Genomic DNA, 144,179 nt, shown 5'->3' on the forward strand with positions numbered 1-144,179 from the left:
TTGAGGAGCAGAGGCTGAGAGTGAAGTGCCACTGAGGGCTCAGCAGCAAGCTGTGGGGCAGGCCTTGCGGGGTACAGCAGACAGGGCTGGACCGGCACAGCCGAGGGCCTGTCTCACCTCAACATAGGCTTGATGCCGAAGCAGGAGCAGGAAGGACCCCACGCATGAGTGGAAGTGAGCCCAAGGGCCTTCCAGGGGCCTGGCAGCTGGGATCCCTGGGATCCACGCCAGCAGTTGGGAGCCTCGTGAGAAATTCAAAGGATTGAACAAAATGCAATCGATTTACGCAGCCCCCAAGCAGTCGGTTGTGCAGCCAGCGCCCTCCAGACAGTATCAGTGTGGTAACTGGATGGCTACCTCCCTACCAGCATCGGAAGGTCCTCAGCTCATCAAGTGGCCGGATGCAGTCACCTCCGGCTCCACGCAGGCCAAGCCCCCGGGGAGCAGCGGAGAACCATGCCCTGCTGAGTGCTTGGGTCTCACGTGCTCTTTGTTTATTGACTAACCTCGTTGGAACCCCGCGCCAGCTGTGAGGTACTCACTCGCTAAGGGGGAAACGGAGGCCCAGGAAGGCTAAATAAGCTGCTAGGTAGTTATTTAGGGCAGGCTAGTTGGTGGCCGGCTGAGTCCTTCCACTCTTGCAGCGTGGCCTCCTCTCTCCTCTGACTCAGTAGCTGCGGGTATGGTGGCCCAGGTCTCTCACTGCACAGCTCTGCGGGCTTTACCCAGATCGCGGTTTCCAGGGCAAGGCCCTCCTCCTGGGCCTGGACGCCCGGCTCCTGCAGGACCCGTGGCATCGGCTGCTCGCCAGCTCAGCTGTCCTAGTGTCCTTCATTCCTTCCCGCCTTACAGACAGCCTCAGCCCACCTTTGCCTCCTGTCCTTTCATAAAAAGAACGTCTGAAAAGGGAAGGTGGCCATCCTCTTTTGGGCCTCCCACTCTTAACTCTTTCGCAATCTGGCTTTGCTTTCGGCCCTGCAGAACTTTCTCTGAATAGCTGGGGAGCTGAATCAGGATGAGTCATGCTGCTACTCCACCTCCTCAAACCCTGCAATCCTGTCCTATTGCAGGCTCGTCCTCCTGGGCGCAGGAGACAGGGCAGAGGGACCCTTGGGTTTCCCCCACCCCGCCGGCTGGTCCTCCCAGGCACCTCTCGTGGTGTCTGTTAGGGCAGTTTCTCTGGAAACTGGTCTGCCTCTTAGCATCCAGAGCAGAGGCAAACGTGGCTTTGTGAGCCCACCCTTCCCGTCTGCTGGAGCCCGGCAGGATGGCCCTCAGGAGGTGGTGGCAGCAGCCTGTCTTCAAGAACCCAGCTCCCCGGGAGCTCAGCGGTGTGGCTGACTGAGTGAGACCTCCTTGAAAGCCCGGTGGACAGTCTCCCGAGCCAGCAGCCTGCTTCAGGATTTGGGCTGTCAGCAAACTCCTGCTTGAGCTGTGTGGTGCCTGTCCCTGGAACAGGGCATGATTCACACCACTCTTGTGATGCTTACACTGTAATTGTTATGGGAATTTTTCTGTGGTCTGTGGATAATGTCAGATCCTTGGAGAAAATTGTCCATTCTTGCATTTTATATGGCACACATCTCCTAAAGCACTGTCTTTGTGGAAAAATGGGTAATGATGTGCCCAGGTAGAGTGAGCAGTTGGCATGGATCCCATTAGATCAGACTCATGCAATTAGATATTGGTGTCACTTATGGCTTATTGCTTACATTAGGGTAATGGTAATGAAATTGGGGATAAAAACACCAAAAAGTGGAGTCTCTGAAAGGCATCAGGCAGAGGGTCTTTTTATTTTTAATTTAATTCATTTATTCTTATTGCAATAAAGTTGATATACAATATTATGTTGGTTTCAGATGTACAACATAGTTGCTGGATAATGGTATACATTACTAGATGTTTGCCATAATAGCTGTAGTTACCCCATTACCATACCAAGATATTACAATATTATTGGTTAAATTCTGTATGTTGTTCTTCTATTTCCTGTGTCTAACTTACTTTACAATTTGCAGTTGTGCCTCTTTATCCCCTTCACCAATTTCACCCATTCCCCCACCTCCTTCTCTAGGCTAACCAGTCTGTTATTTTATCTGTGGGTCTACTTCTTTGTTTGTTTTTTAGATTCCACATGTAAGTGAAATCATATGGTATGTGTTTTCCTCTGTGTGACTTATTTCATTTAGCATGATACACTCTAGGTCCACCCATGTTGTTGCAAATGGCAAGATTCTCTTCTTTTTTATGACTAAGCAATATTCTGTTGTGTATACGTACCATACCTTCTTTATCCATTCATCTCTCGATGGGCATTTGGGTTGCTTCCATATCTTTGCTACTGTAAATAATGCTGCACTGAACATAGGTGTGCATATATCTTTTCAAATTAGTGATTTTCTTTTCTTCCCAATAAATTCCCAGAAATGGAATTGCTGGATTGTATAGATTTTTTGTTTTAGTTTTTTGAGAAACCTCCATATTGTTTTCTGAAGGGCCCCCACCAGTAAGATGGCGAACTTCCGGCTTCTCTTCCGGGTCCTCAGTTCCCGACGGCACCACCTAAAGACCAATCACCTCTCTCCCCACTCCCACTCCCAGCACCCAGCCAATAGCCACCAGCCCCGTAGAAGTGACACCACAATCACCCCATGCCCCTTCCTATATAACCCAGCGCCTTTCCCCAATAAAGCAGAATTCTTCGGTGAATTGCTGCTGTGTGTCGCTCCCTTCCTTTCATTTTCCAGTGGTTGGGCCAAGTTACATTGATTGTTTATTTGAGCATGTGCTTGTTTCTTGAGGTAGGCCTGTATTACTAAAAACTTACCTCTTAGAACCATTTTTGCTGCATCCCACAGATTTTGAACCATTATGTTTCTATTTCATTTGTCTCCATGTATTGTTTGCTCTCCTCTTTGATCTGTTCCATGATCCTTTGATTACTCAGAAGCATGTTGTTTAGCTACATGTGTATGTGTTTTACCAGTTTCTTTTTCTTGTAATTGCTTTCTAGTTTCATAACATTATGGTCTAAGAAGACATATGATACGATTTCAGTCTTCTTAAATTTGTTGAGACCTTTTCTGTGTCCCAATATATGATCTGTTTTTGAGAATGTTCCACGTACACTTGAGAAAAATCTGCATTCTGTTGCTTTTCGGTCGAATGTTCTGTAAATATCTGTTAAATCCTACTTGTCTAATGTGTCATTCACCACCTCTATTTCCTTTTTATTTTCTGTCTGGATTTTCTATCCATTGATGTAAGTGGGGTGTTAAAATCCCTTAAAAATGATTGGGTTCCTGAGAGAGAGGGAGCCAAGATGGTGGCGTGAGTAGAGCAGCGGAAATCTCCTCCCAAAACCACGTATATCTATGAAAATATAACAAAAACAACCCTTCCTAGAATAAAGACCAGAGGACACAGAACAATATCCAGACCACATCCGCACCTGAGAGAACCCAGCGCCTCGCGAAGGGGGTGAGATACAAGCCCCGGCCCCGCGGGAGCCGAGCGCCCCTCCCCCCAGCTCCCGGCGGGAGAAGAGCAGGCAGAGCGGGAGGGAGACGGAGCCCAGGACTGCCGGACACCCAGCCCCCGCCATCCGGGCCAGAGCGCAGACACAGTGCGTGCACGGGGGACCCTGGATACTAGGGAAACAGGGCAGCAAGAACGGTGAGCGGGTGCCGGAGGACATAAGAAAGCGAGCGGCCATTTTTTTTTTTTTTTTTTGCTGTTTTGTTTTGGCGAGCGCTTATTGGAAGTCTTAAAGGGATGGGAACCCAACACTAGGGAAACAGGGCAGCAAGACCAGTGAGCAGATGCCTGAGGCTGGCGCCGGAGAATAAAGAAGAACGAGTGGCCATTTTTTATTTTTTTATTTGTTTATTTAATTAAAAAGATTTTTTGTGGGGGGGTCATTCTTTGGTTTTGGCGAGTGCTTTTTGGAACTCTTAAAGGGGCAGGGTGGGACACTTAATCCAGAGGTAGGGAATCCGGGGATCTCTGGGCACCCTAACCCCTGGGCTGCAGGGAGCAGGGAGGCCCCATACGGAGATAAATAGCCTCCCAGCAGCTCCCCCTCCAACGCGACTCCACCACTTTGGAGCAGCGGCCCGAGCCAGGCCACGCCCACAGCAACAGCGGAGATTAACTCCATAGCAGCCGGGCAGGAAGCAGAAACCCTGTCTGCGCGCAGCTGCGCAGCACAAGCCACTAGAGGCCGCTGTTCTCCCAGGAGAGGAGGGCCACAAACCAACAAGAAGGGAAGTCCTTCCAGCCGTCACTCGTCCCAGCTCTGCAAACTATTCCTATCACCATGAAAAGGCAAAGCTACAGGCAGACAAAGATCACAGAGACAACACCAGAGAAGGAGACAGACCTAACCAGTCTTCCTGACAAAGAATTCAAAATAAGAATCATAAACATGCTGACAGAGATGCAGAGAAATACGCAAGAGAAATGGGATGAAGTCCGGAAGGAGATCACAGATGCCAGAAAGGAGATCGCAGAAATGAAACAAACTCTGGAAGGGTTTATAAGCAGAATGGATAGAATGCAAGAGGCCATTGATGGAATTGAAACCAGAGAACAGGAACGCATAGAAGCTGACATAGAGAGAGACAAAAGGATCTCCAGGAATGAAACAATATTAAGAGAACTGTGTGACCAATCCAAAAGGAGCAATATCCGTATTATAGGGGTCCCAGAAGAAGAAGAGAGAGGAAAAGAGATGGAAAGTATCTAAGAAGAAATAATTGCTGAAAACTTCCCCAAACTGGGGGAGGAAATAATCGAACAGACCACAGAAATACACAAAACCCCCAACAGAAAGGATCCAAGAAGGGCAACACCAAGACACATAATAATTAAAATGGCAAAGATCAAGGACAAGGAAAGAGTTTTAAAGGCAGCTAGAGAGAAAAAGGTCACCTATAAAGGAAAACCCATCAGGCTAACATCAGACTTCTCGACAGAAACCCTACAGGCCAGAAGACAATGGCATGATATATTTAATGCAATGAAACAGAAGGGCCTTGAACCAAGGATACTGTATCCAGCATGACTATCATTCAAATATGACAGTGGGATTAAACAATTCCCAGACAAACAAAAGCTGAGGGAATTTGCTTCCCACAAACCACCTCTACAGGACATCTTACAGGGACTGCTCTAGATGGGAGCACTCCTAGAAAGAGCACAGCACAAAACACCCAACATATGAAGAATCGAGGAGGAGGAATAAGAAGGGAGAGAAGAAAAGAATCTCCAGACAGTGTATATAACAGCTCAATAAGCGAGCTAAGTTAGGCAGTAAGATACTAAAGAGGCTAACCTTGAACCTTTGGTAACCACGAATTTAAAGCCTGCAATGGCAATAAGTACATATCTTTCAATAGTCACTCAAAATGTAAATGGACTTAATGCACCAATCAAAAGACACAGAGTAATGGAATGGATAAAAAAGCAAGACCCATCGATATGCTGCTTACAAGAAACTCACCTCAAACCCAAAGACATGTACAGACTAAAAGTCAAGGGATGGAAAAACATATTTCAGGCAAACAACAGTGAGAAGAAAGCAGGGGTTGCAGTACTAATATCAGACAAAATAGACTTCAAAACAAAGAAAGTAACAAGAGATAAAGAAGGACACTACATAATGATAAAGGGCTCAGTCCAACAAGAGGGTATAACCATTCTAAATATATATGCACCCAACACAGGAGCCCCAGCATATGTGAAACAAATACTAACAGAACTAAAGGGGGAAATAGACTGCAATGCATTCATTCTAGGAGACTTCAACACAAAACTCACCCCAAAGGATAGATCCACTGGGCAGAAAATAAGTAAGGACACGGAAGCACTGAACAACACAGTAGAGCAGATGGACCTAATAGACATCTATAGAACTCTACATCCAAAAGCAACAGGATATACATTCTTCTCAAGTGCACATGGAACATTCTCCAGAATAGACCACATACTAGGCCACAAAAAGAGCCTCAGAAAATTCCAAAAGATTGAAATCCTACCAAACAACTTTTCAGACCACAAAGGCATAAAACTAGAAATAAACTGTACAAAAAAGCAAAGAGGCTCACAAACACATGGAGGCTTAACAACATGCTCCTAAATAATCAATGGATCAATGACCAAATCAAAATGGAGATCCAGCAATATATGGAAACAAATGACAACAACAACACTAAGCCCCAACTTCTGTGGGACACAGCAAAAGCAGTCTTAAGAGGAAAGTATATAGCAATCCAAGCATATTTAAAAAAGGAAGAACAATCCCAAATGAATGGTCTAATGTCACAATTATCGAAATTGGAAAAAGAAGAACAGATGAGGCCTAAGGTCAGCAGAAGGAGAGACATAATAAAGATCAGAGAAGAAATAAATAAAATTGAGAAGAATAAAACAATAGCAAAAATCAATGAAACCAAGAGCTGGTTCTTCGAGAAAATAAACAAAATAGATAAGCCTCTAGCCAGACTTATTAAGAGGAAAAGAGAGTCAACACAAATCAACAGTATCAGAAATGAGAAAGGAAAAATCATGACGGACCCCACAGAAATACAAAGAATTATTAGAGAGTACTATGAAAACCTATATGCTAACAAGCTGGGAAACCTAGGAGAAATGGACAACTTCCTAGAAAAATACAACCTTCCAAGACTGACCCAGAAAGAAACAGAAAATCTAAACAGACCAATTACCAGCAACGAAATTGAAGTGGTAATCAAAAAACTACCAAAGAACAAAACCACCGGGCCAGATGGATTTACCTCGGAATTTTATCAGACATACAGGGAAGACATAATACCCATTCTCCTTAAAGTTTTCCAAAAAATAGAGGAGGAGGGGATACTCCCAAACTCATTCTATGAAGCCAACATCACCCTAATACCAAAACCAGGCAAAGACCCCACCAAAAAAGAAAACTACAGAACAATATCCCTGATGAACGTAGATGCAAAAATACTCAACAAAATATTAGCAAACCGAATTCAAAAATACATCAAAAGGATCATACACCATGACCAAGTGGGATTCATCCCAGGGATGCAAGGATGGTACAACATTCGAAAGTCCATCAACATCATCCACCACATCAACAAAAAGAAAGACAAAAACCACATGATCATCTCCATAGATGCTGAAAAAGCATTTGACAAAGTTCAACATCCATTCATGTTAAAAACTCTCAGCAAAATGGGAATAGAGGGCAAGTACCTCAACATAATAAAGGCCATCTATGATAAACCCACAGCCAACATTATATTGGACAGCAAGAAGCTGAAAGCATTTCCTCTGAGATCGGGAACTAGACAGGGATGCCCACTCTCCCCACTGTTATTTAACATAGTACTGGAGGTCATAGCCACGGCAATCAGACAAAACAAAGAAATGCAAGGAATCCAGATTGGTAAAGAAGAAGTTAAACTGTCACTATTTGCAGATGACATGATACTGTACATAAAAAACCCTAAAGACTCCACCCCAAAACTACTAGAACTGATATCGGAATACAGCAAAGTTGCAGGATACAAAATCAACACACAGAAATCTGTGGCTTTCCTATATACTAACAATGAACCAACAGAGAGAGAAATCAGGAAAACAACTCCATTCACAATTGCATCAAAAAAAATAAAATACCTAGGAATAAATCTAACCAAAGAAGTGAAAGACTTATACTCTGAAAACTACAAGTCACTCTTAAGAGAAATTAAAGGGGACACTAACAGATGGAAACTCATCCCATGCTCGTGGCTACGAAGAATTAATATCGTCAAAATGGCCATCCTGCCCAAAGCAATATACAGATTTGATGCAATCCCTATGAAACTATCAGCAACATTCTTCAATGAACTGGAACAAATAATTCAAAAATTCATATTGAAGCACCAAAGACCCCAAATAGCTAAAGCAATCCTGAGAAAGAAGAAAGTAGGGGGGGTCTCACACCCCAACTTCAAGCTCTACTATAAAGCCATAGTAATCAAGACAATTTGGTACTGGCACAAGAGCAGAGCCACAGACCAATGGAACAGACTAGAGAATCCAGACATTAACCCAGACATATATGGTCAATTAGTATTTGATAAAGGAGCCATGGACATACAATGGTGAAATGACAGTCTCTTCAACAGATGGTGGTGGCAAAACTGGACAGCTACATGCAGGAGAATGAAACTGGACCATTGTCTAACCCCATATACAAAAGTAAACTCAAAATGGATCAAAGACCTGAATGTAAGTCATGAAACCATTAAACTCTTGTAAGAAAACATAGGCAAAAACCTCTTAGACATAAACATGAGTGACCTCTTCTTGAACATATCTCCATGGGCAAGGAAAACAACAGCAAAAATGAACAAGTGGGACTATATTAAGCTGAAAAGCTTCTGTACAGCAAAAGACACCATCAGTAGAACAAAAAGGAACCCTACAGTATGGGAGAATATATTTGAAAATGACAGATCCGATAAAGGCTTGACGTCCAGAATATATAAAGAGCTCACATGCCTCAACAAACAGAAAACAAATAACCCAATTAAAAAATGGGCAGAGGAACTGAACAGACGGTTCTCCAAAAAAGAAATACAGATGGCCAACAGACACATGAAAAGATGCTCCACATCGCTAATTATCAGAGAAATGCAAATTAAAACTACAATGAGGTATCACCTCACACCAGTAAGGATGGCTGCCATCCAAAAGACAAACAACAACAAATGTTGGCGAGGCTGTGGAGAAAGGGGAACCCTCCTGCACTGCTGGTGGGAATGTAAATTAGTTCAACCACTGTGGAAAGCAGTATGGAGGTACATCAAAATGCTCAAAACAGACTTACCATTTGACCCAGGAATTGCACTCCTAGGAATTTACCCTAAGAATGCAGCAATCAAGTATGAGAAAGACCAATGCACCCCTATGTTTATTGCAAGCACTATTTACAATAGCCAAGAATTGGAAGCAACCTAAATGTCCATCAATAGATGAATGGATAAAGAAGATGTGGTACATATACACAATGGAATACTACTCAGCTATAAGAAAAGGGCAAATCCTACCATTTGCAGCAACATGGATGGAGCTGGAGGGTATTATGCTCAGTGAAACAAGCCAAGCGGAGAAAGAGAAATACCAAATGATTTCACTCATCTGTGGAATATAAGAACAAAGAAACAACTGAAGGAACAAAACAGCAGCAGAATCACAGAACTCAAGAATGGACTAACAGGTACCAAAGGGAAAGGGACTGGGGAGGATGGGTGGGAAGGGAGGGATAAGGGGGGGGAGAAGTAGGGGGGTATTAAGATTAGCATGCATGGGGGGGTGGGAGAAAGGGGTGGGCTGTACAACACAGAGAAGGCAAGTAGTGATTCTACAACATTTTGCTATGCTGATGGACAGTGACTGTAAAGGGGTTTATAGGGGGGACCTGGTATAGGGGAGAGCCTAGTAAACATAATATTCGTCATGTAAGTGTAGATTAATGATACCAAAAAAAAAAAAAGGCAGTTCCTGTGTGGTGACCTCCAATGAGTTCTACACAAGGGTATAAAGGGCATATAAAAGTGTAGGCAAAGGGTCTGTTTGTGTTTATACAGAGGATCAAAGCCTAATTGGGCTACCCTGAAAATGAACTAAGATACGATATGAAAGAGAACTTCCAACATCAGCACTCTCAGGAAGACTCATGCCAGAAGATGATCATCAAAAAACCCCAACAAAGATCCACGCACTGCTACAGCTGTAGATGCACTCATCCCACCAGTTCCTGGACTTGCCATGGGAAGGAGGAAGGAGATATCTAAGCTGGCCTGTGCATACAGTAAAACAACAAATTTGACTGGATCTATACTGTTGGAACTCAACCAAGAATTAGGAGAAGTGCAAATTGTAGCGCTCCAAAATCTTACAACTACAGACTATTTACTGTTAAAAGAACATATGGGCTGTGAACAGTCCCCAGGAATGGGTTGTTTTAATTTGTCTGATTTCTCTCAGACTGTTCAAGCTCAGTTGGACAATATCCACCATATCATAGATAAGTTTTCACAAATGCCTAAGGTGCCTAACTGGTTTTCTTGGTTTCACTGGAGATGGCTGGTAATTATAGGTATGCTTTGGTTATGTAACTGTACTCCTATTATGTTAATGTGTGTGCGCAATTTAAGTAGTAGTTTAAAACCTATACATGCTGAAGTTACTCTACAAGAAGATATGTCAGAGAAATAATCAATCTTCCCATGTTTTCTTCCGTCTGCTATTTCTATAGCTTTTCTTCTTCCTTCCTAATTACAACATTTAAATAGAATTCGTGCCTCCTATCAAATTTACCGAATATCATAATTCTTCCAAGTGGTAAAGATACCTCAAGACAAATGCTGGGCATAGAAGCCACAGGGCATAAATATGCAAAGAAGTAAAAAGCTAACCTTTTCAAACAATAAGGCTTCTCTCTCACTTACCAACTTTACATTTCCCTGTATGGCCCCGGAAGATGACTGGTTAGCCAGAGACGGGTAAGATTCCTCAAGGGAGGAACAACCTAAGACAGGCACAGTCGCAGGGGGGCCATCAGGTGAGAAATTGGGGATCAACAGAGGTGAGGCTTAGAACCTCACCCCCCCGTTCTGAGAGAAATCTTCTGCATACGTGGATGTTTTATTGCCCTGGTCTAGCTTGGATTAACACATAGTCTACAGGCACACACCTGATCATCTACATTTGCTCTCTTACAACACTAAACTATGTTTTCTACCTTTATCTTGTATCTACCTACCACTTCAGCATTTTATTAAAAATAATAATAAAGAGAGAAATGTGGTATCCACATATAAATCAAGTATAAAAATCAAATGAGTATTCATATTTGAACTGACTGTTTATAGTTCATAATGCATGAGCAAAACCAAACGTTTCTGTGATGGCTGCCCTTGTACTGTTCACCATGTAAGAACTTATTCACTATGTAAGAATTTGTTCTCCATGTAAGAACTTGTTCGTTATGCTTCAGAAGATTGGAGACTGATGAAAATTAGGCTTGGGGTGGATTAATGATTGTGCATTGAGTCCCCTATACAGAATTTTATTGTTGTTAACAACCATTTGATCAATAAATATGAGAGATGCCCTCACAACAACAACAACAACAAAAAAAAAGGTACACACTTCCAATTGTAAATAAATAAGTAACCAGGATGTAATGTATAGCATAAGGAATATAGTCAAAATATTGTAACAACTTGGTATGGTGATAGCTGGTACCTAGAATTATCATGTATATAAATGTTGAATCACTGTGTTGTACACCTGAAACTAATGTAATGTAATACTGTGTGTCAACTACCCTTCAATAAAAAATAATTATCTACAAAAAAAAAATGATTGGGTTGCTCTCAGTTTCTCCCTTTAGGTCTGTTAGTATTTGGTTTATATATTTAGGTGCTCCTATTTCTAGTGCTTAAATGTTAACAATTGTTATATCCTCTTGTTGGGCTGTTGCCTTCCTCATTACCTAATGTCCTTCTTTGTCTCTTGTTACTTTCTTTGTTTTAAAGTCTATTTTTTCTGATATAAGCATTGCAAGTTTTCTTTCATCCCTATATGCATGGTATATCTTCTTCCATCCCTTCAGTTTCAATCTGCATGTGTCTTTATGTCTGAAGTGAGTCTCTTGTAGGCAGCAAATAGGTGGGTCTTATTTTTTTAATCCATTCAGTAACCCTATAACTTTTGATTGGCCATTTTTTTTTTTAAATAATTATTTTTTATTGAAGGGTAGTTGACGCACAGTATTACATTACATTAGTTTCAAGTGTACAACACAGTGGTAGAACATTTATATACATAATTCTAGGTTCCAGCTATCACCCTACCAAGCTGTTACAATATCTTGACTATATTCCTTATGCTATACATTACATCCCGGTTACTTATTTATTTTACCATTGGAAGTCTGTCCTTTTTTTTTTTTTTTTTTTGTGAGGGCATCTCTCATATTTATTGATCAAATGGTTGTTAACGACAATAAAATTCTGTATAGGGGAGTCAATGCTCAATGCACAATCATTAATCCACCCCAAGCCTAATTTTCGTCAGTCTCCAATCTTCTGAGGCATAACAAACAAGTTCTTACATGGAGAACAAATTCTTACATAATGAATAAGTTACATAGTGAATAGTACAAGGGCAGTCATCACAGAAACTTTCGGTTTTGCTCATGCATTATGAACTCTAAACAGTCAGTTCAAATATGAATACTCATTTGGTTTTTATACTTGATTTATATGTGGATACCACATTTCTCTCTTTATTATTATTTTTAATAAAATGCTGAAGTGGTAGGTAGATACAAGATAAAGGTGGAAAACAGAGTTTAGTGTTGTAAGAGAGCAAATGTAGATGATCAGGTGTGTGCCTGTAGACTATGTGTTAATCCAAGCTAGACCAGGGCAATAAAACATCCACGTATGCAGAAGATTTCTCTCAGAACGGGGGGGGTGAGGTTCTAAGCCTCACCTCTGTTGATCCCCAATTTCTCACCTGATGGCCCCCCTGCGACTGTGCCTGTCTTAGGTTGTTCCTCCCTTGAGGAATCTTACCCGTCTCTGGCTAACCAGTCATCTTCCGGGGCCATACAGGGAAATGTAAAGTTGGTAAGTGAGAGGGAAGCCTTATTGTTTGAAAAGGTTAGCTTTTTACTTCTTTGCATATTTATGCCCTGTGGCTTCTATGCCCAGCATTTGTCTTGAGGTATCTTTACCACTTGGAGGAGTTATGATACTCGGTAAATTTGATATGAGGCACGAATTCTATTTAAGGGTTGTAATTAGGAAGGAAGAAGAAAAGCTATAGAAGTAGCAGGCGGAAGAAAACATGGGAAGATTGATTATTTCTTTGACATATCTTCTTGTAGAGTAACTTCAGCATGTATAGGTTTTAAGCTACTACTTAAATTGCGCACACACATTAACATAATAGGAGTATAGTTACATAACCAAAGCATATCTGTAATTACCAGCCATCTCCAGTGAAACCAAGAAAACCATTAAGGCACCTTAGGCATTTGTGAAAACTTATCTATGATATGGTGGATATTGTCCAACTGAACTTGAACAGTCTGAGAGAAATCAGACAAATTAAAACAACCTATTCCTGGGGACTGTTCACATGCCATATGTTCTTTTAACAGTAAATAGTCTGTAGTTGTAAGAGTTTGGAGCGCTACAATTTGCACTTCTCCAAATTCTTGGTTGAGTTCCAACAGTATAGATCCAGTCAAATTTGTTGTTTTACTGTATGCACAGGCCAGCTTAGATATCTCCTTCCTCATTCCCATGGCAAGTCCAGGAACTGGTGGGATGAGTGCATCTACAGCTGTAGCAGTGCGTGGATCTTTGTTGGGGTTTTTTGATGATCATCTTCTGGCATGAGTCTTCCAGAGACTGCAGATGTTGGAAGTTCTTTTTCATATCGTATCTTAGTTCATTTTTGGGGTAGCCCAATTAGGCTTTGATCCTCTGTATAAACACAAACAGACCCTTTGCCTACACTTTTATATGCCCTTTAAACCCTTGTGTAGAACTCGTTGGAGGTTACCACACAGGAACTGCCTTTTTTTTTTTTTTTTGCTTTGTTTTTGGTATCACTAATCTACACTTAAATGACGAATATTATGTTTACTAGGCTCTCCCCTATACCAGGTCTCCCCTATAAACCCCTTTACAGTCACTGTCCATCAGCATAGCAAAATGTTGTAGAATCACTACTTGCCTTCTCTGTGTTGTACAGCCCTCCCTTTTCTCCTACCCCCCCATGTATGTTAATCTTAATACCCCCCTACTTCTCCCCCCCTTATCCCTCCCTACCCACCCATCCTCCCCAGTCCCTTTCCCTTTGGTATCTGTTAGTCCATTCTTGAGTTCTGTGATTCTGCTGCTGTTTTGTTCCTTCAGTTTTTCCTTTGTTCTTATATTCCACAGATAAGTGAAGTCATTTGGTATTTCTCTTTCTCCGCTTGGCTTGTTTCACTGAGCATAATACCCTCCAGCTCCATCCATGTTGCTGCATATGATTGGATTTGCCCTTTTCTTATGGCTGAGTAGTATTCCATTGTGTATATGTACCACTTCTTCTTTATCCATTCATCTATTGATGGACATTTAGGTTGCTTCCAATTCTTGGCTATTGTAAATAGTGCTGCAATAAACATAGGGGTGCATCTGTCTTTCTCAAACTTGATTGCTGCGTTCTTAGGGTAAATTCCTAGGAGTGGAATTCCTGGGTCAAATGGTAAGTCTGTTTTGAGCATTTTGATGTACCTCCATACTGCTTTCCACAATGGTTGAACTAGTTTACATTCCCACCAGCAGTGTAGGAGGGTTCCCCTTTCTCCACAGCCTCGCCAACATTTGTTGTTGTTTGTCTTTTGGATGGCAGCCATCCTTACTGGTGTGAGGTGATACCTCATTGTAGTTTTAATTTGCATTTCTCTGATAATTAGCGATGTGGAGCATCTTTTCATGTGTCTGTTGGCCATCTGTATTTCTTTTTTGGAGAACTGTCTGTTCAGTTCCTCTGCCCATTTTTTAATTGGGTTATTTGTTTTTTGTTTGTTGAGGCGTGTGAGCTCCTTATATATTCTGGACGTCAAGCCTTTATCGGATGTGTCATTTTCAAATATATTCTCCCATACTGTAGGGATCCTTCTTGTTCTATTGATGGTGTCTTTTGCTGTACAGAAGCTTTTCAGCTTAATATAGTCCCACTTACTCATTTTTGCTGTTGTTTTCCTTGCCCGGGGAGATATGTTCAAGAAGAGGTCACTCATGTTTATGTCTAAGAGGTTTTCGCCTATGTTTTCTTCCAAGAGTTTAATGGTTTCATGGCTTACATTCAGGTCTTTGATCCATTTTGAGTTTACTTTTGTATATGGGGTTAGACAATGGTCCAGTTTCATTCTCCTACATGTAGCTGTCCAGTTTTGCCAGCACCACCTGTTGAAGAGACTGTCATTTCGCCATTGTATGTCCATGGCTCCTTTATCAAATATTAATTGACCATATATGTCTGGGTTCATGTCTGGATTCTCTAGTCTGTTCCATTGGTCTGTGGCTCTGCTCTTGTGCCAGTACCAAATTGTCTTGATTACTATGGCTTTATAGTAGAGCTTGAAGTTGGGGAGTGAGATCCCCCCTACTTTATTCTTCTTTCTCAGGATTGCTTTGGCTATTCGGGGTCTTTGGTGTTTCCATATGAATTTTTGAATTATTTGTTCCAGTTCATTGAAGAATGTTGCTGGTAGTTTCATAGGGATTGCATCAAATCTGTATATTGCTTTGGGCAGGATGGCCATTTTAACGATATTAATTCTTCCTAGCCACGAGCATGGGATGAGTTTCCATCTGTTAGTGTCCCCTTTAATTTCTCTTAAGAGTGACTTGTAGTTTTCAGAGTATAAGTCTTTCACTTCTTTGGTTAGGTTTATTCCTAGGTATTTTATTTTTTTTGATGCAATTGTGAATGGAGTTGTTTTCCTGATTTCTCTCTCTGTTGGTTCATTGTTAGTATATAGGAAAGCCACAGATTTCTGTGTGTTGATTTTGTATCCTGCAACTTTGCTGTATTCCGATATCAGTTCTAGTAATTTTGGGGTGGAGTCTTTAGGGTTTTTTATGTACAGTATCATGTCATCTGCAAATAGTGACAGTTTAACTTCTTCTTTACCAATCTGGATTCCTTGTATTTCTTTATTTTGTCTGATTGCCGTGGCTAGGACCTCCAGTACTATGTTAAATAACAGTGGAGAGAGTGGGCATCCCTGTCTAGTTCCCGATCTCAGAGGAAATGCTTTCAGCTTCTCGCTGTTCAATATAATGTTGGCTGTGGGTTTATCATAGATGGCCTTTATTATGTTGAGGTACTTGCCCTCTATTCCCATTTTGCTGAGAGTTTTTAACATGAATGGATGTTGAACTTTGTCAAATGCTTTTTCAGCATCTATGGAGATGATCATGTGGTTTTTGTCTTTCTTTTTGTTGATGTGGTGGATGATGTTGATGGACTTTCGAATGTTGTACCATCCTTGCATCCCTGGGATGAATCCCACTTGGTCATGGTGTATGATCCTTTTGATGTTTTTTTGAATTCGGTTTGCTAATATTTTGTTGAGTATTTTTGCATCTACGTTCATCAGGGATATTGGTCTGTAGTTTTCTTTTTTGGTGGGGTCTTTGCCTGGTTTTGGTATTAGGGTGATGTTAGCTTCATAGAATGAGTTTGGGAGTATCCCCTCCTCCTCTATTTTTTGGAAAACTTTAAGGAGAATGGGTATTATGTCTTCCCTGTATGTCTGATAAAATTCCGAGGTAAATCCATCTGGCCCGGTGGTTTTGTTCTTTGGTAGTTTTTTGATTACCGCTTCAATTTCGTTGCTGGTAATTGGTCTGTTTAGATTTTCTGTTTCTTCCTGGGTCAATCTTGGAAGGTTATATTTTTCTAGGAAGTTGTCCATTTCTCCTAGGTTTCCCAGCTTGTTAGCATATAGGTTTTCATAGTATTCTCCTATAATTCTTTGCATTTCCGTGGGGTCCGTCGTGATTTTTCCTTTCTCGTTTCTGATACTGTTGATTTGTGTTGACTCTCTTTTCTTCTTAATAAGTCTGGCTAGAGGCTTATCGATTTTGTTTATTTTCTCGAAGAACCAGCTCTTGGTTTCATTGATTTTTGCTATTGTTTTATTCTTCTCAATTTTATTTATTTCTTCTCTGATCTTTATTATGTCCCTCCTTCTGCTGACCTTAGGCCTCATCTGTTCTTCTTTTTCCAATTTCGATAATTGTGACATTAGACCATTCATTTGGGATTGCTCTTCCTTTTTTAAATATGCTTGGATTGCTATATACTTTCCTCTTAAGACTGCTTTTGCTGTGTCCCACAGAAGTTGGGGCTTAGTGTTGTTGTTGTCATTTGTTTCCATATATTGCTGAATCTCCATTTTGATTTGGTCATTGATCCATTGATTATTTAGGAGCGTGTTGTTAAGCCTCCATGTGTTTGTGAGCCTCTTTGCTTTATTTGTACAGTTTATTTCTAGTTTTATGCCTTTGTGGTCTGAAAAGTTGGTTGGTAGGATTTCAGTCTTTTGGAATTTTCTGAGGCTCTTTTTGTGGCCTAGTATGTGGTCTATTCTGGAGAATGTTCCATGTGCACTTGAGAAGAATGTATATCCCGCTGCTTTTGGATGTAGAGTTCTATAGATGTCTATTAGGTCCATCTGCTCTACTGTGTTGTTCAGTGCTTCCGTGTCCTTACTTATTTTCTGCCCAGTGGATCTATCCTTTGGGGTGAGTGGTGTGTTGAAGTCTCCTAGAATGAATGCATTGCAATCTATATCCCCCTTTAGTTCTGTTAGTATTTGTTTCACATATGCTGGTGCTCCTGTGTTGGGTGCATATATATTTAGAATGGTTATATCCTCTTGTTTGACTGAGCCCTTTATCATTATGTAGTGTACTTCTTTATCTCTTGTTACTTTCTTTGTTTTGAAGTCTATTTTGTCTGATATTAGTACTGCAACCCCTGCTTTCTTCTCACTGTTGTTTGCTTGAAATATGTTTTTCCATCCCTTGACTTTTAGTCTGTACATGTCTTTGGGTTTGAGGTGAGTTTCTTGTAAGCAGCATATAGATGGGTCTTGCTTTTTTATCCATTCTGTTACTCTGTGTCTTTTGTTTGGTGCATTCAACCCATTAACATTTAGGGTGACTATTGAAAGATATGTACTTATTGCCATTGCAGGCTTTAAATTCGTGGTTACCAAAGGTTCAAGGTTAGCCTCTTTAGTATCTTACTGCCTAACTTAGCTCGCTTATTGAGCTGTTATATACACTGTCTGGAGATTCTTTTCTTCTCTCCCTTCTTATTCCTCCTCCTCGATTCTTCATATGTTGGGTGTTTTGTGCTGTGCTCTTTCTAGGAGTGCTCCCATCTAGAGCAGTCCCTGTAAGATGTCCTGTAGAGGTGGTTTGTGGGAAGCAAATTCCCTCAGCTTTTGTTTGTCTGGGAATTGTTTAATCCCACCGTCATATTTGAATGATAGTCGTGCTGGATACAGTATCCTTGGTTCAAGGCCCTTCTGTTTCATTGTATTAAATATATCATGCCATTCTCTTCTGGCCTGTAGGGTTTCTGTTGAGAAATCTGACGTTAGCCTGATGGGTTTTCCTTTATAGGTGACCTTTTTCTCTCTAGCTGCCTTTAACACTCTTTCCTTGTCCTTGATCTTTGCCATTTTAATTATTATGTGTCTTGGTGTTGCCCTTCTTGGATCCTTTCTGTTGGGGGTTCTGTGTATTTCCGTGGTCTGTTCGATTACTTCCTCCCCCAGTGTGGGGAAGTTTTCAGCAATTATTTCTTCTAAGATACTTTCCATCTATTTTCCTCTCTCTTCTTCTTCTGGGACCCCTATAATACGGATATTGTTCCTTTTAGATTGGTCACACAGTTCTCTTAATATTGTTTCATTCTTGGAGATCCTTTTGTCTCTCTCTATGTCAGCTACTATGCGTTCCTGTTCTCTGATTTCAATTCCATCAATGGCCTCTTGCATTCTATCCATTCTGCTTATAAATCCTTCCAGAGTTTGTTTCATTTCTGCGATCTCCTTTCTGGCATCTGTGATCTCCCTCCGGACTTCATCCCATTTCTCTTGCGTATTTCTCTGCATCTCTGTCAGCATGTTTATGATTCTTATTTTGAATTTTTTTTCAGGGAGACTCGTTAGGTCTGTCTCCTTCTCTGGTGTTGTCTCTGTGATCTTTGTCTGCCTGTAGCTTTGCCTTTTCATGGTGATAGGAATAGTCTGCAGAACTGGGACGAGTGACGGCTGGAAGGACTTCCTTTCTTGTTGGTTTGTGGCCCTCCTCTCCTGGGAGAACAGCGGCCTCTAGTGGCTTGTGCTGCGCAGCTGCGCGCAGACAGGGTTTCTGCTTCCTGCCCGGCTGCTATGGAGTTAATCTCCGCCGTTGCTGTGGGCGTGGCCTGGCTCGGGCAGCTACTCCAAGATGGTGGAGTCGCGTTGGAGCAGGAGCGGCTGGGAGGCTATTTATCTCCGTAAGGGGCCTCCCTGCTCCCTGCAGCCCAGGGGTTAGGGTGCCCAGAGATCCCGGATTCCCTACCTCTGGATTAAGTGACCCGCCCTGCCCCTTTAAGACTTCCAAAAAGTACCCGCCAAAACAAAACAACGCCCACCACAAAAAAAAGAAGAAAAAATTTTTTTAACTAAAAAAAAAAAAAAAGTTTTTAATTAAAAAAAAAAAAAAAAAAAGGTGGTCGTTCGTTTTTCTTTATTCTGCGGTGCCAGCCTCAGGCCTCTGCTCACTGGTCTTTCTGCCCTGTTTCCCTAGTATTGGGGTCCCTATCCCTTTAAGACTTCCAAAAAGCGCTCGCCAAAACAAAACAGCGAAAAAGCAAAAAAAAATGGTCGCGCGCTTTTCTTATGCCCTCTGTCGCCCAGCCTCCAGTGCCCGCTCACTGTTCTTGCTGCCCTGTTTTCCTAGTATCGAGCGCCCTGCACTCTGGCCCGGATGGCTGGGCTGGGTGCTCGGCAGTCCTGGGCTCCGTCTCCCTCCCGCTCTGCCTGCTCTTCTCCCGCCGGGAGCTGGGGGGAGGGGCGCTCGGCTCCCGTGGGGCCGGGGCTTGTATCTTACCCCCTTCGCGAGGCGCTGGGTTCTCTCAGGTGCGGATGTGGTCTGGATATTGTCCTGTGTCCTCTGGTCTTTATTCTAGGAAGGGTTGTCTTTGTTATATTTTCATAGATATATGTTGTTTTGGGAGGAGATTTCCGCTGCTCTACTCACGCCGCCATCTTCTGCCCCTCCTACTGATTGGCCATTTACATTAAAGTAATTATCGATATGCATGTGCTTACTGCCATTTTGTTAAACATTTCCTGGTTGTTTTGCTGTTTTTCTCTGATCCTTTCTTCCTCTCTTGCTTTCTTCTCTTGTGTTTTATGACTTTCTTTCATGTTATGGTTAGGCTCTTTTTGTGTATCTATTATAAGTTTTTGGCTTGTGGTTACCATGGGGTTCTTGTATGACATCCTATGAATATAACAATCTATAATAAGCTGATGGCCACTTACGTTTGAACGCATCCTAAGAGCACTACATTCCTTACTCCTTACTCCTCCCCATCTGATGTATACAATATCTTCTTTTACACTTTTTATTATGTGATTCCCTTAACTATTAGATGTAATTACTTTTGTTATTTTTGTCATTTTGACCTCCATACTAGTTTTCAAGTAACTGACCTACTACCTCTGCTATATGTTTGTTTTACCAGTGGAAAATTTTCCCTTTCTTAAATTTCTTGCTCCTCCTTAAGATGTCCCTTTAACTTTTCTTGTAAGGCTAGTTTAGTAGTGGCGAACTCTTTTAACTTATATTTATCTCTGAAGCTCTTTATCTCTCTGTCAGTTCTGATTGATAAACTTGAAGGGTAAAGTATTCTTGGTTGGAGGTTTTTTTTTTTCTGTTCAGCACTTTGAATATATCATGCCATCTCTTCAGGCATGTAGAGTTTCTGGAGCAGTCAGATGGTAACCTTATGGCATTTCCCTTATACATAATTCATTGCTTTTCTCTTGCTGCTCTTAAGGTTCTCTCTTTGTCTTTGATCTTTGACATTTTGATTATGATGTGTCTTGGTGTGGGCTTCCCTGGGTTCATTTGCTTGGAGTTCTCTGTGCTTCCTGGACCTGAGACTCTTTCCTTCCTCAGGTTAGGGAAGTTTTCAGCTATTATTTCTTCAAATACATTTTCTACTCCTTTCTCTTTCTCCTCTCCTCCTGGGATCCCTATAATGTGGATGTTTGGATGTTTGATGTTGTCCCAGAACTCTCTTACTCTAACTTCATTTCTTTCAAGTCTTTCTTCCTTCTGCTGTTCAGCTTGAGTGCTTTCCATTTCTCTGTGTTCCAAGTCCCTGATCTGTTCTTCTGCATAGAGTAATTATTGATATGCATGTATTTACTGCCATTTTGTTAAACATTTCCTGGTTGTTTAGTTGTTCTCTGATCCTTTCTTCCTCTCTTGCTTTCTTCTCTTGTGTTTCATGACTTTCTTTCATGTTGTGTTAGGCTCTTTTTGTGTGTCTATTATAAGTTTTTGGCTGTTCATTCCTTCTAGTGTATTTTTTTATTTCAGCTGTTGAATTCTTCATCTCTGATTCTTTTTTAGATTTTCTATCTCTTTGTTGAGGTCTGCCTTGAGTTCTGCTATTGTTTTCTCAAGTCTACTGAGTATCTTTATAACCATTATTTTAAACTCTCTATCAGGTAGATTGGTTAACTGATTCCCTTAGCTTTTTCTCTGGGGAATTTTTCTTGTTCTGTCATTTGGGGCATATTCCTCTGTCTCCTCATTTTGTATGATTTTCTGTGCTTGGTTTTATGAATTAGTTGAAAAGGCTTGCCCTCCTGGTCTTGGAGGACAGGTTCTTGTATAGAAGAGTCCCCGTGTGCCCTGTGGTTTTGGCAAGCTGGAGGTTACGTGTGAGATGGGTTTTTTCTGGGGCTGGGTTTCCCAGGGTGTGGTGCCAGGGGCATGGCCTTGGAGGTCCTTTAGAGGGGCTCCTGGGTGGAGACCTGTGGCTTCTGTGCTGGTTGGGGGAAGGTGGTGGGCCAGAGGTGGGTCGGGGGTGCACTCCTAGTAACTCCTGGTGGTGCCTACTGAATCCCCTGTGCCTTCTTACCCAAATGCCTGTGTGCACTCTGGGCTGCTCAGGATCACTCCAGGGAATTCCTGAATTGGGTGCCCACCAAGTCCTGTTGGTGGCATGGAGTCAAGCTCTGTGGATGTTCCCCTTCAACCCCTTAGTGCTCTAGACTGCTTCCGAGTATTCCCACATAGGTGCCCGTGGACCCTGCTGGTGGCTGGAATCAGGCACCATGCATGTGCACACCTCCCTGAGTTCCCTGTATGCTCTGGGCTACTCCTGGGAATTCCTGAGTTGGTGCCCTCTGGCCCACTAGTGGATGCAATCAGGCACTGTGCATGCACATTGAGGTGCTCCAGGAAACCTCCCCATCAGTGCCCACCATCCCCAGGGGCGGGCTCAGGTACTTCTTGTGTGCTGCCCTGAGGAGTTCCTGAGTCACAACCCACTAGGTCTCACCTGCAACCTGGGGTCAGGCCTGGCTCATGAGCTCCCCACTTGCTCTGGGGAGTCACCTTGGTGATACCTGCCCACAGACTCATGCACCATCCTTGTGAGCTGGGGAACTTACCAGTCCTGCTGATGGAAGATGGGACACTGGGTAACAGCAGGCAACAAGATGGGACTGCTGGATGGCACCCAGACCCTGCCGTCAGCCACATCAAGATGTACAGAAGGAGTGCAAACAATAGTGCTGTCAGCTCCTCTGGTCCAGGATTGCCTCCAATGGTTTCCTTGCCAAGCAAGGGGTGTTAGTTCTGAAACTTAGGTCATTTTTATTATGGTCCAGTTGCACTGCAAACAGCAAGGCCTTTTTCCTGCACCTTAGGGCAGGGTACCCATGCCTGGCTTTCCCAGTGATATTCTTACCCCTCCCCTCTGCTAGTGGCTGTGCTCACAGTGGGGTTCTCAGTGTCCCTGCCTCTCTTGCCATTTTGGGCTTTTAAAAAATTTTGATCTTTCTGTCTCTCACTGTATAGAAGGTGTTCAATTTAGTCTTTGTTCTTCAGGGTCAGAGTCTCTGTGTGTAGATGTAGATTTGGTGTGCAGGTGGGAGAAGGTGGATTCAGTCTCTCTCTACTCAATAATTTTCCCAGAATCCAAGGGTCTTTTTAAAAATGTTTTATCTTGAGATGGTTGTAGATTCCATGTAAGAAATGTGGTCCCATGGTGACATCCATCAAAACTGTCATACACTATTGCAGCCATGATACTGACACTGATGTAGACAATACACAGAACGTTTCATCACCAGAGGGACCCCTCATGATGCTCTTGTACAGCCATGCCCCCTTCCTTCCCACTCCTCTGTAGCCCCTGGTAACCACTAATCTGTTCGCCATTGCTGTGGTTTTGCCATTTAATGCTGTGTGAGTGGAATCATAGAACATGTAACCTTTTGAGATGGGATTTTTTTCCTCAGTTTAATTCTCTGGAGATTTGCCCAGGTTGTTTGTGTGTCAGTAGTTTGTTCCTTTCCGTGGCTGAGTAATATTCCGTGGCGTGAGTGAGCTGGTGGTTGTCAAGCCACTGGAGGACATTGGTGTTGTTCCCAGTTTTTTGCTGTTATGAATAAAGCTGCCATGACCACTTATGTACAGATTTGTGTGTGGACACACATTTTCATTTTTCTGAGAGAAATGCCCAAGGACAAAGGGTTTTTAACCCTCGATATAGCTGTTGTGGGGGGGGATATTTTATAGTGTCTGAAAACAGAAAATGTGATTTCTAAGGAAAAGGAGGAGAGAGCAGGAAGCAGTAAATGTGCCAACCTCTCCATGTTGTAGTGGTGCACGAAGAAACATATTGCTGGGCTCATTTGTATTTCACAGTCTACATCTCAGTGTTCTCTTAATCTGTGCCGACACAGATAGGAAAAAAATAGCTAGAGAAGTAGAAATACAATCTGTGAAACCTCCCCTTTAAGGATTAATTTTAAAACACAAAACTGAGAACTTGGCAGTAACTATATCACTTGTGATAATGGCATGACAACAGAATGCGAATGGCCCGTCCTGTCTCTAGGAAGAACTCCTTCAGGTATTCATAAGGGAGTGATTTAAATCAGGGGTTTGTTATAAAAACTGAGTCACAGTGATTATGTAGCACCTATAAAACTCTCAAAGAAAAGGGCATCCTCTGAATATAAATAAATGTATCTTATTTGTTGAAAAGCAAAATAAATTTTAAGAAAATTTCACCTTTATATTAATTATGCAGAATGATAACTATAAAAAGGTAAGTATAGGACCTTCATGTGAATAAAAAGCACAGTAGTTAAATAAAAACTTACATCAAAGGCAATGAACAGACATTTGTTCCCTAAAGAAAATCATGTGGAGGAAAATCTTGAAAATCGCAACACAGAATAAGGGATTATGAAATGCAGAAATGGTAGATAAGATAACAGACATGGAAGAATTTGAACAGAAAACTATTCTAACAATATCCCCCAAAATGAAAAAGAATAAATGAAGCAGAAACAGTATTTGAATATAGAAAATAATTTTTTAAGCCAACTTTTCAGACCTAATAATACTTGAATGTGAAAATATGGCCAAAGTCTTAACTTGATTAAAAGGTGGGACCTAGACTTATCTAAATTACATTTTTAAAAAGTCAAATGCCATGAAAGAATTTTACAGATATTCAGGTAAGAAGAAAAAAAACCCGAATGTATAATGTGCTATCTTCAAAGAAATAAAAATCAGATTAACTACAGACTTCTCTGCAAGTTCAAATTAAGAAAATTTACTTTGAAAAAAAGTCAGTAAGATGACACCCTTAATAATTTTTCATCCAGAGGATTTGTAATTGATATTTTAAGTAGAAATCTGAAAAACATTCTTAATACACAACCTCTCCTGTAATACAACATCAAAATGCTCTTTCTACAATACAAACTTATAAATGCTCTTAAGATCCCAGACACAGAATAATATTTAAGAATGATTAAATTTTGTTGAAAGAAATCGGATAGGTTATAAGGATTTAAATCAGTTAAACATATAGAGTAATCACAATTCTTTTCAATGTACACACGAATTTGAGATCATAATGAAACCAATAAAAAATAACAAAAAATAATATTGTGATGTGGTTTACAATCTCAGCTAAAATTACAGAAGATTGGATCATGTTGAAATAACTCTGAACTTGATAATCTTCATTTTGCATGAAAGAATATAGAGCATGCTTGGTCTTTCCTTCAGCACGAAAATATCTAAGCAGAGGTTCAAGACTTTTTTTCTTGAAAAGCTATTAAGTAAATACTTGTAAAACAAATTAGATTTTAACCTTCCAAATTTCTGAAGAAGTGGAAGCAAACAAAATGCAGTATTTATAACAAAAAGAGAAGAAAATGAAAGGGGAGAATCTGAAAACACATACAATACTAGAAAAGATGTAACAAAATATCACAGCATTGAAAGTATTTTCTTTCTCTTATTGAATAGCACGATTTGTATTATATCTTTAAAACATATCAGAAATCCAGCTGAAGAGAAACAGAAAGATACACATAAAAAACTTGAAACCAAAACAACAATAACAACAATAATAAAAAAAGACAGGTATGGCAAAATTAGTGTCAGACAGTTTTAGGCAGAAAAATGTGAAACAGGACTCAAAGTCACTTTATATATAGATAACAGAGACACTTGTGCGGCTAAGCAACATCACAAAACACAACTATGCACCGAATAGCTTAGTGTGGAAATTTAGAAAAATAACTTTTTTTGTCATATTTGAAAGGGAGACTTAAGTACTACTCTAAAGAGCTGTCCTGCTATGGAAAATAAAGAGCGCACAGCAGCCTCCACACTTTATCTGCAGTTTCACTCTCCACGATTTCAGTTCCTTGTGGTTCATCGCTGTCTGGAAGCAGGTGATCCTCCTTCTGACTTATCAGAAGGTCAGTAAGAACCTTAAGTTACATCACAAAGCCTGTCATTCACCTCACTTCGTCTTGTCACGTAGGCATTTTATCATCTCACACACCAAGAGGGGTGAGCACAGTATAGTAAGATATGTTGAGGAATAGAATAAAACAACTTTTATTACAGTATATTGTTATCACTGTTCTGTTTTATTAATTATTGTTAATCTATTACTGTGCCTAATTTATAAATTAAACTTTGTCATAGTTCCCCTTGGCTAAGGAGGGGGCTACTGTATTTGACTATAAAAGGAGTGAGGGTAAATATATATATATATTTCCCCTCACTCCTTTAAAAAAATATATATGTGTGTGTGTGTGTGTGTGTATCCATATATATATCTAAAACACATGGTGTTCTATCTTACTATTTTCAAAAGAAGTAATATGTTTCATAAGACTAAACTTTTGCACATGAGATTTTGGCCAAGAGCCATTTTGGAAAAACAATTCCGAATCTTCTTGGGCTAATTACCACCAAGTTTCTTTGACAGTCGCCCTTCTCTGGGATTTACGCACAGTAGCCCTGGCTCACCCCCCGTCCCTTCAGTTCCGAGGCACATGGCACCACAATGGGCAAGTTGGTCATGCAGAGCAGGAGGAGCCCAGTATTTGATTTCTGAAGCTGTTTTTGTACCATGCCCAGAGTTAACCAAAAGGCTCCTCTTAGTTATTAGTTATTATTATTAATCTCTCTCAAACTAGTTGGACTTCAGGGTGAAAATGTGTTTTATCCATCAATGTCTGAACAGCCCAGTTGATCTGGGACAGATAAAAATCTATTTTTATCTTGATTCTGGGGGAAAGAAATTGTTTTTTAGAAGTATGCCCAGGTAATACATGAATGCGTGTACTGAAATAGCTTCTTATGGTAAAGACAGAGAGATATCAGTGCACCGAGGAGACTGCAAACTCATCTTCCCTTCCTCTGCCGCGTTCTGTCCTGGGCTTACCCACTGCCAAGGTTATAGTTTACGTCTTTCCAAAGCCACTCTGGCGCATACACACCCTTTTAAAAGGATACTTCTTGCTTTGAGATGATTACAGATTCACATGCTGTTGTAACATCCTGCACGATTCCCCCACGGCAGCGTAACTATATGTTGCAATAACTACAGTGAAACATCACACCAGGAAATTGACATCGATCTTACTCAGATTTTATCAGTTTGACCTGCATTCATTTGTGTATTTAGTTCTATGCAGTTTTGCAGTGTACATAAATTTGATAACCACCAAAATAAAGGTACACAGCAGTCCACATATACTATTTGAGCTCTTTATTGAAGTACAATGTAAATTTAGAAAAGTGCCCAGGAGTGGACAGCTAGATAAATTTTCACAAATGGAAACTCACCCATGTAGGCAGCACAGAGACCAAGAAATGAAACATTACCAGCACCCCAGACAGTATTTTCTTGCTCCCACCAGGCCCTGTTCACTAAGGGTACCCTGAGACCTCACTTCTAACAGCATAGAGTAGCTTTGCCTTTTTCTTAAAAACAGAAATGGAACCCGATGACATACTCCCTTTTGTGTAGAGCTCAGTTCATTCAATACTATGTTTGTGAGATTTTAACAATCATCTTGCATGGAGGTTATTTGCTTAAAAAAAGTGAGTAGTAAACTCATGCTGTGAATATACTATAATTTATTCATCTATTATTCTGTTGTTGCTGAGCATGTGTTTATTCTGTTTATTCTGTCTGTAGTTGTTCTTTACTCCTGATAACAAGTCCTTTGTTGGGCATATGTAATACCGGTGTCTTCTCTCAGTGTCCATCTCATTTTTTCACTCTCCTAAGAGTGCCTTTTGAAGAAAAGAGGTCCTTAACTTTAATATAGTTCAATTTATAGGTTTTTGGCTATAAGGTCAATGCCCTTTCTGTCCTGTTTCAGAAATCTTTCACTACTCCAAAGTCATGACGATGTCCTCTTCTGTTTCCTTCTAAGTGTGCTTACATTATGTGTCACAGATGGATCCGCAATGTATCCAGGGTGATTTTTTTATCTTTGGTACAAGAGAGGAGTCGAGATTCATTTTTCCCCTATGATCCCCTAATTGACCCAGTAAAGTTTATTGAAGAGTTTATTAACCTCCCAATTCCTTGTTTGTCATGTCACTTTTATCACAAATCAAATGACTGTGTACGTACGTGTGGTCTGGTTCTCGACTTCATTCTACTCCATCAGTCTGTCTGTCTGTCCTTTCCTGTATCCAACTACCCCCCCTTCATTACAGCTGCGTAGCTGGTGAAGCTGGTAGTTGGTCACCTAGTTCTCTTCTTGCCTCGCCTGTCCTTGCTGAGCAGCAGGCCTGGCAGGTCCTTGCACCATGCATCTTGAAAACCTTTGGGGATTTTAAGGAAGAAGTGGATTTATGAAGATTTGAATTTTTGAAAGTTGGTCTGGGTCACAGTGCAGCATAGAAGGGTGGTCACACCGGGTGGGCAGCTGTCGCTGAAGTCATGAAAGTTGTGACAGTAGCTGTGGGAAGAACGGGTTACCTGGAGTTACAAGGACTCCGGCCCCACTCTCCCCACCCTGTGCTCCCTGCTCTCTCTACCCCAGCTGCTCTGGCCTTGTCTCAGCCCCACTTGCTTCCATGCTCCCACCTGCCACTGGGCCTTTGCACATGTGATTCCACCTGCCTGACATTCTCTACCCATCACCCTTGGTCTTGTTCACTGTTTCTCATCCTCTAAATCTCAGCTCAGATGGCTTTTCCCCAGAAAGTCTTCCTTGAGGATGCTACTGACAACATAGGTAACAGCAAATTTTTATTCAGTGGCTACCAAGTACCAGGTTCTATTCTAGAAGCTGGAGGTTTCAGGTTCTATTCTAGATGCTGAGGGAGCAGCAGTCAACAAAACAGGTAAAGTTCTTGCTGATGTGTGTTACATGTAGTGGAAGAGATAAACAAAAGAATATGTAACATATTGGGTATCGAAAAGTCCCAAGAAGAAAGCTTTCACCATCTATGAGACTTAAAAAGCAAGTTATTTAACTTTTCCGAGATAATGACACATCTCTTGCCATGCTGCCGTCTCATACTCAGGATAAAATGAAGGACAGATGCCCAAATTATTTTAAAAGAGGTCAAGTGCTACGCTCGAGGTCGTATTAGCTAAGTCTCAGAGTCCAGCAGCTTGTCTCCTCTGCAGGTAAGCTCTGCTCTGTTTGCCAAACTCCTTTTAATTGGCAGATATTACGATGACATGCTTGTGCAGGATTCTGGGGTACAGTGGGGGCCTGACAAGATGTGACCTCCGACCTTGCAGTGCTCCCAGCTCACGATCCAGCCATTAAGTCTGACTCCTTCAGAAGCGAAAGATTTATCCCTGTGTGGGCCATACTCACTTCCCACCCAGGCTGTGCTGGGGAAGAGAAGCAGCCTTATAGATATTATTATTTTCATTTTCTTCAGTTTCTTCCAGGAGATGAAAAAGCTTAATTGCTGAATGTGTGGGTTTATTTTTGTTTTTTGCTGCTGTGAGATATTTTAAGATACTCTTTGAGGAGAACTAATTCTAAAAAAGAGCCTTCTGGTGTTGAAAACTCCATGATAAATGTGGCATTAAAGCATAAAAGAAAAAAACAGACTCTCATTTAATTTTGATTGCTTCTGAATTTCTCCAAAAAAAAGGCCATCCGCCTGTGCGGTTTTAGGCCTGGAATTGCTAATGTTCGCTCATGATCAAGAGGCTGCTTCTCTTCCAGTCCAGGATTCCTGGAGACACTTGGAAGGAGCTGGCAGGAGCCTTCCCGACCTGGCAGGGCGGGGACCTCCACCTCCGGCCCAGAGGGCACCAGCCCCGGTCCACGCCTCACTCTTGCCGCCTGTCCTCTGCTCTGGTTTCCTCCACTCTCCTGATGACAGGCCTTTGGACCTGGCTTTGAGACCGAGGGTCCGGAGTGAGTCAACCTCTGGGCGGCCTGGACAGCCCAAGCTGCCTCCTGAGAGCCTGGGGAGGGGGGACTGTCAGCAGCACACGCCTGAGGGGGCTCCCGGGGCTCAGCAGCGCCTCCTCTTCGGCCCTGTTCGTCTAGGCTGACCCATCTCCATCTACTTCTGTTTCGTTCTTTTCTTTGAAGATCACCTATCACACCCATTCTTGTTTTCAAGTTTAGTTATGGAAAGTAAGAAATGAAGGAAAAACTACTCCCTCCCAATCTGTTGCCTAGTACATAGCTACTCTTAAGAGGTGTTAGGTACTTTCTGAATTCGCCCTAAATTAATTCAGACCTGATTATTTTATATTCACAGGCAGGCACATGTAAGACAAAATCATTCTATGTGTGTGTATGTGGTGTGTGCACGTGAACAAAGGTAATTTTTTTAAATTCGCTTGTCACGGCCCTGTGTCTAGGCCGGCGTGTAGGTCTGCCTCACCGGCGCTGCCTTGAGGTGTCTGCTGTCCCGCTGCACAGCCATCGTCCTCTGTCAGAAATGGAGATACATCTCCAGTCCGTTCTCCTCCCTGATGTTTACATTTTCTGTCCGCATTAACCAGTCTGTAATATTAACAGCAAAGATTGCGTAAGAGGTCAGGATTTGCCACCCTGCATAACAACTGGAGGGGCTCATTTGCCTGAGATCTCCTTGATTTTTGGGCTCCGACTACATGCCATGTACCATTCCTGGTACTTGGATATAATAAAGAAATGAATCAATGAACTGTTCAAAATAAGTGTTGTGCTCCTGATGAGGAAGTATCATGCAAGACTTGGTTAATTCTTTCTAGAACAGTTAAGAATGACAAGTGAGCCTAACAATCACCTAGTATCCTTTTTCACTTACACTTTTTTAGAATAAATATTTGTTCTTTTATTGATGTTTTTCCATAGAAATACCACTTTGATTTACCAGTTCTGTTTTTTCATTTTCTCTATTAATTCTTCTTGTTTTGTTTTTGCAATTTTCTTACTTCTTGAGTTGAATGTGCAGTTTTTAATGCATTTCAAAGTTAATGAACATGTTGAAGGCTATGAATTTATCTCTAGGGACAATTCTGACTGAATTTCATCTGGTATTCTTATTACCATTTTCTAAATATTGTCACTGAAACTGTGATTTCTTTTTGATGCAATTTTTCGTATTATTACTGCGGGCAGTTGGTAATTTCTTGGTTTTGCTTTTCATTGTACTTAACATAGATCATTTGTATTTTTTTGGAATTTATTGAGACTTTCTTTGTGCATGTGAAGTATTAAAAATGAATGAAGAGATCAATGAAATAAAATAGGAAGTTTACGGATTAGAAATAAAATACAAAATGCATAGATTGCAGTATATTCGAGAATCGAGTTCAAACACATCAGAAAACCATTCATTGCTCACTAGATAGTGTTGGCCTGTCTTTATGCAGAAGAAAAGAAAGCCGGATCCCTACCTTCCTAACAGAACAGTCACTGTGGGCCCGGCTCCAGACCAAAGCAAGGAATGCACTCTATTGAGGGGCCTCCCGCGGGTGCTGGGAGCAGAGCTGCTGCTGGAATGTGTCCCGAGAGGCCATCGGAGACCATAGTGCCGGAGCCCAAGGAGGAGACCAGGGACCTAGGTTTCTCCGGGAGGCTCCCAGGGCCACATGGGAGGAAGCTGCCAGGGCTGAGACCTCACAAGGCAGAGGAACTTTGTCCTGCAATTGTTTCTGTTCCCCCGGCGGCAGGCGCCTGAGTTGAACTGGGTCACGGTACTTCGTGTTATAGATATTTCTGTGTGTGTGAACCTTACACTCATTACTAAATTATGAGCTCCTTGACAGCAGAACCTATTTCTGCTTCAGCCTTCATCACGCCAGGGAACATGGCATGGAACCTATGCAAAGCATGTGAACAAGATGTAAGTAACGGTGGAATGAGTTAAGATTTATTCTGATCAAAAGACCCAACTTCACCTTCTTGTCCTAATTTCTGTCATCTTTTGCCATGTCTATCCCAAGCCCAAGTCAGCCCCAAATAGCCATGGTCTCTGTCTACGGGGCTACTCAGATGTCCCTCCTACCAAAGTGCGGTCGGCGGAGGTAATAAAACTCAAACGTAATGCGCCCTTCATCTTCTTGCTGTGTCCTGTGGATTTCAAAGGACCACTTTCAACAGGTCCTCATGGTGTCTCCAGGCGGTGTTCCACAGCCAGCAGGCCGAGGGATTGGTCACGACCGGTGTCCCATGTCTGCCTGTTCGTGCTTCCAGTCCCAGACTTGTTTCGACACATTTCGCTGCCTGTCAGGAAAAGATATGATTCTGAATTATTTCTTTCTGACGTGAGTGAAGTTTTTGCCAAATTGTTTCTTTCTCTTTGCTGCAAACTATAGCTTTTCTAACCATTTTTTGCCATTTTTCAAGGACCCAGACCAGTTGCTACAAATTACAAATAACAAGTTGAAATATGCATTGTGTTTGGATTTCCATCTCCTTGGGTTCGAGTCCTCCAGCTAAAGGACCCAGGGCTTTCTAGGTAAAGCCACTTGGTAACCCATCCATGTCATTGGGAAATTGCCTCATGTAGGTTAAAAGAAAGAACGTATCCCTCTCTCTTTGATGTTCCCTGCCCTCCACCTACACTGACCCCTGCCCTCTGCCTGCCCTGTTTCACACCGCGTGACTCACAGGACCTGCATCTGAGTCACAGAGAGCCCCCTAATGAACGTGCTCGCTGGGAGACAGTTCCTCCACGTGCTCCTTAAGCATGGGAGCAGCCATGGTGGAAACTGCATTTTCTAATCTCTCAGCTTTGAAAGAACCTGATGTATTGAAGCCTTCAGAGATCCCCCCAACCCCACCGAGAGACCTCAGAAATGCTGTTCTCTGAGTTGAAGCTCTCTCTTCCCCACTGGGTGACAGTCTCGTACCCACCCTTTTAGCTTATGGCAGAAGGAATTTCCTAAAGCTGAACAACTCTGGTGGGAGGTAGATTCAGACACAGACTGAACACTTCCTGCCCCACCCCCACTTGGCGGGGGCTGAGGATGCTGTCTCCATCTGCCCAGCCTCAGTGGTGAGGAATTCTATAAAATTTCTCACTGGCTGGTGACAAACCAAAGCTAAGTTGTATGGTTATCAGAGGGGTTATGCAAAAATCATTCCTGACACAATGTCTGAGGGTCTGTACCTCTGCATGAGTTAAATTGTCTTTCCTTATCTGTCTTCTTGTTGGAATGTAAGCTTCCTGAGGGCAGGATGCCGACTATCTTGTCCAACCTTTTGAATCATGCTTGGTATGTGGTAAGGGCTCAGCAGATATTTGTTTGTTTTGTTGACATACCTTTCAAAATTAATACTGAAATGTCCTAAGCTCAGAAAGCTAATGGAACCTTCTCTGTTGCCTCTCCCCACCTGGAGTCACCCATTCTCACTCCATGATAATAATAATGATTTTTAAAAATTTGTCAGACCCAGTGTTACACACGTTACATAGGATGACCTCTTTAACACATGTAAAACCCTCGGCGTTAGCACTGTCATTATTTGCATCTTGACCACGGATGAACCATGATTTCCAAGCTTTCCTGACTATAAGTGGATGAGCAGAAATTTGAACCCAGATCTGGAGGCAGCACAGTCTGTATCCATCCCTTGGTACCTGTCAACAGGTGAAATATATAACCCACACAATGACCTAAAAGAAGTGACCTTTTATTAAAGTTTCAACAGTTCTCAGTGACTTCTCATTAAATTCAATGGTGGTACATCAAGATTGCTGTGCCCTTGACAGTCAATGACAGAGAAACCATGAGGATGGCCAGCTCAAGACGGCACACGCCCTCTCGGGGAGAGACCACATTCTGTTGAGTAGCCAGCACATGCCCAGGACTCCACAGTGCAGCACTGATTCCAGGAAGACTCCCCTGGTGGGATCAGCAAACTAGGTCACCCAGGAGCAGAACTGCCCTCATCCTGACAGGAATGCAGGCTGGCGCCCCTGTACCCCAGCTCCCCTGACTGTAGCAGGATCCACGGGATTCCTCCGTCTCCCAGCCTGCACCTGGTGAGGGCTGGATGTCTCCTGCACCTTGTCCTGGACAAACACTTCGGCCCCCCTAGGTTTTGTGTGTGCAGTCTCTGAATCTCTTAGTTAAGCTTATACAAGGATGGCTTTTTAAAGTGAATGTTATCAAAGATTTTATACACACACACCCCTATTGAACCCAGACTTCCTTGCCCAATATAACTAGAGACAAGCAGCATGTAGCCATATTTTAACCAGATTGAGAAGAAATGCTGGCACTTAGACCAGCATTCCTCTTCTCCAACCCTGACCTGGCTGAAGTAATGGCAGGTCCGTGGCTGATGGACTTGGAACACACGTTAACAGAGACATTGGCTTTGCTTTTAGAATGTCAGGGTGTGGACCTTGACTAGAAACGTCACAGTCCTCTCAGGTTTGGCTTGTGGAGGTGTTTCTGACTGGTTCTGTGAGGACCACCCCTGCTTGTGTCCTGCACTGAGCAATTTTACCCAGTTTCCACTCCATGCTGAAGCGAGGGCAGGACTGTTCCAGCAGCATCGAGCACTGCCCGTGTGATTCTTATCTACACTTCCGCTTTGAATGAGTGACTCTGACTGCTTTGTTCCAACAAGTCTGCATTCCAAGCATCAACAGTTCATTGTGGAAGTGGTAAGTCTAACATCTAATGCTTCCTTTCAAACATTTAACAATGAAGACTATTCTGGTTTACCTACGTTGCATGTATCCTTTCATCATTTTGTACAGATTCTAGAAAATCTAATCACTTTGATTTTGGAGCCGCTTGATAATCATACCCTAATCTTTCTTTTTTTTTTTTTGAGAGGGCATCTCTCATATTTATTGATCAAATGGTTGTTAACAACAATAAAATTCTGTATAGGGGAGTCAATGCACAATCATTAATCCACCCCCAGCCTAATTCTCGTCAGTCTCCAATCTTCTGAAGCATAACGAACAAGTCCTTACATGGTGAACAAATTCTTACATAGTGAATAAGTTCTTACATGGTGAACAGTACAAGGGCAGTCATCACAGAAACTTTCGGTTTTGATCACTCACTATCCTAATCTTTCTTTCACTTTGTGTATTCTTGAAGGTTCCAGAAAGATATATTTTGGCCTCAAATATATTTCTACTCAGTCCTGAACAAACCCCAAATCTACAGTGTGCACCAAACCAATTTTTAATATAAAGATAAATTGTTACTTTGTTGATATTTGTTTTAATGTTTTAATAAACATCTCCTTTTTTCCACCAAAATACCAGAGAAACCAGCTGGCGTGCAGTGAGCACCCTCCTGCAGGATCCTCGGTGCGGCGCAAGTACAATGCTGTCTGCTCTCTCGTTTAGCCAAGGTAACTCAATTTTTCCTATCAACAGTAATAAACAATGAAACCTCATCTGCTTTGGAAATGGCAACAGTGGACGTTGAGTTCAATTATGTGTTATAGTTATTAATCATCTAATGAAATGGCTAAGGAATACTGTTGCCTAGAGCAGTGTAAATTATTTTGACCAAACGGTATTTGCTTAATCAAATTTTACAAATCAAATAAAGGAAAAATAAAAAAAAATGTGTGCGTCTCTATACCGGGTACGAGGTGGTTGAAACCTGTCCAGTGTTGAAGGATCTTACAATCCAGTTGATGCATGACGCAGGTTTCCTGAGGAAGATGGCAGAGCACTATTCTCATTTAAACAATGACAACATAAATCACCATTTCTGAAGCAAAGATCTCTATATCTGCCTGTGTCTAATAGGTACATGCACAAATAAAATCATAAAATAGAAACACTGTGTATCTTCACTGCAAGGTGAATTTTAAAATTAGCCACATCTAGGAATCCATGGGGGCTTTCTGCAAATACAATGATGACAAGTCTAGACAGAGCAAACCACTGATTTCTGGGAAATGCTGCAAATCCAGAGATTCAGGTGCTTGTGAAGAGGAAGCATGCAAGGTCCTAGAACCCCCTTGTGCCCTCTCATTTAAGGGGAGGGCTCCGCCTGCGGTTCTCCCAAGTCCCTACCTTGGCTTTGCTTCCCATCTGCCCAGCAGAGGCCTGAAACTCCACCAGGGTACTGAGCTAGCTCCTGATGGATTGGCATCTTGGCCAGAGGGCCTGGGCTGTGTGGGAATAGATGTGTGTGAGTGGTGTGCTCCCATGTGCATGTAGTGGCTGTGAGCACTTTCCATGGAGCTCCTACCAGCATCCCTCTGGGCAGTGAGACGGGAGCCAGGATGAGATGGAGCTTCCTGGCTGCCTCCACTGACCTGTCGGTCTTGACTGACCCCCACCTCTCCCACGAGGCCAGCCCAATCCCCAGGCTTCCGGATTCCCTAACAGGCAATCAATTGCCAATGCTTCTCTTGCGTAGGGTGGCCAGATAAAATACAGGATGCCCCGTTAAATTTGAATTTCATATAAACAAGAATTTTTAAGTAAAAGTACCCAAATATTCCATAGGAAATGCTTGTACCAAAAAAGCTTTATTGTTAATGTGAAATTCAATTTAACTGAATATCCTGTTTTGTTTGTTTGTTTTTGCTAAGCAATCTACCCCTGACTGACTGAGATGGCATGAATACCAATCTCAGCAAGGCAGTGCTAACTGCATGGGCCCTAGAGACAAATTGCAGGGGCTCTAACCCTGACCCCAGCTCTCTGGGCTACAGAACCCTAAGCAAGTCACCAACCCTGATGGGCCTCAGTATTCTCATCTGTAAAGTGGGGATAATAAGAGCACACACACACACAGACACACACACACCCCCATAGTTTTGTTGACTCAAATACAGAGAGCAGGAGATCAGGGTGGTCAAGGCTGGTGTTCATTCTGGTGGAGAATGATGAGAACAGACTTGAACTGTAGGGCCAAGGTGAGTTACTGACCTGACCACTGTATATTCCCAATGCAGAGGCCTGTTCTAACAATACCAAGAACATATAATCAAGGGGGACTCATCTGTGGGTTTTTTTTTCACACACAAAAAAATGGAATTCACACATTGTAATATAAACAGATAAAATCTTCTGACAAGTTGGCAGAATTGCACCCCCACACGGGAAAATGTTAATGGGAAAATAGCAGGTGCACGTTTACCACGGCAGTTCCCACATTTGGTCCTGCTGGTTCCTTGGCAGCCACCCTGGAAATCGTGAAAATGACTGACAAGTCTATTTTCATGTGTTTGTCTGCCAGGAATGAGATGAGACTAAAGCCATTGGAGTTCTCACTACAGACGTGGCTGCCCAGTGAGAGAGCATCGAAGGGAGGAGAGGGTCGTGGGGGCCTGTCTTACCCGCTGCACTGACGCAGTCTGTCTCTTCCCAGACCAGATCATGCCTTGGGAGTACAGATCTTGTTGCAAGTTCACTTCAAATCTCTGAAGATATTTGCACATTCTGGTACCACCTCCATTTCTCCTTCCCCAACAGAGATGTGTGCTCAAGAGCCAGTGTAAAGAGTCAAGGGCAAGGTGGGGCTGAAAAGACGGTTGGTGTCCCAGCAAGTCATGCTCATGAGTGAGGAAGAGGCAGAAGCAACACTGAATTCATTCATAGCAAAAGGATGTCTTGATCCAGCCTCCACTGTGTACAGGTGCTGTGTGACCTTTACATTCTTCTGGGGGAGCCACTGATCAAGGATGGGGGTGGGAGGTGATGGGCTGCATTTCAGAAAGACCAAAGAGAAGTTACCTTGCTCGTCAGCCTCTACACCATGCTCTCCTTTCAAAAGCAAACAGGGATTTGTGTGATGTGTAAAGTAACTGATTATAATTGTCACGTGCAGCTTGTAACAGCATCCGTGTCCAGGTTCGCTTTCCACGTGAATACTCATGCTCTCTCTTAGGAGTGGGCTGCCCCTTTCACACCATCATTCCATGCTTCATATTTTAGCATTTTTAACAAAAGTTTCTTGTAATTTACTAAGTGTTATGCTTGCCTGGATCTTATTGAGAACATGAATCAGGCATATTCTCTAAGATAATCTTTGTCTTCTTTTTGCAGAAAAATTATCTCAAAGGAAGGTAGGCCCTTTGGGTCTTCCAGAACCTGCTGGTGTCTCTGGAACAGGCTGAATTGCTGTGGACTTGGGATTCTTTGGTCAACTTGTCGGATCACATCCAGTGTTTGAGCAGCACCAGCTTATGCACAGGTGGGCATTCAGCTAGACTCTGCCAGACATCACTGCAGATTCTGCCAAAGCCCTTCAAAAGGGAACCCTGGGCCAGTTCCAGGAGGGATAGAGAAGAACAGGAAAGGTCAGGGGTTATCAACCAGGGCAGGGCCTGGAGAGCCAGGGCTAGCCTCGACTCAGAGTCACATCTTTGGCTCTTGCTGTAGCCAGGACTCCAGGGAAGGTTTCCTCACCATGCCCTGCTCTCTGCATGGCATGGCAGACTGCCCCAGGAACAAGCACCAGTCAGGGGATCCCAAAGCCGCCTGCCTTGACAGGTGGCAGGGCTGTGGCTGCTTAAACTGTCATCACCCCTTAGTCAGTGGTGTGGCAGCTTTCTCTACTCTGGGATGACCTGGGGTGTCACAGGGTCACTGGGCTTTCCCTAAGACCTCTGGTTTTCCTCTCTTTTCTCCTCCATTCAGTCGCAGACAACTGTTTCCGCTCTATTGTCCTGAAGTGGAATTGGAGTTGAGGCGGACCTTGTCACAGATTGAATTAGGGCCACCTTTGTCCCTCTGAACAAATGTTGTAATTCTGGAACTGTGAGGACTTGTGCGTATTCAGGCACCCAGGCAGCTGCGCTGGCACAGAAGCTAACAGTGGGGTCTGGGGCCGTCCTGGGCTCTTCTGGTTTTTCTCCTTTAAAAAAATTTTTGTTTTAATTGTATTGTATATACTTCAGCAAATACAGATCAATTAAAAAAATAATATATAAATCACCTTCTAAAGGGAACTACACAAGGTTTTGATGTTTAGTGTTTTCTATCTATTACCCATCTATCTACATTTTCTAAAGGAAAATGGCCCATGCCTGTGTATTGTTTTATAACTGTGGACTAATACATGAAAAGGTTTCCTCTAGTGGTAGTTTAATTGATTCCTGGTTTCGTGTGTGTACTACTCAGTCTTAGATCAGAAGATGGGTTCTTGGAAAGACTTTGAGGCCAAGAGGTAGAAAGTTACCAGAGATAAAGATGCAGAGCTCCTCATAAGGGGCTGTCCACCCCGGGACGAGCTATTTGCACGGCCTAATCGCTCTGTCTGAGACACTGTGATCAGAGTCCACATTCCCCACCTCCATGCCCTTACAGAGACCTCCACACCTACAGGGTTTCCAGGACAAGGAACCACGGCAGAAGGCAGATACTGGGTAACTGGATAAGCTTGCATTTCTCCCTCTTTTTTTTTAAAGTGTTGAGAATAACCTATCTGCAAACCTACTGATTTGGTATATGTTGAAACCAGTTGATTAAAGTTATCTATTGGCCCTAAGCCACAGTGTGATGTACTTCTTTGTAAGTCTGTTCTCCATCTCAAGTGTGTTTTACTTGGGAGCAGGCCTCAGAAAATACCATGTTTAGGGTCAGTCTTGGCAGGCTTATGAATCAAAAGTCTGGCCCCCTGTGGGTCCTGGTCCACTCTCTGCATCAGAACAATCAACCTGAAGAACAAGAGCTGTCATTGTCCTCCTAAGGACTAAGAGCAACAGTCTGAAGTGAATAATGAAGCAAAAACATGTTTCTAAGGCTTCCAGGACCAGCCAGCCCCGGGGCTCTGGTACATGATTCACTCTCCTCCCTGTTATTAGAAATGCTTCTCGTTGTTGAATGCCTGGTACTTGCCAGGGCTGAGCCCTTTTCTCTAAATAGTTGAGGGATGAGTTGTTAGTTTAAAAAATGCTTAATAAGGAAAAGTGCTGTTGCCTGGTTTCATATTTTAAACTCTGGTGGCATCGCTTGGCTCCCACTGTAGGACGGCAGAAGGAAGGAAAGCACTTAGAAGCCACACAGCTACTTTCCCGGGTAAACTGGATGGGGGAGAGAGTGGCACATGGCAGCTCTTGTCAGGGCAAGTCAAGGTTCTTGTGTAAATGCTCTGAGCTTGCGTCTGCCCTCCAGTAAACCCTTTCCCTACAGCCACCACCACCTCGCGCAGCATCCAGTCTATGCTGCCGTCCACTGTGTATTTGTGGGAAACTGCTTCTAGATGTGCTCCCAGGATGAACCATGAGCAGCTCAAAGCCCTCTGTGCTGGTGGAAAAGAAATGAAACAGCCAGCATATGCCCCAGGGAGGAAGAAAGCCCTTGGAGCAGAGAAAGAGGCGGGAATTGCTTGGAGCAGTTGACCAAGAACTTGGCACCATAGAGAACCTGACTGCTTCCAGAATCAGGACACAGCTGCATGGCACAAGAATCAAAGGGTCCAAGAGACCCAGGGGACTGGGTCCTGGGGAACTACTTGGCCCAAGACGAGAAGCCAAGGGAGGGAGGTGGATACAGACGGACCTAGAATGGGATGCAGACTTCTCAAGGAGCCACATGTGAGACCTGGGCTCTGACACTTGAATTAGGTATGGTCTCTAGTAAGACATATTTTGATTCAGGGAAGGCTGGATAATGAACATTTTGTATGAACTGAACCAGTACCTTTCTTAGAGTTTGAGTCCTTATAAAGTTTGAATGTATTATAAAATAGCCATTTTACCCTATTTAAGAACAGGCTAAAAGATTCTGCTGAAGATGTGTTTCTGAAGAAAAAAAATGAAGATGAAATAGAAAGCGCCTTTAAAAAATCTTTTTCCTTCTAATTCCTCTGACTGTAGAAAATTTGTGAAATACAGGAAAACATAAAGAAATAGAAAGCAATCATATATACACCAACCCATAGTAATGACTTTTCTATTTCCCAGCTTTTGTACAGTGAGTTTCAATGTAGTTTTTATCACATTAAATCCACAGTTTGTGTCCTGCACATTTAGCTTAATGTTACAACACATGCATTTTTCCTGTTATTAAGAATGTACTTGAAAAATGAAATTCTTAATGACTGTAGACCATCCTACCCTACTGAGCACCACACTTTATAATCTTTACATATTTTTGAACATTTAGTGCTTTCTAATAGTTTAATAACTTAAACAGTTTTGTAGTAAACATATTTATGCATAAGCCTTAACTACTAATAAGGATTATTTCCTTGGAATTTCATCAGAAGAGTTCTATACCACAAAGCATTTTGACATTGTGCATTTATACTACCACGGGAATGCTGATTTCTTCTCAGCCAGTACTCCACACTTGAAATAAAATATGAGTTGACCATGGTCAGCAATGTTTAAAGCATTTAGGATATGTCTATACTAGTCAGGCATTTTATATTGGTTAGAAATTCCTTTCAGATACAATAAAGGAAATCAGTTAAATAGTGACTTTGGAGGGTTTATTTCAGGTAATGATAGAAGATGGAGTTTAGAATATCCAGGGGTATTATTGCAGCTCCACAAAGTCATCCAGGAATCCAGGCGACTTTTATTTTCCTGCTTTGTCATCTCTGTCATTGTTAGCTTGTGCCTTTCAGTCTCATGATCACAAGATAGCTGCTGTGCCTCCTCCATCTTCGTACATTCCGTGCAGGTTGAGGGCAAAGGAACTTAACTTAAAAGTTTTGTTTATTACACAAGGTAAGCCCTCCCTGGGTGCTTTTGCTTATACTGCATGACTAGAACTGTGTCACATAGACACCCTTCGCAAAGGAAGCTGAGAAGATAAACAAGCACATTGCCATTCTGAAAAGAATCTGTTGGAATGGAGGAAGGGAAATACATATGTTGGGTAGACAGCAGTAGTTTCTGCCACATATATAATTTTATTTGAAAACTAACATATTTTTTCCCAAAGTTAAAAAGAAACGTAAGAATTTTGTAGCTGTTTTGAAAAATTGATCTAAAAACATGGGCAGTCATTGGTAGGAAGAAGCCATATTTTAGTAAATCAAATACAAGTATCTCTTGCTTTCAAAAGTTCACTTTACACCACTTTGCTTCTACAAAAGACCTACATTAGTACCTGTTGCTGATAACAGAAAGAAATCTGAAGAGGATTTTTGCTTTTATGGACAAAAAGGGGAAAAGCAAAAATAGCTTTGGCATTAATTTTGCAGAGAGCTGTTGCAGAGGCAGCGCCCACCCTGCGCAGCAGAGGGGCCTGCTAAGCTCCTTCCCCGGGAACCGCACTTCGTGTCTCAGCATCAAGCCGCCAGAGCTTCGAACTGTGTGCGCACCTGTGCCTTATCTTGATGTACTTTGTGCGTCTGTTAACAAGATGTGTCCTAAGGTATCATCAGAAAAGCCTAAGGGAGTTTTTTCCTGGGTCTTGGAATGCTCAAAATTTTCCATACAAATAATGGTGATTGTTTCTTAGCTTTATGCCATTTCATTTTATGAAAGGTTTCACAGGACACCCTACTTTTGGATGGTGTGGTAAGCCTGTGTCAAGGCCTTTTGGGAGGCAGGAGGAGACCTGTGAAAAGGGTAAAAGAGAGAAAACATCGTGCCAGCACATAGAAAGAAATGTGAATATGTAACTGGAAAAACTATAAATCTCAAGAGAAGGACCATCCACGGAGGGCTCCCCCTCAACCCTGCCCCTCTGTTTGCCACTCACTCTCTTTCTCCCCTGGAGGAATTTACGTACATAAGATTCTCCTTCTCCATTTCTTGTTTTTCTCTTTTTCCAGATCAGCGTTTCTCAAAAATTCTGAAATATTGTATCACAGTATCTAGGCATCTAATAGAGTCTAAAACCACCTCTCTGCAAAAGCACTATACATCTCACCCCAAAATATAACCTTCCGGAGGTTTTTAAGTGTTTTTACAAAAAATGAACAAACTGTCATTAAAGACATCGTTGAACTCATGAGGAACCATATTGTCTGAAGATTGGGAATTTTTTGCATATTTATAACCTGTCAGTAGCTGCCAGACAGGGCTGAGGTCCTTCCCTCTTACTGCACCATCTCAAAATTAACTTTATAAGATTGCTCCTTTTTGCTCCCTCCCTCCTTCTCTTCCTCCTTCCTTCTCTCTTCCTTCCTTCCTTCCTTTCCTTTCTTTTTTCTTTCTTTCCTTCTTTCTCCTTCCTTCCTTTCTTTTTCTTTCACAAAATACCTTCAGCCTATGTATGACTTGGTCATAAGCAAGTCACCCACCAAACATTTCAAAGACTGGATTTCGTCAGCTACAAAATGTAAAGTGTGGGCCAATCTTTAGTACTCCTTATATTGCAATGATTGACGTATATTTATCACCAAAATCTTGCAATTCTAGAAGTCCTAGAGGGAATCTCTTCATATCTTGGCAAATCAGGATCCAGACAGGAGAACTTTCCTAAGTGGCACTGGAGTCTGCAGCAGCCCTGAGGCCAGGACGCGGGTCTCAGCTAACATGGATTTGAATTTGCCAGTATGGGTCCTGGGCTTGATTTTACCAACAACAACAAAATCAAGGTTGCTATCAGACTTCCTCATCTCTACTGTGCTCATTATTCAAATAGAAAAACAATCATCCTTTTTATCAAGCCACTCAGCATAAACAGAAATTACATTAGGTTATTTTGTCTCTTGTCATAGTGTTAGATCTAATATGATGATTTAAATATGCTTTGGGCGTAATATTATGTCCTCGACTGAAATGATGTATAATAAGTTTTTGAGAGCCTCTTGAGTGATTAGGTAATTAAGATAAACATTCTTATTTTAAATCAGCACTTGAAGCTTCTGAGGCTCTTCCCTGGATATTGGCTTCTTTTAGTAACGTTATTGGGAAAAAGATTATGAGTCACGCCATTAATGTGTCATCACACATAAAGAATGTTTTGCGTGTATTGTTTTGCCATCCATACGGCTTTTCCCCTTCTCTCAGTCTCATCCTGAGAGTGTGGCTTTTGCAGGAAAATGGTAACTCAGTCATCACTCTGCCTTAGCCGACACTCAAAGTCATCTGAGCCCAAACCCAGCAAAGTTTGGAAAACCTGCTAACAGCCACTGAATACTCCAAGGGAAATTCGTTTGAAGGCTCTCTTTCCATGTTCTCAGCTTCTCAGTAGAGCTCATTCTGTAAGGGGAGGGGAGGGAGGCCAACCAGGAGAGGCTCTAGAAGGCCTGGAACTCAGGCAGGGAGGGCAGAAGGCCCCACCTGGCGAGGCCCCTGGCCCCCTGCAGAAGCAAACCCCCTATGGACAAAACACCCACAGTGCATATCCTTGGGATCGCCTCAAATTACATGCAGATGAGCATAAATTTAAAACTAATTCCAAAATGTACAAAGAAGTAAGCCTCTATGAGGGAAAGCAGCGAGTCACAAACAACAGAATGAGTTTCCCAAATACTTCAGTTACTGGAATCATCACATTCAGACTATAAAATAGCTGTTTTCATTCAAAGAAATAAAAGAACGAAAATGCCCACAAATAAGGAACAACTAAAATTTCCAGGAATAACTTTTAAATAACAACTTACAAGTGAAATTATAATAATAAAATGAAAAACTCAATAGTTGGCTTACAAGTAGATTAAATACAGTTTAAGGAAGAACTAAAAAGCAGACTTGAAGGAATTAGCTGATATTTAGCACAGAAAAACAAGATGGAAAATATGGAAGAGAGACGAAGAAATATAAAATAAGGAGTGAGGAAGGATAACATGCATTTAATCAAAATTCCAGATTAGAGAGAATGGAAGAGAGGTACTTAAAGAGATAATGGCTCAGAGCTTTCCAGAACTGAAGAGAATATGAATCCCCAGTTACTAAAAACACAGTGAATCCCAAACTGATTAAATAAAAAGAAATCCACATCATACCAGATTACAGGGAAATTACGAAAATCCAACAAAACACAATAGATCCTAAAAGCAGTCAGAGACAAGAAATAGATCACCAACAAGTGACAATTAGATTTACAGAAGACATGACACTGGCTGCAATGGGAGCCGGAGACAGTGCTCACGCAGGATGGCAACCCAGTAAACTAACTTTTAAAAGCAATGGCAAATGGAATCGAATTTGACAGGCAAACAATAGTTTTACCACTAAGAGAGTTTAACCAAAAAGACTCCAAAATATGTTCTCCAAGACGAGGACATGATTCCAGAAGGAAGGTCTGATGGTGAAGAAATAGCAAGTAAAATAATTTTCAAGCAAGTGGATGCACTTTTTAAAGTATATATAAAATAATGACAATAATTTAAAGAAATAACAAAATGCTGGAAAGCAATAGCAGGTAAGTCTGGAGGTGGAGGGATTGTTCAGCAGTGGTCAAGATACTAACTTCAGTTACGGTCAAGGCTCAGTCAGCTGGAATTCTAAATGCAACCACAAAAAACTTAAAGTGGAAAAAGCAGAAGAAGAACAACAAATTAGCTCATCCAAACAGAAGAAAAACACCCAAAAGAGAATTAGCAGGGCACACAGAAAGCACAAAGATGAAGCTGGAAAAAGAAGCCTCCATATATAATAATTACAATGTATAAAAATGAACTAAACTTTCCACTGAAAATACAAAGATTATCAGTTTTGGGTAAGAAAAACATCTGCTTTGCTCTATTTCAATGAGACACTCCTAAAGCATAAGGGTACTGTTAGCTAAAATAAGACAATTAAAGATATAGGACAAATAAAAAGAAATCTGAAGCAGCTATAAAAATATTAGACAGATAAATTATTACTAGAGATAAGAAAGATCACTCTATATTGACATGGCAATTCCAAATTTGTATTATCCTAAATAACTATGAAACATATAAAGCAAAAATTGATAGAACTAGGAGAAATTGATATATTCTTCACCAGGGTGAAAGGTTCCAACATACCTTCCTCAGCTGTTAATATGTTAAATACACAACAATGTTAGTATATAAGAGCCGTCCCCCACGAGTTAACAAACCCAGTGTAATAGACCTTCGATATCCTAGCATTCAACAATGGGGAAAGATGCATTCTCTTTAGGCACAAACGGAGTATGTACACAAACTGAACATGCAGTAGACCATAAAGGCAATCCCAAAACAAAACACAACAAAAAAATCTGTATCTTCCAGATCATGTTCTTTCACAACAATGCAAACTATCAGAAACTAACTTTAAGTATATATGTTTTTTTAAACTTAAAGTCCCATGTATTCCATTAGACAGTGTGTTCCACAGGCAAAGGTATCTGGGAAACACTGGGTTAAATCAAGTTTAAGAAGAAGGTAAAAGAACATAAGGGATGTGAACATTCCCCAGGAATGGGTTGTTTTAATTTGTCTGATTTCTCTCAGACTGTTCAAGTTCAGTTGGACAATATCCACCATATCATAGGTAAGTTTTCACAAATGCCTAAGGTGCCTAACTGGTTTTCTTGGTTTCACTGGAGATGGCTGGTAATTACAGGTATGCTTTGGTTATGTAACTGTACTCCTATTATGTTAATGTGTGTGCGCAATTTAATTAGTAGTTTAAAACCTATACATGCTGAAGTTACTCTACAAGAAGATATGTCAAAGAAATAATCAATCTTCCCATGTTTTCTTCCCCCTGCTACTTCTATAGCTTTTCTTCTTCCTTCCTAATTACAACCCTTAAATAGAATTCGTGCCTCATATCGAATTTACTGTGTATCATAATTCTTCCAAGTGGTAAAGATACCTCAAGACAAATGCTGGGCATAGAAGCCACAGGGCATAAATATGCAAAGAAATAAAAAGCTAACCATTTCAAACAATAAGGCTTCTCTCTCACTTACCAACTTTACATTTCCCTGTATGGCCCTGGAAGATGACTGGTTAGCCAGAGACGGGTAAGATTCCTCAAGGGAGGAACAACCTAAGACAGGCACAGTCGCAGGGGGCCATCTGGTGAGAAAATGGGGAGCAGCAGAGGTGAGGCTTAGAACCTCCCCCCTCATGTTCTGAGAGAAATCTTCTGCATACATGGATGTTTATTGCCCTCGTCTAGCTCGGATTAACACATAGTCTACAGGCACACACCTGATCATCTACATTTGCTCTCTTACAACACTAAACTCTGTTTTCTACCTTTATCTCGTATCTACCTACCACTTCAGCATTTTATTAAAAATAATAATAATAGAGAAATGTGGTATCCACATATAAATCAAGTTTAAAAATCAAATGAATAGTCATATTTGAACTGACGTGTATAGTTCATAATGCATGAACAAAACCGAAAGCTTCTGTGATGACTGCCCTTGCACTGTTCACCATGTAACTTATTCACTATGTAAGAATTTGTTCTCCATGTAAGAACTTGTTCATTATGCTTCAGAAGATTGGAGACTGATGAAAATTAGGCTTGGGGCGGATTAATGATCGTGCATTGAGCATTGACTCCCCTATACAGAATTTTATTGTTGTTAACAACCATTTGATCAATAAATATGAGAGATGCCCTCACCAAAAAAAAAAAAAAAAAGTACACACTTCCAATTGTAAAATAAATAAGTAACCGGGATGTAATGTATAGCATAAGGAATATAGTTAAAATATTGTAACAACTTGGTATGGTGATAGCTGGTACCTAGAATTATCATGTATATAAATGTTGAATCACTGTGTTGTACACCTGAAACTAATGTAATACTGTGTGTCAACTACCCTTCAATAAAAAATAATTATCTACAAAAAAAAAAAAGAAGAAGAAGGAAGCAGAGAATTTTTTTTTTGCTGCAGGAGCGCTCCTAGGTTTTCACATAGAAATGCATGTCATGCATTTCTAAGGGAAGATGTCTATACAGGGTTCATGTCTGTTTCACCACAGTTTTCTACTCATAGAGCGACTCATGTGACGACTGTTTGGTGGAACGTGCTTTGGGAGGCATTGCTCCACAGCTCCCCCAGGGACATACTTCATATAAACCATATTCTTCTTATTAGCCCTATTTAAATTCCTCTGGCAACTGCGAGGCTGGCTATCACATCTCCCAGGATGCATCCCAACAAAACCATGAGCTGAGGCTCCTGACAAGAGGAGCAAGGCTGGAGCTTCCACAGAACGCTGCAGCGAACAGGACAGAAGCTTCCATTGGACAAGGCATGCGGAGATAGGAATATTTGTGTTTTTAAATTGTCCTCATTTTCCAGAAACATTTGGGCAACTCTAATCCATGCCAAAGCCCTGAGACTCCTGCACAATCCCTTCAATGGCTTCTCAGACTCGTCAGGGCTGCTGGGACTCTTTTGGGCTTGACCCTCATCCCCAAAGTTTCACTTTCTAGACAGCCAAGAGGCCTGACTTTCTTTCCAGATCAGTGAGGATGGGACAAGGCCATGAATCGCTCTGGAGATGAAGAGTTAACCCGTCATGCCACCTGGAGCGACAAGCCGTTCTGCCCCTTTCCCGGTTTTGTGTGCTTTCCCTTTTGCATGGAGATCATTCACTAGTTCTACGTTAGCAGCACCCACCCGTACCATGTTAGTGAGCAGCCAGAACGGACGAGGACAGAGAAGCACTATGGGGCTGGGGCAATGCTGAGGAGTGAGGACTTTTCTACAGGAGCCTCACATTCCAGGATAAGAAATAAGCTTAAACATTTTGCATTCACTTGACGGTATTTTCATACACCCGAGTATATATATGTTATCCCAGGGCAGAGGTTTTTTAATGTTTTTAGAAATTCTTGATATTCCTCTCTTCAAGAGGCGGAGTTAATTCTCCTTCCCTTGAGTGTGAGCTGGACTCAGCGACTCACTTCTAATGAAAGAATAAGGCAGAAGTCGAGGGGTGTCCCTGCTGAGACAGGTCATAAATGACACCGTGGCTCCCATCTTGGATGTGCTCTTTCTCTCCCTGGCATCCCCTCCTCTGGGGGACGCTATGTCAGCAGCACTCTCTGGAGAGGTGCACATGGCAAGGGACGGTGTCCTCCTCCAACAGCCACTTTGGAAGTGAAACCCCCAGCCCCAGTCAAGTAAGTGTTCAGAAACTGCAGTCCCTGTCAAGCTCATGAGAGGCCCCGAGCCAAAACCACCCAGCTAAGCTGCTCCAGATTTCTGACCCTCAGAAACTATATGAATTAATAAGTGTCTTTGCTTTACGGAGCTAAGTTTTAGGGTAATTTGTTATGCAGCAATAGCCAACTAATATACCTAGTGATCAGAGCTGCTTAGGGCATAGGGAAGCCATGGCAAGATTATCTCAGGTCACCTGCATCCACCCCACATGGCTGGGGCTGTGCTGGGCTGGTGGGGAAAAGGGATTCCGTATAACGGAGGCTGAATTACTGGGGAAGTGCCAAGGATAGAAAGAAGCACACAGGATGCAGGAGTGGTCAGGAGCTCAGCTCTCTACACAACTCAGATAGGAGGGGTGGGATCCTGAGTACGTGGACACAGGAGTAGGGTTGGCAAAGTGTTGGAGATGGTCGTAGTGCTGGCAGAGCTGGCAGTGCGGGCTGTCTTTCCTGGTGTGAGGGAGTCAGGGTACCAACATTAGGTTTGCTTGGCTGGTGACAGTGGCTGTGGTGGTCAGGGGAAAACTGGGATGTCTCCAACAAGCCACACCCATGCCCTGCCTTTCGTAGACAATGCCAAGCAGTCCAGGTGCTGGGGGCCTAGACAACGATGGTGCAAAGGACTTTGCAGAGCATGAAAATTAAAACCTAAGATGCACCTAATCTTTTGAGGTTGGGATTTACTTAGGCTTCAAGATACTAAATGGAAGGGGTCTTTCTTTATCATCTCTCCAATAATTTAGGTAAAGATTTATTGAAAGAACAAGAATTAGAAAATAAATTTAAGCACTCTTAAAGAAACAAATAAAATTTTAATAACTCATTGCCACAAAGCTTTCTGCCCCTCAATTTCTATTTCATGAAAATTGATTCTAATGTGGTATTGTTATATAATATGGAATCAGTTTTCCGTTCCCACACTGTCCAAGTTGTCCAGGCGCTGTCGAGTTAACACTGTAATAATATTTTTCTGGATAAAGTAATTGATTCATTATTTTAAAATCTGTTCAGATTTTGCATTAACTGGGTTTCACTGACAGTAAAAACATAGTGACTCTACAGTAAAACATCAGAGTATTTGGTAAAATGAAGGAGCAAACTTATCTAGCACTTCAACAGATATTTCACTGGCCATCAACCACATGTCAGTTAATGCTTTAAACACTTGGAAGGCAAGTTGCAAAGAGCTTGAAACCAAGCGTGATTGTCAAGAGGAAGGAAGTACAGCGGTGAGGAAAGTAATGTTCTTATTGCTGCTGATGACAGTGATGAGGGTCACTATTTACTCAGTACTTTATGCCCGTGCTGTACTAAGTATTGCACAAGCATTATCTCATAAAATTGTTACAATAACACTGTGATGTTGTTACAAATAAGTTCCACATTTTGCAGATTAGACAAAGAGGCTTATTAAACTAACTTGCTTGAAGTCATACCCACAAGCTGGACCCTATACTTGCAAACAAGATCTGATTCCAGTGCCTGTGTTTCTAATTTCCACATTAGCAGGAGAAACAGAAAGGGAGCTGTATGCACTGAGAGAATATTATTTGAGATGCTTGATTAAATTGCAGAATTAAACTCTGCACGTGGAAGCAGTAAACAGAAGAATCAACATCTGTGATGTGGAGAATCAGTTGAGACATTCCCTCTAATGCAAATGAAAAGGACAAAAAAACTGAGCACTGAAGAGTGTGAAAAATATCAGGGTAATTGGAAACTGGACAGCTACATGTAAGAGAATGAAACTGGATCATTGTCTAACCCCATACACAAAAGTAAATTCGAAATGGGTCAAAGACCTGAATGTAAGCCATGTAAACCATAAAACTCTTAGAAAAAAACATTGGCAAAAATCTCTTGGACATAAACATGAGCAACTTCTTCATGAACATATCTCCCCGGGCAAGGTAAACAAAAGCAAAAATGAACAAGTGGGACTATATCAAGCTGAAAAGCTTCTGTATAGCAAAGGACACCATCAATAGAACAAAAAGGCATCCTACAGTATGGGAGAATATATTCATAAATGACAGATCCAATAAAGGGTCGACATCCAAAATATATAAAGAGCTCACACACCTCAAGAAACAAAAGGCGAACAATCCAATTAAAAAGTGGGCAGAGGAGCTGAACAGACAGTTCTCCAAAGAAGAAATTCAGATGGCCAACAGACACATGAAAAGATGCTTCACATCGCTAGTTATCAGAGAAATGCAAATTAAAACCACAATGAGATATCATCTCACACCAGTAAGGATCGCCACCATCCAAAAGACAAACAACAACAAATGTTGGCGAGGTTGTGGAGAAAGGGGAAACCTCCTATGCTGCTGGTGGGGATGTAAATTAGTTCAACCATTGTGGAAAGCAGTATGGAGGTACCTCAAAAAGCTCAAAATAGAAATACCATTTGACCCAGGAATTCCACTTCTAGGAATTTACCCTAAGAATGCAGCAGCCCAGTTTGAAAAAAACAGATGCACCCCTATGTTTACCGCAGCACTTTTTACAATAGCCAAGAAATGGAAGCAACCTAAGTGTCCATCAGTAGATGAATGGATAAAGATGTGGTACATATTCACAATGCAATATTATTCAGCCATAAGAAGAAAACAAATCCTACCATTTGCAACAACATGGATAGAGCTAGAGGGTATTATGCTCAGTGAAATAAGCCAGGCAGAGAAAGACAGGTAATGATTTCACTCATCTGTGGAGTATAAGAACAAAGGAAAAACTGAAGGAACAAAACAGCAGCAGAATCACAGAACCCAAGAAAGGACTAACAGTTACCAAAGGGAAAGGGACTGGAGAGGATGGGTGGGAGGGGAGGGAGGAGGGGGGAGAAGAAAGGGGGCATTAAGATTGGCATGTATACTGTGGGAGGGGGCATGGGGAGGGCTGTGCAACCAAAGACAAGTAGTGATTTTACAGCATCTCACTACACTGATGGACAGTGACTAATGGAGTATGTGGGGGAGACTTGGTGAAGGGGGAATCTAGTTTCTCATGTAATTGTAGATTAATGGTAACAAAATAGAAAATTTATATATATATCAGGGTAATTGGAATATCTGTGGAAGATATCAGAATCCAGGGGAAAGAAGTAATAGTGTATAATACAAAAATTGTGTGTTTAAGAAACACCAAATTCTGCACCTTGAAATGACTCACTAAGTACAGAAAATCATCAAAAAATAGAAATGATTAATGTGTACTCTGTGTTTTTATTTTTTGTGAAATACAAGAAAATGCACAGATCCTAAGTGATTGCTTCTATGAGTTTTGACCCATAGGCTGGATAGAAAATAATTCCAAAACTCTAATAAGCTCCTGAAGTGCTCCCTTCTAGGCAATCCTACTCCCAGGGGCAACCACCGTTCTGATTGCCCAAACCACAGAGGAGCTTTGCTTGTACTTGAACTTCATCTAATGGAACTCTACTGTATGTAACTGTCTGGTTTCTTTTGTTGACCATATGTCTTCACGATTCATCAGTAGTTTATTTCTTTCTGTAGCTGAGACATATTCCATGGTGTGAATAAACAACAATCTGTCATTTCTCTTGCTAATGAACATTTGGATCTTTTCCAGTTTTGGGCTTATAATAAATAAAGTTGCAGTGATCATTCTTGTGCAAGGCTTGGAGACATACATTTTCTTCTCTCTTGGGTAAATACCTAAGAGAGGATTTGCTGAGACAGGGCAAGCTTATGTTAAACTTTATAAGAAACTGCCCACCGTTTCTACAAGGTGGTTATATTGCTTCATTCTCACACCGGCAGCATGTCAGAGTTCCAGTTGCTCCACATCCTGGCCAACATTTGGTGCTGTCGATACTGTTCATTTTAATTTGTGTATGAAGTGGCATCTTGTAGTTTTAATTTTCATTTTTCTGAAGACTAATGATGTAGAACATCTTTTCATCTGCTAGTGGTCATTGTCTTCTTTGGAAAATTGTTCAAATAATTTGCCCATTTTTAACAGAGCGGCCTCTCATAATACCAGGTGAGAAATTCTAAAGACTGGAACTGAGTTAGTTGTGATGGTGATTAAGAGAAGAATATACATTTAACAGATAGGAGGTAAAACTAACAAACCTCAGGGCTTCCCTCCCGTCCCCAGCTTGGGGGCATCTCCTTTGGCCTCTGATAAGGACAGAGGTTTTCTTTTGCAACCAAGGCATCTTTCCAGGAAAGCCTTAATACATAGGTTCAACACAGTTTGATACACATTTATAAGATATTAAAGCAAAAATTAAAGGTAAAACACCTATATATAATCAACAACAATATAATCAATGGAGAAGACAATGAAGGCTGGCCAACAGGTGTCTGGTGGGGTTGGGTAAGGATGAGAATGGTGACTCCATTTAGACATGAGGAGCTGTGGTCCCAGTCATTTTAATACTCCTAACACTATTCAACAGAAATCTTGGAAGAAGATTTCTTTCCACCTAGTCTTCACCCAGTTCCCATCACCAGTCTCTACCATCTACATCGCTTCTGCATCTGGTACTGTCTTGGGAGCACACCAGTTGTAAAACAGCTCTACTAACTTGTAAGCTTGTAAGTGCATCAATTTCATCCCCATTAATTTGAAGAAACCTAAATGCTTTATTGGCTCAAAAGTTTCTAGAAGGCCTCCATGGGAGATTTCTTTTAAAAAAAAAAAAAGACTTTAAGTATTCAAAGTCAACAAAAACTACCCTAAAGTTTTGTAAAATATTTATGCCTACTGATTTATGCCCATGTTTAATTTTGTTTGTATTTTTATAAGAGACATATTTCATTATCTAATCTCCAAACCATCTTGCCCCAGAACACAGATCACTTGTACACACTACATAAACATGAGTGGCATTTTCTTGGAGTTGTTTGTCACATACATATGATGATGTTTGCCACATAATCTTCACTTTTTTGCTCTACTACAATGGGGACCAAACTTCAGGTACAGTAAATACACTTCTTAGCTGACCCAGGACTCCTGGATCAGGGAAGTGTGTATGCCTAGGTTAGAACAGGCCTAGTCACAGGATGGTTGTAGTTTATTACAAATGCCTCTGTAGAAACCTTTCCTGGGTCAGTTCCAGGGACATCCTAATGCCTTTTTTCATCTTCTGTTTCCCATTAGTTCCCTTCATTTGAGTGTGCATTTGAACACATGACTTATTATAAATGTTTTTAAGTGGAAGTTTCCACAGCAGGAAGCATAAAATAAGCTCAGTCAGCTTCAATGTATATAGGTTTGTTTTCACTTGGCTATTAATGTCTTATTTGACATAAGTTTCCTAGTCATCACATTGGTTAGATATAAGAAATAAGTCTGTATAAAATAAGACAAATATGAGTGAATTTAGGATAGTATACAAGTAAGAGGACAGTCTAGTATCTTAGATTGTAGAATGTATACCATGGATTCATGAGTTGTGATCTCAGGGTGCTTTTTATTTCTGTGATATCTTGCTTCATTTTTCCCTGAGCAACATGGGAAGGCATGCGTTACGCATATTGTAATAAAATACTGTAGTAGAGCAGTTCACTGAAAAAAAAAAAACCATGAGATTTAGAAAATATAAATAAGAACCAACTCTAAACATAAAATAAATTCTCAGGAGCAGAAAATGTAAGGGGAGTAGAATAATACAGAAATAATACAAGAAAATTTCTCTCAGCCACACCCAGACACAAGTCCTCACATCAAAAGGACCAACAAAGCTCATGGAAGGAGAACCGCAGCCAGTGATGATGGATTCAAGGGCAAAGGGGTGTTATTTCTAACATCCAGGGAAAGCATTTTTAGGTAAACTCATAGGTAGGCATCAAACTTATCTGCTAGAGCACCAAGTGCTAAAAATCAACACATCAATATCTCTACAATGTGGAGGGAAAATTACTATAACCCAACAATTCTGTAACTTATCAGGTTATTGTTCACGTGTGAGAGTAACATATAAATTCCCAGATATAGAGGAATTTAGAAAGTATACTGTATTCATTTCCTATAGTTGTTTTAAATTACCCCAAACTTAGTGGCTTAAAGAATATATATATATTTTGTCTTACAGTTTCAGAAGCCAGAAATCAAGGTGTTGGCAGGGCTGCATTCCTTCTGGAGGCTCATGGGGAGATTCCCATTTCTTGTCTTTTCCAGCCCCTAGGACTCCTCCACTTTCCTGTCCCGTGGTTCCTTCTTCCACCTGAAGGCAGCAAAGCCCTGTTCTAACCACATGTGCACCATCACGAGCTCACTCTGACTCTCTGCTCGGCCTCCCTGTTCTATTAAAGGACCCTTGTGATTACACTGGGCCCACCCTGGTGAGCCATAGCCTCCTCATTTCAAGGTCCTTAATTTAACAACACCTACAACATCCCTTTTACTAGATAAGTTAACATGTTCACGGGTCATGAGGATTAAGACATGGATGTCATTCAGGGATGGGGAACAGTATTCTGACTATCACACATACCTCATAGGGCCCTTCTTGAAAAAGTAAAGATCATATAAATTTAAAACTCAATTTTAAATCATGAGAACAGTCAAAACATTTTTGAAACAGAAATGGAATGATTGGAATATGTCCTAATAATTTCTGACATGTTAGGATTACAGTACTATTAACACCAGAACAGATAGGCAGACAGAAAGTCCACTAGTGAACTTAGAATTTAAATCCATGAGAAAATGAGGAAGAAATCCAGTACATATTAGGAGAATATCATTTAAGAAACAAAAGTGTAGATTCTAAATTTGTATCTTATACCCATAGACAGTAAAGATTTAAATACATATATCTTGAAAAATGAAACTATTGGAAGAAAAGTTAAGTGAGTAATTCTGTAATTTTAGAGTAAAGATGGATTTCTAAGTGTAACTCCCAAGCCAGAAACACCTAATGGAAAATAATGGATGTATATGAAGACATGAACAGTTAAATAATAAGAAAATGATCTCTACTTGACCAAAATATCTCAGAGGTCATAGTTGAAAGCCAATGATAAACTTGTCATAACAAAAAAGAAAAAAGTTAATATATAAAAAATATTTACAAATCAATAATTGAGAGGTAATCACCATGAGAGAAAACTGGGCAAAGGACGGAAATAGACACTTTGGAAAAAGAATTGAACAGAACCAGCAAACATGAAAAGAGCTTCACCTCTTCTGTGCAGAGTCAGGGTGTGTCAGCCCTGGCCGCACAGAGGCCCTAATGACTCACCCAGACCCAGTCGTCATGTTCCAACCTGCCCTCCAAAGGGAGTAACAGACAAGGATCACTCTACCTGAACATCTCAAGGATTTTTATTAAATGATAGTGTTCAGTTTTGGTGAGCAATTTTAACTGGTTCAAACTTCCTGCAAGGTCACTTAGCAACATGTGTAAGGATTTCAGATGTGCATATTCTGGGTGTACCTCTTCCCCGGGTGGCTGGAGTCATGCCTAAGCCACAGGGGCAGGTCGTGCAGCCCCCTCTGGGCTCGCCTCTCCAGTGATGGGAGAGAACTTTGTCTTCACTGCAATGTCCTTCCTCCCTCACCTGCCTTCCCTCTCCACTCGTCACATATACTGACCATGTATCCCTTTAATTCATGCTCAGCTACTACACATTCGGGGGCTGGGGTGGGCAGTCACGGGCCTGGAAGGACAGCAGAGTGGGCAGGCAAAATGGATCCACTCCTGTGCCCACTGCCCAGGGTCGGCAGAATGTGACCCACCCGAGACCCTCCACTAACGCATGCGCTCTTGTTATGTCGCCAAGCACAGCCGTGCCTCTTTTTCCTCTGAGTTTGAAAAGTTAATGGCAAACGGCACTTCTTCCTACTCTTCTTTCTTCTTTTATGGAAGATTTTGGGGGTTCTTACTCCTTGGCCATCAAAAGGAAAAAAGAGGAGGTGGGGAGATGTGAATCTCTTAGTTAAACCTGAAATGCAAAATACTTCTAGATAGACTCTAAATCCTAGCATTTGACACTGCAACAGCCTCAGGTTTTTTATCTCTACTTAGAAGTTTATACCTTTGGAGATGTAGGCCTGTCAATCCCCTGGGGAAGCAGAGTCTGGCGTCTTTAAAAATGAATTCGCTGCTGCTTAGCCAGCACTTGCCAAGGGCAGAAAATACATTTAAAATAAATTAATCCCTTACATAATTAAAATATTAACGCTAACTAAGGGGCATACACATTCACTCACACACACACACTTTCTCTTCCAAAAATCCGGCATTTTAACATTTACTGGACACAAAAGATCCACATTCAGAGATTAAAAGTTTAACACATCAGGAGACTCTAATCCACAGTCTTCTATTGTCTTTTCTTGTAATCTACCCCTGTTCCTATAATCGGCCAACTAGACACGCTGCTTAATTCTAAGATGGAGGCCAAGAAAAGGCATAAATATGAGTCAACTCAAGTCTTAATAAAGCTGACTAAGAATAGCAAAGATTCTGAATTCTCTTCCATCATTAAATTCTTGGCTAAATTAAGTGTCACGTTGCTAACGTGACGAGGTCTCGTGCTAGATGATCTCATTCTCCACAGCCCCTGACGCCAGCCTGCTTTCTGCTCTGAGTACGGATGGCTACTCCTCCTGACTCTGGCCAGAACAGAGTGAGGACAATAAACGCCAAATGAAACATTTTTTTGTGACTGATGAGAAGTGTAGAAAATGTGGGCAGAAAACCAATGACCTCTCATGGATTTTCTGGAGACCGTAATCCTGTTGGTATTGCCATCACTGCATAAACTTCTTAACTGGGTGCATTCCTCCAGCAAGCATTTGCTGTCTTCACTGCTCCTCAGAATAGAGCTCCCTTTTTAAAGCAGACACTGGTAGTGTGGGATGTACTCATGATTGTGTTCAAATACATCGAGAGCCATTTCTGATCCTCACAAGGCAGCAGGAAAAGTTTAGGATATTTTCGTATAACTATTCACCAAACTAGAAAAAGGAAGGCCTCAATAACTTTGCACACGTGTCTGTAACGGATCTAGCCCCATGTTCTCATTAGAATAAAATCATCCTATTTTTGATTCAGATAAGCTGTCATCTCTGCTTTTCCACTGTGATGGGGTGGGGAAGACTTGATTACTTGCTTCAATGTAAGATATCCAGTTTTCTAAACAGACTACTTACACAGACGCATTTCCAATCAAGGCTCCAGAGTCCAGGAAAAAATTTGGATTAATACTCCATTGAGGGTTTCAACATATGGTTCAGTATTTAAAGGATTTTAGATAAATCCATTGAAGAGGATTCAGGTCTGGTTATGAATATAATAGCATCTGGCTCTCTGTGCAAATGCAGCTAGCTTAATACAAAGACACAGGACACCCTTAGTTACAGAGGCTGTAAGTGCCTTGAAGGCGGAAGCCTGGTGTCATTAGGAAAGGGTTGCCAGCATGTAGCTTAGTGGCCAGAACAGAGTGAGGATGATAAACACCAGATGAAACGTGTTTTGTGCCTGATGAGAAGTGTAGAAAGTGTGGGCAGAAAACCAATGACTTTTGACAGATTTTCTGGAGACCACATTCCTGTTGGTATTGACATCACAGCATAAACTTCTTAACTGGGCCCATTCCTCCAGCAAGCATTTGTTGAGTACTTACTCCCTGTTGGACTCTGTCCCCAGATACGGCAAAGAGCTGTGCACCAGAATCCTGCCCTCTTCTCCCTGGGCACCCTAGCAGACCTGTCCCAGGCTCTTGCAGTGACTGAGGCCACGGGTCTGGTTCTAGCCAGCAGGCAGTGCAGAAATGTGTGTGTCTGCCTTGAGGCCTGTCCCTCTGAGTTCTTAGGTGCTCTCCCTCCCTTCTGGTTGGCTGGGATGGAAACAGCCATAGCTTTGGACGCTGTGTGCCAAGGATGGTGGAGCTTCGCAGCCCGGGCCCTTGAAAGGCCCCGCACACCTGAACACCTGCCCAGGACAGTTGGACGAACCAGGAAGAGGCTCTGTCACGCTAAGGGCAGCCCCAACTAAAACACCAGAGATGCAAAGTCAGAGGAGATGTGGCCCTGCCTCCAGGGGGCACCCAACCCACCTGGATTTTGATGGGCAGAAGGCCACCATGCCTCTGCAGAAGAGATTCACAGAGGCAGCCCCATCGTGGCACGCCCACTCTGTGAGCAGCAGGCGCTCCGGAAGCCTTCCCAAGATGGTCCAACCGAGGGGACAGGCTGTGACTGGCTGCCCTGGGGGCAAACAGCATGCTGCCGCTGGAAAGGTGCAGCCCCTGGGCACCAAGGGAGGGTTCCTGAAGAGGCCAGACTGAAGACTGCAACTCCTCAGGTCTCACCAAAGTGAACCAGCAAGTGTGCGCAAAGGAAGCCTTTCGTCGGCAGAGCAGCCCCGAGGAAGGCCCCGCTCCACAGCACGAGGCCCATCCTCTCCAGCAGGCGGACCGTACGTTCACTTAAAGGACTTGGGATCCTCCAGTTATAAAGTCCTTTTCTACGTGTTTCTCATTGAATCCTCAAGACGACTTTGCTGACCTCTGAGGCAGGCTGGTTCCGGCTGTGCTGCCAGTGGAGAAGCTAGAACTCACCTGTTCTGACACCGATTCACTTGTCCCTTCCCACCACCAAGCACTAGTTTATGTCACAGCTAGGGCCACACGTTCCTCAACAGTCCCCAGTATTTCTTAATATCTCCTGTGTATTCACGAACAAGCAGCAGATTTAAGCTTGGTCAGAGGGCCAGGCCTCCCACCCCAAAAACCGCACCACCTTTGAGGCAGCTACATGGCAATTCCGAACATTGAGAAAATGTCCCTGGGCAAGATTTAAATGTCACAGCTATCAGTGGAGGTCTCCTGTTCTGTTCCCCGGGGCAGAATCCAAAGGAGGAGGCCCTAGGGATTGGGAGTCTGTAAAAAGCTGAGATATTCGCTGAGAAAGTCAGGGTGATATTGGGTCTGAGGTTTACTGGTATATTTGCACCTCAGGTTCTGCAGAAGCTACAGCCTCTGCCATTGTACACACACCCCTCCTGTGCCTCCTAAGTACCCCTCACATCACTCACTCCGACCCAGGAAGGACTCACTGAGGACTCGCCAAAGCCAAGGCCTGCTGCCACCCACTGCTGTCCGGCCCCTGACAGCACGGAGCCTGATGTGGAAGACAGTGATTTAAAGAGAAGGAAGTTGATTGTCCCCAAATTCTCTGATCTGTCCCCACTCCCCTGGGGGCCTTTCCCATAACATCCAAATGAAACTCCTGGAGCCTGGCCCCACTCGCTGAGAGAAGTCCGGGCCTCTTTCTGGGGTTGGAGGCTTAGCGGATAAACGGTGGAACGTATCCCATGACCCCAAACATGGACCCATCCACCCCTGTCACCCCCAAGCTCCACCAGCTCAGGCACAGGTCTTTCGCTGAAGGCTGGGGAAAAATGAGGTGTGATTACAGATTTGAACTAAGAACACCTTGACACTCAGTGCTGGGGCTCCCACTCCTAAGGACTGTCCAACTGCCCCACTACAGGGCCTGCTCCCCGGAGCGCCCAGCCCCTGGGTCCCCAGCCCTTGAGCATTGTTTTCAATCTCCCACTAGTTGTGGGATGAGCTGTGGCTCCCCCCAAACAGACGAAGTCCTAACTGCCAGCATCTCAGAGCATGAATTTACTTGGAAATAGTCTTTTCCAAAGTAATCAAGCTAAAATGAGGTTATTTGGGTGGGCCCTCATCCATTATACTTGGTGTTCTATAAAAAGAGGGAAATTGGACACAGAGACAGACACACACAGGGCAGACGGCGTGAAGACTCACAGAGGATTACAGCGATGCATCTACAAGCCAGGGACGCCGAGGGTTGCCGGCCAGTCGCCAGAAGCGAGGCGGCGACAAGGAACGCTTCTCCCTGCAGGCCTCCGGGGGAGCGTGTCAGCCGAGCCACCCCCTGACCTGGGACTCGGGAGTCTCCAGAACTGTGAGACAAGACATGCCTGTTGTTGTAAGTTGCCCAGCTTGAGGCACTTTGTTCCAGCGGCCCCAGGAAGGTGATACACCCTCTGCATTGAGGTCCAGCTCTTCTCTCCGCCCCTCACAACCCTCGTCGTTTGGCTGCCTGCAGAAAGCACGTTTTATCACTTCACCGTGTAGGGCAAGGTGGCACGTTTTAATCTAGGCTTTCTCAAAGCAAATAAAAGTTGCACCCTCTACCCTCACAAACATGCCGGATGAATGTTGCCACTTCCCTAGACGCAGGAGGGAGATGCTGGCAATTGGTTCCAAGGGATGACGCCTAGAAGCTCTGGTAAAGTAGGAGCTGAGGAGCTGGGTCTCTGCCCCCCAGGGCTCTGTGGCAGCCGGCTGGGTAACTTTCCACGAGACAAGTGACCACTGAGTGGCCACGTCCTGCGTGAGTTAGGACACCATCGTGCTTCCAGACTTGATGTCCAGCTCCCCAAGAACCTGAGGGTACCCTGCTACCAATCTGGGTGTCTCTCGGGAGGCCAGGAGTTACGCAGCCACCCATTCTCCAGCCCCACCACCACGGTCCCCTTCCTTACGGGTCTGAATCAGAGCAGTGGAAATCGGGTGGTCGAATGGAGGAAAGAGATACTCAGGCTGGAGGCTGGAAGTCCCACCATTTTTGTAACAAATGGATATGGTGGGGGCCAGGGAGAGAGTAAGAAAGCAGAGATGGCATTGAGGCCTTCATTCTGGGAGAGAAGGAAGAGCAGAGTAATACTAGGCAGCCTCTGTGAGACCAGAGGCCCGGATTGGGAGAGGCGGGGGGTGAGCTCCGTCTGGGACGCGTGGCCTTACCTTTCTGTCCCTGTCCCAGAGTTTCCACTTCTGACCCCAAAGGAGTGAATGATGTGCATACTAGTGGTCTTTCCATAGCTATGAAGGGAGAAAAACACATTTCTCCTCATGTAAATTCCAATTTGCTTTCCAAAAATAAGCCTGAATCCTCAATTTCTGAATTAAAGAGCTAATAGGGGATTTGAATGTAGAAAAACACTGAGTGTTTAGAAAAGTCCTACAGACTGATAAGCCACCCCCCAAACTGATCCCTGTGGCCCAATGTGGTCCACAACAGTTCAGTTAAAGGTCATTAACAAATACAAATGGTGATCAATCATTTAAATATAATTTAAGACAAACGCACTGCAAAGCCTTTCCAAACCAAATACAATCGATTTACTGAAAATAAAGCTGTCCTTCCAAGAGGCCGGCCAGGACCGAATCAATAAACTCATCCCTAACCATAGACCTTTTATCCAAGACTGATTTATTACTATCAATACCTTTTAAGCAAACAAGCATTTGACGTGACACTTACAGGATTCTTAGTGGTGATTTTCCTGAAAACGTTTATAAGCTAAGGGAGTCATTTATTTCTTTGTTCACACATGCCCTCCCTTCAGGGTGAGGTTTTTGTTCAAACGAATCCATTTTGCTATCTCTATACTTCCCTTCTGAATAGAAACTCCAAGATTCAGTATTCAGTGCGACTTGACCATCACCAGCTGGGCATCTAAACGCGAATCTTGACCTTTCTATTCCCTGCCGCAAGGCAAGTGATGGATGGCAGCCATGCATCCAGACGTGCCCCTGGGCGGCTCTCTCTAAGATCGGAAGAGATGGATTTCGGGTGAAAAACAGTATTGCAATATTTTGGACAACCTTAATTCCCACCCTTTCTCTCACACTAGGAACATGTATCAGAGTGCAGAAGAGTGATTGTGACAATATTATAAGGATAACCTTAAATACATTCTAATTCTTGTCAATAAAAATAAAACTCACAAACTTTGATGCTCAAACTACCATCAGAACCACTATGACGACACACCCGTGGCTGAGTGCTCAGCATTTGTGATCAAACCCCTTTCCGTGAAATACTGTTCTGATGATTTTCAAAGGGATATGCATTCTGGGGAAGAAAGGAGTGTGACCTTGAAACCTGTCAGGCAAGTAAACACCTGGGTCCTCCCCGAATGGCCCAAAGCCCATTCTGCCCTGTGGCCTGGCTCTGCAAATCTCTGAGATCAGGCAGTGAATTTAACTCTCTGTGGGGCAAATCTGACTCTCCCAACCGTCCAGTCTTTGGGAGAGCCCTTGAAGGGTATCACCCTAGAAGGAGGAGAGGGGAGAGTCGCAGCGATTAAGTCATAGGCATAGGTGTCCAGCTCCACTTCTCCTCCGGCCATCTCAGCACCCCAGGCAGTGGGATGATGGCAGGGGACTAAATGGGCTGGAGGCAGGCTAGTGGGGCTGGGTCCCCAGCTGCCCTGGGAGCTGATTCTCAGCTCCAGTGCATAGGTGTGCACCTCAGAGTTACTTACAACATGTACCCCTTCACCAAACCATGCAGTTCCCTCATCAAATCACATACTCAATATACTTTTTAATTTTTTTAATGGAAATTTTCAAATACATAAAAAAGTAGAGATTAGTACAATGAACCTTATCTTCCACCACCAGCCTTCAACTGTCATCAACTCATGCCCAATCCTGCTCACCTACACCTCCAACTTCCCTCCTCAACTGGAGTGTGTTAAGATTTTAATTTAGCCCAGGTGCACCCATTACTTGCTTGATAAGCGTTAGCAAATGACATACTCCCTGTGACCCCCAGTCTCCTCATCCCTAAGATAAGAATATTTCCTTTTGGAGAGAAAGTGAAAGTTAAATGAGATCATATGTGTGGGAGCCTTAAGAATTGAGCTTGGAAGGTGGTAAGTGAAAATGTTAGCCTATTACTGTGTTCTCTCCTGGAATTCTAAATAACCAGCACATTGAACCGGGGGACCCACTGGAGAGAAGCAATTGTGCCTTCTGATAGCTCTCCAAATGAATTCTGCAGCACTGGGTCTTCCCCTCCTCTGAAGCAAACCTAGGAAGTCTCTCGAGTTTTCTGGCCATTCTTAGGTACCCTCAGTCCCCAGCCATATTCCACTATGGGCTTACCAGTGTAAACCCCAATGGAGAAATGCTCATGAATTCTTTACCCCCACAAACTCCAGGCACACCAGTCAGTCCCAATATGCCCTTCTCTCCTGCTGCTCACCCATCAGCAGCTGGACAGCAACTTCCTACCTTTCACATTTCCCCGGGGAATCAGATGCCAGTTCACTGGGTCCCCAAACTGTAGAAAAAGGCCCCAAGCACTGCAAGGTCCTTGTGAAAACCTTCAAACCAACCTCAGGTGGAAACTATACTCCTCACCCCTCTCCCTGGCTTACAGTCACATTAGCCTCTTCCAAAATCCCTCTCTCACCCTCCATGGACCAACCACAATGTGAGTAAGGGTCTTAAAAAGCTGTACAATTGGGTGTTTTAATCTATTGAATTTTCGGCATGAAGGTTTCATTGTTACACCGTTTTATAACCAATGAATATCCTGGAGGTCACAAAGCATGTTGCCAGAGTTGGAAATTTGTCTGGACCCAGCCAACCTGGCAAAGTAGCTTTCATGGGGAGAGAGGCACAGCATCTGACGGCGGGTGCTTAGAGCCCAAGGGCAGGCACCCAGGGACTTGGGGGCCAGTGGCAGCAGCCGTTGGACAGACACCATCGGAATGTGCAGGGCATTTTCAAATGTGACTCTGAGTGGCAGCAATAGAAGCCTGAGGCTCTTGCCTGGTCAGATGCTCCAGTTTCCTCTCCAACCAGCCGTGAGAGGTGGGGGAATCCTGTGAAATGAACATATCTCCAAGCTTCTCGGGCTATATGACAGGGTGTAGACATGGGCTGTGACCTCAGGAGGGAAATATTAGGCTGCCTGGTATGAAGGGCAGATAAGAACTAGGTGATTCCTTGGAAAAATGAGAGATCTGAGTGTGCTCCCAAAGTGGTGAAACACATCAGCTGTTCTTGGAAATACCATGCACGTTCCCACCCCAGAGCCTTGGTGCTTGCTGCTTGCCAGAAATGCTCTTCCTACAGCCGTCCTTTTGCACCCACACCTTGATTCCTGCCTCTTCTTAAATGTTAGCCAACCAAGGAGGTTAAAAGGCATCTACACCACAATCCAGACCTGTATCCCCTCACTCGGCTGTGTTTTTCTGCAGAACACTCATCGCCACTTGTTGCGTTATATATTTGTTTTATTACAAATTCCACCAATAGAACACAAGTTCTGTGACAGCTTGGGCTTCGTTCAGTTCCTTGCTTTATCCCAGCCCCTAAATATTACCTGGCACATAGGAGGTACTCAAATGCTGTTGGATCAGTGAATAGTCTTGTACCTCTTTATCCTTGTGTCTCCACCTGTTCTTCCACTTCACCAACTCCTCTCTCTGCAACAGCCCTACCACTGGCCACCACTTCCCTTGGAATCCAAAATACTGGGATCCTGCATTTCCCCTGAAACCTCTCACTTCTGATCTTAGAGATGGTTCCCTTTTGAGAAAGTCAATGCCCTTCAGAATTTTGTTGGTACTTTCTGAAGTTTTTAATTTCTTGCAATTGGTCTGTTTCCTGGGGAGAAAGACCTTCACTCTGTTTTCTCAGATTATTTTCCCCTCTTGACCTCTGAACCTCAGCATGTGCACTGTGATTTTCCAGTATTGGCCATTCTTTCAGAAGGTAATTGTTCATGAGTATCATAAGTTGAGATGAGTTTTGTTAGAGATTATGTGAGGGCATAAATAAATATTTCAGTATCAGAGAGAAAAGTAATGATATATATTCCCAAATATGTATTTCCCATAATTGTTTACTACAAATACAGTCATTCTTGAAACACATTCAAAGGATTCCAAACACATTCCCCCTGCAGTGGGAGGAGCCGATGCCAATCAGACAGATTTAACGTGGGGTGGTGGGTTGTCAATACACACCACTCCCCTCTTCCAGTCTAGGTCCTGACTCAAGGAGATACAGGAAGAGATGCCAGGTAAGAGATGAGAGCATCAGCTGTATCAATGGCCAAAGCTCCTTGAAGAGATGGCTTGAGATCTCAACGAGGTGCGCCCCTAGTACTACTATGCCACTGAATTAGCAGGTGCCCACTGGGCCACAAACAAGCTAGACACCCAGCAGACTTTGCCCTTTGGGCCTGGCCCTGACTGCAGGGCAGGACCACAGACCAGAACACACCTCTCTGCAAGCAGGCAAGTTCCACAAAGGTGAGAAGTAGCTGGGCTGATATGTTCAGAACACTCCCCAGATGTGTCCAAAGAGCAACTGCTCCCCTTCCTCCTGGGGGGCAGGTGGGCCACAGGTAAGGACAAAGGGGTAGTGGTTCTCCGTCCATTCCTACCTGTGCGATAGAATCCCCAGGCTCTGTAAAAAGCACAGACGCTCACATACTACTGACTGGACGGATGGAAGGGGAAACAAGGCACTAGCATTTTGAAGTCCCCAGGTGATTCTGGTGTGCAGTCAGCATTGACAAGTGCTGCTCAAGCTGACATCTACCCAGGAGGATGCCTCAGGGGCAGGGCCCAGCGCCGCAGAGTGACTGGGCATCCCCGGGGGACTTGTTGAAAATGTGTTCCCAGTGGGTCCTAGAGATGACTCCAGGGGCTCCTTGATCAGTTCTTCCTGCGAGCCACGGATGGTCCAAGTGGGACCCTCCATGGTCTGAACCTTCGGTGGGGCCTCATAGAGACTGCTCACAAATGTTCCCAATCATACATGAAAAGACATCATTGTTTGACAGTACATGGGTGGTTGGTAACAGGTGTTGACTTGTGCAAGGGGGATGGGAATTATTTTGAAGCATGAACCATAATAAAGTCTGTTCATCAGAATAACTTGCTACCACTGAAACAAATGAATATTTAAAACTGAGTCATACTAAAGGTTCAAGTACTTGTAGATCAGAGTTAACAGTCATGCACTTCATTCACATGTGCAAAGATTCAGTTATTGTCTATCACTGTTCCCTGTTGATCTGCATCCTTCCCCTGGGTCTTGAGAGGCGCAGGACAAAGGGGCGGGACCAGCCACATGAGTTTCCTAATGGAGGGTGTCCCAGGCTCTCTTCCAGTGATTCTTGTGCCCTTCTCAGCAAGATGACATCTGGGTGGAATGGAAGATGGACATGACCTCACAGCGTGGGAGCAGGAGGGTCTTGAAGCCATACTGGTCCCTGTGCTGGCCATGAGTGCTGCTGCCAGGGGCCCACTCGTCCTCCCCACCCCACTCTGGGGCGTGCAAAGCTGACCTGTACAAACCCCATCTGTAGGTCTTGTCCTGCAGCTGCTGGCTGGGTTTGCCAGGTGGGGACATTGGCAGATGAAAGCGAGGTGGACAGCGAGGCCAGAGAATTTGTTTCCCTGCTTTCTTCTCCACAAGGTCACTGGGAGGGGTTGCCTTGTTCTTGACTAAAGGTCTCAGCCCCTGGGAGGTAACGCCCTCTGGGCAAACCACCCCATCTCTGGATTGAGTAACACTCCGTCTCCGTGCCCAGGATGCTGCACTGTCCCCTGGGGTCCCCTGCCCTCAGACACACCTTGGGGACAGTTCCTCTAGTCACCTCTATTGCAGGGGTCCTAACGACACTGTGCCTTCTGTCCCAGGAATAGATTCCGACCGAGACTTGGGGTCTTCTCAGGCCTCTTAGATGCCCTGATTCCGCTTGTGTGCATCTGGCACTGATCTGAACGCCGGAGGACTCTCGGCGTGGCAAGGTGCCCCATGGCCACGCATGGTTCTCGCTGGAGATGTGGATCCCTATGGTCTCAACCACAGCTGGCAGCCTTGCCCCGGGGTCAGCCCACACCTCCCTTCCCGACCTTCCACAACTCCCAGCTTCCTTCTTCTGGATCCCGCCGGACCATAGGCTGCCCCCTGCCGGTGGGGTGACCTGGGCCAGCAGGTCTCCCTAAGCCACATACAGGAAATGAACCAAAAGGCCCCTGCTTTTACCTTTGCTTCTAGTTTTTTTCTAGGTCTCTGCCTTTCCCCACCCAAGGACAGCGCAACCCTGGGGGGGTCAGAACTCCGGCTTTCACCATAGCCTCCTCCCCGCCCGCCTCACTCCGTGCCCCACGGGGACTTCCTCTGGGCCCAGCACAGCCCATCACCTACTCTGTGAGCCCTTTGGCTCCTGGGGCTCACCACCATCTTCCTAGGGCCACCAAACCACAGGACTATGGAGAGAGAAACTTGCCAATATTGAAATTCCCCACTAGACCAACAAAGGCTCATTAATCCATAGTTGACTAACATTTTGGGAAGTACTTTTTGAGAACGTCAGGCTACGATAGTGGTAAAACCCTTCCTAAAAAATAACCCAGGGAAACAAGTAAAGACTGGCTCTTAGTCCTGTTGCCACAGCAAGACTTATCAGAGCCTTTTCTATGTTATGCTTTAAGACTCCTAAGGGGTACCTAGTATGTCGCCATCTTTGTGATGTTTAACCACAGATCCCCTTTTCCAACAGAGCTTCTCACAGGGCCACTGTTCTGACAAACACACTCTGGACAGCACTGCTATGACAGGATTAAATTTAGAATGTCAGAGTTCAAAACCATTTCAGAAGATAAGAGAAAACCAAGCATACTTCTCTAAGACAAAGGGCGTATGAGAAATGGAGCAGTAAGGAGCATGTAGGCCAAGACACAAAACACAAAATGGATTAAACTCACTTATTAAAATGCCAAAATTCGAGGGGCGGAAGATGGCGGCGTGAGTAGAGCAGCGGAAATCTCCTCCCAAAACCACATATATCTATGAAAATATAACAAAAACAACCCTTCCTAGAATAAAGACCAGAGGACACAGGACAATATCCAGACCACACCCGCACCTGAGAGAACCCAGCGCCTCACGAAGGGGGTAAGATACAAGCCCCGGCCCGGCGGGAGCCGAGCGCCCCTCCCCCCAGCTCCCGGCGGGAGAAGAGCAGGCAGAGCGGGAGGGAGACGGAGCCCAGGACTGCCGGACACCCAGCCCCCGCCATCCGGGCCAGAGTGCAGGGTGCTCGATACTAGGAAAACAGGGCAGCAAGAACAGTGAGCAGGCACTGGAGGCCGGGAGTCGGAGGACATAAGAAAAACGCACGACCATTTTTTTTTTTTCTGTTTTGTTCTGGCGAGCGCTTTTTGGAAGTCTTAAAGGGATAGGGCCCCCAATACTAGGGAAACAGGGCAGCAAGACCGGTGAGCAGATGCCCGAGGCTGGCACCGGAGAATAAAGAAAAAAGAGGGGCCACATTTTTTTTTTTTTATTTAAATTTTTTTTTTTTTTTTTTGTGGTCGTTGTTTTGTTTTGTCGGGTGCTTTTTGGAAGTCTTAAAGGGGCAGGGCGGGACACTTAATCCAGAGGTAGGGAATCCGGGGATCTCTGGGCACCCTAACCCCTGGGCTGCAGGGAGCAGGGAGGCCCCTTACGGAGATAAATAGCCTCCCAGCAGCTCCTGCTCCAACGCGACTCCACCACTTTGGAGCAGCTGCCCGAGCCAGGCCACGCCCACAGCAACAGCGGAAATTAACTCCATAGCAGCCAGGCAGGAAGCAGAAGCCCTGTCTGCGCGCAGCTGCCCAGCACAAGCCACAAGAGGTCCCTGTTCTCCCAGGAGAGGAGGGCCACAAACCAACAAGAAAGGAAGTCCTTCCAGCCGTCACTCGTCCCAGTTCTGCAGACTATTCCTATCACCATGAAAAGGCAAAGCTACAGGCAGACAAAGATCACAGAGACAACACCAGCGAAGGAGACAGACCTAATCAGTCTTCCTGACAAAGAATTCAAAATAAGAATCATAAACATGCTGACAGAGATGCAGAGAAATACGCAAGAGAAATGGGTTGCAGTCCGGAGGGAGATCACAGATGCCAGAGAGGAGATTGCAGAAATGAAACAAACTCTGGAAGGGTTTATAAGCAGAATGGATAGGATGCAAGAGGCCATTGATGGAATTGAAACCAGAGAACAGGAACGCATAGAAGCTGACATAGAGAGAGATAAAAGGATCTCCAGGAATGAAACAGTATTAAGAGAACTGTGTGACCAATCTAAAAGGAACAATATCCATATTATAGGGGTACAGAAGAAGAAGAGAGAGGAAAAGAGATGGAAAGTATCTTAGAAGAAATAATTGCTGAAAACTTCCCCAAACTGGGGGAGGAAATAATCGAACAGACCACAGAAATACACAGAATCCCCAACAGAAAGGATCCAAGGAGGACAACACCACGACACATAATAATTAAAATGGCAAAGATCAAGGACAAAGAAAGAGTTTTAAAGGCAGCTAGAGAGAAAAAGGTCACCTATAAAGGGAAACCCATCAGGCTAACGTCAGATTTCTCAACAGAAACCCTACAGGCCAGAAGAGAATGGCATGATATATTTAATACAATGAAACAGAAGGGCCTTGAACCAAGGATACTGTATCCAGCACGACTATCATTCAAATATGACAGTGGGATTAAACAATTCCCAGACAAACAAAAGCTGAGGGAATTTGCTTCCCACAAACCACCTCTACAGAACATCTTACAGGGACTGCTCTAGATGGGAGCACTCCTAGAAGGAGCACAGCACAAAACACCCAACATATGAAGAATCGAGGAGGAGGAACAAGAAGGGAGAGAAGAAAAGAATCTCCAGACAGTGTATAAAACAGCTCAATAAGAGAGCTAAGTTAGGCAGTAAGATACTAAAGAGGCTAACCTTGAACCTTTGGTAACCACGAATTTAAAGCCTGCAATGGCAATAAGTACATATCTTTCTATAGTCACCCTAAATGTTAATGGACTGAATGCACCAATCAAAAGACATAGAGTAATAGAATGGATAAAAAAGCAAGACCCATCTATATGCTGCTTACAAGAAACTCACCTCAAACCCAAAGACATGTACAGACTAAAAGTCAAGGGATGGAAAAACATATTTCAAGCAAACAACAGCGAGAAGAAAGCAGGGGTTGCAGTACTAATATCAGACAAAATAGACTTCAAAACAAAGAAAGTAACAAGAGATAAAGAAGGACACTACATAATGATAAAGGGCTCAGTTCAACAAGAGGATATAACCATTCTAAATATATATGCACCCAACACAGGAGCCCCAGCATATGTGAAACAAATACTAACAGAACTGAAGGGGGAAATAGACTGCAATGCCTTCATTCTAGGAGACTTCAACACACCACTCACCCCAACGGATAGATCCACCGGGCAGAAAATAAGTAAGAACAAGGAAGCACTGAAAAACACAGTAGAGCAGATGGACCTAATAGACATCTATAGAACTCTACATCCAAAAGCAACAGGATATATACACTCTTCTCAAGTGCACATGGAACATTCTCCAGAATAGACCACATACTAGGCCACAAAAAGAGCCTCAGAAAATTCCAAAAGATTGAAATCCTACCAAACAACTTTTCAGACCACAAAGGCATAAAACTAGAAATAAACTGTACAAATAAAGCAAAGAGCCTCACAAACTCATGGAGGCTTAACAACACGCTCCTAAATAATCAATGGATCAATGACCAAATCAAAATGGAGATCCAGCAATATATGGAAACAAATGACAACAACAACACTAAGCCCCAACTTCTGTGGGACACAGCAAAAGCAGTCTTAAGAGGAAAGTATATAGCAATCCAAGCATATTTAAAAAAGGAAGAGCAATCCCAAATGAATGATCTAATGTCATAATTATCGAAATTGGAAAAAGAAGAACAAATGAGGCCTAAGGTCAGCAGAAGGAGGGACATAATAAAGATCAGACAAGAAATAAATAAAATTGAGAAGAATAAAACAATAGCAAAAATCAATGAAACCAAGAGCTGGTTCTTCGAGAAAATAAACAAAATAGATAAGCCTCTAGCCAGACTTATTAAGAAGAAAAGAGAGTCAACACAAATCAACAGTATCAGAAACGAAAAAGGAAAAATCATGATGGACCCCACAGAAATACAAAGAATTATTAGAGAATACTATGAAAACTTATATGCTAACAAGCTGGGAAACCTAGGAGAAATGGACAACTTCCTAGAAAAATACAACCTTCCACGATTGACCCAGAAAGAAACAAAAAATCTAAACAGACCAATTACAAGCAACGAAATTGAAGCGGTAATCAAAAAACTACCAAAGAACAAAACCCCCGGGCCAGATGGATTTACCTCGGAATTTTATCAGACATACAGGGAAGACATAAGACCCATTCTCCTGAAAGTTTTCCAAAAAATAGAGGAGGAGGGGATACTCCCAAACTCATTCTATGAAGCCAACATCACCCTAATACCAAAACCAGGCAAAGACCCCACCAAAAAAGAAAACTACAGACCAATATCCCTGATGAACGTAGATGCAAAAATACTCAACAAAATATTAGCAAACCGAATTCAAAAATACATCAAAAGGATCATACACCATGACCAAGTGGGATTCATCCCAGGGATGCAAGGATGGTACAACATTCGAAAGTCCATCAACATCATCCACCACATCAACAAAAAGAAAGACAAAAACCACATGATCATCTCCATAGATGCTGAAAAAGCATTTGACAAAGTTCAACATCCATTCATGATAAAAACTCTCAGCACAATGGGAATAGAGGGCAAGTACCTCAACATAATAAAGGCCATCTATGATAAACCCACAGCCAACATTATATTGGACAGCGAGAAGCTGAAAGCATTTCCTCTGAGATCGGGAACTAGACAGGGATGCCCACTCTCTCCACTGTTATTTAACATAGTACTGGAGGTCCTAGCCACGGCAATCAGACAAAACAAAAAAATACAAGGAATCCAGATTGGTAAAGAAGAAGTTAAACTGTCACTATTTGCAGATGACATGATACTGTACATAAAAAACCCTAAAGACTCCACCCCAAAACTACTAGAACTGATATCGGAATACAGCAAAGTTGCAGGATACAAAATCAACACACAGAAATCTGTGGCTTTCCTATACACTAACAATGAACCAACAGAAAGAGAAATCAGGAAAACAACTAAATTCACAATTGCACCAAAAAAAATAAAATACCTAGGAATAAACCTCACCAAAGAAGTGAAACACTTATACTCTGAAAACTACAAGTCACTCTTAAGAGAAATTAAAGGGGACACTAACAGATGGAAACTCATCCCATGCTCGTGGCTACGAAGAATTAATATCGTCAAAATGGCCATCCTGCCCAAAGCAATATACAGATTTGATGCAATCCCTATGAAACTACCAGCAACATTCTTCAATGAACTGGAACAAATAATTCAAAAATTCATATGGAAACACCAAAGACCCCGAATAGCCAAAGCAATCCTGAGAAAGAATAAAGTAGGGGGGATCTCACTCCCCAACTTCAAGCTCTACTATAAAGCCATAGTAAGACAATTTGGTACTGGCACAAAAACACAGCCACAGACCAATGGAACAGACTAGAGAATCCAGACATTAACCCAGACATATATGGTCAATTAATATTTGATAAAGGAGCCATGGACATACAATGGCGAAATGACAGTCTCTTCAACAGATGGTGCTGGCAAAACTGGACAGCTACATGTAGGAGAATGAAACTGGACCATTGTCTAACCCCATATACAAAAGTAAACTCAAAATGGATCAAAGACCTGAATGTAAGTCATGAAACCATTAAACTCTTGGAAGAAAACATAGGCAAAAACCTCTTGGACATAAACATGAGTGACCTCTTCTTGCACATATCTCCCTGGGCAAGGAAAACAACAGCAAAAATGAATAAGTGGCACTATATTAAGCTGAAAAGCTTCTGTACAGCAAAAGACACCATCAGTAGAACAAAAAGGAACCCTACAGTATGGGAGAATATATTTGAAAATGACACATCCGATAAAGGCTTGACGTCCAGAATATATAAAGAGCTCACATGCCTCAACAAACAAAAAACAAATAACCCAATTAAAAAATGGGCAGAGGAACTGAACAGACAGTTCTCCAAAAAAGAAATACAGATGGCCAACAGACACATGAAAAGATGCTCCATATCGCTAATTATCAGAGAAATGCAAATTAAAACTACAATGAGGTATCACCTCACAACAGTAAGGATGGCTGCCATCCAAAAGACAAACAACAACAAATGTTGGCGAGGCTGTGGAGAAAGGGGAACCCTCCTACACTGCTGGTGGGAATGTAAGTTAGTTCAACCATTGTGGAAAGCAGTATGGAGGTACATCAAAATGCTCAAAACAGACTTACCATTTGACCCAGGAATTGCACTCCTAGGAATTTACCCTAAGAATGCAGCAATCAAGTATGAGAAAGATCAGTGCACCCCTATGTGTATCGCAGCACTATTTACAATAGCCAAGAATTGGAAGCAACCTAAATGTCCATCGATAGATGAATGGATAAAGAAGATGTGGTACATATACACAATGGAATACTACTCAGCCATAAGGGCAAATCCAACCATTTGCAGCAACATGGATAGAGCTGGAGGGTATTATGCTCAGTGAAACTAGCCAAGCAGAGAAAGAGAAATACCAAATGATTTCACTTATCTGTGGAATATAAGAACAAAGGAAAAACTGAAGGAACAAAACAGCAGCAGAATCACAGAACTCAAGAATGGACTAACAGGTACCAAAGGGAAAGGGACTGGGGAGGATGGGTGGGTAGGGAGGGATAAGGGTGGGGGAGAAGTAAGGGGGTATTAAGATTAGCATGCATGGGGGGTAGGAGAAAAGGGAGGGCTGTACAACACAGAGAAGGCAAGTAGGGATTCTACAACAATTGGCTATGCTGATGGACAGTGACTGTAAAAGGGTTTATAGGGGGGACCTGGTATAGGGGAGAGCGTAGTAAACATAATATTCGTCATGTAAGTGTAGATTAGTGATACCAAAAAAAAAAAAAAAAAGGGCAGTTCCTGTGTGGTAACCTCCAATGAGTTCTACACAAGAGTATAAATGGCATATAAAAGTGTAGGCAAAGGATCTGTTTGTGTTTATACAGAGGATCAAAGCCTAATTGGGCTACCCCAAAAATGAACTAAGATACGATATGAAAAAGAACTTCCAACATCTGCACTCTCTGGAAGACTCATGCCAGAAGATGATCATCAAAAAACCCCAACAAAGATCCACGCACTGCTACAGCTGTAGATGCACTCATCCCACCAGCTCCTGGACTTGCTATGGGAATGAGGAAGGAGATATCTAAGCTGGCCTGTGCATACAGTAAAACAACAAATTTGACTGGATCTATACTGTTGGAACTCAATCAAGAATTAGAAGTGCAAATTGTAGCACTCCAAAATCTTACAACTACAGACTATTTACTGTTAAAAGAACATAAGGGAGGTGAACATTCCCCAGGAATGGGTTGTTTTAATTTGTCTGATTTCTCTCAGACTGCTCAAGTTCAGTTGGACAACATCCACCATATCATAGATAAGTTTTCACAAATGCCTAAGGTGCCTAACTGCTTTTCTTGGTTTCACTGGAGATGGCTGGTAATTACAGATATGCTTTGGTTATGTAACAATCCTCCTATTATGTTAATGTGTGTGTGCAATTTAAGTAGTAGCTTAAAACCTATACATGCTGAAGTTACTCTACAAGAAGATATGTCAAAGAAATAATCAATCTTCCCATGTTTTCTTCCGCCTGCTACTTCTATAGCTTTTCTTCTTCCTTCCTAATTACAACTCTTAAATAGAATTCGTGCCTGATATCAAATTTATCATAATTCTTCCAAGTGGTAAAGATACCTCAAGACAAATGCTGGGCATAGAAGCTACAGGGCATAAATATGCAAAGAAATAAAAAGCTAACCATTTCAAACAATAAGGCTTCTCTCTCACTTACCAACTTAACATTTCCCTGTATGGCCCCGGAAGATGACTGGTTAGCCAGAGACGGGTAAGATTCCTCAAGGGAGGAACAACCTAAGACAGGCACAGTCGCAGGGGGCCATCTGGTGAGAAAATGGGGAGCAGCAGAGGTGAGGCTTAGAACCTCCCCCCTCATGTTCTGAGAGAAATCTTCTGCATACATGGATGTTTATTGCCCTCGTCTAGCTCGGATTAACACATAGTCTACAGGCACACACCTGATCATCTACATTTGCTCTCTTACAACACTAAACTCTGTTTTCTACCTTTATCTCGTATCTACCTACCACTTCAGCATTTTATTAAAAATAATAATAATAGAGAAATGTGGTATCCACATATAAATCAAGTTTAAAAATCAAATGAATAGTCATATTTGAACTGACGTGTATAGTTCATAATGCATGAACAAAACCGAAAGTTTCTTTGATGACTGCCCTTGTACTGTTCACCATGTAACTTATTCACTATGTAAGAATTTGTACTCCATGTAAGAATTTGTTCGTTATGCATCAGAAGATTGGAGACTGAAGAAAATTAGGCTTGGGGTGGATTAATGATTGTGCATTGAGTATTGACCCCCCTATACAGAGATTTGTTGTGGTTAACAACTATTTGATCAATAAATATGAGAGATGCCCTCACAAAATATATATATATATATATTTAAACACACTTCCAATTGTAAAATAAATAAGTAACCGGGATGTAATGTATAGCATAAGGAATATAGTCAAAATATTGTAACAACTTGGTATGGTGATACCTGGTACCTAGAATTATCATGTATATAAATGTTGAATCACTGTGTTGTACACCTGAAACTAATGTAATGCAATACTGTTGTCAACTACCCTTCAATTAAATAAATAAATAAATAAATAAATAAATAAATTGATGTAGATTTAAAAAAAATAAAATAAAAAATAAAAATCAAATGAGTATTCATATTTGAACTGACTGTTTATAGTTCATAATGCTTGAGCAAAACCGAAGGTTTCTGTGATGGCTGCCCTTGTACTGTTCACCATGTAAGAACTTATTCACTATGTAAGAATTTGTTCTCCATGTAAGAACTTGTTAGTTATGCTTCAGAAGATTGGAGACTTTTGAGAATTAGGCTTGGGGTGGATTAATGATTGTGCATTGAGCATTGACTCCCCAATACAGAATTTTACTGTTGTTAACAACCATTTGATCAATAAATATGAGAGATGCCCTCACACACACACACACACACACACAAAAAAAAAGTATACACTTCCAATGTTAAAATAATAAGAAACCGAGGGGGCGGAAGATGGCGGCGTGAGTAGAGCAGCGGAAATCTCCTCCCAAAACAACATATATCTATGAAAATATAACAAAGACAACCCTTCCTAGAATAAAGACCAGAGGACACAGGACAATATCCAGACCACATCCGCACCTGAGAGAACCCAGCGCCTCGCGAAGTGGGTGAGATACAAGCCCTGGCCCCGCGGGAGCCGAGCGCCCCTCCCCCCAGCTCCCGGCGGGAGAAGAGCAGGCAGAGCGGGAGGGAGACGGAGCCCAGGGCTGCCGAACACCCAGCCCCAGCCATCCGGGCCAGAGTGCAGGGCGCTCGATACTAGGAAAACTGGGCAGCAAGAACAGTGAGCGGGCACTGGAGGCTGGGCGACAGAGGGCATAAGAAAAGCGCGCGACCATTTTTTTTTTTTTTTTGCTTTTTTGCTGCTTTGTTCTGGCGAGTGCTTTTTGGAAGTCTTAAAGGGACAGGGACCCCAATATTAGGGAAACAGGGCAGAAAGACCGGTGAGCAGAGAGCAGAGGCCTGAGGCTGGCACCGGAGAATAAAGAAAAACGAACGACCACCTTTTTTTTTTAATTAAAAATTTTTTTTTTTTTAATTAAAAAAATTTTTTTTCTTGTTTTTTTTTGTGGTCGTTGTTTTGTTTTGGCGGGTGCTTTTTGGAAGTCTTAAAGGGGCAGGGCGGGTCACTTAATCCAGAGGTAGGGAATCCGGGATCTCTGGGCACCCTAACCCCTGGGCAGCAGGGAGCAGGGAGGCCCCTTACGGAGATAAATAGCCTCCCAGCAGCTCCTGCTCCAACGCGACTCCACCATTTTGGAGTAGCTGCCCGAGCCAGGCCACGCCCACAGCAACAGCGGAGATTAACTCCATAGCAGCCGGGCAGGAAGCAGAAACCCTGTCTGCGCGCAGCTGCGCAGCACAAGCCACTAGAGGCCGCTGTTCTCCCAGGAGAGGAGGGCCACAAACCAACAAGAAGGGAAGTCCTTCCAGCCGTCACTCGTCCCAGTTCTGCAGACTATTCCTATCACCATGAAAAGGCAAAGCTACAGGCAGACAAAGATCACAGAGACAACACCAGAGAAGGAGACAGACCTAACCAGTCTTCCTGACAAAGAATTCAAAATAAGAATCATAAACATGCTGACAGAGATGCAGAGAAATACGCAAGAAAAATGGGATGAAGTCCGGAAAGAGATCACAGATGCCAGAAAGGAGATCGCAGAAATGAAACAAACTCTGGAAGGGTTTATAAGCAGAATGGATAGAATGCAAGAGGCCATTGATGGAATTGAAATCAGAGAACAGGAACGCATAGAAGCTGACATAGAGAGAGATAAAAGGATCTCCAGGAATGAAACAATATTAAGAGAACTGTGTGACCAATCTAAAAGGAGCAATATCCGTATTATAGGGGTCCCAGAAGAAGAAGAGAGAGGCAAAGAGATGGAAAGTATCTTAGAAGAAATAATTGCTGAAAACTTCCCCACACTGGGGGAGGAAGTAATCGAACAGACCACGGAAATACACAGAACCCCCAACAGAAAGGATCCAAGAAGGGCAACACCAAGACACATAATAATTAAAATGGCAAAGATCAAGGACAAGGAAAGAGTGTTAAAGGCAGCTAGAGAGAAAAAGGTCACCTATAAAGGGAAACCCATCAGGCTAACGTCAGATTTCTCAACAGAAACCCTACAGGCCAGAAGAGAATGGCATGATATATTTAATACAATGAAACAGAAGGGCCTTGAACCAAGGATACTGTATCCAGCACGACTATCATTCAAATATGACAGTGGGATTAAACAATTCCCAGACAAACAAAAGCTGAGGGAATTTGCTTTCCACAAACCACCTCTACAGAACATCTTACAGGGACTGCTCTAGATGGGAGCACTCCTAGAAAGAGCACAGCACAAAACACCCAACATATGAAGAATCGAGGAGGAGGAACAAGAAGGGAGAGAAGAAAAGAATCTCCAGACAGTGTATATAACAGCTCAATAAGCGAGCTAAGTTAGGCAGTAAGATACTAAAGAGGCTAACCTTGAACCTTTGGTAACCACGAATTTAAAGCCTGCAATGGCAATAAGTACATATCTTTCAATAGTCACCCTAAATGTTAATGGGTTGAATGCACCAATCAAAAGACACAGAGTAACAGAATGGATAAAAAAGCAAGACCCATCTATATGCTGCTTACAAGAAACTCACCTCAAACCCAAAGACATGTACAGACTAAAAGTCAAGGGATGGAAAAACATATTTCAAGCAAACAACAGTGAGAAGAAAGCAGGGGTTGCAGTACTAATATCAGACAAAATAGACTTCAAAACAAAGAAAGTAACAAGAGATAAAGAAGGACACTACATAATGATAAAGGGCTCAGTCAAACAAGAGGATATAACCATTCTAAATATATATGCACCCAACACAGGAGCACCAGCATATGTGAAACAAATACTAACAGAACTAAAGGGGGATATAGACTGCAATGCATTCATTCTAGGAGACTTCAACACACCACTCACCCCAACGGATAGATCCACCGGGCAGAAAATAAGTAAGGACACGGAAGCACTGAACAACACAGTAGAGCAGATGGACCTAATAGACATCTATAGAACTCTACATCCAAAAGCAGCGGGATATACATTCTTCTCAAGTGCACATGGAACATTCTCCAGAATAGACCACATACTAGGCCACAAAAAGAGCCTCAGAAAATTCCAAAAGATTGAAATCCTACCAACCAACTTTTCAGACCACAAAGGCATAAAACTAGAAATAAACTGTACAAAGAAAGCAAAGAGGCTCACAAACACATGGAGGCTTAACAACACGCTCCTAAATAATCAATGGATCAATGACCAAATCAAAATGGAGATCCAGCAATATATGGAAACAAATGACAACAACAACACTAAGCCCCAACTTCTGTGGGACGCAGCAAAAGCAGTCTTAAGAGGAAAGTATATAGCAATCCAAGCATATTTAAAAAAGGAAGAGCAATCCCAAATGAATGGTCTAATGTCACAATTATCGAAATTGGAAAAAGAAGAACAGATGAGGCCTAAGGTCAGCAGAAGGAGGGACATAATAAAGATCAGAGAAGAAATAAATAAAATTGAGAAGAATAAAACAATAGCAAAAATCAATGAAACCAAGAGCTGGTTCTTCGAGAAAATAAACAAAATAGATAAGCCTCTAGCCAGACTTATTAAGAAGAAAAGAGAATCAACACAAATCAACAGTATCAGAAACGAGAAAGGAAAAATCACGACGGACCCCACGGAAATGCAAAGAATTATTGGAGAATACAATGAAAACCTATATGCTAACAAGCTGGGAAACCTAGGAGAAATGGACAACTTCCTAGAAAAATATAACCTTCCAAGATTGACCCAGGAAGAAACAGAAAATCTAAACAGACCAATTACCAGCAACGAAATTGAAGAGGTAATCAAAAAACTACCAAAGAACAAAACCCCCGGGCCAGATGGATTTACCTCGGAATTTTATCAGACATACAGGGAAGACATAAGACCCATTCTCCTGAAAGTTTTCCAAAAAATAGAGGAGGAGGGGATACTCCCAAACTCATTCTATGAAGCCAACATCACCCTAATACCAAAACCAGGCAAAGACCCCACCAAAAAAGAAAACTACAGACCAATATCCCTGATGAACGTAGATGCAAAAATACTCAACAAAATATTAGCAAACCGAATTCAAAAATACATCAAAAGGATCATACACCATGACCAAGTGGGATTCATCCCAGGGATGCAAGGATGGTACAACATTCGAAAGTCCATCAACATCATCCACCACATCAACAAAAAGAAAGACAAAAACCACATGATCATCTCCATAGATGCTGAAAAAGCATTTGACAAAGTTCAACATCCATTCATGTTAAAAACTCTCAGCAAAATGGGAATAGAGGGCAAGTACCTCAACATAATAAAGGCCATCTATGATAAACCCACAGCCAACATTATATTGAACAGCGAGAAGCTGAAAGCATTTCCTCTGAGATCGGGAACTAGACAGGGATGCCCACTCTCTCCACTGTTATTTAACATAGTACTGGAGGTCCTAGCCACGGCAATCAGACAAAATAAAGAAATACAAGGAATCCAGATTGGTAAAGAAGAAGTTAAACTGTCACTATTTGCAGATGACATGATACTGTACATAAAAAACCCTAAAGACTCCACCCCAAAATTACTAGAACTGATATCGGAATACAGCAAAGTTGCAGGATACAAAATCAACACACAGAAATCTGTGGCTTTCCTATATACTAACAATGAACCAACAGAGAGAGAAATCAGGAAAACAACTCCATTCACAATTGCATCAAAAAAAATAAAATACCTAGGAATAAACCTAACCAAAGAAGTGAAAGACTTATACTCTGAAAACTACAAGTCACTCTTAAGAGAAATTAAAGGGGACACTAACAGATGGAAACTCATCCCATGCTCGTGGCTAGGAAGAATTAATATCGTTAAAATGGCCATCCTGCCCAAAGCAATATACAGATTTGATGCAATCCCTATGAAACTACCAGCAACATTCTTCAATGAACTGGAACAAATAATTCAAAAATTCATATGGAAACACCAAAGACCCCGAATAGCCAAAGCAATCCTGAGAAAGAAGAATAAAGTAGGGGGGATCTCACTCCCCAACTTCAAGCTCTACTATAAAGCCATAGTAATCAAGACAATTTGGTACTGGCACAAGAGCAGAGCCACAGACCAATGGAACAGACTAGAGAATCCAGACATGAACCCAGACATATATGGTCAATTAATATTTGATAAAGGAGCCATGGACATACAATGGCGAAATGACAGTCTCTTCAACAGGTGGTGCTGGCAAAACTGGACAGCTACATGTAGGAGAATGAAACTGGACCATTGTCTAACCCCATATACAAAAGTAAACTCAAAATGGATCAAAGACCTGAATGTAAGCCATGAAACCATTAAACTCTTGGAAGAAAACATAGGCGAAAACCTCTTAGACATAAACATGAGTGACCTCTTCTTGAACATATCTCCCCGGGCAAGGAAAACAACAGCAAAAATGAGTAAGTGGGACTATATTAAGCTGAAAAGCTTCTGTACAGCAAAAGACACCATCAATAGAACAAGAAGGATCCCTACAGTATGGGAGAATATATTTGAAAATGACACATCCGATAAAGGCTTGACGTCCAGAATATATAAGGAGCTCTCACGCCTCAACAAACAAAAAACAAATAACCCAATTAAAAAATGGGCAGAGGAACTGAACAGACAGTTCTCCAAAAAAGAAATACAGATGGCCAACGGACACATGAAAGGATGCTCCACATCGCTAATTATCAGAGAAATGCAAATTAAAACTACAATGAGGTATCACCTCACACCAGTAAGGATGGCTGCCATCCAAAAGACAAACAACAACAAATGTTGGCGAGGCTGTGGAGAAAGGGGAACCCTCCTACACTGCTGGTGGGAATGTAAGTTAGTTCAACCATTGTGGAAAGCAGTATGGAGGTACATCAAAATGCTCAAAACAGACTTACCATTTGACCCAGGAATTGCACTCCTAGGAATTTACCCTAAGAATGCAGCAATCAAGTTTGAGAAAGACAGATGCACCCCTATGTTTATCGCAGCACTATTTACAATAGCCAAGAATTGGAAGCAACCTAAATGTCCATCAATAGATGAATGGATAAAGAAGATGTGGTACATATACACAATGGAATACTACTCAGCTATAAGAAAAGGGCAAATCCAATCATTTGCAGCAACATGGATGGAGCTGGAGAGTATTATGCTCAGTGAAACAAGCCAAGCGGAGAAAGAGAAATACCAAATGATTTCACTTATCTGTGGAATATAAGAACAAAGGAAAAACTGAAGGAACAAAACAGCAGCAGAATCACAGAACTCAAGAATGGACTAACAGGTACCAAAGGGAAAGGGACTGGGGAGGATGGGTGGGTAGGGAGGGATAAGGGGGGGAGAAGTAGGGGGGTATTAAGATTAGCATGCATGGGGGGGTAGGAGAAAAGGGAGGGCTGTACAACACAGAGAAGGCCAGTAGTGATTCTACAACATTTTGCTATGCTGATGGACAGTGACTGTAAAGGGGTTTATAGGGGAGACCTGGTATAGGGGAGAGCCTAGTAAACATAATATTCGTCATGTAAGTGTAGATTAGTGATAGCAAAAAAAAAAAAAAAAAAAAAAAAAAAGGGCAGTTCCTGTGTGGTAACCTCCAATGAGTTCTACACAAGGGTATAAAGGGCATATAAAAGTGTAGGCAAAGGGTCTGTTTGTGTTTATACAGAGGATCAAAGCCTAATTGGGCTACCCCGAAAATGAACTAAGATACAATATGAAAAAGAACTTCCAACATCTGCACTCTCTGGAAGACTCATGCCAGAAGATGATCATCAAAAAACCCCAACAAAGATCCACGCACTGCTACAGCTGTAGATGCACTCATCCCACCAGTTCCTGGACTTGCCATGGGAATGAGGAAGGAGATATCTAAGCTGACCTGTGCATACAGTAAAACAACAAATTTGACTGGATCTATACTGTTGGAACGCAACCAAGAATTTGGAGAAGTGCAAATTGTAGCGCTCCAAAGTCTTACAACTACAAACTATTTATTGTTAAAAGAACATATGGCATGTGAACAGTCCCCAGGAATGGGTTGTTTTAATTTGTCTGATTTCTCTCGGACTGTTCAAGTTCATTTGGACAATATCCACCATATCATAGATAAGTTTTCACAAATGCCTAAGGTGCCTAACTGGTTTTCTTGGTTTCACTGGAGATGGCTGGTAATTACAGATATGCTTTGGTTATGTAACTATACTCCTATTATGTTAATGTGTGTGTGCAATTTAAGTAGTAGCTTAAAACCTATACATGCTGAAGTTACTCTACAAGAAGATATATCAAAGAAATAATCAATCTTCCCATGTTTTCTTCCGCCTGCTACTTCTATAGCTTTTCTTCTTCCTTCCTAATTACAACCCTTAAATAGAATTCGTGCCTCATATCAAATTTACCGAGTATCATAACTCCTCCAAGTGGTAAAGATACCTCAAGACAAATGCTGGGCATAGAAGCCACAGGGCATAAATATGCAAAGAAGTAAAAAGCTAACCTTTTCAAACAATAAGGCTTCCCTCTCACTTACCAACTTCACATTTCCCTGTATGGCCCCGGAAGATGACTGGTTAGCCAGAGACGGGTAAGATTCCTCAAGGGAGGAACAACCTAAGACAGGCACAGTCGCAGGGGGGTCATCAGGTAAGAAATTGGGGATCAACAGAGGTGAGGCTTAGAACCTCACCCCCCCGCTCTGAGAGAAATCTTCTGCATACGTGGATGTTTTATTGCCCTGGTCTAGCTTGGATTAACACATAGTCTACAGGCACACACCTGATCATCTACATGTGCTCTCTTACAACACTAAACTATGTTTTCTACCTTTATCTTGTATCTACCTACCACTTCAGCATTTTATTAAAAATAATAATAATAAAGAGAGAAATGTGGTATCCACATATAAATCAAGTATAAAAACCAAATGAGTATTCATATTTGAACTGACTGTTTATAGTTCATAATGCATGAGCAAAACCGAAAGTTTCTGTGATGACTGCCCTTGTACTGTTCACTATGTAACTTATTCATTATGTAAGAATTTGTTCTACATGTAAAAACTTGTTTGTTATGCCTCAGAAGATTGGAGACTGACAAAAATTAGGCTTGGGGTGGAATAATGATTGTGCATTGAGAATTGACTCCCCTATACAGAATTTTATTGTCGTTAACAACCATTTGATCAATAAATATGAGAGATGCCCTCACAAAAAAAAAAAAAAAAAAAAAAAAAAAGGACAGACTTCCAATGGTAAAATAAATTAGTAACCGGGATGTAATGTAGAGCATAAGGAATATAGTCAAGATATTGTAACAGCTTGGTAGGGTTATAGCTGGAACCTAGAATTATGTATATAAATGTTCTACCACTGTGTGGTACACTTGAAACTCATGTAATGTAATACTGTGTGTCAACTACCCTTCAATAAAAAATAATTATTAAAAAAAAATAATAATAATAATAATAAGAAACCAGGATTTAATGAATATAGTCAAGATATTTTAACAGCTTGGTATGGTGATAGCTGACACCTAGAATTGTCATGTATATAAATGTTGAATCACTATGTTGTACACCTGAAACTAATGTAATGTAATACCGTGTGTCAACTACCCTTCAATAAAAAAATAATTATCTACAAAATAAAAATAAAAATAAAATGCCAAAATTCCCTATGCTTCTTACAAAACTATACCAATGGGGAGAAAACAGGTGGATGAAAAATAAAAGCAAATATGTGACATGCAAATGTTAGCACATAAAAAGAAGACACAGAAATATAATTACAGCGAAACGAAATTCCAAGCAAATACTATTTAATGGAGAAAAAGGGCCATTTTAATGGACTCAAAATCCAACCCAATGTGAGAAGATCGCAGTGTTAGAGATTTACATGCTGACTTCAAAACAATAAAGCAAACATTTTTATAATTACAAAGGGAATTTAACAGAAAAAGAATGGTAAGATTTTAAAACAATACTGCCAGTCCAAGAGATGTCAAGCACACACAAAATAAATATGAACATAGGGGAACTTATCAATGTAATCACTAAGGAGACATTTACAACTATATTGCAATTTTTCTCTACAAACAAATAAGCTTTCTTTCTTATTTTGTATCCATGAAAATTCAGAATACTAGTCATGTTTACCTCTACAGATATCATATAACACCCCAAGTAGAAATTGCACACATTTTTATCATAATAAACTGACAAATTAATAATGGGTTCAAAGGTAAACACCAAAATCACTCAGAAATTAAAAATAAGTAAGAATGAAAGTCACTTATATAAAGATATGACCGTTATCATGTTCCATGGGGCAGGCATGGGTCTGGGCCTGGCTCTCTCAGCTGATGCCTTATCCTCACCCTTGGGGAGATTTGGTAATGTGGTTCCCCTAGATACATACAGTAATTGTCTTTGGTTTAATCCATATCATTGGTTCTCAAGTTTGGATATGAAGTGCAAGATAAAAATTCAAGTTGATGGTAGAGTTTGTGTTGGGTGAAAGGGTCCCCACCCGTCAGTGGTCCGCCGTGATGCACGGGTCAGAGTGCTACGGAACCCTGTCTCACTTACATCATAATGGCAGTGAGTGGAGTGAGAGTGAGTGAGTGAGTGAGTGAGTGGAGTGAGTGAGTGAGTGAGTGAGTGAGTGAGTGAGTGAGTGAGACTCTCCAGTCGCTTGCTGCTCTTTGATATGCTTGATTCTTGGCTTTGACTTGAACCTGTGGTACCAGAGTTCCGGGGAGGAAGGCACCTGATTTTGGTCACTCTCTGAGCTGCTGAGCCATGAAGCGCAAACAAAAAACGAAACACCTTGGAACCACACGTGTCCCCAAAGCAGCCAGGATGTCAGGAGGTTTGTGTCAGTGATATTCTCTGAGCACTGGGGAGCTAGAAACCGTCTCCTAAAGAAAAAAGGAGCGAGGACTCCTACTCACGGGAGAGAAAGGGCAGGAAGGCGGGAGGGGGGAGGAGGTGTGGGTGCGCCGCTCGTTCTCAGGGACCAGATCACCCGAGGGCCGAGAGGAGGCTCCCGAGACTGGGTCCTTGTCTCTGTGGCTCAGGACCTGTGCCCCCCACATGCTGCCGCTCTGGGTTCCTGTACCACAGATGGAGTGAATGATTGGTATAATATTTCCTATAGAATGTATTTCCCTTTATTTCCTTTTTTACAATGTGACAAATGTTCCAATAATACTTTTCCCAGTTAATGAAAACAGTGTGGCTCAAAGAGGTAAACGAAAAACTAGGAAAAAACTTTGACTACCTAAAATTGGAGGTGCAGGGATGAGAGTGTAAAGTCATACAGAAAATGAACTGATTTCTTAGATCATCTCAGACATTGAGACCTTTCTTTCACTGCCTCAGACTATAGACATGTAAATGTGAGGCTCCTTTATGAACTGTAAGAAAAAAACCAGCAGGACACACGCACACACACTCGCACACACATGTACGCACAATACCATGTAACCACGATGGTTAGAGTGAGAAAGCGGCTCTTTCGGGAAAAGCGGGAAACTGAAATAGTTGCGGTGACTGTGAGGTTTTAAAAAGTAAACAAGTCCTATGAGGAAGAGCAGGTGCTCAGTAGAGGGAGGGGATGGGTCAGGACCAACACCGAGGGTCCCAGTGGGGGCTCGTGAAGAGGACGTGACATTTCCCACACTGTCTGGGACTTCAGCGCACCCCAGTGGGGTCTTGGAGAGAGGCTCGGAAAGTGAGTCTGTCTCCAACTCAGCCTCAATACAAACAGTGCATGATCAGAGATATTTTTTAGTGTAAACTGTAAGACACGTAAAACACATTCACACCAATTCACACCTACACACATATACAGCACACATAAGCCAAGGGAAGACACAGAGTAGTTTCTAAGGTAATGGCTTGCGTAATACGTACCAGGTCCAATTATTTGCTTCTCAAAACTCGTTTTATCACTAACGGAGCAGAATCATTAGTTGGAGTAGAAGAGGCCTTAGTCACTAATACACGAAGGAATCTGTTTCTTATGTAACAATCAGTGTATGTGAAGGAATAGGGCAAGTCTCCCTGCTGATAGAAACTTTTTATCATTAACACTCAGCTTTCAAATAGACCCCAGGTTATCAACATCCCAGGAAGCTAGAAAAGGGAAGGACACAGCGGGGCACAGAGGAGGACTTCATACCTACGCCTGGTCGCCACTCATTTCCCACTGCAGAAAACTTAATCACATGGTCAGAACTACCTTAGCTCTGGAGGAAGCGCGCTCCCGGCCCAGGGCCCAGTCCCCCTGTGACACCGGTGAGACGACGATAAGTCCAGGAAAAGGGCAGGTTGGGAGAAAGGCTTTTCCTCTCTGCAGTCACTGGCGGCTCACGCTCCCCGGCCTGGCACACACACTACTTGCCCACCGCTGCTGGAGACAGTCTCACTCACTATGGTGGGGGCCGAGAGCGAGAAGGGGCTGAGGAAGAGCAGGCGGGCAGACGGGGCAGTGTGGTGGCCCAGGCGCAGAACTGAGTCCCTTCCCTCAGGAGTGGCCATAAGCGACCCCTCGCCCAAGAACTGCCCAGGGTGTCCACCTCCAATCCATGGGCAGAAATGTATCATGTGGGTGTGTAAGCCTCCTATGAAAGAGATTTTAAAAGCTCTGAATAGGGAGGTTAAGAGTCTTGGAGAAATACACAAATCCATTCCCAGAAGAGGAGTCCGGGCCAGTGTGTAAGGTCTTCCTTTGAACATCTCCAGCACCACGGCTACGGCCCAGGAATTCCCTGCGAAAATGCTGTATCTGTCCACCTCTCTGCATTTGTACAGAGATCTCTACCTTTCTATATATCTACATCAATATAGATACTAATCTAGGTAGACAGGCAGGCAGCTAGACATGCAGAATTCTTTTAAATCTTGTACCCCACGTCCTCTAATTATGTAATTTCTCATGACGAAAAAGGAGCTAATATCTAATTGTAGTCACTAGTTTTGATATTCTGTATACATCTTTAGAAATATTACATACAAGATACCCAATATCACTGACATCTACTACACACAATTTTCATCATTGTTGTTTCCTTATATTTTGGAGCAAGTGATGTTTCAAATGCTTCATTTCATGGGGGGGTTTCAATGCCTAACATGATCGTCCACTCAACATGTCTTTTTTGAATGGATACAGATCCCAGAAAATGCCACATCTGTCTTTTTGTATTCACTCCTCAGAATTCGAGAACACCCCAGAGGACTCTCCCGAGCCCGAGGCACGTGGGGTGGTCCCAGGCCGCAGTGAGACCCCAGGACAGCTTCCTGCCGCTGCTGAGGACGGTGAGGCAGATCGGATCACAGAGGCTGGGCAGGATGAACAGCTGAGCTGTGCGGCCCAATCCCTACTTATTTCACTTTCCCTTCAAAAACAGGAAAGGGCTTCAGGGCAGAGGAACTAAGACTGAAGCCTCTGCAGAGGGACAAACTGGGGGTGTGCTTTCAAGGATAGGACAGTTCCCCATGTGAACACGGGGACAGCTGTGAGATAGTGGGCTGTGCTGATAACAGTGTGGGAACTCAAGTACAACCTCTTCCGTCAGATCAGCACAAACTCTCTCTCACACACACACACACACACACACACACCCTATATTCCTTCATACCAGATACAGCTCACACACACACACACACACACACACACACACACACACACACACACACACACACCCTATATTCCTTCATACCAGATACAGCCCCATTATTCCTTCCTTTCACTTTTTCTCTCATATACACATGCCTTCATTCCAGATGCGTCCTTCCCACTCTCTACGAGCGTTACACAGATACACACTTCCACCTTCCCTCCTCAGGCAATCTTTCTCAGACTCTGCTGTCTACAGGCTAACCCATAAATAATGTACACCCTTTCACACAGGTAACTTGTTTTGCCTCCCCCATTAGAGCCAGCCTAAGCACTCAAACACTCATGTGCCCTGACATGAATGCACTTTCATGTAGTCTTCTTATTCCACATACCACTTCATGCACAAAACCTTCAGCCGAAGGCCTTCAGCACTTCAGGGAGCTGCGCTTCTGGGAAGCTCAAGCACACTTCCTCCAACACGCTCCGTCTTTAACTGTTTCACAGTAAGAACACGTACCACCCCTGTTCACGTGTATTGTCGCACCACACACACATGTACACCGTCATTCAGCACCCCCTTACCAATGTCAGGAACTCTCACCGGGTATGTCCCAGAACATACACAGACCTCCACACCCTCAATCCCACATAATCACACCACACACATACCTCAGATAAAATGTTCATCTCACGGCATTCTGTGATTTCACATATGTATGTACTTCCAGGCCACGTGCCCACATAGGAGTAGTCAAATGACCATCTCAACTCCTACAGACTTCACACACTTATTCTAGTTTTCTCATGTCTGAAATTTCCGTTCCCAGGAATCCCCCAGTTGCCTCCAGATACTGTTAGCGGTGGGCCTCATGAGATGACTCCATCCCAGGTCTTGGGGGAATGGGAAGCCTCCTCCCTCTCTGCCCAGGACTCCTTTCCACCACACCTGGGAACGGCACGCGTCAGCCATCGTGTCCAGGTGAAAAGAGGTGTGGCTGTCTCGTGGATCGGGGCCGACGTCTTGGAGCCGCCGCAAAGGAGACCAGAGCGGAGGACTTTGCTTTGCCTGAAGGGGCCCCAAGAACATCCAGCCCCTTGTGCGCACAGGACTCGGATGTGCAGGCGCATGTGGAGGAGAAGGAGGAGCCGTCGGAGGAGCTGGAGTCATTGGAGGACTCGGATGTGGATGAGGACGAGCTGCCTGTGGAGGAGATGGTGTATCTGGAGGCGTATGTGGAGGAGAAGCCGTATGTGGAGGAGGAGGAGGCGTATGTGGAGGAGGACATGCATGTGGAGGAGATGGTGTATCTGGAGGCGTAGGTGGAGGAGGAGGAGGAGTCAGATGTGGAGTAGGAGGAGGACGTGCAGGAGGCTGCAATGAGGAAGAGGAGGCCGAGAATGGGGTGGAGGCAGAGGAGGATCAGGAAGACATCCTCCTGAGAGTACGCAGACTTTTTCAGGCCCTCTGGAGGACAGTTCAACCGGGCAGAACATAAGAAAGGGGACAGAGGCACTAAACAACACATTACAACAGATGGACCCAACAGACATTTACAGAACTTTACACCCAAAAGCAGCAGAATACACATTCTTCTCAAGTGCACATGGAACATTTTCAAGAACAGATCATATACTAGCCACAAAAAGAGCCTCGATAAATTCAAAAAAGATTGAAATTGTACCAACCAGTTTCTCAGATCACAAAGGTATGAAACTAGAAATAAATTACGCAAAGAAAATGAAAAATCCAAAAACACACGGAGGCTTCACAACATGCTCCTAAAAACCCAATAGATCAATGACCAAATAAAAACAGAGGTCAAGCGATATATGGAGAAAAATGACAATAATTCAACACTGCAAAACCTGTGGGACGCAGCCAAGGCCGTGCTGAGAGGAAAGCATACTGCAACGCAGGCCCACCTCAGGGAAGAACAACAATCCCGTATGAGCAGTCTGAACTCACAATCAATGACACTAGAAAAAGAAGAACAAATGCGGCCCAAAGTCAGTAGAAGGAGGGACATAATAAAGATTAGAGCAGAAATAAATGAAATCGAGAAGAATAAAACAATAGGAAGAATCAATGAAAGCAGGAGCTGGTTCGTCGAGAAAATAAACAAAATAGATTAACCTGTAGCCAGACTTATCAAGAAAAAAAGAGAGTCTACTCACATAAACAGAAACAGAAATGAGAAAAGAAAAATCACTACGGACACCACAGAAATACAAAGAAGTATTAGAGGATATGCTAACAAGCTGCATAGCCTAGAAGAAATGGACAACTTTCTAGAAAAATACAACCTTCCAAGGCTGACGCAGAAAGAAACAGAAAATCTGAACAGACCAATTACCAGCCACAAAATTGAAATGGTAATCAAAAACCTACCTAAGAACAAAATCCCTGCACCAGATGGCTTCACTGCTGAATTCTATCAAACACTTAGTGAAGACCTAATACCCATCCTCCTCAAAGTTTTCCAAAGAGTAGAAGACGACGGAATACTTCCAAACTCATTCTATGAGGCCAGCATAACTCTAATACCAAAACCAGGCAAAGACATCACAAAAAAAGAAAATTACAGACCAATATCCCTGATGAACGTAGATGCAAAAATACTCAACAAAATATTAGAAAACTGAATTCAAAAATACATCAAAAAGATCATCCATCATGATCAAGTAGAATTTACTCCAGGGATGGAAGGATAGTACAATATTTGAAAATCCACCATCGTCATCTACCACATCAACAAAAGAAGGACAAAAACCATGTGATCATCTCCACAGATGCTGAAAAAGCATTTGACACAATTCAATATCCATTCATGATAAACACTCTCAACAAAATGGGTATAGAGGGCAAGTAGCTCAACATAATAAAGGCCATCTATGATAAACCCACAGCCAACATCATACGTAACAGCAAGAAGCTGAAAGCCTTTCCTTTAAGATCAGGAACAAGACAAGGATGCCCACTCTCTCCACTTCTGTCCAACACAGTACTGGAGGTCCTCGCCACAGCAATCAGACAAAACCACAAAATAAAAGGCATCCAGACTTGCAAGGAAGAAGTTCAACTGTCCCTGTTTGCAGATGACATGATATTGTACATTAAAAAACCCCAAAGAATCCACTCCAAAACTACTAGATTGAATATCTGAATTCAGCAAAGTTGCAGGATATAAAATTAACATGCAGAAATCTACAGCATGCCTATACACTAACAAAGAACTAGTAGAGAGAAATCGGGAAAACAATTTCATTCACAGTTGCATCAAAAAGAATAAAATACCTAGGAATAAACATAACCAAGGAACTGAAAGACCTATACTCTGAAAACTACAAGACACTCATGAGAGAAACTAAAGAAAACACCAATAAATGGAAACACATCCGTGCTCATGGATAGGAAGAATATTGTTAAAATGACCATCCTGCCTAAAGCAATCTACAGATTCAATGCAATTCCTACCAAAAGCAACAGCACTCTTCAACGAACTAGAGAAAATTGTTCTAAAATACATATGGAACCACAAAAGACCCTGAATAGCCAAAGCAATCTGGAGAAGGAAGAATAAAGCGGGGGAGATTATGCTCCCCAACTTCAAGCTCTACTACAAAGCCACAGTAATCAAGACAATTTGGTACTGGCACAAGAACAGACCCATAGACCAATGGAGAAGGCCAGTAGTAAATCCGTGGCATCTTACTACACTGCTGGGCAGTGACTGCACTGGGGTATGGGTGGGGACTTGATAATATGGGTAAAGTAGTAAGCACATTGTTTTTACCTTAATAAAAAATTTAAAAAACAACAACATAGTGGTAAATGAGCCAAGGAAAAAAATCCATCTGGAAAAAATGAGTAAGTAGAGGTAGAGGTTTTTCTCCAAATTTCATTGAAACTGTAAGTTTTCTGTCTTGTGACCATTTCTTTGATATTCCCATGTACATGATAAACACTTCCTTAAGAAATTACAGATGAACTTTCAATTTTTAAAAATACTCTATTTGCCTCTCTTAGAAAGGAAGACCAATTCTGTAAAAGAACCATGAATGAGAAATGAAATTTGACATCTAACAAAAGCAAACACAGTCTTCCTCATATTCTTTTTATTCTGGTTTCTACATTTGAACTTAGTGCAATTTTCAAATAATATTACAAAAAGTGTTGAAGTCACAGCAACCCATCTAGACTACCCTAACCACTACCACGAATTCAAAGAATATATACACTACTAATTTAATGAAATCAAGGAACATACAGGCTATGAATTTTAGCTTTCTATGAGGCAATAAAACAAAACCTTTCCATAAAGGTCTTATAAACCTACTAACTCTATGACTGAGCCTAATTTCTTACTGCTGATGAAATTTAAGGATAAGAAAAAACAACTTCCACATACAGATCAAATAGGATTTCCTTTTTAAATTAAATTAAAGCAACTACTGAGAGTTACAGAAGGAAAGTATTCTGAAGAGTAATCAATCTTCTGTTCTCAAACTCTTCACACACTGCACACAGCCTTATTATATATAATGCATCCTTCCATGATAAAATAAAATCGGCAACTGTATAGTAGTTCAAAGCCTCTGGATAATTTAGGACTATGATCATAAACTACCCAGAAGAAATTATATGGAAAAATCTAGGTAAAGGAATGTAATTTAGTGAGGGCCCCGGCTAAGAGAAAGTGTAAGAGGCAAAAGGATGAATCGTGATTCCCATCTCAGTGTCATCTTCACAACAAAGGTCTCTGAAGACTTTATTCCGATAGGAATTTCATAGGGAAAAAGACAGTATACGAAAAAGCCTAAATAATGTGTAACCCAAATTGACACAAATGATAATTAGAACTCAAATATAGGGTATTGTTACTGAATGACTGGATAAGAAGGGGGTTGGAGCTTTGAGAATGATGCATCAAATGGATTCCATGAACTCAGCAGTACTGTGAAAATAAAACAAATGAAAATACCTCACAAAAAACATACCTCACACCAAAGAAAAACCATATCCTACAACTTCCACTCAGATTAACTGTCGTAATTTTGTCCTATAAAACAATCACCTCTTCAAAAGGAAAACATGGTGAGAAGTTTGATAATCTAACTCAATTAAAATATTATTGGAGAATTATCTTGCTTTCTTGTATTTCTCAAAACTTAGAATACCAAAATGTAATAGTCAAATATACATGCAAAATGACCCTACAATTAAGATAATTGCTGGTACCAAACGTTGTTTTTAAGTTCTGCAATAAAACAGTCTCCCAGACATTTAATAGTATGTCACTTGGTAAATGAAAGTGTCCACAAAGTAACAGCAGTGAGAAGACCTAAAAATTATGGTAGTGAAGAGTCTGGATGAAAGAAACAAAAATATGGATCATTTTGATCCAACACTAGTTTTATTACAAGTTCCTACAGAGGTGAATAAAATGCTGACACCACCACACAAAAATTCATTGAGCTGGCAATAGGCAAAGCATGATGTCAGCCTCCAGTATCACCATCCACATTACCACACAGCATGAACGTTCAATGCTTGAACCTCTTAGACTTTATGGCTAACATTACAGTAAAAACAAAAACCTTAGGCATGAGGCATCATTAGACATAGATGAGTTTAGTTTGGCATGGTTTGGCTCAAATTAGTCTAGTACTTTAACAAATTCCAGGAAAAACATGAAAAATGCAAGCTTAAACATTACAATTTCCTAAATGTGCTACATTCTGCACTAAACAGACCCATATAAATAAGTTTTAGTCAGCTCCAACTAATATTCAAGTAAATAACACCACTTACCCCTACCCCCTGCACACCCACAAAGTGCAGGCTGACAGGAGACATGGACACACACACATGCACACACCCATGTGGTAAGTCCTTACCTTCATGGCAGGGATTTCTTCAAGCAATCGTCGTGCTCGTCTCTGGCTTTTTAACAGTGCATCTTCAGTGCCCCTGCAGAGAATACAATATGTAGCCAAGAAAAGCATTTATGTTAGACTCATATCAAATGAAAAATTTCATTTATTTGAAAAAGGTACAATAAATCTCTAAATAACACTCTGTCATCCTGTACTGTCCTCAACAAACTCAATTCCATCAACAAACTCAAGTATTTGGCAAAAAGAAGCATTGTCCCAGCATTATATTAATGACTATTAACATTAACAGTTTGCCTTCTATTCCTTAATAGGATGGCCAAATAATATTTTTTAATTAACAGATTAATAACACTTTGTCTTAACATTATACAAATTTCATAAGCTATAATTAAAGGTGGAATTAAATTTTATTAAATGAAAACTTGTTCTCTGGAATTAACGGAATTTCTAAGTTAAAAATCTGATTATACTGGAGAGGAAGGCTATCTTCTGAAATATTTATTAAGAAGGAACAAGAAGTTAATCAGGAATAAAACACATCTGAAAGCATAAAAACTATACATAGCATATTTTTCCTCTAATACTAGTGAAACTAAAATTACAAAGTACATTTTCAAAAAAATTAGGTTGAACACGTTTTCATAAGCACTTCCACAAGACACAGAATTTCAAATTAGTCACCAATTCAAGGAATAAAGTGATATAAAATCTTTGTAACTGATCCAAAGTATTAGTACATTTGTTAAACTATAGCAACATCTTAAAGTAACTTCCAATAACATAAAACATATAAACAACCCCAAAGGGCTTTCATTCCAAAATGGCAGAAAGGAGAGTTTGGGAAAAAAATCAGAAGAATTCGTCACATATTTTGAAGTAAATAAGGTCCAAACCATGTAACGGCACATGACCCAGCACATTTTATCTCTCTCACATCCTTTCCACACATAAAACAAAGTGCTGCCTGAGTAAGATATTTAATTATTCCTCTAGGTCCCAACCTTCACTTTTGTAAATACTGAATAAAAACAACTTTCCACATTTTATTAGTCCCAGGACCATCAGGTGAAGTGACTTACTTTTTGGACTCCAGTCTGCTCACACTCCTGACAAGTTTTCAGATAAAAACTCGGATTCTCTTCACTTCTTTTCTCATCTTCACGACCTGTGAGGAATAAAGCAAAAATTAGGGAGGCTCTTAATTCAAGAAGAAACATACTTTGTTTTGAGTCTTATTATAGATTACCAATTGAACCAAATTTTTGTTTAACTATATTCAGTTTGATGAAATCAAACCTCTTCCATAATCAGCAAAGGAATAAATCAACATTCTAAAAACATGTTTGAGGATTTAAGAGAAATAAGTTGTGATTTTTAAAAAGGTCACAGCATTCCCTGTGGTTAGTACATCGATATCACCAGTACATCCTGTTCCCGGATCATCATAAACAATGAGTTCCCTGAGGTCAGAGACCATCATGCTCATCTTCGTGTCCTTGTGCTTTAAAACAGAACTTCACCCATAATGGGAGACATTTAATTTCCTGAAGGAGTGTTTGTAACAACAATAGCAAATATGCCAAAGATTGCATTCTATTTATTTATAGAGCACCTCCAAATTTATTTTTGGTAATATATTCTTTCAAGCATAACTTTAAAAGAAACACCAAAAACACAAGGACATACACACACCAGATACATGCTTTCAATCATCCCATTAGAGAACAACGTTGAACTCTAGAACAAAAAAATAGAACTATTGCCAAAGAGATGGAGACATTATAATGATAAAGAACTCCGTATTACGGCAGTGCTTACTATGAGAAGGGATGCTGTCACTTTGAGTTTATGTTCCTCTGTCATTGTTAGGAGCCATACATCTTATAATTCTTCCTGTGATGTCCTTCTCCTTCTCCACGTGAGGAACTACATAAACTTTGGTTCAGATATAATCTCTCCTGTGAAACCTTCAATGATTTCTTCAGCTGAAACATAACCTGTTCTCCCTGAGGTTCCCACCATACTTGGAAGGTAGGATGTCACTGTACTGTCACTGACTGCACGTGTAAGGCTGCTTCTTCTATAGTCTGACCTCCTCTCAGAGGACAGGGCCTTGCAGTATTTACACAGTGTTTTCTGTGCCTTGCAAGAGAGCCTGGCACACACAAGCCCTCCAATTCTTCTCACCAAAATAGTGTTATCAACCTCATCCTGTTTCTTCAAGGCTCTTGGATTTAGCCTTAACAGCTTCTCTTATCTCCTATTAGTGTCATTCATCCCTTATCCACTGAAGATACTGGCAACCAATTTACAATTTCTCTCCATCCTACGTTTTGCCATCACTCTGGGTGAGGTAGATGTCCACTTGAATAACCCATCTGATACTACATCCTCACTTCTTGACTTCCTCTTTTCTAATGACCTAATCTTTTCCATCTCAGCCACCCACAATTCCAAGGTCACACTGTAGCCCTTGTCATCACTAATAACGACTCCATTTCTAAAATCATGAATTCAAATACTCCACAATGAGATCACAACTTCCATCAGCTTGCTTATTCAACTTCATCCACCACAACGGTCTGTCACTTCACTGAAACCACCAGTTCACTGACCCCTTTCACCTTTCCTCAAATAGTTATAGGCCTTTTCATTTTCCTTTTCTCCAGTTTGCGTACATGATCAACACTTGCCAATACCTTAAACTCCCTCTGGTTAATCCTGGATGAAAGCAACATTCTGACTCTTTTCTCACTGCACTCCAGTAGGCAGGAAATACTTGACATTCTACGATAAATCCCCCAGGGCTAACCTTGACTGGCCTCTCTACACTTCCCAGCAACTCTACTGTACTTTCTTGGTCAATACACTCTACGACTATTTTAAACCTTCGCGTGCTTTCCTAAAACATCTGACCTTCTTCCTCTTTTTTTCAATTTCATGGAGAAAATAAATATCACATAGGAACCATCATTTTTTATTACCACAAATACAAATTTGCTTGCATCCTCATCCTCTATTAATAAATAAAGTCATAAGAAATACCCCTACACATATGTCAGGTTAGTCTCCTAATTGTGTTTTGGGAGCCCATCCTTTTCTGCCTTCCTAGAACCCTTTCTATAGATTATTCCTTTCCTCTAGCATTGTCAATCTCTTTAAATGGTTGTTTCCCAGTGATTTTTAATCATGCCAGGATCATTTTCACTAAAGATACAACAAAACATCCATACTACAAAGTTGACTGGGTGCACCCTCTCTCTTCAACTGCCTCAGAGCTAAGCTTTTAAAGAGTTCAAACTATTTCACGCATTCCACATAATTCCAGTTTCCCTTCCCAATGGTCCACTTAAAGCTATCACAAAATTCAACAGGAATTTTTCAGACTTCATTTACTTGACATCTCAGTGGCATTGGACACTGCTGACTGCCTCCTCCTCCTTGAAACACTCTGTCCTCGGTTTCCAGGACAGATCACTCCCCTGGTTTTCCTCCTTCCTCTACACGCTCTGTCTTGGTTTTCTAAGGCTCACAGACCTCTAGTCAGTCATGAGTTCAAGGCCAACTCTTCTTTTCACAATATACTTTTGAACCCTAAAGATGTACATGTATATATTGTTTTAATTTGCCACCTAACCAAAGATGACTCAAAAATTTCTACCTTCGTCTGAGATCTCTCTTTTAGTCCAGATGTAAATACACAACTGCACCTGCCTACCTGGTATTTCCTCTTGAGTGTGTTTAAAATTATTTCCAACTCACACTTGTCCCTCCCCAGTTATCCACAATTCAGTCACAATACATTATTTAACATGCAGATCCGATGTCACACTTTTACTTAACTCTCCCCAGTGGTTTCCACTTGCTCTTAGGATGGTCACACGGGCCTTTTTTATTCCTTCATACTCGCCAGGATCACATCTACCTCCAAGTCTTTACACTTGCAATATTCTCTGGTATGAATGCTCTTTCTCACCAAGTTAGCTTGTAAACATCTTATCCCTCTGATGTTGGCTCAACTGTCATTTCTCAGGGAAATATTGTCTGGCCTCCTGGAGAAGGTAAAACATTCCATTTATGAGCACTTACAATGCTGCTAGAACTTATCATGACTGTTAGTTTTAGTTTAATTTAGTTTAATTTTACTTTTAATCTAATTATGTTTAATGTGACTTCCTTCCAGTAGGTTATAAATTCCATGAAGGCCAAGTATCCATCCAGTTTTACTCAACACTGAATCTTACCACCTAACACAGTGGACGACATAGCTATTGTTCAATCAGAAATATTTGTTAAATCAACAACCAGAAAGTTTGCAGTACTCACGGGTTCACTCACTGTTTCAAGTGCAGAGTATATACTAACAGAATGCAGAGTAATCAGGTTTCTTTCAACTAGATATGTTAACCTCTTTAGAATTTGTTTCAAAGTTAGATCCACTTGGAAAAAAATCACACTCTAAAGAGTCTCTTCAGTAAATGTTGTTGGGAAAATTGGATAGCTACATGCAAAAGAATGAAACTGGACCACTGTCTTACACCACATCCAAAAATAAACTCAAAATGGATTAAACACCTAAATATAAAACCTGAAGCTATAAAACATAGCTTTTATAGAACCAGAAGAAAACATAGGCAGAAAGCTCTTGAACATTCACATTAGTAATTTTGGGGGGGATGTGTCTCCCAGGCAAGGGAACCAAAAGCAAAAATAAACAAGTGGGACTATTTCAAACTAAAAAGCTTCCGCACAGCAAAGGAAACCACCAACAAAATGCAAAGGCAGCCTACTGTATGGGAGAATATATCTGCAAATTATATATCCAATATGGGGCTAATAAGCAAAATATATTTTAAAAAACTCATACAACTCAACTCCAGAAAAATAACAAGTAATTCAATTAAAAAGTGTGCACCGTACCCAAATACACATTTTTCCTAAGAGGGCATATAGATGACCAACAGACATGGAAAGACACTCAACATCACTAATCGTCAAAAAAATGCATATAAAAATCACAATGAGATACTTCACACCAGTTAGACTGGCTACCAATATCAAGAACACAAGAAATAACAAGAATTGGAGAGGATGTAGAGAAAGGGAACTCTCCTAAATTGTTGATGAGAATGTAAGTTAGTACAGTCACTATGGAAAGCAGTATGGAGGTTCCTCAAAAAATGAAAAATACCATACAATCTAATAATTCCACTTGTGGAATTTAACCTGAAGAGAACAAAATCACTAATTCAAAAGGATATATGCACCCCTATGTCCACTGCAGTATCATTTACAATAGCCAGAATAGGAAAGCAATGTAAGTGTCCATCACCAGACAAATGGAATAAGGAATATGAGGTATATATGTACGTAATTGGAGTATTACTCGGTCATAAAGAGTATTACTCGGTCATAAAAATGAATGAAATCTCACCATTTGCAACATAGATGGACCTAGAGGACATTAAGCTAAGTGAAATAAGACAAAGACAAATACTGTATGTGGAACCTAAAAACAAAACAAATGAACAAACAAACAAAACAGAAACAGATCCACAAACACAGAGAAGAGACTGATGGTTGCCACAGGGAAGGAGATAGGGGGATGGGTGAAATAGACGAAAGGGGAAAAAATTAGTTAGAATGTCTGATATCTTGATCTCAGTGACAGTGACATTAATATATACCACGTCAAAATTCCTCAAGCTGCACATTAAGATTTGTGCATTTTACTGTAGGTATCTCAATTAATAAAATACATGTATCAATGAAAAGTCATTTAGACTGGGTTTAAGTAAAAAAGAATTGCTACATTTTATAAGCAACATAATAGGGATTTATGATTTTTTTGAAAATTACATCATCCATACAATAATTAATAACAAGTGATAAATAACGCATTAAAGTTTATTAACACATTTTCTAAGTGCTATACCCTGCTGGTGCATGAGGTAACTATACAGCATTTGCTAACCACTGTAAAACAAACTTAACTAATAAATCGCAGAGTTGGTCCTCAGTTGCACTGTATTCCAATCACGGGAGAACTAGACTCCAATTTTAAAATTCCAATGTAAGAAGTTCTATGGTTGCCAGTACTGCATCAGGGAATTCTTAAAGGCAAAGGGAATGTTTCACGCACTTAGTTTCATGCTGATGCCAAAAAATGCTTTCCTAGCCTTTTATTTCCCAGTATGTATACTGACTTCACAGTGCTTTTCCTTCAGTATACTGACTTTTACAGTACCAGTGTGTAGGCAGTAAGAAAACTTGAAAAGCTCAGTATATTTAAAAAAAGTAAGTATATTCACTTTACGTAAAAATGGAGTTAGTTTTATTTTTCTCTCACCTACTCACCTCAAGCACTTAGTTTCTTCCGAGCATTTACATTTTTGTTCCACTGACACCTAGCTAGCTACCAATAGCCTTTCAGTTAGGATTTAAAAGGTTGACAATGAATTTGCACCTACTATGAAGCTGACTGACAGATAACCCAAAATCAACAAACAGGCCTAAAATACCCAATATCATCAGAAGGCCATGCACTGTTTGAAGACCAATGTCGTGTTGTTTTTTTTGGTTTTGATTCTTCAACCAAAAGCACACAGAACTATCACTGTTAGAAATGTGAAAAAGTATGATTTTGATGGGGGGGAAGGAAGGAAAGAGAAATAAAGTGAGCAGGAGAAAACAGTGGTATAATAATGGAAATCCTATGTGCTGACAGAGAAGAAATAAAATCAAAGAGAAACGACAGGAAAAAATATGAAGAGAGAACTGAAGGACAAATTTGTAGGTCATCATTAAGACTGACAAGCCCAAGCTGAGCACCTCCAAACAGCAAAAGAATGCATTTAATATAACCTATGAGAGCAGGAGGAGTGAGGACTTGCACACAGGAGCGCACAGCACAGCTGCCGGAAGGGAGGCGTCACCGAGACCCCAGTCATGCGGATGCCCTCAGGTAGCCTGGTAATGTAACCTGCATCACCTCTTCGGTGGACAATGACACAAAAAGGGAACCACAAGGAGCAAAAGCTGGCAGTGTCCAACTCAAGGAGATTCCACGAAGAGTTCCCCTGCTCAGAGACTTCAGAAATCCAATTTGTAGGAATAACTCAATAATGGGGACAGATGTGTCATAACTAAACACTGAATCATGCAACTAAAACAAAACCCTTTCTGTGGTTCTTCCTGCCACAGCAGCTAATGTAGGTCAAAGGAAAGGAAAATAATGTGTTTTACAAGGTGAACGCTCCTATCTACAGTACATACACACATTTCTTAATAAACCAGCTTTCTCATGTACGTAGACTTCTATAAGCTTATGGTCAATGTGAATTTGCTTTTGAGAGAATGACCTATACTTGTGGGGTGACACTCATAACACGTGTCGGATCTACAAAGCTGAGAGCAAACGTAAAGGTAACCTGCTGTGAACCGACCCTCAGTCGGCTGTCTGCCAGCCAGCCATCTAGCCGGCCTCCTCTGGTGATGCACTGACTCTGCCCTGCATTTTCATTAGCCTGCAACAAAGCCCCAGGGTTCTTAGGAAACAATGACTCCAAAGAGCTAGTACTCTCCTAGGGAAGCTTGCAGTACGAAGAAAACTGAGTTATTAAGGATCATCAAAATAATGCCTCAAGTTTTCATTCAACAGATAAGCACTGAAGATATGATCAGTAAGCAAAAATTTACTGACAGGTGGAGGGCATAAGAAATCTCTCTCACATAAACACACACAGAGAAATGACCAAAGTGCTAAATAAATGGTGCAACAAGAACTTATAAAAGGGGTAAATAAAAGTCAAGAAAGGTTTCCCTGAAAAAGTGAAAAGTAAAGTACAAGTATGAAATGAAATGCAATAATGAGAGGAAAAAGAGCTTCGGGTCTAAGGAACACCACGTGTAAAGGATCTACAGGGTGCTGTGCTGGACAGCAGAGGAAGGTCAGCGCACCTGAAGCACAGAGACTGAGGAGGACGTGGTATACGTGACACAAGGGGAGAGACTGGCCTTATTTAGACTGCTCTTCACCAAAACCAACGGAGCCACCACCTAGGTTTCTAGAAAGCTGTGGGGGGAGGTCACATGATCAGATTTATGTTTTGAAGACAGCACGCCAGCTGCACTGGACAGATCAGATTAGAGGTAGTGAAGGGTCAGGGAAAATAGCTGGGAGCTGGTGGGAGATACAACCTAGACTAGGGTGAGGGTGCTGAGTAAACAGCAATGCAGAGATCTGAAAGATTATAGTGGATTTGAACTCTTTTTCAGATACATTTTTTTCCCTTGAAGTTAATTCTTTTGCCAATTTTCTATGACACATTCTCTTTAATTTTCATGAGCTATTTTATAGTAATGACATTAGCTTTTTATGTCATATTGCTGTATTTCTTTTCTAATTGGTTGTCCTATTTTTTTCCTTTGGCATGTTCTTCAGTTTTTCTGTAGATGTATCCATATTTTCTTCCCTTTGTAGTTTTTCTTTCATTTATTTTCAACACCTTCCCTCCTCTCCACTTTATTCTGTCTTTTTTTCCCCCCACCTTCATACTAGAACATAAAAAATTTGCTTCAGTGTAGAATGTGTATAGTTCATTCAGACATCCAGCAAACATTTACAGAGCACCTACGGGGTAGGGGAGAGACATATACACAAAAGAGAAACAGGCACAAGTGTTCCCAAAGCAGAAAGCACTCTGGCTGCACACAGAACAGACACCCTGCCCAGACTGAGAAGACTTAGTCATGACTCCCCAAAGGTCAAATGTTACCTGTTCTGAAGGGGCCTGGAAACTAAGTGCAAGAAAGAGCCTTAAATGAAGAGTGGTAAATGACTATCGCCCCTACTCTCGGAGTAATTTCAGAATTGAAGAGGAAGCTCACTAGTATTTTCCATGAATTCCCAGGATATCATTCCAGGTGAGGTCCCAGACTACCTCAGAGGTAATCAGTAACGGTAAAAGCCCCCCAAATGTTCTCTGGAACCAGCACAAGCTTAATGTATGCTTATGAATATGTACTAAATGCCTTCACAGTTTCCCTTTTCAATGTATTTAAAATGAAATGTAGGCTTCAAACCTAGCAGCAAAGCAATAACATATTTCAGTTTTATTTCCTACTTCACCCCACAAGTTCCCATCAATGGAGAGTTATCTATCCCTATACCTTCCAAGAGGCCTCCTACTGCCCCCTCTTCTCTGCTTACTCCAGTCCCTCTGCCTGGAATGCCCTCTTCCCCTTCCCTAATCACCAACTGCGATTCCCGTGTAAGATCCTTAAAAAACAAGAACAAACATCACTCACCTCACTTTGCTCTGGGCATTATTCCGTATCCCAGGTGGGTGTTTCCTACCCTTTCCTATGAGTGTGGCTTGCCTGACCACTGAAAGTGTGTCATACACAACTACGTAATGTATGGACAGTGACTTACGGGCAGACACCTTCATGCCCACTGAATAAAGACAACAAAAAACTTCCTTTGCTGTAGCTGTGAGACCCTCGTGTGACCCTTGCTCTCCCAGATGACTTTAGGTCTTCAGACGACCTATGACTCCCTTGAAGAGAAGCGGAAAGTGGAAAGACGACGGGCGCAGAAAAGGCAGCCTGCTGATACGGACACGACACGGTGGAGGTGAGGAGAGCAAATGCCCGATTTAGGGCTGGATTTACTAAAGAGAAAGAGAACTGGACACAGCACGCATCAACAGCTTTCTCTTAAGATTTCGGTGTGAATGGAGGAAGACATGCGGCAGCGAACACACAGTCATAACCGACACGGTCTCCTGCAAGAGCAGCCGCGGGTCCGGAACTCCCCACGGGTCTCCATCCCGCCCCCGCTTCCGGCGGCCAGGAAAGGCGGGTAACGCGGGGTGGCAGCGCGCCTCACGGACTCCGGTCAGCACGGCTCTCACGGCCTTGGGGGTAAAGCGCCACGGGCTTCGTGCACAGACAAGGGCACGAATGCAGGGCCTGAATCATCTCCCCAGAGCCCCCCACTCAGACACCCACGGGCCGCGCGGCCAGACACACGCCCCTCGTGCGGCCGCCTGAGCCCGAGGGGGGCGTTCCCGCCGCCGCCCTGCGCGCCCCGGGACGCCCGCCCGCAGCCGCGCTCCCCGCCCTCGCTCCGCGCCAGACCGCGCGCCCAACGGAGGGACGCAGAGGGGCCGTTCTGAGGCCCGAAAGGCCCCCGGACCGCGGCACTTACCTCGCTGCTGAGGCTCGGAGTCCCAGGCCGGGCCACGACCGGTCCAGGAGGGGCCGCCGCCGCCGGCGGCACGTGATCCACGGCGGCCGGACGGCGGCTGCGTGGCCACGCCCCCGTACGGCAAGCCCTTCTGTCCAAAACACTCAGAAATAGCTATTTTTGTCTTGTATATGCAAAAAAAATCCTCTGGTTTAAATATAGAACTTCATCTTTTATCCTCAAGTATTTAAGAAAAAGTTACAAATTTTGTTTCTGCAGTGGAATCTGTGTATCTGAAGGCTGAGGTCTAGGTTTAGTCCAAACTGTATTGCTTGCTAATAATTTGAATGTAATTAATTAATTATTATTAAGTTCTGAGGTATTTTACAGCATTAAATTCTTTCTTCCTATGAACATATATTAATTTCAAAATACTTATTTACTTCCTCTTATATGAGGCGTTTTGCTCAGAGCTCATTTAATGAAACTCTATTTAATCTCCCATTAAATCATATCATAAGGAAACATGTTGGGGTACTGGGACCAGACCAACATGGAGCCAAGTTTATCTAGAGTCTATTGACTGAATTTGGGATTGAGTTTCCAGCTGAATCTTCATCTTCTCTGAGCCAAACGTATGAGGGGATTCCGCATTTGATCTCTGAGTTTCATTCATTACTAGTTAGATGTAGGATTGAATGCCCTTCATAACGCACCTTTTTAAGGACCTACGTTTCCTTCAGCTATAGCCTTCTGCATCTTGTCTTCCTCGCTTTTCTAGACCATAGCTCTCCATCACACTTGGGGCTGCTATTATTTTTCCTTTTCCTTAGATGTAATCACTTATCCTATCCGATCCTACATCCTCTGCCCTTTATCTGGACCATGTGTCCTGTTCCATGGTCTGCTTTTCTGCTACATTTGTTGTGTCGGATCCATACCGTCCAAATAGAAGTTGCTGTCTGAATTCCCTACTGCTAAATAGAGCTCCCTTGGATGTAAAAGAACTTGCATTTGTCACTGACCTCCAGCTCTCGCTCCACCTCTCTGAAGTCAATTTCATTAAACTATTCTTTTTACCGGCCCTGCTCCTGTCATCATGTTGGGTCTTGTTCACTTTCTTTAGTCCCATGCTGCTAACCAATATGATAATGTCCTGGTGAAATCCTTCTAACCATCTGGGTTTTACTCTATGCCAGACTATAACTACAATGGGAAAATATGTTCCCAGCCTGGGGCAAATAACCTTTAAAGCCAAAGTCAGCCAAAGGAAGAAATAAAGTGGGAGGAACCCATTTCTTGCTTACAAGCAGTTATCTACTTCTGCTTGCCCATGTCTCTCTCTTGCAACCCGGCTGCAAAAGGGGCCCCACCAAACCTCTGGGGTCCAGACCTGCCTTTGCTCCCCCTTGTAATCACGTATTGATATGGAGATGGACTTCTTCTCTGCACCTCTTGGAAACACCTATTGTTTTGGAGATGCACTAAGGCCAGGCGAGAGAATGTGGAAATAGTGCACATGGAGATTCTGGAAATATTGCAATTTTACCTACACAGACTTAAAATACAACTCAGATAAATACATTAAATTTCCACATTTCAGTATCTTGTACGTCAGTTGTTTTTAAATCTATCTGTGCCCATATAGGGTTATGTATCCCTTTAAGAATCTAATGAGAATTTTGGACACTCTTAAGAAAAAAGTACGTGGAGAACTTATTTTGCATTTAGTTCCATGTGCTGGGAAGGAAAGAACTCGGCTCGGTGTTGCACGGAAGTCAGATACAGCGAGACGAGAGACCAAAGTCAAGAAAGCAGAGTCAGTTTTAATGCACTCAGGACAGAGCAGCAGAGCGGGCCTGCCTAAGATTAGACAGGCAGGTGTGGATGCTCATTCTGAGGCTTCTTTTAGGCAGTTTTGGTAGGGCAGAGAGGTCCTTGATTGACAGCTGTCAGCTCTCTAGGCTTGTTCTGATTGGTGAAATGGGGACAGGGGCTGTGCTGTGCCTGTGCCTCTCATGTCTCTTATCTGGGGGGACTCTGGACATTTCCTGAGTCACTCCTGGACCCTGTGGCTTCATCCGATTAACTCTGAGTCATTTCTGGCTTTCTGGTTCTATTTGATCAACTCCCTGAGTCATCTTTGGGGGGCCCTTTCTCCTTTTCATCCCTGTCTTTCTGCATAACACATGGATCCTCTGAAGCCCATCAATACATCCTTAAAAAATCATAAATCAGTTTCATGTCAAATGTCCAGAGACTACCTTCATTAGAAACACCTGAAATGTGGTTTAAAGCTGCAGTTTCTTTAACTCTATCAGAGACCTACCATTTCAATATTTCTAAAGTGGGAACTCTTAATGTTTGACAAGCAATCCTGATACTCTTACATCTATGAGGCTTAACAAATTGCTGTTGTAGGTCCTGAAGTAGTAACCATTTTGGCATGTTGGACACAGGTGGATCATAGACACAAGGTTTAGAAAAATGTAGAAAATAAATCTCCCAGAAATCAGAAGCAAGTCTAGAACTGACTTTATAAGCAGTGGAACAAACTTGACAATAATGCCGGATCCCTCATATCTACAGAACTCATGCTGACCTCGGTGGAACCCCCAGGGAAATCCACTGTGAAAAAGACTTGAACGTAGATTTTGGGGTTCCAAGTAATTTGGTTCCTCTAAATACTTAGCATTTCCCTTTATGGTTCAGATTCAGTTTTCCATTACTCAACCTGAAAAGAAGATAATGAGAAAAGTCAAGGGTCAAGTAATTGTATCACCACCATAGAGAGACAATGTGATTATTTAACAATCACATGAGAAAAGGCAGGTCTCAGCTCTGGCTTGCCTGGGTCACCTTGACTACTCTGAGAACTCGTGCACTTTATACAGACCTTTCTTGCCCTTGCATCTCATCTATTAAATGAGAGAATGGGTGTCCAGTCTCCCTTGCAAGTCTAACTTTTAGACTATAGGGGACACTTACCTTAACATTAATTTCTGCAATAACAATTCACCAAGCACTCAATAAATTTTGGAACTATTAAAAACGAGAAAGGTATAATTTTCACTTTATTCCTACCTTCATAGATAAACATTTATTAATTTTGAAATCTGAGATATCTCTTTTTTTGCCATGTGATCTAATTTTAAAAAGCCTTCTAATCATCTTATTATTTATATACAGAGTTGTTTGAATGGCTCATCAGATCCAACCTTTAATATTGTTATTCAAGTTTAAAATATATTTTAGTGGTCAACACTAAGTAATCCGTGGGATTCATAATGCTCTTCATTCTCTGATGTATTTTGATTGTTTGCTATCTTCTGCAAAATGACAGCTCCATGGAAGCAGGAGGCAGGAGATTCCATATGCTCTGCTCACCACCTTACCTCTAGTGCTTAGAGCAATTCCTGGCACACAGTGGGTGTTTAATAAATACTGGCAGATGAATGACTCAATCTGAATTGTATCACATTTTCTCAGAAAATGAGTTTACTATTTCAACTGCTAAATATCCTGCTATGTTTCCTTTGGACAAACACCAAAGGCACATTTGAGAGAAAACTAGAGACACACAGAAATATGTTCTATTACTCCCTCTGGATAAGAATAGCACTTCCTGATACAATGAAACATAACATCCTCTTAACTTTTCGCCTCATTAAAGAGGCAGTGGTCACCACAGGCCTTCCCATCAGAGCCACAGACTGGCTGGTAGGCAGATGGACAGTTTGTATGTCCAGTTGGGTTCTCATTGCTGGTACTGCCAGTCTACAGTAATGTTTAAGACCATTAGGTGAGTATAGGAAACTTAATCTAATTCTGATATTTTAATAAAATTAATTATTGATTAAGCATTGTGTTAAATCAATCATTCTGCTGGTCCTTTGTATTTTTATTTAATCCATGCAACCATATTGAAAGGAAAGTATATCGTGCCCTATTGTATAGTCTCAGGCACACAGGGTATTTAAGTGACAAGCCCACAGTGTGAGGATTCAATACCCAGGCTGGGATCCAGACCCTGGGTTACCTGACGCTGGGGCCCCTGCTCTGACTACACGCCAGGCTGCTGCCACTTTAACTTTGTAGACAAGCCTTTCCCCATCTGAGGAAGCAATAATTCAGGAAAAGTCACATACACATACAAATACAAAACACAAATGGCCATAATTTTTTGAGCCTTTCTTATCTCATATCCCATGAAAGAAAATGAATCAGGAGGTAGAATTTTGCAGAGTTCAGTTGAGTAGTACTTGAAGCATTTTCTCAGAATCAAGTTATAGAATGACAAAAGCCTGTGAGCATTAAGAAGCTTTGACTAGCAGATGAGGACAGAGACACTACATGGGAGGGTGAGGACCTTCAACAGAGGGCTCAGCACTCATAGAACCGAGGAAGATGAACAGGTCTCTTGATCTTCTCCACTGGTTCTAGGTAACCGTGCTTTTCACACCAATCCATTACTTTCACTCACACATACTCTGTGAAATGGACAGGGTTAGCATCCCTGTTTCAGTTAAGAATATACAACTGAGAAATTTTAAGTGACAATCTGAACACTTAGAAACCTGCTGGTGATGACATTAAGGTGGGGATGGTATGAATGTCCCTGGGAGATTACTGCTTCCTGCCAGCCGAGACACAGACCAGGAGGGACACGCATATTTCATTTGAAAGGGTGTTGAGGAATGGTAAGGTATGAGTTTATAAAGACTCAGTTTCTGTTAAGATAATGTGATGTAGGAAGTGTTCTTGAAAACTGTGTTGGATGTATTAAGTGTAGTGTCTAGGGTCATTGTTAAATGGATTTAGGAGTCTGGTGGTTGGGAGAAAGACTGGCTAGGGAGGCCATGCCCAGCAGGACTGAGAAGGGAAGAGACAAGCCACGGATGTGCACATGTTTGCAGTGATGACTTCCAAACATCACTTGTTCACTCATCTGACAAATAGCTCACGAGAATCTATAATATACCTGCCTTGTTCTGAGATCTGGGGATATCATTTAAAAAGAAATGCCACTTTCTTTAAGGAGTTCATGATACAATGGAATAAACAAATCAATTACAGAGTGATATGACACAGTCTACATTAAAGGATATCTTTAGATTTTCCCATACTAATTCATGGAAAATCAAAGGATTCTGTACAATGTGGATGATGTCTGAGCAAGAGTGACATGAAATATCCAGTTATGTCCAATCATGGACTTGGTTTAATTATGAAAAGTTTTAAATGCCATGCTTAGGAATTCGGATTTTATCTTCTAGGTAGTGTGACACTACTGAAAATTTTTCAGCAGGGGAAAATATATTAGATTTGTGCTTACATGTAGCACTTAAGTGGTTTGTAGATCATAGATGGGATGGAGATGGGCATGAAAGTTAAATTTGGTGGAGATGTGGGCTCAGTTAATGAGGGTCTGAGCTAGTTCAGTACAGGTAGAAAGGCTTGCATGGAAAACAGACGGCAATGCGATGAAATGGAAGGGCATGCTTGCTACTCCTTAATAATCACAGGTGTATACAGAAACAATCATCTCTAAATTCTTTCTCATTTCATTGAATTAGTGTCATTAGCGTTTATCATTAGTTCAGTGATTCTGTTAACTGTTTCACTTCTTGGAAAATATAATGGCCCTTGTAAGTTACTGAGGGAAAAAAAAAGAAATTAACACTAACCTGAATCTCCTTTAGATTGTGATTCAAAGGGTTGTCTACAGTTTTTCTTTCTTGTTGATTGTAAAAAGGTCTTGATCTCTGCTGTTGCCTAGACAATCCTGGCTTCCCTTGCTGCCCAGAAGATCCTGGTTTTCCTTGCTCATTAGAAACCTCTGGCTTCCCTTGCTCATTAGAGCCTCCTGAATTCCCTTGCAGACCCCCGGGCTGACTGGAATCCCCTGGTTCTCCTGGCTGGTTAGGATGCCCTGGTCGTCCTTGCATGTTGCTATCTCCCGGCTTAGTTGATTCCTTTTGTCCCCTTTGAATGTTAGCTTCGTTTCCTCCCTCTACAATAAGTGCAGATTCTGGACCCTCTTGTAGTTTAAAAACACTTGTTTTCAAAGGTTGGGTTGAAGATACTGCAATATACCATAAACACAAAAGTGAAAATGAAGTTATCCAACTTCAAGAATTTAAATCAATAGCATTCATTCCCACAATATAGTATGTATTTAATGCCTCTTGGATTTTTTTAACCAAACCTCAAGGCAGAATCTTCCCATTACATCTCATAACCTGAATAGTTTGGTCCCTTCATTTTTTTTCTTGACCATATTACACGGTTTCCAAAAATCATGGGATCAAGCAGGCTCGTCCTATTTGTAAATTGGAATCTGAATTATTTGAACTGGGCCTTCATATAATCCCAAATTCCTATTAATGATTCCCTGATGAATCAAGCATGTGCTGTTTAATGCCTATTAAGACCTTCTCCACATCACAGGTCCCTTTCCAGCATTTCCAACCTGACCCTGCAGGAGATGCCATCATAAACATTCCAGACATAAAAGCTGTCAGGCATGAGCTCCCCTCTGTACCCCCTTCTCCGTCTCTCTGCTTTCTGTGGCCAGGTTCCTCTCCCTTGCCCCCGTCCTGAAGGCACTGGTTTCCCTTCATCAGAACATACTTTCTTTTTCAGCCAGCTTTAGGTCCACCATGTCCCATAAAGGCCCTAGCATCAACCAACCAACCATACTCTCTCTGGTGGTTATTTGTTTCTTTCTTTAGTGGTCAAACTCCTCAAGGAGATGATAGATATTATCTGACTATTTCTTAAAACCTACATTTCATAACGCATCTTTTCTACTGCTTCTCAAGTTCATTTTGGAAGTCCATCCATCACTACAGATAGATAGATAGATAGATAGATTTATAATATGTATGTATACAATTCATATATTCCAAAATGAGAAGCATCTGGACAACAATGAATAAGAAAATGGACTGGCTTTGGGGTCACTGAATACAGTGGTGTCCACTGGGTCTTATGCTTCTTGTTCTTGGTTTGGTACAAATGTTTCTTTTTGGCCTCCTCACCTTTTCCATTTGATGATTCCTCTTTCTGCCCTCACTTCTTAAAATGGGGTTTCCTCATAAGTTTTATTCAGTCAGGCTCACTCTCACAAGGTTCCTTGGTAATTTTTCAGTTTATACAATCTTAAATGATTTCAATATGAATGGTTCCAAATCTATACCTAGGGTTCCACTTGCATTTGCAATGGCCCTGCTTTACATTCCAGGGAGTGTACACACTTGTGCCTTCACATAAATTTAACTAAAGTTAAATCCATCCATGAGCATCCTATGGAAATCTACCTTGCTGGTGGTTAGGGCTCTAGCTCAGGAACAGGAGTTCAGATTAGCAGCCTGGTTTACTAATCTGTGGCAGAGCATGGAGCAGGGTCCATGGATGTAATCCAAGCATTCATTCAAATTTACCAAAAACATTGCAACAAATTTAAAGTCTATAACTGTGCCAGAACTATAGTAAGATCGAGAGATACAATTACAAGTCACTTATGGTTCTGCCCTCAAGAAACTGGGAATCTAACAGTGGGTGCAAACAAACAAACAGGAATTTATAGTAGTGTGATCAATGCTACAATGTAAGAAGTAAATCAGACAATAGACCCAGAGTCAAGATAGCAGAGAGTGGGTACCATTTCCCCTTTCTGAAGGAGGTGACACATAAGAAGCACAGGCTATAGTCAGAAAAGTGGGTAAGGAAAGGAATATTTTCAGCCGAGAATTGAGTACATGGCGTGATTTCTAAGAACCAAGCATTGCTCTTAACAAGCACTAACTTCAAGTAGATATCAATTAAAATAGAGAAATAGATGAAATGGGGAAAAAAAACAGATTGGTGATCTTTTTAGCTGTTAATTGTGTTTAGTTTTTTAGTAGGTTATACAAGAAATTATACAAGGCCCCTAGTTTTGATCATCTATTTTTTAAGTTAAATTTTTATAAAATAATTATCTTCAATTTTGTAGTGTATTTTTCTCTTCTGTTTACAAACTCTAAATACATGCTGGGCCTTGCTTTATTGTAATAGGCATTCTCTCTTCTTCACCCTCCAGATCAATATAACCACTACATCTGGTATTAATATACTTTCTTCCAGCAACAAAAACTGCTGAATACATATTAAATGCCATCTAGCAAGACACTGAAGTACATAAGAGATATGGTACCTGCCATCATGGAACACATGTGTCCTAGTAAGGGATATTATCTGTATGCTATTTTTTCTCTAATATATATATATATATTAAAGACAGGAACAAATAACCACCAGAGTATGGTTTTATTTTGCTCTTCCCTTTTCCATCCCATCATTTAGCTCTATATTCTTATTTCTTAACTCTATTACTTCAACAGATCCCTAAATGGCATCTCTGCACAACTTTTCTCATACGTAATCCATTTTCGATATCACTACAGATCGATATTTCCCAGCAGAATGGCTCTGATCACACCTACACTCAACAATCTGAAACAACTGCAATGTTTTCAATGAAAAGAGAAGCACTATTTCCTGTGTTCCAACTACAAGGAGCTAAAGGTCAGAGGTACTTTACTTTCATCATTCCCTTTCACTAGATATAAGAATAAAATTGTTAAGTGGGAGGTCATAATTTGGAGATAAGTTGGATTCTGTTTCATTTATTGTAATCTTACACTGAAAAACATACTATTTGTGCCATTTATTATCTTGAGAATTCTACATCACTAGCTGAAAATTTCTATATCAAAAACATAACCTAACAGTACTAAGGTAAGGAATACAGAAAAGTATGTTGAGTGATAGGCACTGAAGAATTCAAGTAATGGCGGCTGGTGCTAGTGTACGCATGATTCCTGTAACAATCTGTTATTTCCATTTTAAAAAATGAGAAAACTCAGGCTAAAGTAAATGATATTTTCCAAGAGCACATAAATAGAAAATTGCAAACCCAGGATTTGAACCCCTTTCTATATGGCCATACAGTCCTAGATGATTATGCAAAACCATATCCTTTAAGGTAGATGAACCTGAATATTCACAGACTTCATAATCCTTTCAGGCAAGTTTGCTTTCCAGTGTAATGTTTTGCTTTCCCTCTTCCCTTGCCCTGTTTCTATTAAGCCACACCAAACTAGTCATTGTTATATCACCCGGTTACTGGTTTTATGCCTCTTGTCTATATTTATGTCTTCTGAAATTACTTCTTCCATCTTTCTGTGTGGCAGATATTTCCCATTTAAAAAATTTCTGACAAAGTATTACTAAATCACTCAACATTTCTAATTATTTACTTGGAGAGCTGAAAGGAAAGTCATTGAATATGACTTTTGTTACCTGAGAATATGGCCAAGAAGATGAAGGGAATGAAAACGGAAGCCCCCATATTAGAGTCAGTTGTTTCACACTTGATTGTTGGATGGTTCTGAGGGTAACTCTTCAGTAGATACTTTCTGAATAAACCATGCTGATCACCACCATGTTATATATTTGAACCGGCTCCCAAGGCTGCACCCCTGGAGTGCCGCTGTCCCGGAGCCTACCCCGCAGCACAGACCCAAAGGGGAATGCCAGGACCCCTTCCAATAGGCCCGGAAGGTTGCAGCCAGCGAGTGCTGCTGGCGTGACCTCTTCCCCGCCCGCACAGATCATAGGGGCTGCCAGGAACCCTCTGATAGGCCCTAAGGCTGCACCCCTGCAGAAGCGCTGGCCTGAGCACCCCCCCCACAGACTCACAGGGGTCCACACGGACCCCCTCTGATAGGCCCACAAGGCTGCAGCCCTGTAGTGCTGCTGGCGCAACACCTCCCCCGCCAGCACAGAATATCGGGCCCCCCGACAGTCCCCAAGGCTGCACCCCTGGAGTGCCGCTGTCCCGGGCCCACCCCAGCCAGCACAGACCCATAGGGGTACACCAGGACCCCTACGATAGGCCGCAAGGTTGCACCCATACAGTGCTGCTGCCCCAACCCCTTCCCCACTAGCCCAGACCCATAGGGGTCCGCCAGGATCCCCGCCAATAGTCCCCCAAGGCTGCAGCCCTGTTGTGACGCTGGGCTGACCCCTTTCCAACGAGAACTGACCATAGGGGCCCACCAGGAACCCTCCAATAGGTCCCAAACCGGGACCCCTGGAGTGGTGCTGGCCAGACCCCTCCCCGCCAGCACAGACAATAGGGTCTGCCAAGACCCACTCTGATACGCCTACAAGGCTGGCGCACTGGAGTGCCTCTGTAGCGACCCCTCCCCCCACCAGCACAGACGCATAGGGTCCGCCATGAACCCCTCGGAGAGGCCCCCAAGGCTGCAGCCCTGGAGTGCCAGTGCCCCGACCTCTCCCCCACCAGCACAGATGCATAGGGGCACCCCAGGACCCCTCCAATAGGCTGCAAGTTTGTGCACCTGGAGTGCTGCGGGCCCAAACCCACCCTGACCAACACAGACCCATAGGAGGTCCACCAGGAGCCCCTCCGATAGTACCTAAAGGCTGCAGCCCTGGAGTGCCACTGGGCAAACACCTCCCCTGCCAGCACAGAACGTAGGGTCTGCCAAGACCCCCTCAGATAGTCCAACAAGGCTGCAGACCTGGATTGCTGCTGTCCTGGAGCCTTCCCTGCAGCACACACCCACAGAGGTATGCCAGGACCCCTCCGATAGGCCCCATTGGTGCACCCCTGCAGTCCCGCTCTGCCGGCCCCTGCCCCACCAGCAAAGACACATAGGGGTCTGCCAGGAACCCCCCAATAGGCCCCAAGGCTGCAGCCCTGGAGTGCCACTTGCCCGTCAACTCCCCCACCAGCACAGACCCTAGAGTCTGCCAGGACCCCCTCAGTTAGTCCCCCAAGGCTGCACCCCTAGAGTGGCGCTGGCCAGACCCCTCCCCCTCCAGCACAGAAAATAGGGTCTTCCAGGAGCTTCTGTACAGCAAAGGACACCATCAATAGAACAATAAGGGATCCTACAGTATGGGAGAATATATTCATAAATGACAGATCCGATACAGGCTTGACATCCAAAATATATAAAGAGCTCACACACCTCAACAAACAAAAAGCAAATAATCCAATTTAAAAATGGGCAGAGGAGATGAACAGACAATTCTCCAAAGAAGAAATTCAGATGGCCAACAGGCACATGAAAAGATGCTCCACATCACTAATCATCAGAGAAATGCAAATTAAAACCACAATGAGATATCACCTCACACCAGTAAGGATGGCCACCATCCAAAAGACAAACAACAACAAATGTTGGCGAGGTTGTGGAGAAAGGGGAACCCTCCTACACTGCTGGTGGGAATGTAAATTAGTTCAACCATTGTGGAAAGCAGTATGGAGGTTCCTCAAAAAGCTCAAAATAGAAATACCATTTGACCCAGGAATTCCACTTCTAGGAATTTACCCTAAGAATGCAGCAGCCCAGTTTGAAAAAGACAGATGCACCCTTGTGTTTATCACAGCACTATTTACAATAGCCAAGAAATGGAAGCAACCTAAGTGCCATCAGTAGATGAATGCATAAAGAAAATGTGGTACATATACACAATGGAATATTGTTCAGCCATAAGAAGAAAACAAATCCTACCATTTGCAACAACATGGATGGAGCTAGAGGGTATTATGCTCAGTGAAATAAGCCAGGCAGAGAAAGACAAGTACCAAATGATTTCACTCGTATGTGGAGTATAAGAACAAAGAAAAACTGAAGGAACAAAACAGCAGCAGAATCACAGAACCCAAGAATGGACTAACAGTTACCAAAGGGAAAGGGACTGGGGAGGATGGGTGGGAGGGGAGGGACAAGGGCAGGGAAAAAGAAAGGGGGCATTATGATTAGCATGTGCTACACAGAGAAGACAAGTAGTGATTCTATAGCATCTTACTATGCTGATGGACAGTGACTGTAATGGGGTTTGTGGGGGGGACTTGGTGAAGGGGGAGCCTAGTAAGCATAATGTTCTTCATGTAATTGTAGATTAATGATACCAAAAATGATACCAAAAAGAAATGCAAAATACAAAGAAGTAAAATTTTAAATTTGTAATTTTTTAAGAAGAGACTGACACCATTTCTTAAACACATGAGTCCTACTTAGCAAAACTGTGCAGCCATAAATTGGAAATGTCAACAAAGAGAAATCGTTTGTGAAAATTTTTAAGTAACAGAATTTTTTAAATAACGGCCAATAACCAAAAAATATTGTAGAAGTTTTCAAGTAATTATTCCTTAAAGGCTCTGGCTTTGGGTATCTTTTTAAGGAAATTACATCGATAATTTCACAGAATATTTGTTATAGAAATGCTAACGTAAACCTGATTTCAACATTTGACTAGCATGGCACAGAGATGGCAATTGTAAATCAGCCTCATATTTGATTAGAATGTGAAGATCCTAATTAGAATCCTACCACACACCTATCTACTAAATCTGAATATATGCAGACACATACATAGACATATAAAATTTATATCCAGGAGTAGAAAGATGTTGTAAAACTTAAGTAATGCATAATATTGATATTAAAAAAAGAAAGATATAGAACCATTTCAAAAGATGTTGAAAAGGCATTTAATACGTTTCAGTTCCTTTTTCAGATAAAACTCTTTGAAAACTAAGTTGAAATGATTCTTGACTAACGGATTAAGACTAGTTATCATAAAGCAACAGTCATCAACACAGCTAGTGATCCCCTTGAGGTACTCAGTGAAATCTGAAGAAATTAAGAATTGTCCTATGGCTACTAATTTCTTCATTTATCCAACAAATATTCATTGCGGGCCTACTAGGTTCCAGGTGTTTTGCTTTGCCATGTCACATTATTGCTATGACTGCTGTCATGATTACCATTGTTATAATTAGTTAGCAATTGTTATGGTCATTATATGACTAACGTGGCAAAGTACAGTGCAGTATGGTACAGTCAGAAGAGAAATCACTGAAGCATGTGGACGAAATCCACACCAAAGGAGTTTTCCTGTATAGCCCGAATCCCGAGTTAGAAGACACAGCAGCAAAAAGATCCTGTTCATATGGTAACACAAAATATCCCATGAAACACTTCAAATAGTCTTTAAGACAAGCAAAAGCTGCACCAAGTGCCTTAAGAGAACCTTTTGGCAGGGAGGGAAGTTTAGACATTCCATATCCAGAGTGGTAAGGCTGAATATTGTTAAAGTGGTATTTTTTCCCAAGTTAATTAAGTTTAGACAATTTCAATGAATAATCCAAATAGAGAATTTTGTTTGTTTATTTTAGAATTTGGGAATGGGGATTGTAACTTTGTTTTCCAGAAAAATAAACAAACAAAGGAAACAAACAAACACTTAAAAAAGAAAATGAAGGGAAAGACCAGGTCCATCAGATTTAAGATATGGTGGCAGCAAATATTCCTTGCGTGTGTTGGCTGTTGACCACATCCTGCCGGGCCAACGTTAGAACCATAAGTAGGGCTGCAGCAGTAAACGAAGAGAATTCATCGTGTCCTCCTGGAGCTTGCGGTCCAGTGTGTCAGGCTACAGCAGGTGTCAGTTAAGGCCACAAAGAAAAGGATTTGGGGTAAGGGGATAGAGAGCAACTGAGGGTGTTGGGCGCAGCCATCCTGGACTGGGTGACTGAGAAGGTGACCTTTGAGCATAGACCCCAGTGAATGCAGCCAAAAGGACATCTGGGACAGTGAGTTGAAGTGCAGAAGCCAGCAAAGCTCAGGGTGAGGGACGGCTTGGTGGGTCTGAGGAAGAGCAAGGATATTAGAGTGACGTGGAGACCTGTAGGGAATGGGTCTGGAGGTAGCCAGGGAGCAATGAATATTCACCTTAGCAGTCCAACGTGGTCATTGTCGCAATGTTCCCAGGATGATTCTGGTTTACACCTCTGGGCCCTATGTAATGAATAGGGCCTCCTTTCATTCTCAAGACAATTTCTACTCCTTACAGGGTCTGCTAGAGTTCCATAAACAAAATCAATTGAGGCAGGATTGTAGATCTACACATAAAAGATAAATATCAAGGAAATCACAGGAAAAACATTTCATGATCTTGGGTTAAGCAAAAATTTCCTAATCAGAATACAGAAGAGTGATAACCTCAAATGAAATACTGATAAATTGCACTTCATTAAGAAATTGTTCATCAAAATGCTCTATTAGTGAGTCTGGAATGTCCTGTGCTATAAAGCAAGGAATGTTCGAAGACCCAGCATGACTGTGTAAATTGGCATTAAGGCCCTCCCACTGGCTAATTTTAGGACAATTGGAATTTCCAAAAGAACAAAGAAAAAAGTGAATAATAACACACTGAATGTTCAGAAAAAAGTTTGTACTGTATTTAAAAATATAGATGAATGAATAAACAAAGGAAAGAAGAGAAAGCCCTTGTGCATGTGTGTACATATATGTGTGTGTGTGCATGTGTGCGTGCATGCTTTGTTGGGTTTTTCTTGAAGCAGGACATTTTTAATATTTTTTAAATGAAGTATAGTTGTTACACAATATTATACTGGTTTCAGGTATACAACATAGTGATTCAACAATTATATATATTACTAAATGCTCACTATGATAAGTGTAATCAATATCTGTCAACATACAAAGATATTATAATATTATTGACTATGTTTCCTCTGCTGCACTTTTATCCCCATGACTAATTTATTTTATAATTGGATGTTTGTGCCTCTTTTTCCCCTTCATATATTTCACCTGTCCCTCCATCCCCTCCCATGTGGCAACCATGGCAACCATCAGTCTGTTCTCTGTGCTTACACGTCCATTTTGTTTTGCTTTGTTTTTAAATTCCACATATAAGTGGAATCAGATGGTATTTGTCTTTCTCTACTTCACTTATTTCACTTAAGAAAAGCTCTTTTTTTAATAGTAGAATGACAGCTAAAAGGGAGAAGGCATACAAAGTTAGAAAATCTGTATATCCTAGCAACAGCAATCATACAAGAAAAAGAGATAAAAGGCATCTAAATTGATAAGGAAGAAGTAAAACTGTCATTATTTGCAGATGATATGATACTATACATAGAAAACCCTAACGACTCCACCAAAAAATTATTAGAACTAATAAATGATTCAGGAAAGTCACAGGATACAAAATCAATATACAGAAATCTGTTGCATTCCTATATACTAACAACAAACTATCAGAAGAGAAATCAAGAAATCAATTCCATTGATAATTGTATCGAAAAGAATAAAATACCTAGGAATAAACCTGACCAAGGAGGTGAAAGACCTGTACTCTGAAAACTATAAGGTACTGATGAAAGAAATTGAAGAAGACACAAATAAGTGGAAATCTATCCCGTGCTCATGGATAAGAAGAATTAATGTTGTCAAAATGGCCATCCTGCAATTACAGATTCAATGCAATCCTACCAAAATACAATGGTATTTTTTAATGAATTAGAGCAAATAATCTTACAATTCATATGGAACCACAAAAGACCCCTAATTGCCAAAGCAATCTTGAGAAAGAAGAACAAAGATGAAGATAGTATGCTCCCTGACTTTGGGCTATACTACAAAGCTATAGTATGGTACTGGCACAAGAAAAGACCCATACATCAATTGATCAGAATAGAGAACCCAGAAATAAACCCAGGCATATGCTGTCAACTAGAATATGATAAAGGAACCATGAATACACAGTGAGAGAAAGACAGCCTCTTCAATAACTGGTGTGGGAAAATTAGACAGCTGCATGCAAGAGAATGAAACTGGATTACTGTCTAACTCCATACACAAAAGTAAACTCAAAATGGATTAAAGACCTAAATACAGGACATAAAACTCTAAGAAGAAACATAGGCAAAAACCTCATGAACATAAGCATGAGTAATTCTTTTCTGGACATGTCTCACCTGGCAAGGGAAACAAAAGCAGAAATAAACAAGTGAGACTACATCTAACTAAAAAGCTTCTGTACAGCAAAGGAAACCATTAACAAAACAAAAAGTCAACCTACAGTATAGAAGAATACATTTGTAAATTATATATCCAGTAAGGTGTTAATATCCAAAATATATAAAGAATTCATATGAGTCAACACCAGAAAAGCAAATAACCCAATTAAAAAATGGGCAGAAGATCTGAATAGACATTTTTCTAAAGAAGACATACAGAAGGCCGACAAGCACATGAAAAGATGCTTCAGATCATTAATCACCAGGGAAATGCAAAGTAAAACCATAATGAGATATCACCTCACACCAGTCAGAATGGACACTACCCAAAAGACAAGAAATAACATGTGTTTTCAAGGATGTGGAAAAAAAAGGAACCCTCCTACCCTGTTGTGGGGATGTAAATTGGTGCAGCCACCATGGAGAGCAGTATGGAGCCTCCTCAAAAACTAAAACTAAAAATACCCAACAACCCAGTAATTCCACTTCTAGGAATTTACCTGAAGAAAACAAACTCTCTGATCTGAAAAGATATATGCACCCCTATGTTTATTGCTGCACTATTTACAGAGGCCAAGATATGGAAGGAACTGAAGTGTCCCTTAATAGATGAATGGATAAAGAGGTGGTACATATACACAATGGACTATTACTCAGCCACAGTAAATAAAGAAATCCTGCCATTTGCAACAACATGGATGGACCTAGAGAGTATTACGCTAAGTAAAATAAGCCAGGCAAAAAAAAGACAAATACCATATGATTTCACATATATACGTAGAATCTAAAAACAAAACAAAACAAAACAAAATGAACAAAACAGCAATAAACTCAAAGACACTGAGAAGTGACTGGTGGTCACCATGGGGGAGGAGTTTGGCTGGATGGGTGAAATAGGTGAAAGAGATAGAGACACAAAGTCCCAATCATAATATAAATTAGTCACAAGGATGAAAGTACAGCATAGGAAATACAGTCTATAGTTCTGTAACCTCTTTTTATGTTGACATAGTAAGTACACTGGTTGGGGTGAGCATTTAGTAATGTATGTAACTGTTGAATCACTATACTGTACAACTGAAACCAATATTACATATCAACTAGAGTTCAAAAAATAAAAATATAAAAAGAGTTAAAAAACATGTGAGAACTAAATGCAAAGTGTGATCCTAGATTAGGGAAAATGCTTTACAGAGACGTTATTGGGACAACTGGAAAATTCTTACTATGGATATGTTATGCAATAACAATATATAAAAATGATAAATTCCTCTAATTCACAATAATATTGTGGTTTTGAAGAAAATGTCCTTGTGCTTAAGTCATCCTTCAAGGGTTTGGAAATGAAAGGCTATGGGGCCTCTAACTTACCCTCAATTGATTCACAAAAAAAGCTGATAGACAGGTAGACAGATAGATGATAGATAAAATAAATGTAGCAAGTTGCTAACAATTGATGAATCTAGATGAAGATACAGGCATGTATTTATTATATATATTTTTCAACTTTTCTGTAGATTAGAAACATTCTAAAATAGAGTTTAAAAATTATAGAAAATGAGATAAATTTTCAAAAATCCAAAGAAAAAAAGACTCAATAGAAAAGTGAACAAAAGTTATTGGAAAAATGATTGATAAATATTTAAAAGTGAGATTCGATGTCATTAGTCAATAGAGACAGAAATAACAATATAATACACTGAGTTGATGTAGAATACTACACAGCAATGAAAAGGATCAACTAGTTGCTAATCTTTGTAATGCAGCTGAAGCTCAAAATCCTAACAGTGAGTGGAAAAAAAAACAGACTAAAAAAGTATATAGTGTGTGATTTCATTTATATAAAGTGAAAAGGTAAAAGCTCATTTACGGAGTTAGAAATCAGAGAGCACAGTACCTAATCCAGCAATTCCACTTCTGGGCATATATCTGAAGAAAACAAAAACACTAATTCAAAAAGACATATGTACTGTCTATTATTCACAATATCCAAGATATGGAAATGACCTAAGTGTCCCCCAGTGGATGAATGGATTAAACAATGTGGTATATATATACAGTGGAATATTTTTCCTTTAAAAAGGAAATAAATTCTGTCATTTGTGATGATGTAGATGAACCTGGAGAACCTCATGCTTAGGGAAATAATCCAGGCACAGAAAGACAAGCACTGCATAATTTCACTTACAATGTGGAATCTAAAAACATCTAACTCGTCGTAGCAGAGATTAGAATGGTAGTTGCCAGGGGCTGGAGGGGTGGAAATGGGGACATGTTGGTCAAAGGGTACAAAGCTCCAGCTATGCAGGATGAATAAGTTCTGAAGGTCTAATGTACAGCGTCCAGACATGACTCAGTTAATGGTACTAGACTGCATATTTGAAATATGCTAAGAGAGTAGATCTTAAATGTTCTCACACACAAAGAAGAAATGACTTTCTGAGGTGATAGATATATTTATTAGTTTGATTGTGGTAATCATTTCACAGTGGATACAGTATAAAAACCATAAGTATGTACAGTTCTTATTTGTCAATTCTATCACACAATAAAGCTGGAAAAAAGAAATCAGGGGCACATGGGGACTTTTAGGGTGCTGGTAGTGTTCAGATTGCTGCTCTGTGTATCGGATACACCAGTGAGTTCACATTGCTAAAGTCCATAAAGATTTGCACTTATTATTTGTTTTTTCCTGTATGTTATAATTCATTTTAAAAATACAAATATAATAGTCCTATACTGGAAGGAAAAACTCATGAAAAAGCTTTTGTTTCAAACTCAAAAGAAGAAAAGTAAGCCGCTTGCCAGCTGACTTCACTCTCACTCATTTCCTGAAGTACCAACTGGATAATCCCTGTTATTAGCTCTGGGATTGTGAAAAGTGAGTCACGCTGATTCATGAAGCATAGTTTTGAGAGGAGCTTTGAGTAATTCCCACATGAATAGGAGCCTGGAGTTAATCACTGACTATTAAAGCACTGCAAGTGTTTGAATTAGCAGCCAACAAAACAAAACAAAACTTACTAAGACATGTTTTTGAACAGAAAATGGATGCCTTGGACGTGCATTCCAGACAAAACAAGTGTGTCATCCTGCTGCATCGGGCAGGAGTTCCACCGAGCACGTGGGAGTGGCCAGTGCAGCTGTACAGACAGCACCAGACCGCCACACACAGGAATCTAGAACTTCAGTCTTGAGATTCATAATTGCCATACAATGGATTACTTTCTCGAAAACTCTATTATGAGTATCCTATAGTTTGATTTTGCCCCTCAGCTTTGGTAGCTACTGACAGCAGAATGGAAATATTCATTTGTCATAAAAGCAGTGCTATTAACCCAAAAAGAAGACAAAGTAGAATGTATTCTGCAAAAATAAAGCTGCCAACCCAGTCTTGCCATCGTATTCTGCAGTTGGAGAAATGAAGGCTTAGAAACACTGTCCAGGAAGATCTCCTGAAAGTCTTACTGAGCACTTGGCTGGGTTCCCATGGTTTGGGGTCCCTCCATGTCAGAATCTCGGTTGGCCAGCACACCCAGAGCTACTCAGCTCCATCCTAACCAAATGCAGCAAAACCTGGAGTGTAATACCTTTATGGTCATCCTGGCAGCAAGTGTATATGGGACAGCAAAATGTAAGCAGAAAGCGACTTTGTGAGCATGGAACCAGTCAAAAAGGAACTCACTGGGCATTCTGAATGACTGGAAATAAAAGAAAGAAAACATCCTAGCAGAGAACAGAGCTCAGAGGTGTACAGGGCACCATTCAGGAGGGATGGGTTTGGACCTTGGTTCTGCCTCATTCTGTTCGCTTGACCTTCAGTGAATCACTTGATCTCTATGAAACTCAGGTTCCTGATCTGTAAGATGTGGAGGTCAGTACCTGCTTTGGGGATGACGGGGAAGATTAAGGAAGTGGTACATGTGACAACACTGTACACACATAAAATACGATAATTTCTCTCTGTTCTACCCCAGCCACTTCTCCGGTCCTGAAGGTCTCACTGGGAGGCTGAGTCCTGCAAAGATCCTGACCCACCCTTAGCTCGGCATATACCTCTTCCGGAGGGTGGTATGAATTGAGTCAGTGTTGTTCCTATGAACAGGATTCCCTCCAGGGCATCACAGCCCCTGAGGGTCTGGCATTTCTCCAGTGCTTTCTGTTGCTATTGCAGTTGAAGTAACAGGCTTTCTACGTGGGTCCTGGATTTATTTCCCAGTGTCCTTGTCCAGTTGGTTTTGCTGATTCCCATTCCTCTGGCTGGACGCTGATGTTCTACAGCTCACCAGTTCCTTCTCCCTAGGGTTCTGCTAGGCTGTGGGCTTCTGCCCAAGGCTGAACCTCTAGAAACAGACACAGTAATTCCTACAGTGTGGCTTGAAGTGCCCTAAAGGTCAACATCATCTCTACTCAAGTCCAGACTCGCTAAGTGCCAGATAACTGTGGCCTTAGTTCTGAATAATCATCAGTCACAGCATGCAACCACAGGTGTTTACTCAGCGCCTGAGTCTGTGGGCCGGTGGAGGGATAGGGAGAGGGGTAGGTAGCCTAGGCCTAGCTTGGCTGGAGGTGGCTCTGCCCCACTTGTCCCTCATCCTCCTCCTAGGAGCAGTAGGCCACCTTGGTCATATATCCCCATGGGCCACGGCAAAAGTACTAGAGGCACAAGCAGACATACACATGCGCACTTCACGCCCGCTGCATCCAGTCTGCTAACATCCCATTGGCCAAAGCAGATCACATAGTTGAGCCCCTCATGAAGTGTGGGGAAGTTGCCCTGCCCATAGTGGGGGGCACTGAAAAGTCACATGGCAAAGAGCATGGATCCTGGGAACAGAGTACTCTGGCTTATTCTTATCTTCCTCAGAGGCTGGTTGAGATGTTCTCCTGCTGGCTTTGTCTAGTACCAGATTTAGTCAATTTAATTTAATCCCAGTTTGATTAAATCTCATCATTTAATCCCTGCTGCCCTTGACAAAGATTCTTTGCTTGACCAAACTTCCATCAGGAAATTTGGTCAACCCATTTGTTCACTTCCCTGTAAAATCTGGTTTTAGCAAGAACCCTGCTGAGGCAGTTTGATCAGAAGCCCCCTACTCTGGATATCTGATCGCCCTCAATCTCTGATCAGGATCCTCATCCGTCACCTGCCAGCTGACGTCTGATCACTCTAGCCTGTCTTCCATGAACCGTTAGTGTGGTTTAGGCAGGTCTCCCTTTGCTCTTGGTGTTTCCGCTTAGTCATTCTCCATCCCCAGATCCCCGCCCTGCCCCTGCCTGTTACGTCCCACTTGCCCCTGCTGGATTCCGCGAGGAGCCCAGTCTCTTTCCCCCACTGCAAAATCACACTGCAGCAGCCTCCATACTTATCCCAAAGTCCCTGGAGAGTCTGCCCACCATCTTTAACAAGTATCACAAATTATTATTTTCTTTATCAACCCTATTCTTCCTCTATTGTTCTATATTGCCATTGGTCACTTCTACTTATGCTCGCGTCTCTTCTCAGAGACTTCCACGCTCCCCCAACTAAGTGAGGTTCCCCTATTTCCCTCTCTCACAGTGCCCTGAAGTTTTCCTTCTTAATACTTATTTTTGAGAGTGAAAGGAAATAAACTCTGGCATCATAAATACTGAGAGCCTGCAAGGACCTGAGTATTCAAGTTTCTTGCTTTAACCTGAGGTGTTAATCTGAGGCTCTGAGTGGAACCCGTGCTTACTGGCTGGTTAGCAGTGGTCCAGAAAACATCTCTGCGGACAGAGGCCATAGTTGTCCTAAACTGGCCAAATCATGCAACGAAAAACATGGGCGGCCAATGAACACGTGAGGAAAATAATATTCTACTTGCACTAGTAGAAATGCAAAGTAAAAAGGAATGTAAAAGAAAAAATGAAAGTAAAATGTGCATATGCAATTTTACGAATATATATATATATGAGTGTATATATATATATATTTAAATTCTATTGGCAATGATTGTCTCAAACACTTACTAAAACAACAGCACATTTGGAGCTTAATAGAAAGCATTAACTAATACTATGAATCGGTAGTGAAGCCAGCATAGTTCTTTAGTTAGTTGTTTTTTAGTTGTTTTTTATTTCTACCTTTTAATGGGAAGATTAGTGTCAGTTCATGAGCAATACCTCTTCCCAATGACTAGTTTGAAAAACCTGAACTGAGCATAGCACGCAGAGAATCAACTGACAGGAAACAGGAAACAATCCACTGTTGCTAAGAAACGCCATCCTTAAAAGAGCAGCAACTTTCTCACGCACATCAGAAAGCGAGTCCAGATATTCCAATGTCTGAACCAGCAAGCCAGCTCCCCGGTGAAGAATGCAGTCAGCAATGTAAGTGGCGACGGGCATCGAGGGAGAAGCAGGGAGTAAAGGAATCAGGAGAGGAGCAAGATCCTAAATGCTGACTTGGGAAACCTGTTGAATAAGATGGGTACAAATTCACAGACTATCTGAAGATGAAGCTACTGGTCCTTTTGGAGCCGCAGCCCCTGGAAACACTGGCTTTCGAAGGTCACGGGGCAGACTCGACTACGGAGTAAGGGACAGCAATTCCTGTTGCCCTTGAAGGACAGGGCTGGCTGCACAGACGCTCAGGGGTGTTTGCTGCGACCTTTGCGCCCACTCTCACGTTCACAGAGGCCCAGCAGGAGGGGATGTGTCCCTTCCAGGGAAAGGGCACCCTTCTGCACAGGGAAATGAGCTGGGAGAGGCAGAAAGAAACCTATCTGCCTTGTGGTTAAGTCCACCAAGACTGCCTGGAATTGGCAGGTCTTTCATATATACCAATAGAGTCAGATCTCAAAGCCTGAGGTTTGGACAGATGCATAAGAAGGAGCCAAGCTTAGCAGAAAGAGATCAGACAGCTTAGCAAAAAAGTCAGACATCATGGCGCTGACGGTGAGCCAGGGCCGGCTGGGCCCCCCAGGAGAGAATTCTGGAGCCTAGAGGAGCGGCGAGCAGGTCCTCGTGGCTGGCTGTGACCCGCCTTGGCCCCACAGCTCCACCGCACCACCGGACGGAGGGCTGGAAAGACCCCCTCGGGCCATCGTCCCAGTGCATCCCTGTCTGTGCGCACGCGTGGTGAACTCCAGGTGGGCGTCACATCGGCTTGGGCTCTGTTACTCTTAAGCCAGTCTTTTTGCATCTTCCTGAAGATATCTAGAGTTAGGAAAAGGACTCCTTCGGTGCTGTTATCTATAAATAGATGGATTGGGTGGACCCTACTTCCTAGTTATCATCACCATTTATTTCCTGGCCTCAAGTGTGGGAAGGAAGGAAGGAAGGATCGAAGGAAGGAAGGAGGGAGGGAGGGAGGGAAGGAGTGGGGGGGAGGGGAGAGAAATTAAAAAATAGCAAGAACGAACTGCTTACTAACTTTTGAGGGCTGTGTGTGTGTGTGTGTGTGTGTGTGTGTGTGTCGGGATGTCATTCTTACAATTACCAATGCGGCGTCCCTGGGGTCCTCCCCCACCACCGAGCACACCCACCCTAGGAAACGCCTCCAGGGCAGAGTCCTGCGGAGCTGGTTTTGACAACTACCAAAGACCTCTAAGCTCGTTTCCCCTTTATCTGTGGAATGCATCTGCTGCGGTAAATTCCCTTCAACAAAGATACTTTCAAAGTATTTCTGAAACGGTTTTAACTGCTCATGATGTTGAAATACGTAAATCCTTAACAATCAGCATCAAAATACTAACTGTAGATTTACAAAGCTAAATTCTCTGAGGTCGTTGTGACAGAAGTAGTGCGTGTGTGCGGGTCATGTCTGAGCCCCAACACGGTGAGTACACCTCACTCCTCTCAGTTTGGGACGGAGAACCGCCTTCTGCCGTGTCCCTGTCTCCTACCCCCACCCCACCCACCTCTCTCCTGAGGGCTGCCCGTGTCCAGTTCTCCAAGCACCCACCGTGCTCCTGTAATTCTGCACACTGGGCACATCCATGATGACGGCAAAACACAGTGGCCCTCAAATCTGTGTATTTAACCTCCTACTTTCCTTCTTTGTCCTTGGATTGTAGGCAGCTGCCCACCTGAGCATCCCATGTGCCCTGCACATCACAAAATACGCATCAGGCTTCAGATTGGAAGTCGCTGCCCGGGCCACCCTTTTCAAAACCTCTTGCACCTCCGTTTCCCGCCCTGGTCAACAGCGCCTAGAAACCGGGGAGTCGCACCTGGACCGCCTGTCTCGGCCCCGCTCCCCGCAGCTCATCAGCGCCCCCTCCTGATCTGCTCACCCATCCCTTCTCCACTCCCGAGGCCACCACCTGAGACCAGGCCAAGACCCTCCCTTGTCGGGACCGATTTAAAGGCGCTGTTATGTTCGAGGTCTTCAACCTCATCCCTTCCCTTTCGAGCTCTGCTCCCAGCTCCTCCCAGGTACATTTTTAAAACTTCGTGTGCTGCGCTTCAATCCCTCGCTTACAGCCCTCCCCGCCACGCCACGCGGAGGCTCTGCTCCCCTCCGTCCTCTGGTCTGCGACGGTCCTTCCAGGCTCATCTCCTGCTGCTCCCGGACCTGCAGACTCTCCAGCCAACCTGAAATGCACGTGGCTCCTGAACGACGGGCGTTCTTTCCTGTCTCTGTTCCTTCGCATATGCTGGTCCTGCTCCCCCCGTTCCCTTCCCGTCCTTCCTCACTGTCAGCTCTGCCTCACCCTCACGAAGCCTCCCCTCAGGGCAGCCTTTTCCGACCTCTGAAGGCTCCCTTCTCAGTGCCCCCCTCTATTAGCAATTATTTCAACTAACTGTGATTATTTTGCTTGTGTGTTTGTTTCCCTCGCAGTGTGAGCCCTGGTGTCGGCATTAGCACAGGCCCTAGTATGTGGCATATGCCTAATGAATGTTTATGACATGAGCACATGCCCGTCTAGCGGTTTCATATTAATTGCCATTATTACCACTTCATGGGGAAAGCAACAGAGAGACCTAAGAATTAGGTGCATGCCTAATAATTCAGAGAAGGCCAAATGTCAGTCTAATAAATAAATAAAATTAAGCCAACCAAGCATCCTTGTACCAGGCTGAATAGTGTCCCCTGAAAATTCATACCTACTCAGAAGCTCAGAATATGACCTTATTTGGGAATAGGGTTGTTGTGGATATAAGTACTTAAAATGAGGTCATACTGGATCAGTGTGGGCCCTCAATCCAATATCTGGCGTCCTTATAGGAACAGGAGAGACGCAGACACACGGGTAGAATGCAGTGTGACGACAGAGGCAGAGACTGGGGTGCTTCACCTGCACGCCAAGGAATGCCGAGGCTTGTGGGCAACCCTGGGAGCTGGGGGAGGCCCAGGGCAGAGTCTGCCCTCGAGCCTTCAGCACGAGTGTGGCCCTGGTAGACCTGGACTCCATGCGTCTGACCTCCAGAACTGTAAGGGATCCAGTTCTACTGTTTGAGCCACACAGTTTGTGGTGCTTGGTTTCAGCAGCCCTGGAAATGAATGAACCATCCTGGCCTGAGATCAGGCAACCCGGTAACGCTGAGAGGAGTGAGGTAACGGACGCCCATGAGTTAGCGCATCGCTTTGCGGGTGGGAAGCAAAGCACGTCACCTAACAGTTGATCAGCATGAAACGTGATGTGCTAACTCAGGCTTCCCCTTCCTTCCACCGGTGACCCCAGAGTGAGCATGGTGACAGACACCACATCTAACAGAAATCACCGGTGACTGACAAAGGTGGTGGCAAAGATCGTGGGCCAAGGCCAGAACTACTTCCCATTTTCTCCTCTTCTGATTCGTCTCTCAAACAATTTGGTCCTATAACCAACCTTGAGGTTCTAAGTGATCCACGGGCCACTCTAGTTCTAAATCCGGGCATTCTCAGGAACGGGATGGGTCAGAGTCACGGAAAATGGCAAGGCTAAAAGAGAGGTGGCAAGGAAAGGGCAGCAGGTCAAAGCAGTGAGAGGTGCCCAGGACTGGGGAAGGAGAGGGGGCGCATCCTGGAGCCCCGGGGGGCAGGCTTTCAGGGACCTCACTAATGAGGAGGCACCCTGGAGGATGACTCAGCAGCTCCCTGCCCAGCCCTCTATTGTTTTCCAGTAGCTGGAAAACTGACTGTTCTTGAACAAATGCCACACGGTTTTTCAAAAATGATTATCTTTACTTTGTAATATGTACTGATGTGGACAGGGCAAGACCTTCCTTTACCTTCTGTTTCCAAAGGGGGCAGTGGTGAGCGGAAAACTTCGAAGAAACGAAAACGGCCTTGTAGGGTTTGTCTTTGAGTCTGAAAGCTCTGGCGGTGACTTGGCCATTTTTGGGTTCTTTTATTCTCCCACCTCTATTTTCAGTGAAGTCTTACATGGTGGGGAAAACCCACCTGCAGTTTGGGTTGGTGATGCATTGAATCAGTAGATTCATTTGGAGAGACTTAACATCTTCACAACATTAAGTTACCTGCATGAGAACATGGAATTTGTTTCCTTTACCCCAGATTATTTTCTATGTCCTTTATTCAAGTTTGGTCCTTAGAAATAGTCTAGGGTATTCCCGGTTAATTCCTCAATACTCATAAATGTTTTGATGCTTTTGCAAATGTTCTCTTATTTCTTATTTTACATTCTAGTTTTTTGCTGTTATTGATGACCTACATTGATTTTTTAAAACTAAACTCTAATTGGCAAATCTATAAAACTATTAATTCTAATAGTTAATCTGTTAATTGCACTGTTTTCATTTTCTAAGTAGACAATGACATCATCCTCAAAGAATGATAGCTTTATGTTGTTACCTACCAATCTCTTATTCCTCTTTCTTCAGTTTGGGCCAGGAATTCCAGTTTTATGGTAGATATTTGCATTGACAGCACACATCCTTGTGTTGTTCACAACCTTAAAGAGAATGCAGCCAAAGGGTTGTTATTAAGTATATTTGCCATGGGTTTATAGTGTATGACCTTTATCCAGTGAGGACATTCCTTTCTCTTGAAGGTCTGCAAGGGTCTAATCTTATCAAATCCTTTTTCATCACATTGGAGATAATCATGTGATCGTCCTCTCTGAGTCGACGAATGTGGCAAATTACCCTGATTCATGTTCTGATTTGAAACGTCCTTGTACCCAGAGCAACCCTCCTCCATTGTGATGCGTTTGTTTTTGATGCACTCTTGGATGTGGGTGGTGAGCATATTCACTGAGAGTTTTGTTTCTATGTTCATAGTGCAATGGGCCGGTGGTTTTCCCTTCCGGGGTCATCCTATCTCGTTTGAGGATCAATTACAGAGGACTTATAAAAGCAGTGGTAGCCTGTTTCTTCTGCTTTCTGGAACAACTTACGGAATATAGATATTAACGATTCCTTGACATTTTGGTATGACTCATTCATGAAGCCATCTGGAGTTGAGTTTAGGGGAGAAGTAAGGTCTTTAACGTCAATTTCAGCACCTCGAATATTAACGGTCTATTCAGTTCTGTTTCTTCTTGCTCCTGTTTGACTTTTTCTTTTTCCTGGGAAAATATCTAACATAAGTTCTCATGTTTTTAAATGTATACATGTTCGTATCTTTTTATTGTTTTAAAAACTGTTAGACTGTAGTTACTTGTTTTTCGCTTTTTATTTTGGTTATTTGGGTCTTTTCTTTTTATCCCCCCTGTATCAGCCTTGAGGGAGATTTGTTTATTGTAATAATCTTTTCAAAGAATCGGCTTTGGTTCTGTGAAATCACCTCTGTGGTTCTGTTGCTGTGTTATTCTCCATTTGACCGGCTTCTGCCCTTATCTGTATTACTCCCCTCTGTTACGTGTTTTGGGGGTCGTTCTGTTTGTCTTTTTCCAACTTCTTGAGTTGAAAACTTCATCAATTTATTTTTCACTTGCGGTTTCCTGACACATGCATTTAAAGTGACGAATGTCTCTTTAGATAATGTCCAAAGGTGGCCTCCGGATATTTTTCCCTTGGTTGTTCATTTCTTGACTGCAGGCTGAGGTGAGGCACTTTAGCTCAAAAGCTCTCTCCTGCCAGACTCAAAGTGTACATTCCCAGTAATTTTAAAAACTAGCTCAAAGAAGCAAATTTTTAACCGTTTAGAACCTGCCCCCTTTTGCACATCCTGTGAAACTTGACCCCCGGGCTGTTACCTATGGAAAAGACAGAGCCTTGTACTTTTTATAAGGCCCTAAGCCCCTGCTGACTGTCAGAGTTCTCGGCCCCTGAGACTGTCTGCCATCACCTAGGCGAGGACGGTCTCTCTCGGATGCTCCTCCCCAGAATTACCCTGCTGCCCTTCTGAGGACGAGCCCATCAAATCCTGCCTGAGGACGTCCTCATATGCAAACCTGTCAAAGCATCGCAAGGTAAACCTGTGTGTGCTACTGCCACCTTGAGGCCATTTCTTTTTCCCAGCTCGGCCCCCAAATCCCTTGAACCCCCCCACACTGGCGGACACTGGAACCAATGGTCCAGGTAACAGATTTCCGTTTCTGCAGTGAAGTGGCGGGGAGTGACTGTCAGGCCAATGTCTTAAGCAGAACTTAAGAAACTGTCCTCTACCCGGTCCTCCTGTTGGCTGCCTCCGACCACCTTCCACTCCAGGCTGAGGCTTCCCCCGGCCCCAGGCACAGTTCCAGGCAGCAGCATCTCCCAGGGCCTTCTCTGGTTTCCTCGGTGGTGGTGGAAACATGGCGTATTTCTTGGTTCCCTTGCTTTTGCCAGTTAACTAAGTTTCTTTTCTGTATTATCAAAGTACTGTCGGGCTTGTTTGTTTGTTTAGGTTTGGAAACTAAAAAAAAAAGTAAAAGAAAGAAAAAATTGCAAATATGTTCATTACCAAAGATAAGCATGGTCAGCAGGTGGATGCATTTCCTTCCCATCTTTTCTTTCTATTCATTTTTTGTTTCCTCATTATTAAGATCATGTGGCACATTTGAAATTGTGCATCATGACATTTAAGTCTAATTATTCCCGTTTATAAAGGAATTGCATGCTCATCACAGAAAAAGCTGCTTCTCGGTGGCTTGTTGACTGTTCTCATCTTAAAAATATCCAAAGATTCGGGCCCATGATTATGAGATTTGAGGATGCAGAAAAAATTACCACTCCAGTTTTTGGCACTGAAAATGGTCATTTTGTTGTTCTAGGCAACCGTGCTCTTGTGGCAGGAGAAGGAGAGTCTTTCTGTTTAGCTGTCCTCCCATCACAACCACATACAACCCGGCCGTGCCAAGAAGGGCCAGGACAGAATAGCGAGACTCCAGCCGAGCTAAGGGGCAAGTAGGAGCTGTGAGTCCGCACTGTTTCCTCTGACCCAGGGCCGGAGGCATCCCCTCCACTTGCGATATCTCGGTGCCGTGTGGCTGACATCCTTGACAGGTCTGTGAGTGGGGGGGGGGGAAGCCACAGGAAGGACCAAACGCACCGGTTCCCCCCAGACCGGGAGCAAGAGGTCAGAAACTGGGTCACATTACAGAACACCCCCTTTGTGCCTGGAGGGAGAGCCTGCCCCGGGAATATCACCAGCCACCTGGAATTTTGTGAGTCCCTGGATGCCTGCACCCTGCAGTGACTTACCGGAGGCGGCTTGGACAGGTTTACAAGACTTGACTGCGCAAATCTTCTCAATTCCATGTAATTTGGAATTGGCTATAATGGTAGTATTTACATCACAGAAATTGGCAAATGCTATGAATCAGGGTTTTTTCCCCTCACTCCAAAAAGCCAATTGTTGCTCATTTATGAAAAAGCCACTGCCTTTGATGTTCTGAAACAACAGAATATAGGAAAAATAATAAATCCCATTGCAGTTGACAGGCCTGCCTTTTATATGCACAGACTACAACACCCAGGCTGCAGCACTCCGCCGAGAGCCCACCCCGCTTCCTGGTCTGTGTGGGTCTGGGGTGGGAAGAGGGGGGGCATGGGGCCCTGGGGGGAAGCACACCGACTCTCAACAGCAGCTGCCATACAGGAAGCGTTGCCAAATTACCTGCTTGGTGGAGAACGTGTCATTTGCTTTCTTCTTTGCTGTCTCTCTCCCATGTCTTTATCAGTTCATGGATTAATATTTTGGTACGTGCCATGTACCAGTCACTGTTCTCTATACCTGGAATGCAGTGATGGGCCACACAGACAAGGTCCCTGCCTTCACACAGCTTTTGTCCCAAAGGGGGGAACTGTCAGTAAACACCCAAATAAATGAACAGGAAAACAAGAGGCTAAAAATAAGTTCAGTGAGATAGCGGAGAGGGGAGGGCAGCTTGTCCAGGAGGGCAGCTGGGGAGGTAGAGATACGGCAACGGGTTCAGTGTGATGCTCGGTGACACCTGTCAGTACCCTAATCAGAAAAACAGCAATGGTAAAAGGCACACTTCCATGAACTTCTGAGAAATCATGAGACTTTCTGAATCTACTGGAAACATTACCCGGAGCACAAAGGGAAATGAGGTGTTTTTAGAAAGGCCATATTGGGAGCTTATTGTCCAGACCATTAGTATGTACAGCTGGAAAGATTCAACCACAGCCCTGCCAGGAGCCAGGAATCCATCTCCCAAGCATTTCAGAAAACATTTTCCACCCTCATTTTTGTTTTTATTTAATGCATTTTTCTGGAGCAAAAAGACTCACAGAAATAAAGAGCATAAGATCAAAATTTCCTTCCCAGCTCTAAAACGACCGCCAAATATGTAACTAGGACCCAACTGTGGGTGGCCTGGGACCTGAGGGAAATGCCCTCACCCGCGTCGGGAGGTTCAGAGGCAGCCTCTGTTCCAGGCTCTCCCCCGAGCATCTGGTGGCTGCTGGAGCCCTTGGTGCACCCGGGCTGTGGCTTTGTCACCCCCTTTCTGCCTCCACTTGTCACAGGATGTCTCCCTGCGGGTCTGGCTCCAAATTTCCTTCCTTCAAGGCCATCAGTCACCGGATTAGGACCCACCCCAACCTGGCACAACTTCATTTTAAGCTGATTATATCTCCCGATAAGGTTTCCAAATAAGGTCGCTTTCACGGGTTCTGGGTAGACTTCCCTTTGGAGGTTGAGGTGGTGGGGGGCACTGTGCAACCCAGCCCACAGCCCACCGCAGGAGGCCTGGGGAGGGGCCGGCCCTGGCCGCGGGAGAGCCACGTGGTCTGGGGGAGCCATTCCCAGCCCCCGGTGTCCCATCCTCCCTGCCATGGCGATTGGTACAAGAATCAGCAAGACACGGTCCCCTGCGACTAATTAGCTTCCGAGGTGAATGCATGACCCCAGCTGGTCCCAGGGAAGGAAGCCAGGACTTGTGGTCCCCAGCTGTTGTGTGTTCCATTTGTTACTTTTATCAGTAATGCTTTTAATTTTTAAAAATACACATTTATAGTAGGAAATACAGAAAAGTGCCAAGATTAGAAGATTACTTCTAATTTTGCCACCTAGAAGTAGTCAGCATAATAAGGTACCTCCTTCCTCCAATCTCACGTAACACATACACGCTGTATTTTGGGGGCTTCATTGAGATAGAGCTGACAAAGAACATTATGTAAGTTTAAGGTGTACCTCATATAAGTCAATTTTTTTTTCAAATATTGACATAGATACAAATATAGGTAAGCAGATGCAGAGTAAATGTTCTGAAATAGCACACTTATTAATCTTTGGAGAAAGGAGTTGAACTGGGAGTCATGGTTAAAGGGACTTTCAGATTGACTATTTGCCTTTAGGATAATGTAATAAAGTGCTATACGGTGAACTTTTAAAATAACTTCAGAAAAGCAAGAAAGATATGAGCAAAACTGAACAGGTAAATCACGAGACATATGCAGTGTGTGGAGCACACTCACACAGTCATTGCTCAAGGTCTGTTTCAAACGTCCCATCTCTACAACCTCTTTTTTGATCCATTCGACCAAACCTATTCTTCTTTTCCCCAGACCCCCAGCATCCCACCTTCCCCCGGCCCCTGGCCATACCGTGTTTCGAACTCTGCAGGCTCCCTCCCCCGCAGGCCGCCAGTTTCTTCAGGGTCAGACTGTTTCTTCGTTGCTTTAGTTACTGCACGCTCCCCTCGTGCCCCAGCATAGCACCTCACACGTAAAAGTTATTACTTAATTATCTATTGATCTGGACTTTGAAATGCTCCTGGATGGAATCCAGTAATCATTACTGGTTCTCGCCTTTTAATAAATATTCTTTTCTTTCCAAGAATACAATCAATACCACTTTCCAGGGCAAAATTTCATGTCTCCTGCTGCTGAGCTCAGCTGGTTGGGGCTCTGTGCTCACAAGCCCGCGATCGTGGATTAGCCCTAGTCCTCCGACCCGTGGCCACACACTGCGCCCCTGGTTCCAGCCGGCCATGACCGAAATGCCAGCTGTGCCCAGTAATGACGATCAGATGGGAAAGCTGGAGAGATCGGTCTAGAACTGCCCTCAGCCCTCTGGGTAAAGAGGTCTGTTTACCTACTATTAGCGCTATTCCTGCTCTTGCCTGCCTTCCTCATTTGATTCTAAACCTCATTCATCTCTGTATCTGCCTCAGTGCCTGGCATTATATAGTGTATGTGTTCAGTGATTACTGCATTGAATTTTGCTAAGAGCAAGTGTTTTGCTAGTTGTGTATTACCGTAATACCTGAGACTCAGGTGGAAAAGCAGTCAGGTCAGGGAACTAATGCTTCCATGAGCTGTCCCTGTCACAGCGGCTGCGGCAGGCATCCACATGTTCACTACCTTTAATCTGATGACAGTCTGGTGAATTATTCCATCACTGTGTTGTAAAAAAGAAAAGTGAGACAAACCAAGTATAAGGTCAAGGACACCTGGATAATAAAAGATTCAAGTAATGTTTAAACTAATTTAGAACTAAGCCTATAAAACTTATTGTTGTGATATAAAACCACCTAGTTTTCCAAATCCAGCTAATCTTAGCTTATAACAGTGTATCTCTACCGTCAATGACCCAAAGACCATCACAGGGTCAATACGGTGTTTGCAAGTCTTAGGAGCACAGGTCATTGCATTTGAATTGTGCTATAATTCACTGTGGGTTTGCTTAACCGTTGCCTGAAATTACAAGACTATAAAGTTGAGAAGCTCTGTGTCAGTGAGATGCAAGAGGCAGATGCAAGGAGGAACAGGGACGGTTTTAATGCCACCTTAATGAATGGTATGGAAATACAGGCAACTTCATTCATAGGACTTGGCAAAACCAAATATGGGAAGACAAGTTGTGTTCTGATTTTTCCTTGGTTCCAGCATAGGAACGTGATCCCATCCATGTAGAGGGAAGACCTCAAACATTAAATTAACCCCCAGATCCCAATGCCCAATGACCCATTCCATATTCCTTCCAAGTCCCACAAGCATCTTCAATCTAAAATCAAATTTACCATCTTTCCTGAAAAATCTGTTATGGTAGGCAGAATAATGGCTTCCCCAAAAATGTCCACATCCTAATCCCCCCAGAACTGTTTGCCTTACATGGCAAGAGGGACTCTGCAGATGTGACTCAGCTGAGGATCTGGAGATGGAGAGATTATCCTGGGGTGTCGGGGTGGTCCAGACATAATCACAAGGTCCTTGAAAGACGGGGCTGGAGGTTGAGAGGCAGATGCAGATTAGAGAGATGGAGAGCCATGAGCCCAGGAAGGTGGCAGCCTCTAGAAGCTGGGAACAGCCAAGAAATGGATTCTCTAGAGCCGCCAGAAGGAATTGCAGCCCTGCCATCCTACTTTATTAGATGTCTGACTGCCAGAACTGTAAGAGAATAAATTTGTGTTGCTTTAAGCCACTAAATTTGTGGCAATTTGTTGCAGTAGCCGTAGAAAACATACATCTGTCAGACTCCTTATAGGTCAGAAAACCTGCAAGTAACAGACGACTCATTCAGAAAAGGTAGCTCAGGACAGTTTAATAAAGGAGCTGTTTTCAAGATGTGGCACGGTTGAAAAATACAACAAGGAGCGGTGACGCATCTCTGCATGGGCGACATCAGGCAGCCGTTACTCTGAAGGCTGGCTTAAGGGGCAAGGGAGAATTCCGGGCACCCAGAGAGGGCAGCAGGACCTGCACCCAGGCACAGAGCTGCCCCGGGAATAAATGCCCTCATGGCTCCTTCCTCCCGCCCTCTGAATGCGGCTGTGCTTCCAGAGGGCTAAGCCTGACCAGAAGCCACAGGACAGGAAGCCCAATAGAACCATCCGTAGACATCAGCCCTACGGGGCACAGGAGGAAGGGGAAAAGTGGAGAGGACACCTGGCTTTCTTCTACATTCTGGATCTTGGAGAATGGTCCCGCCGTCACCTAACCATTCCCTCTGGTGACCTGGAGTCACCTTGGTCTCCTCCTTTCGTCCCCCACTCCCTACCCAGATTCTTCTCTTTCATGCAGAGTCGGGGTTCTGGGGTTCTCGTGCTCCCTCACACATCAGAGTGCCCCTGCCCAGTTGCATCCTGCACGCTGCCCGTCAGTAACCACTGGCATGGATGGAGAGGGCTCTTCTCACTCATTTCTTCATAGCATTCCTACATTGTCCCTAAACAATGTAGATCACTCTTTTGCATGCTTTAATCTTTATTTAAAATATGATAAAATAATATCTTACTGAATATAGCAGAGTAATTTGCTTTGTTGTTGCATAATTTTTATTTTTTATACTTGCATAAGTTTCATTTATGAAGTCCATCATAAACACATGAAAATCTATGCATGTACTTGTAGGAATATATTCACAAGGGGCAGATCTACTTACTTTATTTTCATGGCTGTACAAAACCTCATTGTGAATTATAAGGAGTGATATTTATCATGATGCTCTTAGAAGAGAATGAATTGGCTTCTCAAAGCATTTACAAAAACAAGAACAAAAACCCCAGAAAATTTCCAAAATCATTGTCATCGGAAACAAAAGGAAGAACACCATTAAGCAGCAGGAGAGTGAGTTAGGTGTTATCACTACAGATCTCCACTTTACCAAACTTTGCATAACTCAGTGCATTCCTAAGATTTTACTTTTTCACTAAAGACGCACTATAATTCTTCACTTGAGAAAACTCATTTATCCCCACTGCTTGGAAAGTTTATGGGGTGATGAATTTGAGATATGGGAGCACTATATAGCAGAATATTAACTAGCTATGTTGCCAGAATTCAGAGAAATTTGAGCAATATAGCTAAGGCAAGGAAAATAATTCTATGAAGAAAATAAGCTGAATTTATAGGCCTCTCTCCTTATTTCATTCAAGAACATGGCAGTTTAAAATGACCCATGGTTTTCCTGGTTATAAAATAGTATAATGCATTGTACAAATTTTAGAAAATACATAAAAGTATTAAAATAAAAAATATACTCCCCAAACTGGTATTATATAATTCCTTCAAAAAATTTTCTATGAATACATTTGCTTGAGATAGGGGGCTCATTCTATCTGTTAAATTTTGTTTCATTTGGCTATTTTTATATGACATTGTAATAAGTATGTTCCCATGTCAACAAAAAATATGCATAATTTTAAGTCTGTGGGGATATGAGAAATGGCTTAATAAATGAAGTTGGTACAATTTATTGACCAGTGGGAAAAGAAAATAAAATGCAATCACTAGAATTCTCTCTTTAGTCCAAAATAAAGGCTAGATAATAAAAAAGTTAAGTATTAAAAAGAAAAACGTAAAAGCACTAGAATATAGTTTTAGACAAATATTTATACTTGGGAAGCAATTTCTGAGCAAGTCACAATACCAAAACCTTTAAATAAAGAATACAATTTGACTATATATACACATTAACTTCTTTGAGAAAAGAAATCATAAGCAAAGTTGAAAAAGAACATGACAGAGAGGGATAAAATATTTGTAGCCTATCTGGCAGATAAGGGTCAATATGCAAGGAATACTTAAAACAAAAATAGTTAAATGACATAAGGAGTCAGTTCACAACAGGATAACTGCAAATGCTCAGAATGAAGTGGTTCGACTTCATTAATAATCAAAGGAAGACAACTAAAGAAATGCAAACACTTGCTACCAGATTGTCAATGGTTGATAACATTGATTAAACCCAGTGTTGATAAATGCACTGTAAAATGCTCAAGCTAATACCGGCTCACATTTCATTGGCCAAAGTGAGTCACATGACCACATCTAACTTTGAAATGGGCAGGAAAGTCCAATCTTACTATGTTCAGAATGACAGAAGGTCAGCAAATTTATCAGTAGCCTCAGTGACATCATTCTAAGTATGGGAATAATTGCAAGATCTTTATTTTCATGTCTGTATGTTTTAATACCGTTATTCTTACAATTAGCATATATTTTTAAAAAGCTATTAAAATAGCTTTATAAGCATCATTCAAGATATTTTTCTAATCATCCAATATGTGGCTACATCATAATTAGTAACTCATTACCTGATCTTGGACCTTTGTGTTTTTATGAAGCTTTGGCTGTTCTACACAACACTACCATAAATAGTTTATCACAAATAGCTTAACTTGCATTTCATTACGATAGGTTACCATCAGCAGAATTTGTGGATCAAACGGCAAGAACATTTTCTGACTCTCCTTTTTCTCTTACCTTTCATATGACAAAATATAAACTTCATGAAATAAAAAAAGAAGAAAACAAAGACAGCAAGAAAACTGATATCTGGAAAACTTTCCTACACTGGCACTTTGTTGGTTGATATTCGTATTTTGCAGAGCAGCGTAGTTTTATGAACTTTATGGCAATTTTACGAGACTCAATGAGAGGGGAAGTAAGACTTAGGTAACTAGCTTCTACCTTAACTAAGAGATCAGGGCATTTACATGGGAATCAGCCAGCCCACCACACATTAAACATATACATAACTTTGGGCACTTATTTAACCTCCCCTTAAGTAATTAAGTTATTTATTAACTACAAAACAAGAGATTAAAAAACTACTCCCAGGAGACAGTTTTGGCAGCCCCAAATGCAGGGGGCGGAGTGTGGTACCTATACTGACATCTAGTGGGCGGAGGCCAGAGACACAGCCAAACCTCCTAAATGCACATGCAGCCCCCACCACAAAGAATTATCTGGTCCAAATTTTTAATAGTGTCAAGGCTGAGAAAATTTGCTCTAAATTGATGTGTTCTATCATTTAATTCTATTCTCCTCTATTTAGTCATGTCTCTTTTACCTTTAGACACCCATCCAAATAAGTTTACAATTTTTATTAGATGTCAAGGTTGACTGTATGTTTTCTAATTGGTGATAGCACTGAAGGTCTTTACTGATACTGAAATTTTTGAAAAATTTTAGAAGTTAAATAAAAACCAAGTAAAAAATTTTAAAGGATGTCTTGGTTAATAAAAGGAATCAATTTGTGGTTACAATCTATTCAGAAAATAACATCCATGGAAATACTGTGTATCAAAAACCATAGAATTTGGAGAAAGCTCTCCCAGGGTATACAGTTTATGTTGTAAAAGCTTTTATCACTTGGAAAAGAAAAAAGAGAGAAATGTCAACAAACTTAGGATTTATCTTAGAAACCTAGATAAGGGAAGGGGAAGCAAACCCCAAGGGAAAAAAAATAATGAAGACAGAACTAGAAATTCATAAATTACAAAAATAATAAAAGTGTTAACTAAATCCAAAATTCATTTGAAATGGCCATGGCAATATACCAGTTTACCAAACTTAGATGACCTAAGATAACCTCCGGCCCTTGATAAAGTTAAATTTCCAGGTCCCCCTACCTCCCACATTCAAAGCCCAGACAATCGGGAACAGGCCCTGAAATCTGTGTTCTTAGCAAGCATTCTAGGTGCTTCTCATAATTGGGCAACTTCAGGAGACATTGAAAGTAGCCAATCTTTAACAAGGCTAATCAAGAAAAAGGAGAGGAAATCCAAATATGGAATATTAAGAATGTAAGAGGATTCAGCACCACATTTGTGGAAAAAACTTAAAAAGTATGAAAGAATGAAATGTCACCTATTACAGGAAAATCCTTCTATTATGATTCTGACCTTTGCTGCTATGGCCATTCTAACGATAGATAGTTCAAATCTGAATTTGTCTTCATGTCACTTATTTATCCCTACATGTCTCTCATTTATTTACCTAGTTAACTTCCCTTTTCTCATTAATCTTTGCAGACTTCCCCTCTGAGAATTTTGGAGCATCTAATCTCAACCTCCCTGCTTCCACTGACTCTTTTTTCCTTTTCATTCAGTGGCTGCCTTTTTCATCAGAAAGCGTTCTTTCCTGTTCTTCTATCACTCTCTGTTCGCAGCCGCAATATCCACTAAGAACCCAGGTGCGGGGGTCTCCCAGCTCTCCCTCCAGTTCACTAAGCCTCCTGCACAGGCAGCAACTGGGGCCAGAGTGAGGACAGTGATTGCTCTAAGTCCTGAGATCGATCTCCCTTTGGAACCATCATCTCTCTTCAAAAACGCAGTTGTTTTTCTTAGCATGCTTATCATGCACAGGGGTTCTGCCTTCATCTGGGGGCCCTGGCTGTGCAGCTCGCTTCTGGAAGAGATGGGAAGAGCTGTGCAGGACCCCGCTGAAAGCGTCCAGGCCCAGGTCAGGGAGAAAGGAAGACGGAGCCTCTCTGTGCTCAATCATTTCCCTTCACATCCTGAATGAGCTTCCTCACCGGAAGACCGTAAAGATTACTGGCATTTCAGAGTCTCAAAATGATCGACTTACTCCCGTGAGGATCAGAAAAGATTATTCGTGGACCACTATTCTGGGTGGAATGGTGTCTTGCAAAAATCCATGTCTGACTTGAATAGGTGAATTTGACCTTATTTGGAAACCACGTCTTTGCAGAGGTAGTCAAGTAAAGATGAGGTCATACTGGGTCAGGGTGGGCCCTAACCCAGTGGCTGGTGTGCTATAAGAAGAGAGAAATCTGGACACAAACTCACCGCGGGAAGGAGACCACGTGACAACAGCCAGAGACTAAGATGCAGCCACACGTCTTCATTACACAGAGCCGAGCCAGGGAATTGCTGACAGCCACCAGGAACGGTTGACCCACTAGGAAGAGAAAAAATGATTGACCAAGTTCGGAAGAGGCAAAGGAGGGGCCTTCCCTAGACCCTTTGGAGGGAGAGTGGCCCTGCCAACACCTTGAGCTCACATTTCTGGACTTCAGAGCTCTAAGAGTAAACTTCTGTGGTTTAAGCAGTCCACTTTTGGGTGGTTTGTTATGGCAGCCCTAGCAAACTAATAGAGATGCCCTTAGCCTAGTACCTGGCAAATGTTTAGCACAAA

General features: G+C 42.2%; 1 long non-coding RNA gene and 1 other non-coding gene across 2 annotated transcripts; both read right to left on the minus strand.

The window, feature by feature from the left end:
* Nucleotides 1-28,780: 28,780 nt before the first annotated feature.
* LOC118920369 (uncharacterized) lies at nt 28,781-105,257 on the minus strand. Its single transcript, XR_008998127.1, has 4 exons — nt 105,098-105,257; nt 95,964-96,049; nt 94,885-94,957; nt 28,781-31,909 (listed from the first exon to the last, which is right to left on the minus strand). It is a non-coding gene; the product is annotated as an uncharacterized LOC118920369 (long non-coding RNA).
* Nucleotides 55,792-55,922, minus strand: LOC118920979 (U8 small nucleolar RNA). The gene has a single exon (XR_005028137.2). It is a non-coding gene; the product is annotated as a U8 small nucleolar RNA (small nucleolar RNA).
* Nucleotides 105,258-144,179: the final 38,922 nt, after the last annotated feature.

Source organism: Manis pentadactyla, chromosome 6 (genome assembly GCF_030020395.1).
Source record: "Manis pentadactyla isolate mManPen7 chromosome 6, mManPen7.hap1, whole genome shotgun sequence".
Classification (NCBI taxonomy): Eukaryota; Metazoa; Chordata; class Mammalia; order Pholidota; family Manidae; genus Manis; species Manis pentadactyla.